Here is a 144179-nt window from a genome sequence, read left to right as displayed (position 1 = left end):
AGCTCTGGCCCTCTGAGATGGAGGTCTCACCCGTCCCCATCCCCACATCCCAGCTCTGCCATCCTGGGGCTGTGTCTGACACCAGTTCCCCACAGCAGGGTCTCATCCAGAACCCCCACCCTGGGCAGGTCTCGGGCAGGAGCTGTCATGAGAAGCCTGGTTTTCTGTCCAGCCCCCCCTGCCGAGCACAGCCCTGTGGGGACAGGCCATGGCACATACCCTGCTCCCCTGAGGGGCCAGCTCACAGCTGGATTCCAGAGGAGTTGCCTGGTGCTCCCCAAACGCTTGGCAGCCATGAGGGGGGAGCAGGGCCCGTGTGTGGAGCTGAGAGCAACCCCCTGCTTTGGGACTGCTGTGGGGGCCAGGCTGCATCCCTGTCCTACAGCAGGAGCAACAAAATGCCCTCTCACTGGAGTGGCCTGAAATCCCTGCTTACACAGCAGCCTTTTGACTTGGGCAAACAGTTTTGTGTTGAGTTGCAAGGAGCCAAATCCCATTTTCACCACAAACCCTCGGCCACAAATTCTGTGCCTGGTAGCGATGCCACTTATCCTGCCCTTGCACACTCCAAAAAGGTGTTTGGAAGAAACCCTGACACGTTTCCATAAGTCTGCAGGATTGTACTGTTAAGCAAATACCCAGTTTGGTCAGTGTTACCTGAAAAAAAGAATTAATTCACACACATATGATAACATCGCTGTCTTTTATTGAATAGAAAAATATCAATATCTTAATTTTTAAATAACTTACAAACCATTTCTGGGCAAGAAAATTAATGAATTGCATGCTATTAATACTCTCATAGTTTCTTCTTTGTAGGAGATAAATTCGGTGATGATACTGCTTTTATAGGGTCAGATTTTATACTTCCTCATCGCTTTCAGCATGCTGCACCAGTCTTTCTAATAGCTGGTTAATAACTTAATATCTCCCAATGAGAAAGTGTCATCAAATGAATAGGTAATTCAAGAAATAGTGGGAAAATCACTTTGAAAGACCTGAATTTCATAAAATGTGAGTTTTGAATTATATGCTATCACAGTTGCCTATCTTTGTGAAACATTAGCATAATCCTTGATGCTAAGCTTATGTACCAATTCCCAATCTGTACAAAAGGAAATAGATGTTAAAGTAGAATAACATGATGGAATACAACATATAAAATGCAATCTAAAAGATTCATACATCTGTATATATTAGTCATACTAGTATTCATGTCCTCACAGGTCTTTTTATTGTAAATATCAGGTTACACTGTAGCCCTACTACTATACTAACTGCTGCAAGAATCAGAAATGTGGGCACCCCAGAAGATTTTGGAAAGAACAGCCTACAGTGTCAAAGGCCAAATTCTTCTTTGGTGTAAATCTGTTAGTTCACCCCCATCTTCAAAATCTGTTCGTGTAACTGCTTCACTCTTAAACAGTTCGTACCATTTACCAATGTTGGAAACAAACTTGGTAGCTTGCATCTGTTTGTAACAAACTTGTTGCCTTTCTGAGCATTCGTCAGCAGAGTAGAAAACCTTTAAACCTATGATATGGTTGTAATATATAAACATATATTTTGCTTTTTCAATAAATATTCTGTTATGGGATCCATATTGCTTGTTGCACAGATATTTTGCTAAAGTAAATTTACTTTGCTTGTGCATTTGAGCTTTAGTAACCCAGGAAAAATGCTTGGGATAGCTGCGGAGGTTTATTGGTTTGGGTACAAATCCTTAAGGTCAATTTTTAAAGTGAAAAACTTCATATGTACTTTTTATTAAAAATTATGTTTTTGCAGGAGCAGGTGATTTTTTTTTTTAAACATCATCTGCCTGGAAGAATGAAATTCAGCAGTGTTATTTTAATCAGATAGCACAATTACTGTTTATGCTATTATAAAAATTCTGCTGCATTTTTTTATGTGATTATTGTACTCCTTTAACTAAACATAATCTTAAAAGTGCACTTCCCCCCATTTTATTTGCTTTTTTTTGGTCTCTTTTTCCCCTCAATTTAATCCTTTTAAATGCTTTCAATGGAGATAAACAAATATTCGATATTTATCTGCTCTGTTCCTTTTATTCTACAAGAGGTAATTTGGTTATTCTACTGGACACCCTGGGACTCGAGTGAGACATGTGAGCCTTACTTCTGTTGCGCCTGCACAGGAGGGAATAGGTGCCCTCCAGAGCATCTGGCACAGCTCCTGCTGAAGGACTGGCTTTCCTCAGTCATGCCCTCTGCTCCTTGTTTTTCCTCTTCCTTCCAGTCACGGTGTAAGCAAGACTCACACTTATTTAATGACTCAAATTTGCAAATAGTTCTATAGTTTTTCTATGTATGTACCTTGGAAGTAAGCATTTAGAGACCTCAGAATTGGATTTTTTTTAATTGCTTTTCTTTGGCCTTTATTTTTTTACTTTCATGACCATCTTTTTGTCAAGCTATTAAAATAATAACTAGGATAATGAAATATATAATATCTATATAGTACAATAACACATCTTCTTAATGCACTATAACTTGTTTTTCTTTTTTGTTTACTTTGCATCTTGAGCAGATGTCATCATTCTGCTGCCTTTGGAAATACAGACAATAGCTTTTTTACTTGCCTCTATAAATATATTTCAGAACCTATCTCATGCAATTTAATGTTTTCCCTTTAAAACAGAATATATTCAAGTGGCTTGTAGTAATACATTTGCTAATACCAGTGTTTCTGGAGTGCCTCAGAATTTTCTCTAGTTCCATAAATGTGAAACACTATTCTTTGTTCAGATTTTCCACTGTCCCTGAAATATTCTGATATTCTACCTTGAAATACTCTAATTCTAATTAGTTTTTAGACTATTTGTCCTGGCAGTTGGACTGAGTCAGATGCAGATTCCTTTCCCCCATCACAATACCTACTTAGTATTAGAGGCATGTCATGGTTGTTGCCTCCTGCTTGCAATTGTTGGTGGTAATGAGCTGGGAATGCAACTGTTTGGGCTCTTTTCAAGCATTTGAACCTCTTGGTTATTTTCAAAGACATTATATGCAGAGGTAGAAATGTGAAAGGTACTAAATTTCCACAAATTTTGTGAAGATAAGTGCGTAGAAGAGAAGTGTGCCTCAGGAAAGGGAAGGGCCAGCTGTTCCCTGGCCTTTTAGCAGCCTGTCCACCCACTGCCAGCTTAGGGTGCTCTGGCCGGGGGGAAGGGGCAGTGCAGGAGAAGGGCATTAAAAGGGTATTAAAAATGTGGAAAAGAGGATTTCACAGTGGCCTTGCTATGGTTACAGAAAGGAGTTGAGACTATCTGAATGTTGGATATTGGTTTAGGCTGTCATTGTGAAGAAGGGGGATGGAGTACCTGTTCCTGGAACTAGCAGGGGGTCTGGGCAACCGAACTGCTGGCTGGACAGCAAAATCTCTGCAGAGACTGGGCAGACAGACCAAGGTACAGCCTTTTCTGCTACCGTGGTGCATGAACTGTGGATGGCTGGGTAGGGACCTTGAGGTGTGGTACCTGGAAAGCACACAGGATGAGTGGCTGCCTAGTTGGAGAGCCCACTCCCAGGGAAAATCATAGCTGGATAACCATAAAAACAAGTTACAAGAGTGGGGAAATTCCTTACTACTGCAAACACAGCAGCCCTCATGGGATAGGGCCATGGATGCCTTTGAACCCTCCAGGCATGAAGGGGCCCCAGCTGCATGTGCGGAGAGGGAAGCGTGTGGTGGCTGTATTCGTGTCAAAGAAAGCATTTGGGGTGACATGGGCACATTGCCCACTTTCTGTGGAGCTGTGGTATAAGGGGACTATTGAAGTGGGATGGTGTTGGAAACATAGCTGCTGGTTTAAAGTAACCAGTGGAACTTGGCTGAAAATAATTCTAATTTCAAATTCAGGCAGCTAAATAATCTGGATATTTTGGAAATTTTATCTAGGAGGAACCTAGACTGTTTAAGATATTTCAGTACTTTTCTTCCCTTCAGAAGAATACTCTATTCCTACAATAACAACTCATACAATTTGACTATCACATATTCTCCTGCTGCAGTTTAGCATGACAATAGGATTACCATGATGCTGCATGCATTTGCTTTCACATTTCTTGAAAAATCAGCCTTAAAAATTTCCACTTTACCATGCATCTGAAAGGAGACCAGTGCTTCCCTTTTAAAAGTCCCAATCTACATCCAGTCTTTGCCATGCAGTGTCCCTTCCTAATGAGAGTAAGAAGATGAAGAGTATGTTTAGTGAATTCTCATCACTTTCCTCTCCGTAGTTCTGTTCTACATTGTCTCTGTTGTTTGCTATTATTATTAACTTATATTTGCTTCCAGAGGCCCCATTTAGCTCTGTGCTGGAAACAGCTTACTACAGTTATTACTGTTGCCAAACAGTTGTGATACAACTCCTCTCATCAGCCCATTTGAAGTTTATCAAGATCAAGATAGTGAGGGCTTTACTGTATTGATGTACTTCCTACAGAGCCGATGTTGTATATTTGATGTGTAACTCTACAGGGTTCAGAGAGAGAGCAGCATGACTTCCCTCCAGCAAACCTTAGCTCAAGCCAGCTTCCCTGCAAGAAAGATTTGCTTATGATGGGTACCTGGTGGGAATGCAAAGTACGTTTAACACCCTTTTTTTTTCTGTCAGACAAACATTTGCTTGGACCATGAGCCAAGATGACTTAGACAATGAATAATGCACTCCTTCACATTCAGCATTAAATCCACAAGATTTGTTTGAGTGTTGAAGCAAGGAAGTTTCTAACATCTGCTGGTCGCATGGTTCTATTCCTGCTGTCCTCAAGGAGAAGAATGTTTCAAAAAAGATAATGAACAGGCAGACACATCAAGGGAAGAATGTTCTTGAAAAACTTTTTTATCACACACAATAAAATAGTTATTCCGTGTTTCAGTACTTTTAGCCAATTAGGTTAAATATAAATTTAAATAATATGTATAGAAAAATATTCCATTCTGATGTTTCACTTTTTTAAATGTATTTTAATCTGTAGAACAGAAATATATGTTGTGGCAGAAAAAAACCAGCTCAAGTTCTTCCATATATTGCCAAAGCACTTTTGTATTTTTCAGACTGAATTCTTCCATGTGATTTTTCTATTAGTTTCATCTACTTCTGTAGCTCTGGGTACACAATTATTTTATAATATGTAACTGTAAAAGGAGAGAGTGAAGTTTTATGTTGGAGACCTGGCAAATCAAGATTTACTTTTGTCTGATTTTAAATTTTAACCTCTTTTCCACCGACTAATCAATTGTGCAAATTCTATCAGGATCTGAAAGTTAAATCTATTCTAGCTCATATCTGAACATCAGGAATAACAATATTGCAATTGCAGCTTACTGTCATTTACACTTGATGAAATTAACACAACATGAGAGTAAAATTGATTGGGAAACAATGTTTAGACAATAATATGTATAGAGCAGTAGTTTAGTTTCAAACTGGAAGAAGGTTTTGCAAAACTTGCTCTGGGTCCATATTTTTATTACTAACTTGGATGATAGGATAGGGAACACAGTTTCAAGTCCGCAGATGACCCCAGACAGTCAGTTATGGCAAAGATGCTGAAGGACTAGGATTCAAACAAAAATGGACATGGAAAAGGGGTCTGAAAAAATAAAAACAATTCAACAACAATACATGAAATGGTACATAGGCACTAACTGGAGGCACTACAGTTTGGGTAACAATTTTGCAAGAATAGAATTTGGCATTGATGGCACATGAAAAACTGAAGATGAATCTACAGTGTTTTAAAATGGCAAGCAAGCACCAACCCAGAAACTAAAGGAACAGGATGTGTAGGTAAGATGTGGAAAATAATCATGCTGCTCCATGCTCTATTAACAACATATTTTCTGTGTCACTGTATCTGATTTTGAGCACCATACTTGAAAGGAAAATAAAAAATGGACCAAGGATCAAGCACAGCCTGGAGCATGGCAGAGCAACTATAGAAAGTGTCACATATGGAAGGGTATTTTTCTAGTCTGACATAGCAAAGACTGAGATGAGCTATTGTAAAAAATACCTCCCTTTCAAAAAGAAAGGGAATATTCTGTTCTCCATATTCAGCATGGCTCAAATGCAAACAATGTGCCTCAGCTGTAGCAAGGGAGAATTAAATTAAGCATCTGGGAATATGTTTAAAATTAAAATGTTCTTCAATAGGCTGACAGGGACAACCGTAAAATCTCTAACACTTGAAATTCATTAAAGCTTGACAAAGTTCTCCATTTTCTTATCATCATGGGCTGTGGTTTGGGGATTCATCATCATCATCATGGCTAGGCTTCGCGAACGAAGATTTGGGAAAGGTCTCTACCCACATTTGTTACAAGCGTGTTGGTGGCTAAAAAGGCCAATACGAGACAGGCATGTCCGGTTGCAAAAGGCACAGCAGAAAGACTCCTTAGGTGGTAAATTCTGCAGGGCACGATTCTTTCTGCATTGTCTTTTCTCCTCAAGAGTGATCCTGTGTGCTTTCTCAAAGGCATCAGCATAGTCTGGGGATTTTAATTCTTGTTATTGCACAGACCTATTACATGGTGTCAAAAAAGGGCCAGGTCTTCCACAAATCAGGTGAAATATTTCTGTAGTTTTGGTTAATTATGCACATTTATTAAGCCTTAGGCATCCAAGAAGGTAGAAGAGCTAAGGGCAGGGATAGAGCTGTGAATAAAGAAGTTAAAATCCTGACAGAATAAAGGAATCTTTTTTTTTCAGAGGTGCTAAAATATCACAACACTCACTGTTTACCCTTTGGATCTATGCTGCACGTCTGAGGAGGTGTAAGCTCTGTTTGACACCTTCTCAGCTGATGGAACATTCAGAACATCAGTCTCTCTGTGTGCCTCACTTTCTTTACCTCCTGACTTGCTTTGTGTGGCTTTTCTTGTATCTAACAGGTTGCGAGCCTGCCTCTCAGACCTTTTCTCAGGTGGGGTGCCAACATTTATCAAAAGGGGTTAGGATGTTGATTCTGTGTGAGATGTCCTCCCTTTTGGCAATTTTTTTGGAAACTGGCCAACGTGTAAAAGAGAGCAGAGACACATGGACACATACGTGCAGTCTGAACCCTTGCACTTTTCTCCCATAAGACATCAAAAATGCTTTAAGAACATCTTATCACTGCCTCTGATACTGGTGTAAAAAATTTCACTCAAATGCCTATGAATGAAAAAATAATAAAACCACATCTTTATCATTCCATTTAGTAAATGAGGTATGGCTCTGATTTTTTTTTGACAGAGACTACTTCCCAGTGCAATGTTCAGCAGAGACAAACCCCATGGTATATTTGGCTAGCAGAAGGATTTGATGAACTGAGATAAAGATAAATGGAAAGAAAAAAAAGGAGGGAGAAGGATCTTGCAGGTGTGGACCGAGAGAAGAAAGCTGAGGGAAAGAATGAGCTGACACAAACAGTAAGCACAGAGCAAAATCTACCCTTGTAGAACAGAATGAAGCTTCATGGAAAATGTGTTATTTGTCACAGTTTTTTCAGCTGAGGAAATGAATGACTACCAAATAATTCTTAGAGACAATAATCTGGATATTTTCAATTTTAAGCAGGTCTTCATCAGAAGTAGGTTATTATTTTGTAGACCAAATAATGGTCCCTGGGCAATAACTTAGCACAGAACACAGTACTGCATGAGTAGAATTAGCATTTGCACAGCTGGTGGTAAAAGCAAAGTAAAGGCTAGTCACATTTCTTTGGATTATTCTGTGAAGTGGAATTAATTCTTGTGAAAAATGCCAGATAAAGAATCCAGAAGTAAAGTCTTCATGGATTTCAGTGGATCAGAATCCACTCCTGAGTGAGAACCCAGCCAAATCCAATGTGCAGAGCCAAGCCACAGTGCCATAAGTTGCTTGCTAAAAGGGTAATGCCCCCGCCTAGGAGCCTAGGGCAGACAGACTGACCTTTTCAGTCCTTGCCATCTCAATTAAGAGTGCCAACAATAATGATACCTAGGGATCAAAATACCCATCTGCTATGTATTAGATTGAGAAAAGCAGCTACCCGAATGCTATTTACAAAGAAATGTGTTTAACTTAGAGCTAAGTACTTGCCCAAATGCAATGGCTCAGAGGAGGGGCCGTGACTTTCTCTTGGTACGGGGTGGTGGTCAGTATTTCATATGAGAAGGGCACTTTCAGTACACTGCAAACAGATTGCTACATGCAGAAGCAGCATTGCCCAGCAAATGACAGATATTTGCACAGAAAAGGGCAGGAACTAGCTAGGCCTGCTTTGAAAAAGGGTTTGGAGACTAGACGGCACCCACAGGCTCATTGCAGCATTTAGAACAGATGAACAAATACAACTTCAGAGTTCTTGGTTTTGAACTGTGACTATTCACTAGTAAGACCAAACCTCTTGGGTGAGCTGGAGAAATTAAACTCTGATGTAAACTTCAAGTTAGGATAAAGAGGAGGATTTCAGCAGCTTCAAGAGGTACATGTAAAGGTTATGTAAGGTTATTTTCATTTTTCTTCGTGAGCATCTGTTTCTTCTAAATATATCAAAAAGCAAGGTTAAGTGTTCTCAGATAAGACTACAAAAAGTAAACACTGACAGTGTTCTATGGCTTTAAAAGGGGAATAGCTTGAAAGACATTTCAAAAGATAATGTTTGAAAACTAGGCCATCTTGCCTCTCTGTGAGCTTCTGCATGTACACTTAACAGGAAACCCATTTGAATCCAGAAACTGTACCCTTGCTTGGAAAGAGTTGATTCTGCCTTTCATCAAAGTTCCCCTTTATAAAAAGCTAGGCAGCCTGAGGAAAAGAGTATTTACTTTAAAACATATCTGACTATCATGCCTCTCAAAATCTTTGCAGATTTATATTATTTATTCTAATATTGCAAATAATTTCAAATAATAAAAACTGCAGCCAAATATTAGAGTGAAACTGTAGAAAACCAGAATATAAGTTAGGGCATCTATTCCACAAGGTTGTTCTTACATTTACTAATGCCCTCAAAAGTCTGCAGTGACAGGGTTTTTCTCTGGTTTGACATGAAACAGCTCTTTAAACACAGGTCATATCAAAAAGCTTCTGACTACTTGGACTTGAAGTGCCATTCTTTGTGTTCACGCTGTGTTTCTCTTAAATCTAATAAAAAATAAGACTGTGTTGGTCCACATTGATGAACAATGGCTTTAATTTTCCTAGTGAATTGTGACCTTGAAAGCAATAAGCAGAGTATCGTGTAGGCATTGTTGCTCATAGATGTTTGGAAAATACAGAACAGGGAAGGGATTGCATTCTTATCTCCTGGATTAAGCAAAAAACTACTCTGAACATTCTCAAATAGGCATATTGTACTTGGCAGTATTTTCTACCCATGGGAAAGAAAACACTTGGTGATTCTCCACAGCTTGTACATGAAATTGGACAAAATAACTTCACTACTTCTTGAAGAATCTAAGAAATTACTATATTAGCCGAGTGTTAGTAATCTAAATCAAAACAACAAGAGATGCCAACTGTATTACTTGAAATGCTGACCCTTCTCTCAGCTAAGGCTCACTGAGCTTCTGTTCCCAGAGTGGGGACACCAGCGGGTCACACAAACAGCTCCACTTCCACAGTCATTGGAAAGGAGTCACCTGAACAACTTAATACCCTCCATCTCCAGAGAAACTTTATTCAAATATAATGTTAATCAAGAAGCTTTTTTCCAAACCTGACCTCTTTCTCTTGATTAATTCAGTCTGAGAAATGGAGCTGGTTTGGTTTTCATGTCCAGCCCTACCTTCTCTTTGTTCTCTAATTTATAAATTTGTAAAATATAATTAAACCTGTCAAAGGCCAAGATTAAATCAAACAAACTGTAAACATTGCTTGTGTTATTTGGTTGATGCAAAGCTTTCACCATAAAAGCCTTTTAGATAAATGAATTCAGCTATTAGAGTGCTGCAGCACTGAAACTTTGCTCCAAGTGTTTGAACTTTTCAGGGACACTGTCAGGTCAGCTTAGATTCAAAACCTAATATATGGCTGGGATTCTGAAATTGCCTAAGGGAATTAGGTACCTGACTTCTACTGAAAGTCAATGTGTGGTGGGAAGTGAATTGACTTTCAGCAGGAATTAAATGCCTTTAAAAAGTCTATTCATGTCCTTGCAAAAAGAGACCCATGTCCTTCATGGAGATAAATGAATGTAGCTGCTTTGACATCTACATACCCAGCAAAGCATCTGATGCACAAATGTTACAAAACCTAAACTAGGCAGAAAATCCTAAAAGCTATCTTTACTTATTTGATTGTATTTTGGTTAGCAGTAGATATTTCCTTCCAATGTGTAATAATTATCTTGTTCAATAATCATATTATTAAGTTCTGGCATAACTAAGGCTAACTTCCAGTAGATTACTCCTTTAAGGACTTTGAGTTTCAATCTGCCGGGCTCCAACCTGCAGATTAACCCACTGATTTTAGTGGTACTCTTTAAGTGCAGACCTCTTAAGTGCAGATTCAGAGGCTCAATACATCCAAGGTTTCCACCAAAGCATTTTTGCCTTAAAAACCCACACCCATATCTCATTAGCCATCATGCAAATTCATAGCAGGCAACAGGGAAACTCACTACTTGTGAAAGCAAGTTTCTGTTGCCGACTGAGATTTTAGTGTTAAACAATATGGCACTAAAATTTACACAGCTTTGAAATAAGATCTCCCTTTCCTTTAATTCCTCATTGCTACTTTAAAAAGTAATGCAAGAAATGCGATGTCTGTATTTTTACTGTAATTTATTTTTCACACAGGATGGGCATTTGTCACTCCTACGCTAAATTCTGCTCTTTCTTGGCACATTTAAGTTTATATCTCCACATGTTTTATGAATTTAATAACGATGCTACATTATGCACAGAGCTTTTCAGGATTTCTCTGTCCAATGCCTTTAGAAAAAACCATTGTAGTAGTACCATGGGACTGGAGTTGGAAATTTCCGTCTCTGATCTTAAAAGTCTTATTATTTATCCCCAAATATTCTCTAAGAATATTGGTCTCCTTGGTAAAGCTACCTCATTCAATGTATAGTGTGTCTGCTATAAGACGAACTCAATGGCAAAATCAGAGGTCTTTTAGGGACAGGGTGACATCATTATACAAGATGGCACAGGGACAGAATATGCCAGTCCTTCATCTCTGGAACAGCAATTCATATCTGAATAGCGATGATCAGTGCAGTTATTCCCACATTATCTTCAGTGGACATGAAATGCAACCACAAAACCAGTGCAAAGATCCTTTCAGCTGGCAGGCTTGTGTCATGAGGAAGGCAGTGCTTGAGAGAGCAGAAGGTCAGGACTCAATGAAAGCAGAGTTAGTGTACAACAGTGATCTCAGACAGCCTTGCCAAATCTCTTTGATCAAGACTATTTATTAGTCCCTTGCTTTTGCAACCATAGATGCTTTCAGATCTGTTGAAAATAGCTGATAAGATTCCTCTGTGGTGATGAATAAGCAAGGCTTGGTACCACAAAGAATGAAACAGAGCAATGTAACTGTCTCATGTCTTGAGAGCAATTGAAACCATCTGAAGACCATCTGAAGCAATGGGTCAAGTCCTAAACTATTTCTGCTAGTTGGCAGCATGAGGAATACATCAGTAACAATGAGATCTTAGGGTTACAGGCAGTGAACAGAGGCATTGCTGGATGAATTTGAGAAGAAAGCTTCAGAGTAGTACTTTTCTCTTTTTATATTAAAGTATTTTTATTCAGTGAGGTTGAAACAAAGAACGTCTTGGGATAAAAAAAAAAAGTGTAACAATGTAATGGATCTTGGGTATTATAATACCATCTAAATTAACTCTGTGGCAATTTTTGCTAGTACATAACTCCACAAAAAACCAAATAAGACTGCTTTTCTCACCAAAGTTAGGGTTTGGAAGCTGGTTCAGATTTTACATGGATGCAAATATGAAGGGATACTGCTAGGGCTATTCCACTGCTGCACAGCTGAGTTGATAGATATCAGAATTTGGACTAATGACTTCAGCTTTAAGCTTTCCTTGTAACTAAGGACAGTAGGATTTGACTTTAAATCAGGATTTTACCTCTAATAAAGTCAAAAGAGACTGCAATTATTTTCACTGGTTAAGTACATTTGTTGAATATCTGAGGTTAGTTTATTACATGAAAGAATTCCAAGCTTTTGTTTTCAAATTCAAATATTGCTTTAAATGTGTATCGAAATGTTATTCTACAGTATTAGAAACCTAAATAAAAGAACTTTTGGCCCGAATGAAGAAATAGGATATGTTATTAATTCCCAATACAAATTAAACTGAAGAGGCTATTTGCATTGTTCTGTATGAGAGAAAATGAGAACTGCATATTGGTGTTTTAAATTCCCTAAAATTGTAGTATTCTGAAAGTCTTTCTGGCTGTGAGGCAACATTTAGTCCTGATGCAGGTACTATTCCTTTCCAGTCCTTTGTGGCCAACTCTGCTTATTTACGCTCATATACTATTTAGCCTTAAGGCATTGCATGGATAAAGGAGAATCAAGAATTCAGCCTAGTCTGCCTTAAATTCTTTCCAGACTTTATGTTAATTTGATCCCTTATTTCTCCAGTTACCTATTAAAAAGGATGATCTCACTGTCATTAAAGATCACCTCTTTTCCTGTTTTCATGTTCTTCTCACTGTAATTATTCTTCTCACTGAAATTTCTTTTCTAGTCATAATGAACACTTAGAACATTTCATTGAGAAAAATGAGGAGTTAAACACTTTCTACCTCCCTAATCAAGACCCTGTCATTATCATCACCAAAAGCCAGAGAAACAGGGGAAGAATTACAGAATTACATGAAAGAGAAAAAGGACACTGCCAAAGTGATTTTGTGATCACAGTCATTTATAACAATACCTGGATGCTGGCATGACAATCTAATTGCATACTAAAGCTTGTTGTGTAAACTCAGTTACTAGTTGCACTACACAATGCTGATACTCAATTGCTGCAGTCACAATTGAGCCAAATATGAACAAAAATTTGAAAAGTCTCTGATTGCTACTGTCAAATAATTCATACCACTCATAAATACATCAGTTTTTAATTTAATTTGATATTTTTGAAACAGAAAGCCACAGTGATTCAATTCTAGAAGAAAAAGTAGCTTTGGAAAAAAATCATGTTTTGCACATGAAAAGAAAAAAACAAAAGTAGGATAAATTTTTATTCTATCACTTTTGACAGTATCCTCTTAAAGAAAAGACTAAATTAAATTCTAAGGGCAAAATTCTCTCCTCATTCACATCACAATAACTCCAAAATATACCTACCAACTTTCATACTATTTTTCATTAAATTAGATCTGCAATACCATAGGGAAAGGCTTATTCCTCTTTTGGTCTCAGATGAACTACTTTCAGGAAACAGGTATGATGAGAGTAAGACAGAAAGCTCAAAAAAAAAATCTTTGAATTAAGGATGTGTTCAGTAGACACACTTGGTTTCTTCCCATCCCACATATTTCTTATCCTGAAATCTGTGTTTCACATAAATGGAAAAGAACAGGACATGGAAATTTGATCTGGAGGCTAAATTAAATTCCTTCTGCAGTGACCTGCTTGAGAATCAGAGGGATGGGAAATAAGGAAGGCTGGGACTGGTGCAATTCAAAAACATTAAGTGACAGCCCCAAAAAAGTGTCAGAGGTCTTCCATCAGGAGGTATGCCCTTCATATCCATCCCAGCCTCTGGTGGCACTCTCTCCCTAGCTATTTCCACTTGATTCACAGTTTCAATACTTGTTGAAATGGTTCACACTGTTTCACTGTTATTACTGTTATAATTTTACCTATCCACACTTGTCTCTGCCAGTCTGTTATTCATAATTGCCAGGGCTCCAACCCCACCAGAGAATCCATTTTGCTTTGAATTACAGCTCATTTGCCTTGGATACCCATTAGCAGTTTCTGACAGCTGTTTCTGCATGATGGCCAATGAGACTTTATTTGAGGCCAGGAAGTCTTTCATGGAGATCATCTCTCCTGATAGACGGCGTCCGTCTGTGTCACTCTCATTGACAACATCAGTCTCGATGGAGATGTTTCTCTGGCTGCGCACATTTCCAGGCATTACCACGTTCCTCCTTGAACGAAATAATCTTCTTTGGCATCTGTGGCAGCACTTGCAGGACAACTTCTTTAATATCCAGTTTATGGATTGTTTGATCACAATAGAGATCACATTGAATAAGGAATAGATGCAGCACACCCCCATGAGTATGAAGACAAAATTGCCAAAGCGGTAAAGGCCTTGGCTTTCATACTTGATGTTCTGGCTACTGACCAGGTCACCAAAACCTATGGTGCTGAAGGCCACGAAGCAGAAGTAAAGTGAGTCAAAGTAACTCCACCCTTCAATTGGTGTATACATTGCAGAGGCACAGCAGGAAATGATGAGTGATGCTACACATAAAATCAACATGACATAGTACACAGAGGGCTTCCAGCCCGCCAGGCTGTCCACCTCAGACGTCCCCGAGCCCCGCCGGCCACTGTGAGGGAGAACACCTTTCCTTCTCAGCTGTCTTTCGTGGCAGGACTTCATGACATAAGCTATGACTGTGATCAAGCGTTCCAGGAACAGGTTAAAGAACAAAATGGTCCCTGCACATCCTATAAGGCCGTAAAATATCAGAAAAATTTTGCCTCCAACGGTGGCTGGGGTGGTCATACCAAACCCTGGAAGACAAAGCAGAACAGTTGAAAAAAAATAAACCTATAGTTACCACGTCAGGAGTTTCATCCCATGCAAGATCGACAAACTGGCAGCAAATCCCTGTAGTACAGCTCAGCCCTGCTAAAAAGCAAGGACACTCTCCCCAGATGTAACCCACTTGTGCTTGACCTTGTCCCAGCCGTAAGGGGAAGGAATGCATGCCACTATTTCCTCCAGAATCAGAATGAAACAAAAAGCAGAAGAAAACATGGGAAAGAAAAGAGAGTTTAGTGGAGAGTTTTGATCAGGTTGCTGGGTTCACTCTTTCTCTCCTTGTGCCTCGGATCGCTTCCAGGCTTTGGAGTTATCACATCTGCTTTCTTCTCTCAGGTGCTGTTCTGCACCAGGGGTCTGTCCTGGGGGTGGCTCTTGACTTCCAGGGGTCTATCTCTACCAAGTCTTTGTAACACAAGGTGAAATTTTTCTGAGGCTCACCTGGCTCCTGCGGTAAGTGCAGGTGGTGCACCACCCAGCGCTCAGTACCCACTGTAGCCTGGCTGTGTATGCCTAAGCTGGGGGCACACACCAGCCCCCAACAGGATCAGCAAACCCTCATGAAGGTCCCCAGTAGGCGTTAAAGATGCCCTGCACATGACCCTGGTGTCTGTCACCCATTATCAATCCCTTTTTAAATCAGCATTGCTGAATTTTGCCTATTTCTCTGTGTCCCACTCCACAGCTCAAGCCTGTATGTGAGTCTTATCAGAAATCTCCTCTGGTCTGATTCCCTGTAATGGGATTTCTCAGGCCAGAGGTGCTTCAGTCTTCTCTCAAATCCTTCCCATCCTAGAGCCTGAGAATAGTAATTTTGTTTCAGTTAAAGCTGTTGATAAGACAACCTTGTTTTGATAAGATACTACTAAAGAATGAAAAGCATGTTCAGAACACCATTGAGCAAATTGATGTAACACTCATGATAAATCTTTGTTGCTGTTTTATTAGGATTAATAAGAGATTACATAACTGAACAACTAAGCCAAAACAATCTTGCTGAGAAGACAGAAAAATCATACAGGACATTAGACATTATTTGTTTCTTTCTCTTTGTAACTATGAGATGCTAATTATGAAATAAAGATATAGGGCTCTTGGAAATAAAGGAAATTGTATTTAATGTGATACACTTGTGCTTGGAAGACAAGACAAATGCAGTGTGAAAAGACCATGTTTCCATCACTGCTGAACTATTTTCCTCTTCCCTTCACTGGAGACCTGCTACCAACACAGATTCCTTTCTAACAAGGGTCCTCACACTGTTAAGTGACAGCCCTCAGCTTCACCCCTCCAGCACAATCCCTGCTAATAAGAGCTCCAAACATGGGCTCCCAAGGGTCACTGCACTTTTGCCTGATCCACAATCAAACTGCAGCATCAAGTAGTCCTAAAGGAGGTTCCAGCCTCCTCATTAAATTTCTGTGCTAGAGAGAGCTGGACTGCAGCTCTGTGTGGGTGGCACATAACAAGAGACAAACCACAAAGGCAAAATGTTCTTCGTGACAAGATGATCTTTTTACTGTTGTTCCCCTTGGCACAAAAATATTTCCTCTTGCTTTCCACCTTCCCATTCTGCTCCATGATCTGATGCCTCTATAATCCTAGCTTTGATGCTTATTTTCTGTGCAGGCTGGCTTATATGCAAGTCATGACCTCCACCCTGTGGACAGAGGCGTAAACACCAATGGACAAGAGGAATCACTCTGCAGCCTGGTGGGATCTGCCCAAAGCAGTGGGGGGAAGGGCAGTGAGGGGCTGCCACATCCCTGGCCCACCCTTTTCCTTGAAGAAGAGAAGCAGATCAAGGCTGGGCAGAGATGGAAGGGTGGGGACCCTCTGGCACAGGCTTTTGGGCTGCCTCCCACAGATTCCTCTCGGGATCCTGCCACTGGCATCATGGCCAGAGCCTGAGCTCCTCAGGTTTGTTTGTTTAGTTAACTGGATTTTGTTGCTGAGTTCAGTTCTGTGTGGCTAAAAAAATCACTAGCAAAGGCTTTACAAAGGAACTCAACAGGCACTGGGAAATCACGGTGAACCATGAATACCAAAAGATGCAGGACATTGATTCAGAGAGGCAGTGAGTCTCAGTGTGACTGTCCCTTGTCATCTCCTCCTCTTCAGAGGAGCAGTCTTTTTTACCTTCTGGATTAAATGTAAAGCTTTTGTTCATTTTTCTGTTTACAGACCTCAATATGATAGCAATGAATACTAACATTTCCAAAGAAATGCTATAATAGAAAACCTGAAAGCAGTATAAAGATATTAGTTTAACAAATTTTCCTTTAAAGATAATGAGTTGTAAACTTTTAGTCCCAGAAATTGTTTCATTTCCTGAAATGCCTTGTATTTCGATGTATTGGACCACATTATGCCTGGTTAACTTTGACCATCACCATATTACAATTGGGATTAATTTGTGATGCCATATTGTAGATCAGTATTTGTTTGACAGTAAATGCATTTTTCCCCAAATGGACTTCTGAGGTGTCTGAAACACGTATAAATCCAAGTAAATCTAGTGAATTGCTTCAGCCAAGAAATGCAAGAGGGAAAAATTGTAAAAAGTTGACAGAGTTGAAATTAAATTAAATCTATTATTTTGGAATTTTTATGATAAAACTTTTCATTTCAAAATATCAAAACCACAAACTCCTTACTTTTCTTATGAAATGCCTTTTTTTTCTTTCATTGTAGAAAAGAAGAATGGAGTGTGGGGTGCCACTGCAGCATTTAAAAACTGAAATATTGTGGAATTTAATTTTTTTTCCAAAACGTAATGTAAATAAATGTCTGACAGGTTTCTGCATAGCAGCTGAGGCTCTCTCTGACATGCCACTTGGGATGTTGAGTACTTGACAAGCTCAACCAGGGACGAACAGGCCTTCCATGTTTCATTACAGTCAGGTTTATAGTTGACCATCCTAAGGAAATGTTGTTATGTATTTATCTCTTTTCTTATATTTTTTATGACTGTTAAAATGTGCAGTTGTCAGCAAAGAACCCGAGACTTTGCTGTTAATCTGCTTTCATTTTGAAAACTGACTATTGATACCTAGACTTTTCTGCTATTCTTTTTAAAGAATTCTTTATCAATAGTAGAACTCCGCCTTTCATCCCATTAGTTTTATTTCTTTATTTCTTTAGAGGCTTTGATGAAGACATTTGTGTAAAAGCTTTTTGAAAGTCCAGATACACTGTAATTTTTGAGAGATGTGACTTCCCTCTGCAAAAGCTACATCACATTTTTAAATGTCCTGACTTATCATATTCTTGTTTACGCTTTCCTAATGTGCCTCTACCGAAGACAGACTTACTGACCCAGGGTTTCCAGGAACATCTTTGCAACCTGTTCTACAAATGGTTGCTACCTTTTCTTTTCTGTGCATCAGACCTGATTTTAGACTATAAAACACACTCTGTTATGCAGCATTTTCATGTTGGAGTTCTTTTGAAAGTCCTTCACAAAAAACTTTGGTCCTGGCAGTTTGAAAGAGACTACTCAAGTACAAGGAATAGAAGAGAAACCAACAGTCAAACGTATCAAAGGTAAATGACTTAGTGAACAATGACAGTACCATAGAGCAAAACAGTGAAAGAGAAAGAAGTTACATTGCAGACTGGGAGGCAAATACAGAATGACATTATGAAATTGTATAAAAGAGGAAATAAAAGCAGTGGCTGACACTTGGAGACTATTTGAAAATACAAAATTGCTTCTTGTGATGAAGAAATAAAAACAGGAAGCAACTTCAGGAAAAAAATGTTGATGATTTTTTGGTATGAGAGAAGGCTGATCAAATTTAATGAATTTTATTTTACAAGTTGGGTGACATTTCTTGAAAGAGTTATTTCAATAACAATTGAGATTATAGTTAATCAAGTGGGAATCAGATCATTCTGAGTTGGAAAAATTGAGTGTTTTTAAGGTACTAAAAAGCATTTCAATCAATTTGTTAGACATGTCTGCAGACATGGCATTGTAATACCACCATTGATAGAAATGCATGACAAATCCTAACTTTACCAGCCCAGCAATGAAGGCAGCCTTCTTAGTAAAAATTTCAGGTTCCTATTTTGAAATCAGTATGATACTGATTTGCCTGTGTCCCATGATTCATTGACCACTATAAACGGTTTTATCTTTCCTAATATTCAGCTGAACTGAGCAAGTACATTCCTTGTAGCTTCAATTTTCTTTCAAGTTGGAAGGAATTTATACTCCAAGTAGAGTCAGTAAAAGTTTTCTAAACACACCTCCTATGCAAAATAAATTTTCAGATTTTATTTTGGCAGCAAAATTTCTATTATGAAGTCTGTTAGTGCAAACCATTATAAAATCCACCTGTGTGTTCAGTTTATATTGTGTGGACATTCCAAAAGGATACACTCATACAAAAGAAAAATTAAAAAGTGAAATCACATCCATAGTATAATATAATCATTCTTTGTGATTTCCTGAAGTAAGTATTGGGTATAAATGGAGAAAAGCAAGCAGCTGTAATTCTTATCAATAGTGAGTTCGATAAGAAGGACTGAGGTCCAACAGGAAATTCTCTTAAAGCAGAATCCTCCAACAGAGAACAAACAGTGAAAAATGTTAAGCAGATCAATCTAACAGTAAAATGATTATATTGAAACCTAACAAGAGGAAACAGGCAACAACTTTTTATAATTAATCAATTCTACAAAAAAAAAAATCTGGTTTCTCTATTTTCTTTCCTCAATACCTTGATCTACCAGCCCCTGAAAATCTAGAAAAGGTGAATTAAAACACCTCCCTCCTCCAACAGCCATCCCTCTGCTATGAGGCTGTGCGGTGTTCCCATCCAGCCCTTCTCACTCTGCCCAGGTCCCCCAGACCCATCACATCCCATTCCCCAGACACAGCCAGGGTGCACAGCTCAGGGGACTCATACCACCCTCATCCTGGCATGTCACACACACAACACTCAGCCTCAGAGAATCCAGCTGCCGATTTCAGGCCAATCTTAGGTCATTTCATCTTTTCTGTTCTGTAAACTGTTTCAGTGCTACCAACCACTGGCATTTTTCCTGGATCATTACCCACACTTATTTCTCTCTGCCTAGTGATACATGGTTGGACATTTTGTGTTTTAATTTTGTATGTCCTGACATTCACAGGTTGCATTAACTAAAACTTGAGTTTTCATTTCCCGGTGCACTTGGTGCCAGGAAAGGGTATGAGAAACAGTTCATCAAACCTAATCCCTCATGAAGGGAGCTTGGAGCACCTCATATTGTGTGTGTAGGAAGACTAGGACAGACATATAGATTTCACAGTTAATTTTAGATCACGAGATTGGGTCTTTCTATTGTTCTGCAAAATATCTCTCTTTTCTGAGAGTTTTCATTTCCTTTTTGAATGTGTGCAGTTTGCTACTCTTGCCCTTCCCACAAAGAGGAAGTGGGTAGAAAGAGGGGGCAATGCTATAGCAACAATAATGAATCATTGTGAAGTCAGAAATATAAATATAATCAGAAAACAGCATTCCAGTTTAGCCTACAATCAGAACCCTTTGTGATATTGTATCTGTATTCCTAATGTATTTTATGTTTATTTGTTTATCAGCTCTACTTTGGAAGTGATTCACTGGGGAAATTATGAATTTCACCAGTGGAACAGAAACACAAGAAAATGATTGAGGATCATGACAGTTGGGAACAAAATTAAACAGGATCAAGACTTTCAACTGCAGTGAAAAAATCATCAAGAAAATAGTAATCAGGAAAGAGAAATATAGGAAGTCTTAGATACCTGCAAAGATACTGACCATCCTTCCCTCAGACACATTCTGTGGTGAACTATTTACATAAGGATGTTTTGTGCTTCTAAATGAGGGACAGAAGAAACAACTCTAACAGAAGCTATATTTCAAAGACTTGAGAAAATGTCCTGTACTGTGCACAGTTCTGACAGTGTGCAGACACTAACAATTTGGCAAAATTCACTTCTGCCATGATAACCTACTCTGATGCGCTCTGATCAGAATAAGTAGTCCTAGCAAAACTAGTTCTACTGGAGTAATTCTCACCTGTAGGGACTCTTGAAAGAACAGCTAAAGTACTCCCAAATATTGTCACATCACTGCCCTTATGATATTGCTGTATCAGCAAGCTTGTAACAGTGTCCGGTTCCAGAAAGGAATGAGGACATTAAGTTCTTCTTTCCAGGAAGAGAAGAAAAATATTCATTTCTGTGAGACTTCCACTGTAAAAGGACACAACCATGGAAGCAGGTACAGTGCTGTGACAAACAACAGCAGCTAAAAGCTAACAGTTTGTTGCTGACAGCAACAAAGCTGCACTTGGGTCCAATTTCTGATATGAAAAAAAATCTCTAGTGTCATTTATTTTGCTAAATCCATGCAGAAACACACACACACTTATTTTGCTAAATTGATGCAGAAACACACACACACACACACATGCACACAGACACCTCTGTGATTTCCCATCAGTGGAAGATCAGCATCTGAACTGCATGGCTGGCTGGTGAGACACATCCATACATGTTGTCATAATCATTAATTTCAACATCTTGATCCTCTCTCTGATAAGGAGGGGAGGATGAGCTAGCCATGAACCTTTCCTTTAATGCAACAATTATTTGACAAAACAATATTTTACTGGGGACAGTCTGGTGTGTGGTAGCATTTATTTAATCGCTAATGCTATTTTCTTGTGCAGATGGCTACGTGGGGAAGAAAGGCTCAGCCTGCCCAGGGAGGCAGGGATACATGGCTATAACAGCACTCCTATGTGCTGTATGCTCTTCTGTTCCCAGATCTACCTGCCCGAGTGAGCTCTGCACCTCCTGCCTGGGCACTCCAGAGCTGTAAAAGCTGGAAATGTCTCCAGGGCTATTACAGCTGAGTCATATCTGCAAACAGACTGCTATGATGAGTGCTCAGCTGCTTGGTGACCTGGGACCTCCGCTGAGTGCTGTGGCTTCCATCTCTGCCAGTCTGCACCTGCAATGTCATGCACAGGCAGGATGAAAGATGTAACCTTCTGCAGAGCTCCTAGCAGGGCTCAGTCCATTCCTAAAGAACAATACTGATGCTGAAACTAAAGGTATAAGGTATAGATGAAACAATAAATACAGTTACCCAAATACAAGCTACACTTTCTCATATGTATTGAGATCTTTTTCACTCTCTAACTTGTTTGAAGACTTGTCACAGCTGACAGACAGCACTCTTGCCAGTTTCAATGAGGCTGCAGGACTGGAGAGAGATAATCCTTCCAAGGACTGTATGAATCGTGTGCTCAGTCTGTGCCAGTACGAAGGTAGAGGACTTGTGTAAGAGACTGTGCATAACAGAAGAGGTTTTGCACACCCTCTGAGTAAAGGCTTTTTTAAATGCAACCCTGTGACAAAAATGTAGGCTAGTGTTACACCAAGTGTGAATGGGACTTCAAGGTTAGAAATAGCAAAACCTTGGGCTTTCACTGATTTGTTCTGGAAAGCATCAGAAAAGCTGGTTTTGTGTTAGTGTGTCTGATAATGCCTGTATTTAACACAGCAAAGTTCAGCTCACAGTGAGTCACTGTTAAACCTGTCTGGAGAGCTGGGTACCTGTTACTGCCCTTCTTCTCTCGCTTCACATATAGAAACTGTACGTTCTGCCTTGAACAGAAACCTAGCTTAGAAGAAGCTTCCAATGTTAAGAAATCTAAAAGACATAAGTAGAAAAAATGCTAAAGGGACAACATTAAATGAAAAATATAATAAAAAATCAACTTCAATAGACATCTTCATGGGTCTGTTGACACCACCATTATAATGTCTGTGTGGCCCTTAAATAATACATGACTCTTTGGGAGTCTGTAATTTTCATCATTGTAAGTTTTTCACATAAGATAATTTATGGAACCTTGTCATTTTGCTTTATATGATTAAGGTTATATTTTATTTAAGGTTCACTCCAGGTCTTCTGTAAGAGATGTACACAGCCTTGTTACAGCTCCTGTGTGATAATAAATTCAACGTATAAATGTTTTACGCCTACCTTTGGGTTTCCATTTATAATTTTTATGTAGTTTTTGTTGCCAGAGGTGCTATGCCTAGTGCCTTTTCATCAGCCCTAGATAGATTTGTAAGTCTGTACATCTTTTGTGTTACTATAGGGATAGAACAGGGCTCAGTTTTGAAGTACCTTATTGCTATTTTCAAATTTCCTCGTAACAGTCATTTAAAGGTTTGTGTAGTTTTTATTTAGCCTCAAAACATAGAAACATTTATCCAATTAAATCATATACATTTTATTAACATTTCTATTTAATATTTAATCACAATTTAATTTTAATATGTTGTATGAAAAGGTACTTGTGCCTGCATGTGTCTGAAATCAAGACAACCTGAAATTCTGTGCTGAAACATCCTTAACAGCTGCTACCTCGGTAAGGGTACAGTAATACTGATGTGTGTTAGTTCTGTGGACAAGATTCATATATATGCAAAACTGGAAAATACATATAATTACATCTGAATCAAATTGATATACATGTATAGAAACCTTTTTTTCCTGTGGAATAGTGTACCTTACTAACAAATAAGAGTAACTTCAAGCCATTATTCATTGTGGCAGGATAATAATTCATCTGAATTGTGAATGTAATGAATGCTGTTCCAAGGGTTTGTTTGCAGTCAATCAGTCTGTATAAACACAATAATTCCAACTATCAAGGCAAAGGAACATAATGGTGTGTAATAATTGAGCTATAGGTTCATCTACTCTAAAATTTTCCTTTTAAATAGAACAAAGCTGGTTGTATTTTAAAAATTTTCAAAGGTCTGTTTAAATTTGCTTATCGTGAGTTTTATTGTTGGCATATACAGCTTTTCTCTGGAGTAAAGCTTTTGCATGTCTTCTCATTTAGGGGTAAAACTATGGAAAATGAGGCAGGTTTTTTGGTTGCCCTCTGATGAAAAAAACCAAGTGGTGTCTTTTTGAATCCTCTTCCCTGGCTTTAAATATGAACAACTTTATACAACAATGTCCCTTGTGGTTCAACTAAAGCAAAAAGACCTCAGCTGTGAGTGTTAAGCTCAAAAATGTAAAGAAAAAAAATCTGCAGCATTACAGGCTGCAAGGAAGCTGGACACAGATAAGAAAATTACATTTTCAGTAGGAGAAGGAATAGTATATGTGCAGGTCTGTTTGTGTGTGATTACATTTTCCTAATCAATTTCAAGTCTTATCTTGATGGCAGAGAGGAAGGTTGGTAGCCATCGCTACCAGAACCACCACGTGCCAAGGGCCTCAGCCTTGCTACCTCCAAGGAAATGAAAACCTCCCCCAGAAAATTAAGTTGGCCTAATGCTTGGATACATCAAACTGAAGGATTGATCAAAGAAGCATAGCATAAAAGACAGCACAAACACTGCTTTAGTTCCTTGGAGACTGACAGAAAGCCCCAAAAAGCTAAGAATAAAGGCAAAAAAATTCACAGTTTTCAAGCAGGTGCTGCAGGAACTACAAATATAAAGCAAGGCCCATGAGCTTACACCATATAGAAAAGGCTATTGGCATGGTGTATAGTAAGGATTTACATTATTCCATATAAAAGCAGAAGCAGATATTAATATTGTGATTAAAATTACAAAAACTGGCAGGCAGTGATCAGAGATTTCAGTGAATATTCACCACTGAATATATATCACTGAGAACTGACCATTCTGTGAGTGCTTGTGATGAGCATATGATGATGAACTTCTGTTTGATCAGCTCTGAGTTTCTTACCCATTGATCTGTGTCTCAAAAGGTAGGACTTACAAAAGGGCCAAAGGCAATTTCTCACCTTTTTGACATTTTGAAAGAAAAAACTTATGCTGAGGGGACTGATGGATGGACACGGGAATAAAATCTGAGTTTGTCAAGTAATCATAGAACCCAGATGGGTTGGGAAGGACCTTCAAAGATCATCTCGTCCAATCTCCCTGTCATGGGCAGGGACACCTTCCACTAGAGCAGGCTGCTCAACCTGAGTAATGTCAGGCTGCTCCAAAGACTATATCCCCTACCATCTATTATTTTTCACATTCTGCTTATGAAAATAGTGAAGCTGAGAAAGATTTGACTAAAAATGTTCATCCCAAAACTGCAGTATCACCTATGTAATTCATTATATATTCTTTCAGAGGAAGAAGAAATGCACAGATAGCTCCAAATACAGTAGACTTGATTCATCTTAAAACCCTTGAAAAATTGACAAAGTCCTGGCTTTTTCTAGAAGTTTTGAAGATGCCACCTGTACTGCTAATAGGTTTAAATGCTTCTTACCTCATCATTCACAGTACTTATTCCCCATCTGAGCAGCACGTTTTGCTTTGGAAAAGAAGCACATAATTAAATAACGGGATTTCTTAGGACTGTAAGTGTCTGGTGGCTACCTGTGTGAAAAGAAATCTGAACGTTTTGAAGGTATTTATCAAGTTCTTTCTGCACTAAACCGACTCTGTGACATCTTTTGTCTCTCTATAACGGCTTCCTGGAAGCCATGGTCAAAACAGTTTGCCATACATGAAAAGGCAATAGTGCTTTGATACAGCATATAATGCACAAGCTGAAAAACAGGTGCAAAATCCTGTGTCACGGAGGACTCTATTTTAAAATAAAAAGCCTGTTAGTGAAGTAGCTGAAGAGACAGAGTCTATTAGACTTCCATTAGAACCTTGTTTCCTTCTGAAAACAAGGTTTGTGAACTACATAGAAAAAAAAAATAAATTCACCCATCCAGGAGCTGAAGAAATCAATGGTTTCAAAGTCACAGAAACTTTCTTAACTAGTAGAAAAATAAGTCACATTCTGCAAAAGACAGTTTTAAATGTTGTGTTTTCAAAAAATTCTCAACACATATGATGCAGAATGATGTGGACTGAGAAAAATTAACCCTGTTTCAACAGCATACACAGATCATAACTGCCAAACTCCCACAAGTGCAAAATATAGAAAAAAACCCAAAAACTGAACCACCACCAGGCTATTGTTAGGAGTACAGTATGACTTAAACATGTACTAATATTAAAATGTTCAATGACCAAATTTGCTGGTCCAGTGCAAAAATATTTTGTGAAATAACCAGGGGAATTGTAGAACAAAATTTGTCTAGTAATTATTCCAAAGCACTTGGCTTCATCAAGGTTATAAGAGCTCCTACGGTGCTGATACTTTAATGAAAACTATGGCTGACCTGGTGATGCCATATTTCACTGTGTCCTAACTGTTGCTGCCTTCCAGGATTTCTGGGAACACCAGAAAAATCTGTATCACACACACTGAATTTGACAAAACCCACCACTGTCCCTTCCTCTCTGGCCTCCTATAAAGAGAAAATTGGCTAAAGTACTTATTGAGAGAGAGATATATATATTTATCTTTTATATATATTTTAAAGATGGGATTTTAAAGTTTGACTATGAATAAAATTCTGTTTTTAAAATATCACAATTAATGCTTTCTTAGAAGTGGTTAAAGAAAAACTAGCAAAAAAAAATTAAAACAAACCAGCAGTTGTCTTGCAGTCCCAAGAGTGATGTTTTGCTTACAAACACGACAATAATATTCTTTACCAGATGTGTGTCTGGGCTTGTTAAAACATGTTTTTATATAATCATGACATGTTTATGGCTTTATGATTCATGTTTTTCAAAATGCACCACTAATAATTCTCTTAACAGAAGAATTGGAATAATAAGCTTTAAGTAATTCAAATGACCACTCGAGGGGTGGGCCTGTGTGAATCTCATGAAGTTCAACGAGGCCAAGTATAAGGTCCTGCACCTGGGTCAGGGCCATTCCAACACAAATACAGGCTGGACAGAAAATGGATCAAGATTAATCCCGAGGAGAAAGACTTGGCAGTGTTTGTGGATGAAAAGCTCAACATGACCCAGCAATGAGTGCTTGCAGTCCTGAAGGCCACCCATATCCTGGGCTACATCAAAAGAGGCATGACCAGCAGGTGAAGGGAGTTGACTTTCCCTCTCTACTCTGCTCTTGTGAGATCCCACCTGGACTACTGTGTCCAACTCTGGGGTTCCCACACAAGAAAGATGTGGACCTTGTGGAATGAGTCCAGAGGAGAGCCATTAAGTTGATACCAGTGCTGAAGCACCGCTCCTATGAAGACAAGATGAGAAAGTTGAGGCTGTTCAGCCTGGAGAAACGAAGCCTCCGGGAAGACCTTAGAGCACCTTCCAGTACCTAAAGGGGGCTTACAAGAAAGATGGAGAGGGACTTTTCACAAAGGCATGTAGGGATAGGACAAGGGAGGATGGCCCAAAGCTGAAGGAGGGTAGGTTTAGATTAGATATTAGGAAGAAATTCTTTACTATAAGGGTGATGAGACACTGGAACAGTTTGGTGGGCTTCCCATCCCTGGAGGTGTTCAAGACCAGGCTGGATGGGTCTCTGAGTAGCCAGAGTAACCAAGCTTAGAGAACTCCCTCAAGAATTGTACTGTCAGTAACCAGTCCAGCTGCTTGACCACCTGTAAGTCATTACTGCGTACCCTATGCAGTATTTGTCAGTGCAGAAGGCCTAGCAATATCTTTACCTCCTTGCCGAATCCTGGTATGGGTGCAGCCTGTAGGTTATCATGTTTTGTTAGATCTTCACTAACTGAGCTTATTGAAAATCATATTAATTTCCGCTTCCATGTCATTAGTAAATTTGTCTTGTAAAAGACCTGGTTGTTGCTCAGGTTACTCAGAAACTCTATGTGTTCACTCTGGCAATAAGTTTTACTTATTTCTTAAATCCTGTTTCCTACTGATGTTAAGCATCAGTCTTTGCATGAAAACAGTAAAGGCCACAGAAAAGCTTCAGAAAAGGAATTAGAAGAAAGCTCATTGTGAGATCTCCAGGTTTGTGGATGATACTATGTTTGTTTGGGTAATCAAATGCCACTGATAGCAGGAAGGATTTCACAGAATGGAGTGAGTTTGCAGAAAGCTAGCAGGTAAACTTCAGTGTAGAAATGTAGGGAAACATAATCTAAATAATCTAAACCATGCCTATATAATGCTGAAGTCAGACTTGGCCATTTCACCATAGGAAGATCAAGAAAGAAGGAAGAAAGGAAGAGAAAGAAAGAAAGGAAGGAGAAAAGGAAGGAAGGAAGGGAGGGAGGGAGGAAGGAAGGAAGGAAGGAAGAGAGGGAAGGAGGAACGAAGGAAGGAAGAAAGAAAGAGAAAGAAAAAGAAAGAAAGAAAAGAAAAGAAAAGAAAAGAAAAGAAAAGAAAAGAAAAGAAAAGAAAAGAAAAGAGAAAATAGAAACAAAGGCATCATTTGGCTGCTTTGTAAGCATCCTTATGAAAACATCTTGAACTGCATTCAGCTCTAGTCTCTACAGCTCACGGAGATACTGGAGTTCAAGAAGGAACAAAGAAGGATGACTGAAGTGATTAAGGGAATGGAGTAGCTTTTTAGTGAGGACAGAGCTTCTCTATTTAGAGAGTAGTGAGCTAAGGCTGGATTTGATAAAGGGTTGCAAAATCCATGCAGCAGAAAAGTTGAGTTGGGGTATGGTATTGCCCAGATTCTGAAATACAAGAACTAGAACATCATTCAATGAAACAAATAAGAAACTGGTTTAAAACTTATGGAAAGTTATTTTTTTTTGCATAAAGAGTTTTGAATGTCTAGCATTTATTTCCAAAGAAGATCATACAGTCAGACAGTAAGAGCAAACTCTAAAAAGAATTGGACACATTCTTAGACAAAAGGTCCACAGAGAGTAATGGGAATAGAGTCACAGGTTACATTCTAACATCCACATCCAATGATTTTAGATGATGAGGGAGTACAGGGGGAATGGACCCGTGATTTTAACCAGGCTCTCATCCCCAAATGGCATCACCTCCTGCTGCTGCCAGAACATAACAGGGGACCAAAGGATTTGCATGTTACTCCAACTCTGCTGAAAATTCTGTCCTTCCTTCCTCCCATCTTCTCCTTTTGTCTCAGCTTAGATGTTATATTTCTGTTGTGTTCCTTTGCAAAAGTATTAATTCAAGCTCAGAAAATCCTTTTTACCTTCAATACTTAATAAAGCATATATCTAAGAAAATACCTACTATGGAAACATCTCAGAAACATATATTTCCTGTACTTCCAGCACTTCATAGAGATCAAACATGACACACTTACTGACACAGTAAAAAACAAAGAGATGAAGGAGGCTGGGCTGACTGACATCATCCACAGCATTGAATTTTGGGTATCTCCTCCCAAACAAGTTTTCAAGTGAGAACCAAAATGTTCTCATAAAATTTTGAAGAGATATTATCAAAGCAGGATTACTTTACTTCATGTCAATTTAAACTGGAGAACAAGATTCTATGGCTAAAAATATATAGTTTGAATTGCAAATCATTGTATTATCTCAATACATTATTAGGGTACATATTTCCTTTCAACACAGAATAATCATGACTACATGTATTTCAGTTTTTTTCACAACTCATTTATGAAAACACACAGTGTGTAGATGACCTGCTACATCTCTTGCCAGAGCTGAGGCCTTGGAGCTTGCAGGGAAGAGGATGTGCACTTCTCCCACTCTTGTCTTTCTACAGAACATGCAGAATTTCAGTTGAAGACTTTGCCATTTTCCCTTGGAACAACTGAGTCTGAGGAGATCTCAGAGTCTTTATTATGGCATCCTCCAATTAATTCTATTTTAAATAGGCTGAAGTGACTGTTTTTAATCTTGGCAATGTGAGGGCAGTGATTCAGCATAGTCACAACTTAAGGATGGTGAGCAGGTGTGAGGAAATGACAGATTTATTCCAGTGCCGTGTGAGTAGGAACATGCCAATGTAGCCTGCTAAAGGATCAGGTCTTCCACAACATAATGATACCCAACTGGTATAGATGTCTTCAAAAATGAAACATCATTTAGTGCTTTGGCTTCTAAAATGTTAGAACATAATTTTAAAACTTCTGTATGACCAGTTTTACACAACCCTTTGGTGCATCAGTGCTCTCTTTGGAGTGAGGCTTACACTCCAAATCACACAGCAAACAGCCCTGCCTGTATCGATCCCCCAAGAGCTGGATCAGGCATACAATTTGACAAGTTAAACAAATTTAAAACCTTAAACCATGGGTGGACTGCTTTGAGTAGGAAGGTATCTGTGAGTATTTAAACTTTCCTACCCACTGCACTGGCTAAGAAAAATCTAGGTTCTCACTACCGTTTCCATAAGCTTCTCTTCCAAGATTTACACACCTACTATGTATTTTCCCAGTGTCTCTAAACCCCATGCTCTACATGACAAATAGATATTCAGTTTGAAAAGCTATAATATGCTTCTATTCACACTTCTTTTCTAATTTGTATTTGGACATGAGAACAGCCATAGCTGTAAGAACAGAGATAATATAACTCCCTCCTATTAAGACAAATTAAGTGTAATGCACATCAAATGAGAAAATGGAGGCATTATTAACAATGATGAGGGGCAGGCTTGAGGACTTTGAAGCTCCAGCGCCCAGTTTTGAGCTGCACCACACTTCTGAGTTACAACATACCAACTACAGCAGTTCTTGCCCAGTGACCTCACCACATTGAGCCTGTTGCAGTTCTGCTTGGTTAAACGGAATTTGTATGATGTGATGGGTCAAAAGCTACAGATCCATGGTTTCACAGAAATGGCAAGTGATGGCACATGTTGAGGATAAAGGAAAGAAAGAGAATGCAGAAAGAGCCTGGCATGAGGATAAATGACCTAATGTAAAAAAGTATGTAGACCTGACTCCAAACATCCTAACATTAATGTTGGAAAAGACTGGGACTTGGATCTCCAGGAACACAGACTTGACAGATGTTGGCTCCATATCAGCAATGTGCATCTTTTACCAAATCCTTTATACTTTCAGGTGATTGCAAATTTGAGTGCAGGACTCCAAGGTAAGTGGATCCTACCTACTAAGTTCTGCTTGAGCCCTGTTGCTGCAGTTACACCAGCAATGTCACACAAATACAGAAGTTGTCAGCTGTATTGACAAAAAAATGTAGCTTTCTCGATTTCCACTGAAATATGATAAGCGGGGGAGATATGATTTATCTCAGTGGCAATGGCAGCAGAAGCAGCTCTTGTGCACTTAACCCTGGCACTGGCTTTCTTGTTGTGCCAGTGCAACTGTCTGTGGCCTCACATTGATCCAGAGGAGAGATTAAGAATCACAGAATCATAGAATGATCTAGGTTGGAAGGGACCTTAAAGACCAAGCCCCGTGCCATGGGCAGGGACATCTTTCAGTAGACCAGGTTAGGGTTACTCACAGCCCCTTTCAACCTGGCCTTAAACACTTCCAGAGATGGGACATCCACAACGTCTCTGGGCAACCTGTGCCAGTGCTTCACCACCCTCAGAGTAAAGAATTTCTTCCTAATATCTAATCTAAACCTACTCTCTTTCATTTTAAAATAACCCTTTTGTCAGACTATTTTTAAACACGTGAGTCTCTCGATCCAGCTAATTGCACAATCCCACAAGAAGCAGGTAGGTGGGAGAGGGGGGTACTTCTAGATGTGGAACGTGTTCAGGGCTATGGGGTGCAGCACTGCCTCTGAAGAACATCAGGGATGTGATGCTTCCACCAGACCAGCTTCTAGTGGGATTGATTCACCAAATGCTTCTGATGTTGGATATGCTGTCCCCTCATTCCTGGAAACTGTTGTTTTCTGGAGGTACATGTCCTTCAGTTCCAGCTCACCAGGGGAGGCTCAGAGAACTGAGGTCTGCAAGTGTTGCTGCTGGCTCTGGCAGAGCTCCCCTCTGGAGGATGGGGGAGATGATAGCACCTGGGGCCTTTTCAAATGGGTGTTGCTATGGGCAACTGTATGTAGGAGAACGTAGGCAGAGGCTGAGAAAGCCAGGGGGATGAAGTAGAGTAGAAACAACAGCCCAGCAGGAAAGCTCTCAGAGGGGGTACAAATGCGGATAAAGCGGCATCTCAAGCAGTCTGCTAGCAATTGCAAAAAATCGCAGCCAATGTGCCAGTGTAATTATCGCTTCTGGAAGCAGATGTAAGTTTTCTGCCTTCTTAAAATGAGGGTGCTGAGGTGCCTGTTCCTCTGAGGATAGGGAGCAGACAGAGAGGTGCAGAGACACAGCAAAGCAGTCAGCTCTGCACCTTCCTCTCCTGTCTTCTTTCCTCCTGTGAAAGATGAGGAAAAGCTGACATCTGCAGAGGGAGAGTTGTCCATCATGATTAATTTAATACCTTCCTTGTTTCTAGCTGGGCACAATTTTTTGGGTTTTGTTGGTTTTGTTTTTTTTTTTTTGTAACCATCATAACTCAGGTTTTTTTAAGAGAAATTCAATTTCTCTAAAGGTACTTGCAGAGTGTCTGACAGGCATTTGTACAAGTCAGTTTAACCTGAGCAGGTCAGCTGTCCAGGAAAAGAGCAGGTTACCTTCTGTGCAACCCTCCATTGAAGAAAAATGTTCTTTCTTTCTAGTAACACAAAAAGTAGCAGAAACAGCTATTATACACCTGCATTTAAAAGCTGACTTTCACTTCCAGTTGTTTTGCAGCTGTATTTAGGAGTGTAAGATGGACAACTCCATGCGTGCCACCATGCCTCAGCTTTGGTAACTTTCCTATCACTATATAGCACTGAGCCAGAAAGCACTGTGAAAGCAAGATATCAGCTATGCCAATGCTGCTGCTGGAAACCTGTGACAGTGTTTTTCCTCTGTGTCCTCCAGTCTGCCTTTTCCTGCTGTCCTGATCTCTCCCTTGGATACAGGCACTGGGGAACCAGAAGTGCAATACTGCTGCTTCTATCTCAAAGGCCACAGGGACAATCAAGTAATTGATTTTTCTTATTTTAATATTCCATCCCATTGCTGTTTTCTTTCTCTTCCCAGATCCAAGATAAAGCATTAGCTTGTTTGCCTGCCAGCCAGTTCAGGAGGAGAGGGACAAACTGGGATGTTACACAACCAGGCTCCTTTGGGACACACTTGTCCAGATTAGACTCCAGCCACCTCTGTTTTATATGATGGCAGCTCAGCTAAATCAACTTTTTTTTCAAGTATGGTAAATTACTCACTTTTTAACACAAACCCAAGTGAGACTAAAGACTCCTGGGATCTTTTTCAGCCAAACATTATGCATGTGCAGTTTTAACTTTCCTGCTTTATGGTATTTCTTTTTAAGGCAAGAAATTGACTGCAAAAATAAACAAGAACTTATCCTGAAATTTGCAAGGAGATCTTTAATATAATATAATTTATTTTAGTTTTCTATTTCCCAGAGAACAGAAGCAAGCTCTCTGAAGAAGTCATAGTGAAACAGTCAATGACAGTTTATATTTCATTGCCATTTTTTCAATGAAGGATGACTTTATCCAAGCCAAACTTTAATAAAATTAACTAAGTCATGTCAGGAACTGTCACTTCTTCAGGTCTCCAAATATTTTCTAGCATCATTAAACAGGTTCAGTAAGAGTCTGCTAGCACCTCATAGAAAAATCTGAGACATCTTCTAACTAGGTGTGGTTCTACCTAAAGACAGCATTGAGCTTTCTTGCCCATTTTACTCCTTCTCGCATTTGATACAGGCATAATCTGCTAGAAATGAACAATCTCACTTTCTTAAGATTTTAAGCTTCTCTTCCCTGCTATTATGTGCACATAAACTCACTGGAACATTGCAAGAGAGAATTATAGCTTTATATACAAAATATAGAACAGGACAAGGTTTCACTTCAAAGCAGCACATGCACATCCACAGATGAAGCGCTGTTTTTAGCATGCTGGATAAAATGAAATTGTTCACACCAATAATTAAGAAATAATTTCTAACATTTTCCACTGTAGAACAAGTGAACAGTTCCATCAATACAAGTTGGGTCTATTTAAAGTAACAAGATGCAGGAAATTGCCGTATTTGTTCTTCCTGGAAAGTTAAGTATATCTTCATGGGTGGTGGACACTTTTGAGTCCTGTTCACACAGCTTAAAACTTCTCTTTTTCTGATAAAATTTTCTCCTGCCTTTCAGGATGAATCCGACCGAATGTCAGTGAGCAATACTGAACTGCTGTGAAGAGATTCTTCCTTCTAGCTTGACAGAAATTAGAGCCTTTCAAGGGAATGTGCGCAGATGGTGTGGGGCATATGAAAAAAGTGAAGACATGAAACGTGAACTTCAGCTCTTTCAGAAAGAAAAGCAGTTGCTGATGGCATATGCAGATAAGAAGCAAGTGTGCAATGTGTACAGCAAGGCTGAGTCACAAACACACAACCTTCTCCTTGAGCTTCTCACCAAAAAGAGAATGACTGAAAATACTGCACAGCTTTCAAAAACTTACACATTTGCTTAGGTTATTCTATGGTGAGAAATTACCAGCTTGAAGCCATGACAAATTGCAGTGCATGGGTATATCTTTGAGAAATGAATAAATCAACGGATGGCCATTCACTCCCACAGTGCTCTTTCAATTACAATAGATGGATCTGAAATTTTCTTTCAGCGATACAAAAATCTTCTTATTTTTTAATGGTTTAAACTGATGCTGATAAAGTTACAACTGGTTCTCTCAGAGAATTTTTTTTCTCTACAATTCAAATCAAAACCAACTCAAAAGTCAAGTTAGTTTTCTTCTTCAATGTGAATTACACAGTCGCAGACTAATGAAAGTGAGAAAAACAACAACCAAAAGCATTTCATTAATTGTCACCTGTGGCCCTTCTGAGGGGTTTTTCAGTGAGTCTGCAGTTAGTGAAAACAGGTAGGAATTCTGCTATATCCGGGCAGATTCTGAGGCAGCAGTATACAATGATTTAAAAATATTTCCATTAAATAATCACCATGCTTGCCACAATAATATGTTCATCAGCATATGGAGTGGTAATTAAAGGCTAGAGTAAAACATTAAACTAGTTTTCTGTCTATTATTTACATTGCCCCTGGAAACGAATACCTTCCACAGAGCATCTTCTCATGTATTTTGATGCCTAGAATGCAGAGAAACTTTTCCCCCTATGTATCACATGAGTTCAGAAAACATGACAAATAAAAAAGTAAAAACTGTTCATGTGTGAAAGAGAATACATTAGGCAAGATTATGTTTAAAGCAGATTAATAAAAATAACACATAATTGTTTACTTGCAATTATATCAATATGCTTGGTGTCACTATTTCTTGACATGGGAAAGTAATGAAATCTTCGGCAGGAAAAAAATCCTTATTCATAAATTCTGAATGAAAGAATCTCTGTCAATGCTGATGGAAAAAATCTGCTGTAACTCCAGTAGCTAAAATGAAAGAAAAATTGAAAGCCTAAGCTGGTCACCAATCTGCTATATTTGCTGTCTCATGTTGTCATAAAAGCATCATAGCTCCTTCTTTTTCATAAATTAGAATGACCTCTAGACTTTCCTTAGAAAATAAATCCTATGATACTTTATTATTCCCATGACTCTTTCCTAAAACTTTATCTTCTTTCCCTACTCTTTGTATGTGGTTTGAAGCAAGAAAGACAAAGCATAGACTTGACCAAGTTAGAGAAATCTGGAGAAGAGTTAACTAATACACCCCAGGTGTCCTATTAAATAAAAAAAAAGACAAAGTGGAAAAAACCAAGCAGTGAAGCAGGATATTAGAGTTTGTGATTAAAAATGACTATCAGTGCCCTCACATTACCTATTCTCAAACCAGGTAAGGCACAGAATTTACAAAATGTTTCTCAGTAATTTTAAACTTGTACGGGGTAACTAAAAAGCCCATTTCATTGGGTTAAATGTACAAAACCCCCTGCATTTGGAGTAAAATCTTGACTTAGCTGAAATCAGTGGCAAAGCATTACTTGAAAAACTGCAGAAGTTAATGAAAATGATGACTCACAAGGCTTTAACACTGGTATTTGCTTGTACTTTTCATCATTCATAAACTCAAATATTATATTCCATTATGTATGTGATTAAACTGAGTCTCGCTACAGTTGTATTAGATAATTAAGCATTTTGCCTGATTTGGCAGATGTTTAAAACTAAGACATAGGAGAAACAAAGTCTATCAGTTAGTGGCAAAATTGCAAGTAAATGCTAAAAGTTTTTTGACTCCCATTTCTTTAAACAACCTACAGCACTAATTCCTTGACTACACAGGTGTATTGTGAGTATAAAATGAGTGCTAATCAGGAAGGCATATTAAAGTGCTAAACACAACAAAAAGACACTGCAACTCATAGCATGTAACCACGTGATTAACCATATTGCCATAAGGCAAGTGCATGGCTGACCCCTAACTGACTTCCCATGGACAAGTTACTCTACATTTGAATCCATGTACACTTCCGTAGCTAAAGCTTCAGTACACTGTTGCTGTGGGGGCAGAAAGGTTGTATTGCAAAAGACCAGGAACAGCAATGGCCTCACATCCTTCTGGGCTTTCCCACACTTCCAGCCTCCCTAACAAGGCGATATGTTAACCCTGCAGCACAGCCAAGATTTTCACCTGTCCAGGTTTGGAGGCCAGTTTCAGTGGCTGCCCTCACCCCTGTGTGCTGTTCTCCATGTCAGCATCACCTAATTACTTCTGCACTGGCAAAAGAGATCCAGGCATTGACGTTGAGATACTCTGTTTGCTACACAGTATGAGGTAATGGGAGCCCTGCACTGGGTTGCAGGCTGGAAAACATTGTAAATGGTATGAAATAAAGGCAAAAGCATGTTTTTAAAATTGCATTCATTTCACCACTGTTGTGTTAGTGTTTCATTTCCCAAGGAATATAGATATAGCATTATGGTGTCTGCATGCCCAACAGGGTGTATCCTGCCTCTGAAAATAACCAGATAACTAGTCTATGTAAAGAGAAAGGCTGTTGCCAGTTGCCTATATGACAATCTGTCTATGTCAGTTAGAGAGCAGTTTGACCCCGAAGCATAACTACACAGCTTATAAAAAAATTGTATTTATTTATGCATATTCTCATTAGCCATGCACAGATTTTCACAAAGGAAAATGTTACACTAGCCAAAGAGTTTGGTCTACTGCTATGTTACTTCTTTCTTATGCCTTTTTAATTCCATTACAAAAAATCTTTTTACACTGAGGAAACACAGTGATGAGTCAGACACCAAGACAGCAAATTCAATGACATATAAATGTGCTGTAAACAACAGATGTAAAACTTTGCACAAATGACTCAGTATCTAGCAAACAAAACAAATATTATCTGATAAGGATGACAAAAATTGGGGGGAAAAACACCAAAATCCCCGAATCATTTCAATAGCCTGGTTGAGTAATAAGCTACATACTATTTCAGCTACATTACTTTTAGATTACATAGAAAAAATATGAAAATATTTAATATTCTGAAAGCTACACGTTGGGCATAGCTTTTCAATTGAAATAAAGTTACATGGTACTCCTGAATTTAAAGTAGGATCCTTATTTTTTCAAGATTTCTAACTCACTGAAGTTATTAAATTGGCTAAAATACATTGTGCACTAGGATCTGCATAACTTCTAACCAAATATCCCTCACTGACTCATAACATAATAAAAAATCTTTTCCTGTGCAAAAATCACATCTTACTAGAAGAGATGTTTCATAGGTGCCTCTTCTGCTTATGATTGAGCATGTCCATTCCCTCAGCATTTGCAATTGTAGTCCATCTCATGCTCAGCTTGACACAATTAAAAACTTGTAAGGAAATAATAAGAAAATATCCACAAAAATTTTAATTGACTTGAACATAACAGATAATCCACATAGCTAGAACACTTAACAGCAAGCATCCTCTAGACCACTGCTGATTCAAAACCACAATCTGAGAGCTAGTGATTAATAAAATTTCCAGTTTTTTCCTGATATTTCTCTCAAAGTTGTTCTTGCTTAATATTAGTCCATTACTATTAATCATGCTCTTTTGTATGTTAAGCAAATCCACTCCTCCCACAAGGTTACATTTTCAAATACTTGCAGATTGTTACCAGTTTATCCTGTACTGTCAAATATTTACAGGTCGCTACATAACTGACTCTTACCATGTGATTACTATTTGCCTTCTTTAATCCTCTGTCATCTGTTCACACCTCAACCTGCTGGAAATTAGTGGAACTCTCCCTTAGGCTCCCTCTACTCATTAACAATTTTGCTTATAATAGAAAAAAAAAATAGTCGAAAAAGCTATGTGTATTTACCCAAAGATATGAGTAAGCACTTTGGGGCCCCAAAAGCCTCTACCACTTTGGCCAGGTGTGTGGAGGGACTGGTTCAAGTGGGGAGCTGTCACAGCTCATTGCACATCCACTGGCACCATTTGCCTCTCCTCTGCCTGGGTGTGGACAAGGACAGTGGCAGATGACCCGTTTGCTCCACTGCCAAACCCTGTGCAGCCACTGATATCCAAATGAGTTTCTAGGAGGCTTCAAGATGCATCAGCTTAAAGATTTTCCTAGAGAGGCTCCGTGCTAGAGAGGCAGTACAAGAGCTGACGCTACCCTGCTACTTAAATGAGGGAGGTAGAGCTCCCGACTACAGACTTCTGCAGAGAAGAAGGACATTTTCCTCTAGTTCTTTATTACCTCCACAAAACTCAGTGAACTGACTAAGCAATAACTGAGTTTTCTGGTTTCTAGAAGTTCAATGGAAATACATAATCTGACTTGCAAAAAACAATCGTATTTTCCTTGCCACTAAAGCATTTATCATGAGGACATGCTATCAGTGCTTTTAGTGCTTGTGACTCAGAGAGGGAAGAAAACTGTTGAGTTGTTTTTTAAAGAAAATACTTTCTTAGAAAAGTGAGGGTTTATTATAAAAAGTCTGTAAAAGTCACTTTGATTCTTCAGAATCCTTTCAAAATTACTAGGATGTGTGATCTATTCATACTTACAAAAATCACATGAAGATATGTTAGGAAACTCATGCTGTCTGCAGCCTAATACTGTTACTTACTCTAAAACTCAATTTCCACTGATGTTCATGATCTGAACAATGACATATTAGAGCTAACTCAGGGCAGCTCTAATGAGCACTTTAAGAGAAAAGCCTGTATGTAGGTCCCTGTTAAAGCTTGTGGTGACTCTGTAAAATCCAAACACAGCTTCAGTGGTAAAATGTACAGTTAGCAGTAAATGTATCAATTCAAGTATCCTATGTTTTAGATTAAATGGCATTTTTTCAGAGTTTTTTTCTGATGGAGATAGACTGAATTAAAACTTGTTTTCCAAGAATCAATTTTAAACCATCATTCACATGTATGGGCTACCACCACTATCAAGGGTTACTTTAATAGACTGTAGCCTTTCTGATTGCATTATATATTCTGGCCTTGGGCAAAGTTAAAAAGCATACCAAGTGCTAAAATGGCAATCATACAAAGTATACAGAGGATGAGTTAATTTTATCACCAGCAATTTTGCTGTTACTATGGCAAGTGTGAAAGCATTCCTGTTATTTAAGGCAGGATTTTGCAGTGCTGCAAGTCCTCATCTCAGAGGTGCTTGAACCCTTTTTTCATATATGAATTACTTCTACATTCACTCCTGACTTTTCCCTTGTGGAAAAACATTGCAAGCCCATGGCCTCACATGCTGGTCACACTCTGAGGTTTTCAGGACAGCTTCAACATAGCATTTGTATTTTAACCTGTCTGAAACTGCATGCATGAACTGGCTCTCGTCCTGATTTTATCCTTGGCCAGGAAGACCACAATTGGACCTTGAATTTTGCCAAGGAAGTAGTTCAGTAAAGAATCCCCCCAAGAAGCAGAAAACATCATCAGATTGGGAAAAAAAAAAAAAAAAGAAATTATACGTGGAAGAAGAAGTATAAACTAAAATAACTATTTTAATGAAATAAATTAATGTAATATGAACCTGTATAATACTAGAGAAATATGTGCCTCTGGAGAGAATGACAAGAAAGGACAGAGCCTTCCACAACAAAAAGAGATGCTGATTTGCCACACCAAACTATTTTATCATTAAAAAAACATAGAGCTGAGTAACAACCAAAATAGTTAACAAATGCTAGAACAAAAATAACAGGAGAAAAGAGTCATCTAAAATATGGTACAGAGTCAGGCACTATATATAATTTAAAGTAAGCACTTATGTAAACTGCTGGAGTTGGGGATCAGAGTATGCAGCTCAGTAAAGCCCTAGTCCACATCACTGGTGTGATCCCATCACAGTTACCTTCAGCTGTGGGTTTCTCAGTGTAGGAGAAAGAGGATTAGGAATAATAAAAAAATTATGAAAAGCACTGGAAAACTGTTGAATGTAGAGAGATTGGAAAGACTCTGGCTGTTAAATATGAAGGGAAGATATACTATGATAAAAATAAAAAAAACCCACTTAATAGTGTAAAGAAAGTGAACCATTCTTGCCTGTATTTTCTAATCCAAGAACAAGAGGGTATTTCTTTAAACACCATACAAATACTGAAGAAGAAGAAAATATTTTCACATTATATAAATCACAGGAGATGGGGATTGCACTTTACCACACACTTGCACAAAGCCACCCAGAAGTGGGCATGAGAACTATACACTCCTGCAATTTAAATATGAATAAACTCCAAAGGTCATCTCATCTATTACTCCACCCAGAGCAAGGCTACGTAAGGTTGTCTAATTGCTTAGTAAGATCCAAAAGGCACTGAAATACGTTGCTGCTAACATCTAGTCCAAAACTTTCTCTGTTTCCCTGGCACATCCTGCCCTGTTCTTCAGACAGAGAGCAAACTGCTCCCTCTGCCTTTCCAGGTTTCTTTCATATAGTGAAAGACTCTTATCCCATTTTCCTTTCCTCTTTCTTTCTTCAGCACAACATTAAGTCTTCAGTTTTTACTAAAAGATGATCTTTTAAGGCTCTGATCATTCTCAGCCATCTGCTTGGGACTCTCTTCAATGTAGTTCCACTCTTTTCTTGTGGTGCAGCGCCCAGAATTGGGGAGTGCTCCAGTAATGGTAAACAGGGTCTGAACAGACAGCAGTGCTTGCTTTACATGATTTACATGAATATTCTTGCTCCTACACCACAGAGGGAGACTTTCCTTTCTTTTCCAGCAAGGTATCTCCTCATGTTTAGTCTGTGATCCTCCATAATGCCAGGTGTTGTTGACGAAGAATTTCTATGCAACGCGTTGTTCAGCTCCTATACTTGCCTGCTTGGTCATTCTCCAATGCAGGATTTTGCATTCCCATGTATTAGATCTCACCCCCTTCTTGCAGATCTTGCCTCCAATTTGAGTTCTCATTCTACCATTACAAAGGTTGGCACCCCTCCCACCATTATGGCAGCTATGACTTCAGTAAGGAAATCATCTCCTTTTTCATTGAAAGACTTCCAACAAAAATACTTAATAATTGTACTGGGACCAGATTACCCAGCTGAGGATCACCATCTGATCTATGTACACACACTCACGGGGATGACTTCTGTGTGCACAGAGTTCTGCAACCAGATTATACTCACTTTACAGTAATTTACTTTGTGTTTGCATGAAAAGCCATGTGAGACAGTGTCAAAATTTATGCTGAAATGATGACTGGTATATTTTCCTGCTGAAAAAGACCACTGCCTTGTCTAGAAATACATTAATTCATGCAGGCCATCCCTCATACACTTTCATGGTTTTGCCCATTATTTTCTTTCTACTCATATTTTCTCATCTTATGTAGTCCCTGTAAATGCAGAGATCCAAACTTCAGACTTCCCTTTTCCCTGACTTTGCAATTGTATTGGGGTAGAAACTGGCAACACACATCAGTAAACTTGTTTTTTTCTTGAAATGGCCTAAAAATGGAATTATCTAAAATTAAAAATACTGAAGTGGGACCAGGCAGGAATTTCCAGCGGGGAAAAAGTTCAGAGAAGCAAGAGACAACCATTCACAGAAAGCAAACAAAACCCCCCCAAAATGGTTAACTTGATGAATTGTTACCTAGCATGCCCAACCTCACCTGTCTGATTCTCAGACCTGTTCTTTCTTCTTCCTACCTGATATTCATTGCTTACAAAAAACACAAAAACTAGCAACTTTTTTCAATAGAAGAAACTTATTTTTCAAAATAATATTTTCTAATTATTTCCATGGAACATTCCCCCTCCCCCAAATCTAATACCAGTAATAAACTGTTGTAACTTTTAAATAGCTCTAACCAAGCTATTCGAATGCTCCAATTTATTCCAGATATCTTTTCAACCAATAAAAAAGTTTCAGAAAATTTTGGATTTTTAAAAAATGGCTCATTAAAAAAAAATTTTTGTTGGTTTTTGGAAAATGTGCTTTTTACTTAATTTGTTTCTTTTTATTACAAAGAGATAATACAAATTTGAGGGGTTTTTTCAAAAAATAATCCATATCTAGCAAAATTATCAAATATATATGAATATACATTGTTACATACAAGTTATATACTATGAAATAGTATATACTACACCATAGCGTAACATAGTATATAATACCTCCTGAACTAGATACTTAATTATTTATTTTATAAAATTAACATAATTCAATTAAGAACATTTTCTTTTCATAAATAGAAGTTGGTCAATTGACAAAATTGCATTTGTCACAGCTAAACTTCAATATATTGCACAATTGTTTCCAACATCTTTTTTTTTTAGGGAAGTTACTCTCTGATCTGTAACTGCTTGCTGCATTTTAGTGCTCAGATAACAGTGACTCTCTGGCTGTCTGTCACCACAGCAGTCACTGGCCCACTTCAAATCTGTCTTTGAAGCTGTTACTAATATTTTGGCATTTTCTTTCTTTATAACTCCCACTGTGTATTTACCTATTGTATGTCTACTGCTTATTGCATGTCTCTTAACTAGCTAATGATTTCTTCAGCAAACTATGCCCAGCTGTTCCCTGACAATTTAAGTCAAACTCCGTCCTTCCTCTTCAGGAAAGCGATCACAAAATATTTTTCCCCTAGTTTTCTGGTGCACTTCTAAACTTCTACCTGCTCATTTTCAGTGGATAACTTCATACTCTTTTATTGTCTTTCCATCTTCTTTAGGTTCCAAGTGAGTAAGTGGTTATTTCATACACAGCAAGAAGCAAAGCCATCACAAGAGGCAATAAATATTGGTAAGTCGAAAACCTCCAAATGGTCCAATTTGTCTGCCTGCCTGTCATTTAAGCTTATACTGTGAAACAAAATGCTTCATCACTGCATGGGGAGATGTGTGATGGCAACTTCACAAAGATCAACATTTTTTCCTGACTGCCTTTTACCCTGGCAGAATATCACAAATTATTTCTTTTTGGTTAGATAGCTTTTTAGGGAAGCAGGGAAAGCTAGACCATTAACCCTACTGTTATAAAGGCCAGGGGCTCAAATCAACAGCGTTCATGCATGTTGCAAAACAACATGAAGAACTGATGTATAACACCAATGTTTTCACCCCTCACAAATATTTCAAAAACACCATATACACACATATACGTGTACATACCTTATGTATCTCTTATATTATTTCTTAAAAGCATACAAGCATTTTTTAGTTTGTAATTGCACTGTGTACTTTGTTGATTCATAAAATATATTCTCTGACAGCCTCTGATTGCTTGGAGCAACACCTCAGGTGTGCTCAGGTCTTGCCCCCACATGGAGCTGGACCTGGACCCATGGGTAGGAATCAATGCCCAGTGCAGTTCAGCTCCATCCAGATGAACTAACACAACTCCCCCAGTCCAGATGGACGGTCCATTACTGTCGGGATGGCAGGCCATTATCAACACCAGAAAGACAACTACTGCCTTCATTTTTAGCGGAGATACAGGGGGAAAAAAAAAACAGAAAAATACCCACCAAATCCAACCAAGCAAACAAACAAACCCCAAACCAAACCAAACAATCTGTGAATGGTTCTGCTTTTTCACTTCTAGCAAATCATCCCGTTACATCTACCTAAATTTCTGTGTCATCTCCTTTTGCCAACTCATCTTTGCCTCCCACTGACAGTGGACTTAGTACTTCCTTCTCCTTAGTTTACTTAACCCTTTAAGATCCTACGTTTGCCAAATTTTGCATTGAAAATTTTGTTTTGGTGGTATTAATAGAATATAATTACTGAATGCTTTGCATCTGTCATAATTTTTATTGTTGTATTATAATTGAAGTATTATTTTATTAGCAAACTCAGATTCCTTCAGCTGCATGTCAGCCCACAAAATATGAGCTAAACTTAGCCCTTTTCTTTTCAACAATATTATTGCATAGAAGAAATTCAATCTTCTTTTCTTTTCCTGCTCACATTGGTGGGTACAGATTGTATGGTGCAACATGCAAGATCTCTATGGCATGGCCAGTTGACATTATATAGTAGTAAAGACAGCAATTTCTGAGCTCGAACAATATAACGGGCTTTTTATGTGATAGAATTAACAACAATTTCCTACTGAAATAACAACAAATACATATATTATTATTAATGAGGGCATGATCTGGCAAGCTTTAACTGAAGTAGTGATGCAAAGTACAGCACAGCGAGGTATCTGTGACAGGGAGTACATGTTTCTCTTGCAGAATTTAATTGTTCTCTTCAGCTGACATACAGGAAGAGAAAGACATTAGAAAAATATTGGGTTTGAGTGGCATTGGCACAACTTTCCTACATGATGCAGGTATACATGGGTCTTGGTTCTTTGCCAAGAAATCTTTAGACAAACAAGAGATGGTCTTCCAGTGAAGTCAGTCTACCTCTATTTCTGTTTCTACTTTTAACTACTCCTGCAAGGAGAGACAAACAGTGCTTATCAATTGCCAGAAGGCGATAAATGCTTCTCGTCATGCTGAGACATTAACCCAGTGTTTCTTCTATTCAAGCCTGGATGCTGTGGAGGTGGGATGTAAATACCCCACATCATTTAAAAGGCATGGGGAAGTCCTGCAGTCCTAGCCATACTCCCACATTCCTGCCTGCCAAGGCATTCATCACTTTCACTCTGAGAAGGGGAAGCCCCAAATATCACTGCAGTATGAGATCAAATTTGGAAAGACAGAAAGATCTGCAGGAAAACATCACTTCAGAGCTAACGAAACACTAATTTTCAGCACCTTGCAAATCATCCCTGACTTTATATAAATGGGAACTCCGAGGTATCTGAATCTCAGATCATAGCATAGTCCACTCCAATTTTAATGTTAAAGACCATCTGTAACAAATTGACAGCAATGTCTTGGCTGCCACATCTGCTCAAGTGTGAAAACTAATTTCAGGGTGTAGCCCATTGCATGAAGTTCATATAGTTCAAGAGGAAAATTTTATTCTAATTTTCTACTTAAAATATGTTGTCAAGGCACCTTTGCAAGATGACACTCTTTGCAGTATTGTAAATACCTCGGTCAAGTCATACCTTTGAGCACTACCTGGCAAGTGTACTTGCTGATTTCTTGACACATTTCCCATGCCAAAGCACTGAGTCAATCTTAAGATATTTCAGGATTAAACACAAACCACTACAATTAACACAACTGGATGTATCATCATGAAAACATTAAATGATCCATTCCTTACAGACATTTCTTTCCTTCCAGATCACATGGTAACTTTTAAGAACAAAGCATCACTTCTCAAGGAATATATACAGTAATATAGAGTTCAGAATAAAGAAAAAATATGGAATCCAAAGTAGTGTAGGTGAGAAACTGTGATATCATTTCCTTTTCTCCTTCCCTATTATGAACTGATTACCAAAAAGTGTTGCTGAGTTTCCAAATTCAGGACTTTCTAGACTTAGGAAATTACCATCTGGCTCTAATCTAAGGCAGATGACCTGTGGCTCAAAACACATTAAGCTCCCAGCAATAATCAATGTCACTGCCTCTATCGGTGAAAAACTAAAATCACAATTAACAGCAAGTTTCATCTCTCAGTGCGCTAAGCAAGAACATTAGCATTGTAAAATGCGCAATTGCCATTTTTTTCCTAATGGCAGAGCTATTAATTCATTGTTATATGGCTCCTGAAGTGAGGATAAAAGTCTTAGGATGACTTGCATTTCAATATGGAAATCAGGAGAACCTGAGCGCTGCAAATTCATCTTCACACACTTATATTTTCATGGCTACAGGACTACATTAGCAGTGATGTTTTCCTAGCAAATAACAAAGTTATAAGAACAGCAGGCTTTCTTGCCTATGCCTGCAATACTATTCTTTCTAGCTGGTACTTTATATTTGTTCTAAACAGTGGTTCCATATTTTTAAAATTATAAATACCTGGATAAATCAGTGAATTTTTTCCATTCTTTACATTTCAAGGCTGATTATTTATCCTGGATTTTCCCTACTGGGTACTGAAAGCTCTGATAATTTATGATCCCCAGGATTAAACTGGGGGATGGAAGACTGATAATCTCCTCCGCAGAATTTCCCTCAACTGACTCAGTCTGCTTTCTCCGGTAACTCTTTTCTTACAATTGCTGAGAAAGATCCATTGTGTTCTTGATTTTCATTAAATGTGGTCATGAGCAATGTCTAATAGCCAAAGATGATTCACTGGATTTTATGGGGAAGGAAAAAATGGCTGTTCCATTTTTACCCAGCAAGTTTTTTCACACTCCCATAACAATGAGAAGAAATGGAATTTTTCAGCAGAAAAAATGGTGCAGGTAAAAATAATGATGTCAGATTATAGTATCTGAAAGATGAAAGTAAAGTTTCATCTCACTCATTTTCATAAAAGATTTCAGTTTTGTCTTACCCACTCTCATTTGCTGCTCAGAAGTTGATCAAGTTTTAATTCAAGTATGTATGAATATCCACAGTCTATATTCTTCCTGCTTATCCTTTACATTTTAGTTAATTTTGATTATTCTTTACAAAGCAAAATCGTTTTTAGACAAAGATCATGGTTTCCCTGCCTAATTCTATCATGAGAAGCCCTCTATACCTCTATTGAACCTATCAATGTATATTTACATAAAACATTTAAATGCAAAAAACATTCTTGCCATTCCTAGCCAGGAACTAACAACAAAGCGATTACACCCACAAATACACTTTGAAGCTCAAGGCTTTCAGAAATCTAAAGAAAAGGTTGGCAGAGGAAAGCCCTGTAGTGATAGCAACTGTGAGGGGAAAAAGTATATATATATATATAGTATTAGTTGGGCTTTGCAATAAAATAGAGTTTATGTGACAACCTGCCTATCTCTCTGATTATCGGTCAGTCATATTCTGCTTGACTAATTTTTGGAGCTGTTGATCAATCTCTGTCACATCTGAAATAGGGCTAGAAGTCTCCAAGATAATTATGATCCTACAGATTTTCTGACGATAAGAGTTTGGGTAACAGAGAGAGATGCTATTTCATGTTATTCTAAAACAAGAGCAGCCTGATAAAACTTCTGTATATTACGTTTGACAGAGATCAGCATATTCACATTGCCAAGCATTTGGCAATGTAGCTCTTGATAAGGTCATGTAGCTCTTGATAAGTTAGCATGCGCTGACTTTTGTGAAATGAAGGGGATCAGAAGATACTCAATGTTTCCTGGAGCAAGAGTTGGATGAGAGAATAAAAGGAATAAATTAAAGGCAATTGAGTTCAGGTAAAAAATTAAAATTAAAAAGAAATCTGATAGAACTGATACAATCTTAATTTTCAATAAATCCTCAGAAACATCTAGGCCATTTGGGATGTCACATACCCACAGTTCAGTTGAAAACTAAGTTACGACCTCTGCTTTGTTTCCGGAGCTTATTACCAGATGTGTCAGTGCACCTGGTACAACTAGAACCATCTTCAAAAACACCCCTAAAATCAGTTCCTCTACATGGACTACACAGTCATCACTGGTCATCATGTCCCCATGACTTTGATCAGATACACATATCTTGGTGTTCAATACAGGAGTATTACTCCTGCCTTTTGATTACCTACCAAACACAGAAGTCAGCTAAAGGATGCATATTGCTTCTATATGAAAACATGCTATCTGCAAACAGGAAAATCCCATATCAAAAACAATGATAAATTTGAGGAAAATTTTGCAGATTTGGTTCATTTCTATTTACTACTTCACTTGTGTGTAGGTGTGTAAATGAATGCAGGTTGCCTATGCTGTGGTGTGTGTCAAATACATGTTCACACAGGTGTCACAACAGCCTGGGCAGCCCTCCTCTGTAACTTCTGAAAAGGAAGGAATCTGTAAGATTAGAAATCTTCATTTCTAAGTGCTGATGCGCTGAAAAAAGCAATTTCTACCCAAGTCTAAGCTAATATCACAGCCCAGCATCTGCAGATTAGCACAGCCTGTAGGCACGATGGCCCTGGCAGCACGTCAAGGAAGTCTCTGGCAGTGCAGCCCATGTGACAAGACCTTGTGGGCAGGAAGCCACACAGTTTACACTTCACACTTCAGGCACACAGTTGAGTAATGACCATGAAACTGTTATTGCCATGGTTCATTATGTTATGTCAAAGCGGACAATGATTGTTTTTTCAACAAAATACTCTTAATTTAATGAAACTGAACTGATATCCATTACAATCCAGAAAGGTTCAAAGGAGATAATAATGTCTGAAATGCTGCACGGTTCCTGTTTTTATTGCTGATCTATGCATGTTTTGACAGTAATCACTGAACCCTTAGATGGTTCCAGAGGTTCCCATGGTGCTGCTATGAGAAGTTTTGGCAGATTTTGCAGTCCTCAGATCAACAGCAGGAGGATTTACTCAACAGCAAGTATTGGGTTTATTCTTTTCACACATCAGAGCTTCAAGCCTATATATTTTGTCATAATACTTTAAAAAGAAAATTTTAAAAGTAAAATTAAATGGATACTAAAAACTTGAAATCTAATCAATCTAAAAAATAGCAACTTTTTTCTCCTGAGGTTGTTTGTGGTTTTACAAAATACTTCACTTGTTTCACCTCACTTTAAGAAATTACACTATCAAGAAAACTAGCTATACTTCACTCTCCTGTGAAGAAATAAATGTAGAAAAAAAAGCAAAAAAGAAGTTTCGAGTACATTTATTATATGTTTTGTGTGTCATTGCAGAAGAAAAAATTAAAACTAATTTCTGCAGAGACCTCTTTATATTTTTTACTTGACCCTAGTAAGAAAGTAAGTAGTTCTGTTACTTCAGGGTCGTTACAGAGGATGTGTAAAATTAAGCACTTGCGTCAATTTGGACTGTATTTCAGATTGTATTGCATTGTTTGTCCACAAAATAGCCAAAGCACCTAAATATGAGTTGCCATGAATACCCTACAGCAATTCAGCCTGACTATCTAAACCTCGTGTTCTAGAAGTCATGCAAAGAAATCCAGAGTCAGAGAATATTCTGAGTTGAAAGGGATGATGCCTAAACTCTCTTTGCATCCTTGACTTATATTTGTTGACTTTATTAGGCACTGGCAATTCTGAATTCTGTTCAGAATCACTAGTAGTGGTGCCTAATTTTATTGCATATAGTGGGCAAGGATTGAAGTAACCAATCATCTGGGAAGTCAGAAGCTTCAACTCTAAGTCCTACTTAGACCACAGGGAGGTTTCAAGCATTGCTTTCGTTCCCCAGAGCGGTATTTTAACCACCAACTTGAACACAAGGTTGGGACCAAGCCTTTTCTGTCCCTTCTTAGGGACCTGGGCCAAAATGCTGACTATAACAGGAGGAGGAACGGAATGTGGACATAGAGCTGCCAGGGAAGATGATTGTGTCGCCTCTACTCTTATAATTTTACCAGTATAGCAAAGTCCTGACACCAATTGTCACCACTTATGACTGCTGTTAAAGGAATCATTTTTCATCCCTGCCCTAGAAAAATGAGGTTCTTCACATGAATCTGCTCCTGGAAAAACCACTTCTGTTAGTTCCTTAGCTTATCCCACAGGATAGCTGGTTAAGGTAAAAGCCCCAGAGAGCTTCTGCAGAGCTCTGTTCTACAGAAGCACTCTTCAGAGAAGCCAAGATGCAGTCCAACACAGCCCAAAAGCCTCAGTCATGCCTCTGTTGCGATCAGGGGCAAGGTAATGGTCAGGAACAAATGAACAAGTAGACAATAAGGAAAGAAAAAGGGCCAGGAAAGGAAGATTGGGTGCAAAGTCTGTGGCTGTTGAAAGCAATTACATATAAAGTGCAAAAACCATTCACAGCAGTGTCTGTTGGACTCCTGCTGACTTTAGACCCCACAGCTTTACTGAGTCCTGAAACAAAAAACAAGACCCAGGGAGGCTCTGAGAGGGATATTCTCTGCGTGGACTAGTTGCAAATACTACACTCTCCATTTTAGAAATAAACCTCTGAAATGAAAAACCCTACAGCTACTGCTTCTATTTGACCAAAACCAAATTCATTATTTTAGAAAACAAAACCTAACCAGTTCATGATATTTCATGGTCTGACCCAGTGTTTAATTATGCATCTACTCTGCTGAGTATCTTATTCTTCTATACTGCTTAGTTTTGTGGGATCTTGCATAGGTTTACTTTTTGGAAGTCTTCTGAAAGGGCAAGTGCTAAAGACAGTACATTGCTAGAAAATTAGTAGTCGTATGGTTCAGAAGTATTTGCCATTCTTTCAAAATGGCTGTTACTCCAAGTCCTTAAAAGTTTTTTTTTATGCAATTGAGGTTTTTGCTTCTCTCTATAGGTCTTTGATCACCTCCTAATTAAAGAAGTAATAACAATCAATTCTGTTTACATCTAACACAAAGCATGTTATTAAAGTTTGTCATTACTCATTTTCCTTTCTTGCATGAACATTTTCTGCATCACTGCTGCTGCGAGCATCAACCATTATAGTTATTCCTCTTAAATATTTTTATTAAGTGGCAATTGGATATGAAGAGTTGAAATGTCTGCAGAACTCATGACTCTCAGGATGCTTCATTAAAGCAAAGTTAACAAAATACTTGAAATGCACCAGGATCCTGTTGTTTTGCTCTGGATAAAGTCTCATTAAAACAATGAAAGGGAACTACACACCTCTCATGGTCTACATCCATGTTTGATCACTGGTTTGAGTTATCTGTTCTCTGAGTCAGAGCCCTGCAAGAGCACAAGCCCCAGAAATGGTGGGGAGGGCCAACTTCACTTTCTTATGTTCCTATTGATCAGCACTGTTGGGTTTTTTGCCAAGGAGAATTTGAATTTAGTTCTGTGGTTAAGGCAGAGTCTTCTGACATCCTCTATGGAACAGAAAACTTGTTTTCTCTGTATTCAAGTAAGATTCTGTCAGCCACCATAGATGAACTTCACCAGGCAGAACACACTGCCTTCTTACCAAGTCCCATAATAGTTACTTGACTTGAAGAAAAGCCCTTGTTGCCAGAGGCTTGATTAGTTTCTAATTTTAAAAAGAGAGTATCTTTTAAAAATAAAAAACAATAATGGAACAAATAAAGAAAATTACTTCTATTCTAATTGTTTCTGTGTAGTAGAATTGACTAGGAATTTTCTAACAAAACATTTTTTCATGGAGTATAACAAAGCTTCAAACCCAAGTGATTCACAGAAACATTTTGGTTTTGACATATTTTTCCCAAAACAGAAACAGGATTCTGACAGTCGAGAAGCCATCTTCCTTAGTGGTCTGCTAAAAAACCCCTGTTTCCTTATGTGTGGCTCAGAGACAGCCCTGTTCTGTGTGCTGCCTGGTGACAAGTAAGAGCCTAAGCAAGAGTTTGTCGCAGAGCCAGAGGTTCATGACAGCCCAGCTGTGCTGGCAGCTCTCAGACACACAGCACTCCTTAGGCTCCCCTTGGCATGGGGAGAAACTACCCTTATTCCAGGAAAAGTCTCCGACTGTCCCAATACCAGAAACTTTCCAAAACCCACTCTTTTTCAGATTCAGCACTTGGGGCACTTGGCAGCACACAAGACCCCTGACATTATATATCTGCCTGCTCCATGTCACTCTGAAAAATGAGGACAAAATGAAGTACTCCTGCAGATAACTTTTGTATATGATCTGTAGAAACTTTTGGACGCCCAGTGCAAATATTATCTTGAGCCTGAACTAGCTCCACTAGGTCACCTGCTCCCTGTACCTCCTTTGAACATGGTGCTAATTGCAAACTGTCCTCTTGCACTCTGAGCACCAACACTGTGCCCCAGAACAGTTGCAGAGTTAAGGGGTTTAGTGGGCCAACTACTGACTACCAGCCAGCTCCTTTCTCAAAGAGTATCTGCTTTGTAAACAGTTCTGCTAAGAAACACATTTTCATTTTATACGTTAGTCTGTATTAAGCAGTAGCATTGCAGAAATGAAGTCACAGATATTCTGCAACCTAATTTACCATTAAAGAGCAGACAAAATGATGACCAAATGTTTGGATTTACAAGAGCTCAGATAAAGAGGAATACTCATTATTCCAGGTCAGAAGATGAAATTCAGCTGCTCTCAGGAGGAGACTTAATACCCACCTCTGTGTAGCTGGTTATCTGGACCCCATAATTTTAGCATTACAGCAGAATAAAGGGCCAGGGCCCACTAGGCATTGCATGGAAAATAAGACTTACAGAACAAAACTGAAGAATGAGGAAAAAAATATTTTTGTCAAAAACAAGTCCTTCCTCAGCTACAAGAGGCATAATTCCAAGGTAGTGGGGGACTAGTGGACTGGATATTGAGAGGCAGTAAGACAGGTCCCCCATCCCTGGTTGCAGGAGACTCTTACAGTAGCCAGTATTAGCAAAGAACTTATACATACTGCTTTGATGAGAGCATCTTCCTTCTCACAAATCACAGGCATCAACCATGGCATGAGGGTTCAGTTTTCCCAGTTATATAGTTTGGGCACAGCTCCTTGGGTACTGCTCCAGTTAGTAGACAGGATAACAATCAGAACAGCAGGGGGTGGGGAGAAAAAGGGACTGTATTTTTAACCAAGATGCAATTAAGATGAAAGGTTAATAAATGATGTGATTTTAATGCTTCAGCCCAACCAGACAAGTCTCCCCTGCTGTGCATACTCCTTGTTTTCCTGTAAATTCATAGCCCTTCACATTTATTTCTTTCTTCCACAGCTATTTTAACTTACATCTTAGTCACTTGACCTTTCTAATATCATAGCAAGGCAAAATGTGTCTTCTGACACCCAGAGTCTCCTTGCTGCAGACAGCTGTACCTCGGACCTGCGCTTGGAGCATGTGTTGGGAAGTGCTTATGGAAGTCAGAGCAGCGTTTCTGCTTATCCATATTTCTTGCTTTCATTTCTCTCTCTGCTGACCGGGTGCTAATTCTCTGTCACCTCTAAGATATCTCAAACTAATACTTTAATGTGTTTCATGCTTTTTTTTTTTTTTTATTACTCATTTTGTTAGAAGTTGACATGATTTTGTCAGGATTGCAAACACTAGCCAATGCTCCCCCTTTAATCTGCTGGGGAGGTAATTCTAGGTATGAGATTTGTATCTCACCGCTGTAGAAGCAAATAAACACATAGAAAAATGACCCAATATTTTTGTATGCTTCTAGATACTCATTTTCCTGCTTGATTTGGGCTACTTCCTATTACTTTAATTTCTTTTCCCAGTACTCTCCTGAATTAGCTCTTGAAGGAGGAGATAATTCATTCGGGGGAGGAACAGAGAAAAGCCATCACTAATAGGAGCATTTCTCCTTATAAAAGGACAATTCAAAAAGGTGGGTTTTTTTCTTTAATGCAGCTTCAGCTGCATAAATTACAAAATATTTAGTACTTTGTTATGACAAGCCTGTTACATGCTACCTCCTATTGTTCTGCTCTTTTGGATTCTAGACAAAGAAATTGGAAGAAACAAATGTGGGGAACTTTGAAATTGTCATTAATGGCCCTCAAGAGTAACTAAAGGCACCCATGAGTAAATGTTTTATTTCTTTTTGCAATATTTCAATATTACAACTTCTGAAAGTTACATCCCCATGGGATATCAGAGAACAGCCAGAATACAGTGTCCAGCTGAAAACATGGGGAGAATTCCTTTTATGTACCTGTACCAGGAGTATCCAAATTAAAATAAAGGCAAGAATAAAGTTTTACCCTTAAAGAGGTGCTAGGACTGTTCTAATGTTACAAGGTTTTGGTTTACATCTTGTCTGAAAGGTAGATCTCCTTCAGCACAAGGATATTTAAATTTGTGGTGAAAGAGGAGGGAATGGCCAGTACGGCTTCCTGGAGCACATAGGACAGTCTTAAGAACTTTCTCATTAATCCACAATCCAAACTTGTATCTGCTGACTCGAGGAAATAGGAATATTGCAGCCTGAGATGGACGATGCAGACTCTAGTTCTTTGGGCAGATGAGAATTCCTATTTAAAGCATTATACATGAAAGATGAAAGGAAGAAGGGCAGCCTGTGTAACAAAATTAACTCCTACTTAGAAAATAAGAGAAACTGGCCATTACAAAATACTTTTCTTAGAATAAACAGCAAAACGGATTCCAGTGTACAGCATACAGGGAATGAAAAGAGATACAATGTAGGAAGACTACAAAAGGAAGTTATATTAAAAAAAGGAATTAATTTGCAATATGAAAGAAAAGTTGCATTTAAAGAGAAGATTCTACCTTAACAGCATTATTCTATTTATATTTTATAGAAATAACTTCAGGAAAAAAAAAGTTTCTGCTTCTAACTGGATTACAACATTTCCTTATTTTCAAAACAATTCATGGAACATGGTTTCACTCTAACCAAGCTGTTTAAGATTTTTAAGCTTGACTATACAAATTACTTTATCTGTGTGCATAAGAACACAAAATGAAATATCATGCCTGTTTGGCAGGCATTGTCCTCTACCAGAGAAAATGAACAAAGCTCAGCTGTCCATACAGGCAGGCATGAATGACAGAATCACAAGCACAGATGTACACAAGGAACAGTTTATTTTAGCAAGAAGGCTGGACAGCTGTTGCTGTGAAGTTCCGACTAATTACTGCAAAAGAGTGTTGCAGAAAAGTACAAAATGGATGCAAATTTATGCTCAAAATAGAAAACTTTTTTTTAGTCTGTACCTTTAGTACTTTTAAATTCAATTTTTTGCTACTTCTTGGGGTTTTTTCTACAATGTTACAGTTTTACTCTGAAGGACTATATACTTGCCACTTCTTTTGTTTTCTAATAACTGATGATTAACATATCATCAGCAGAACCGTTTTCTAATAAAAACTATCACACTTAAAATAGGCATGATTATTTTTCTGTGAATAAAATCACACTTAAGGTCTTACTAACATTCTCATTGTGAGAACAAAACCACCTCAAACTTAAAATTGGTTTGAGGTTGCAAAAAGCCTGGGCTATATTTGCAATCAACAGCACCTACTGATATACTGAATTTTCACAAGTCAAGAAGACTGAAACACTTTCACAAGCCATATTCTGTCTTCAGGGATGGCAGTGTGAAATCAATGGAACACTTATGTCTCATGAATGCTATAAAAATCGCGATGTTATAATCCTAAATATATTTTCTGGCAATCTAAATTACAGAATAATATTTGAAAGATATTTCACCATTCATATACAAAATTTTTTTTTCATTTTTAATATTGAAACAATTCTGTTTTAAAGTATTTTACCACGCTGAAAAAGCTTTAATACATTAACTGTTAGTGTATCAGTTACCTGAACAAATGTTTCACTTTAACAGTTGAAATAATTCCACTGAGCAAACAGTGCTATCCATAAGCAAACATAAATAGCAACAAAGCCTTTATTTCCAGTATTTTAGATCTTGACCAAATTATTCTAAATCAGTTAAGACAGTCAGCTAATGCTGAGATTCAAGTTTGCAAACCTTCCCCCAGCATTTATGATTTAATTTAGGACAAATTTCTCCTTCTTTGTATATGTGGCTTAATCCAAGTCAAAATAATTATTTTATATTAATTACTATAATATAAATCATTATTTGAACTGACTAGTTATTAATCACTTAAGTCAATATAGTTTCTCTCTTTTTTTTTTTTTAACAGCATCACTATTCAGCATACCCAGACCATCTTTATTCCTAGAATTCATCCACTGGACAAACTAAGACTGCTCCTATAACCAGCCAGTAATTTGTTTAAATTAGTGTTTTTCTTTTCTCCATCCAACTTATCCCACTTCATGGTACGTCTACTGTTCTCAGCCCTGATTAGGCTTCTGCTTTCAATTAAAAGAGCAATTTTTCCTCCAGGAAATAGGAAAACTTAGCATTGCACATGTCACCGCTCCAGTCACAAAACCTCACTTGCTGAGTGCTGCAGTACATAAAACTGATCTCCAGTTCAGCCTGCACCATATGCTCCTCAGGGAACTTCTGGCTGGGAAAATTATAGATGCCTTAGAAGTAAGTATTAGGCAGACAAAGCAGAATTTTAGCAGCTATATCAGTTCACAATGTGCATAGGCTGAGAGCAGCCTGGCTGGAGAATGGACCCATTCTCCAGTTGGCCCATCTGGAGAAATCCAACACCTACTGGAGCTTTCCTTGGCCCAGTGTTTGTATGCTCAGTCTGCCAAGGAGCTGCAAAGGCAGCCATGAGCACGATGTGCTCTTCATCTCCTCCCCTCTCTGCAAAGGGCTGCGGTGGAATAGCCTGGGGATGGAGACTCCTTCCAATTGTCCACCCAGCGAACTGGCAACATTTCCTTCAGGCACACAGAGCTCCTACAAAGGTCCCTGCTGCGTGCCAAGCGAAGGACTATGTTCCATTTGCAGCAGTGTTTTGTGCAAAAAAAGGACAATAGGAGTACTTTCCTCATGCTCTTTGTCTCCAAAACATACCACTGTATGAAACACAAGCAGAGGGAGGTACAACTAATTACATCTGCCAAAACAGACTTCCAGCAAAATACGTAGCTCCTTGCAGGACTAAGTTCTTTAAAGTAACATTTTGTTTATTTTTAGCTGCTTTTTTGATGACTATTTTTCCATCCAGTTTTTTTTTTTCCTTCCAGCAGCAAGCAGTTAAGTTATTGTTATATCTGATCTCATTGCTTTAATTAAGTAAGTGCTTCTCAGTCCATGATCAGTTCTATTTTGGGCTGGTTTAAAGTTTATTTAATTTGAGATGTATACTAAACAGGGTAGCATAATTGCACATCTCAAAGCCTGCTTCATCCTAATATTAAAATGTTGGTTTGATTTCCTGAAAGTTTAAAAAAATATCTAAGAAGTTCCATGTGAATTTGTCAAAAAAACTATTTTATCTGCACTCTAAAAATACAAGTGAAAAATTGCCAAAGAACAAGACTTTATATGTGGTGTGTTCGATGCCTTATGTTTTTTTTTTTCTTTTTGTATAACAGGGATAATGAATACATACTGTGATAAAACCTGGGGAAAAAAGCCCTGGCAGAGGCAGAAGAAGGTCATCTTTTCCATTCACTGCCCAGTGATGGAATTAAAGATTCTGGTGTAATTCTTTTGGGGTGCCTGGTTAACCTGAGTGTAAGGGACTCTGATGATAAAGTCTCTATGGCATTCCTAGGGAGACTGCACAATTGCCTCACTTCACTTAGGAACCTTTTTTTCTTGTACAACCTGAATCTTCTTTGTTGCAACTTAAGCCCATTCTTTGAAAATTCCTTCCTTCCATCATCCCTTTTTTAAAGACTGGCAAAATGCATGTCATTTTAAGTCACCTGGAATTTCAGCCCCTTCCATAAGTTGTCAAGGTGCTCCTTATTGTTTTAGTAATTTCTTTGAATATTCTAGAATGCAGTTGATTTGGCCTAAATGATGTGAAAAGGTCTGACAGATTTAGGGATTCTAACCTGTTCTTTTACTTTCCTCTTTCTCACAAGTGTTAATTGTACCACACATTGCTTCAGAGTTGACCTTTTCAGAAGACTGATGCAGAAAAAGCCATTAAACATTTCAGCCTTCTTGGAATCATTTGTTGAGAGCTCTTCCTCTTTTCTATACAGCAGACCAATGTTTTTCTTAGTCTTTTTCACCAGTATTGTGCTGATGAATCAGTTCACATCACCCTTGACACCCCTTGCTAATAGCATCATTTTGTATGTGTTCCCTGTATTTCCATATTATTCCTTTTATTTGTCTTCACTGATCTAATTTTCTACCCATCCTCTATATGCTTCCTTCTTGTGACAGAAAACAACAGCTATCTTAAAATTTAGACACGTGTGTCTTTTATTTCCTATCCTTTTACATTTCACATTTGGATCCCGTAAGCCAGCATCATTTACATCTCTTGTCCAGAAAACTGATACCCTGCCGTCTTTAGTTTTGGTTCCTCTGAGATTCCAAATTGCAAATCTCTCTTTATTGAAAGTTTTGTTCTCAAAATCCCCTGTTTTCCTGTACTTTCTCCTTTTTCTCCAAAGACTAATGAACTCTGCCACTCTGTGGTCACAGAAGTTGCCTTCTACACTTCTTAGGTTAAATTCAAATCCAGAAAGCTTTTTCTAAAGTTGCTTATATGTTTCAAAAACTTGGTAGAGAACTTGTGCTCAGCTCCCACCACATATACCTGTAAGTAGAGAAATGCCCTATTATGATAAAATCATGCCCTGGCGAATGCCAGCTCCTCACAAAAAGCACTAATTCCAATCTTCTTGAGAATGTGTAACCACTAACATTATTTCCTTTACAGAGCACAGATCTCATTTAAGAGAGAGAGAGAACCTATGGCAGAGACATTAGAGTCGTGTTGTCAGCAGTGGTGTGTTGATCTGGTTCTGCTACTGCCTGGGTGCCCATCTGTAGGTTGGTAAGGTGGGATTTATTTCACCTAAATTTCAACACTAAATTCCAACACTAGTATAAATATCAACCTTTGCACTTGGCATATCAGTTGTTTTATTCCAGTCAGGGAAGAGGAACAGGCACATTAGGACATATTAATTCATCTGACTTACTTTAGATATCTTCTGTAAAACTGGGTGACTTAAAGACCCTGACACGAGTAGAAGTAAGAAAATTTCCATGTGAGAACTGACCTGGCCTTTCCCCTAACCTTGTGGGTTACAACCATGTGGTTTAACTTGTATTTTAACCAGTGTCTGAGAGAGAACATGCTAGGATATCACACCTGTACCTTTTTTAGATCTTGCTTCTAAAAGCAAGATTTCCAGGTTGATTTAATTTTATACTTCCTTTTTATTACATGGTTTGCTTTATTTAAGATTTCTACTCTGTTCTGCATATAGCAGAAACTGGTGACAACCCTGTCATTATAACCAACGTTCTCTTTTTCACATTTTCCCTACATCTTTGCTTTATACAGATCTGTCATATATTACAGAAAGCTTTCAGTAAATTTAAGAGTGAACCATTCAGTTAAGCTTGTCTTTCAGGGGTGGGGAATGTTCTAGTTTATTAACAGATGCAGTCCTAGGCTGATGGCAATTACAATTTAAGTGAGTTGACAACTACTTGGTAGTCTCTGTAAGGAAAGTAAATGGCCTCAGTTTATCTGTAACTTCCCTAAAAAGCCTTTTGCTCTAGAGATACCTCTCCTGAGGCACCTTCCCAAGTTGAAGAGAAAGGAATCAGCCCCATCCTCATTCTCAGAGAACAAAGGTCTTTTAGGCTCTCAGGGCTGTCAGTGCAGGTGTATTACAACACTTTTAAAGATGGCTTATAATTAATTGAAGACTTTCTTTGTCTCATATACATGAGACAACACTGTCTTCTCAAAGTATCAAAATGAGAGAGGAAACATGGAAACATTCTCTTTTTTTTTTTTTTTTACTCCGCCAGCTCCCTTCCCTCCTTCTAATTTCATCTTTCTAGCTGCTATCTGTTTCCTCTTGGAAAAGCCTTTTTTAACACACCTATTGAGTGACATATTTTTTATCTTTAATGAAAGTCCTCTTAATGCAAATGCTACATTGTTTGAAAAAAACCCCAAAAAACTGAAAAAAAATCCAAACTGAAACCTGTTCTGTTCTATTTACATAGTGAAGACCAGCAGGATTGTTTCAATACCTTCTGGAAAAACAATATTTAAAGAAGAAAGATGTTGGTTAGGAGAACAAGGCACCTTGTGCTGCACAAATTTAAATAAGCACAGCATTGCCAGCCAGTCAAGGGAGGTGATTGTCCTGCTCTACTCTGTGTTGGTGCGGCCTCACCTCGAGACCTGTGTGCAGTTTTGGTCACCACAATACAAGAAAGATATTAAACTATTAGAGAACATCCAAAGGAGGACCACGAATATAGTGAAGGGCTTAGAGGGGAAGCCTTATGAGGAGCGACTGAGGTAACTTGGTTTATTCAGCCTGGAGAAGAGGAGACTGGGGGGAGACCTCTTCGTAGTCCACAGCTTCCTCATGGGGGAAGCAGAGAGGCAGGCATTGGTCTATTCTCTGTGGTGACCAGTGACAGGACCTGAGGGAATGGCCTGAAATTATGTCAGAGAAGGTTTAGATTGGACATTAGAAAAAGGTTCTTCACCCAGAGGGTGGTTGAGCACTAGAACAGGTTCCCCAGAGAAGTGGTCACAGCACCAAGCCTGACAGAGTTCAAGAAGCGTTTGGACAATGCTCTCGGGCACATGGTTTGACTCTTGGGTGTCCTGTGCAGAGCCAAGAGTTGGACTCAAATGATCCTTGTGGCTCCCTTGATTTTAGATGTGTAAAATAAAATCTATTGTTAGGATGCCAGTACGGTTGACACACATGAGTGTGTGGTTGCAGAGCCTGCAGGAAAATGCTCCTGAGTAGTACATCTGAGGGGACCTGGTCGAAGCAGGATCCTGTGAATGCCTGGAGAGCCCAGCCATTTAGCACAAGTTAAGTTAAAGCATTGAAATGCAAAATCAGTCTCACAAAGCAGAAGTGCTACTGAGAAGATTACGAAAGATATACCACAGAATCACAGAACATGCTGAATTGGAAGGGACCCACAAGGATCATCGAGTCCAACCCTTAGCCCTGCACAGGACCATCCCCAAGAGTCACACCATGTGCCCGAGAGTATTGTCCCAATGCTTCTTGAACTCTGTCAGGCTTGGTGCTGTGACCACTTCCCTGGGGAGCCTGTTCCAGTGCCCAACCACCCTCTGGGTGAGGAACATTTTTCTAATATCCAACCTAAACCTTCCCTGACACAACTTCAGGCCATTCCCTTGGGTCCTGTTGCCATTGATATGATGAAAGTGTGCAATGACACTGAGTGGATTAAGAAAGAATGATGCAATTCATAAAACACATTGAGAAAGTGCCACCACTGATAAGACTTAGAAAAGCAATGTCAGGTAAAAAGAAGGGAAAGGGTGTAAATTGCCAAAGGCTACAGACCACACACAATCTGAAGGAAAAAGGACTCTTCTGCAGAAACACTGAGGGAGCTGTAAAATGGGGGCAATGGAAATCGGCAAGCCGGAGAAATTACCAAAAAGTGTGAGTGGATAAGTGGATACTTGTGTTTGTGAGCAACTACAGTTAGTAGTACCACAGATACACTTCTCTCCTTACCAATCTCATTTATAGAAGACATATATTAATGTAGAACTACTAACATCAGCTAGTACATGTGAGAATTAACTGTATCACTGGAAAAGGGGGTTACAACATTGTGGTTTTCTGAATTGAGAGAAGACTGAAGGGACACACTGACAATGGTCTTTGAGTACCTAAGAGGCAAAGGGGTATGAAGGATGAAGGATACCTCTGGGTATGAAGGATGGCAAGATAAAAATAACACAAGTCACTGAACTGCAGAAGGTAGACATCAGGAAAACCTCAGAGTAATAATGAACAAAGGCTGGATTCCTTGTGGAAGCTGTGGAATCTCCAGCAGTGCAGGTATAAAATGGCAGCTTGGACAACTGCTATCACAAAAAAAAGAAGTTACATATAACTGACCTCCTCTAGGAACAGAGGCAAACAAGGTGGACTTTTGAGATCTGATCCTGGCTCTTTATACGATTTTATGGCTGTAGCAAAGGTTAGTATAAACATTTTATTTTGATCATACAAGAAGCATGCTTTAAGGGAGATGTTACAGTGGCAAATAAATTACAGACATTCACAAAAATGGGCTTAACAGTGTTATAAGTTACTCTAAATCACCAGTTCAGCAGAACAGTGAAGCATAGTTCTTGTGTCTTACAGACTTTAGGTCTAAGGACACAAAACACCCAGTCTTGAGGCCCTGAGGAAATATTAAACCAAATCGATAACATCTTTAACAACAGAATAACCCTAGTCCTAAAAAAGTCAGTATTAGGGAGGGGTGTGCTGCAGGACAGCACAAACTCTCACATATACCACAAAAAGCAAGGCATCTCTAAACTGCTCTTCAGGAAAAAACTGTTAATGGAGATTTCCTAAAGAATTGCTGTTGGTGATTAAACATTCACACCTCAGTGTGCGTTTCACTTGTGGAGGGAGTCTAATGTGAATTGGATATACCATTACTAAGATTTAGTGACCCCATTTGTCACAGTGGTAACTACACACAGACTGCCCGTCTTTAACTAAAGCAAGCTCCATTTTAACAAGTCTTTTAGCTGTCTGCAGCTGCTTGAATGAAGCCTTTCTGTTGACACCCATGGGCTCCCTGGGGTGCTTATGTCAGTTCCTGGTGCTATCCCTTTTAATCTTAATGTGCACCTGTCAGAGCCCTCGGAATTTCTATTCAATATCACCTTCCCCTGAAGGTTCCTTCAGCCTGAATAAACTTGGGTTTATTTATTTATTATTACAGCGAAATAAGTTGTGCCCACTGACTTGATGCTTCTGCCTCGGAGAGCCTGAAGAGCAAAAAGCCAAGTGGTTTGAAACCCAGGCTTTCCAAGTTGCACACTTTGCAGTTGGACACCATAAAATCTGTTTCATGGTTCTTGTTAGAACCAGACGATCCTCAGAAAGGGCCCTTCTGATCTTACAGCCTATGAAACAATCTACCTCCAGATCTAAGATTTGTTATAAGATTTCCCAGACTTTGAAGACATACAGCGATCGTTTAGAGCTTTCGGCTTTGGATGTGCTGGTCTCTCACAAAGTCTGCCACGGCACCCCGGACAAGTTGTTCCGCGCAGGCAAGTGACGGGCGAGGGGAGTAGTGTGGTGTCCGCTGCCCTGCCCGCCCGGAGCACCACCCTCAGCGCCAGCCGGTGCTGCCCGGGGCTCCGGGGGCGCTCCCAGAGGCGAGCGCTTCCCGCAAGCGTGGTGGGACCGCGGCAGCGCCTCTTTGACAGGAGAAGGCAAAAAAGGAGCAGCGAGGAGACAGGAACATGCCCGGCACCGGCAGGAGCCCGCTGTGAGCCCGGGAACTGGGGAGGAAGAAAGGGGCTGCGCATCCCCGGCCCCCCCGCCCTGGCCTCGCCACCGCCGCCCCGGTCCCCGCCCGTCCGGCCGCTGCCGCCAGCGCGTCCCGCCGCTCACCGATAGTGGAAACGACGGTGCCCACGAAGTAAAAAGCGCCGGTGAAATCCCATCGGGGCCGGATGTCATCGACACGGATGCCGGCCACGTTGGCCTCCTCGTACTCCCGGAGAAAGCGCCGGAGCTCAGCGCGGCTGAGGTTGTGGCGCCGGGTGAAGTTCTCCAGCCGTTCCTCCCAGCGCTCCTTGGCTTCCCGCTCCGTGGGCAGCTCGATGGCCGAGAAGACGGCGGCGCCGCACAGCATGTAGAGCAGGATCAGCACCGCCAGCAGGAGGAACCGCGCGTTGTCCGCGTTCAGGCGACCCGCGCTGGAGCAGCAGCAGCCGCCGCCACACGCCATCCTCCGCCCCGCGGGACGGGGCTCCGCGCCGCCACGCTACGTCGGGGCCCCGCTGCCGCCGCCGGGCATCACGGCACCGCCCGCCCGCCGTGCGCGGGGCTGTGGGGCTCAGGGCGCCGCGGAGCCCGGCGACGGCGAGCAGCGCTCCGGAGAGCCGGCCGGCACCTTGGCCCCGGGGGCAGGGCGAGGCGGACGCGCTTCGGGCTGCAGCGCATCCTGCGGGCGAGGGAACCGCCCGTCCCCTCCCCGTCCCGTCCCGCAGAGCCCCTCAGCCTCACCGCCCGCCGCGCCGGGCTCCCGTGCCCGCCAGTTTCATATCCCCTTCCTGCCCCCGCCCCGAGCACGTCGGAGCGGGGCGCAAGGACAGGCATCGCCAGGCGCCTCCTGCCTGGTGGCGGGGGCGAGGCAGGATCCGCGCCAGCTCGCCCCGCCGCCCTCCCCCGCCGCGGGGCTCCTCCGCCCGGGTCGCGCCCCCGACGGTGTCCTCCGCCCCCCCCGAGGGTCGCTCCCCCCGGCAGAGGCCCGGCCGCCGCCCCCGGAGGTGTCTCCGGAGCTCCAGGAGAGCAGCTGGCAGGGCGGGCCGCCCCGCTGCCTCCACCTCTCACAGGGACAAGGGGCTCCCCCTTCCCTCCCGGCCTGTGCCCAGCCCCTGCCGTGGGGCCGAGGAGTGCCCCAGGCAACGGGGCCTCTTAGAGAGATCGGGAGTGAAACCCTTCAGTCAGTGATATGCCTCTGGTATCAAAGCCATAAAAATTACCGCCCTTTGCCAAAAGAGGGCACCTCCTTCTCCACAGATCTGGTTATCCATCGCCTTCCCGACAAGTGTTACGTCTTCATCCTCCAGCGCTGGGCAGTCAAAGGGAAGTCGTGAAGGGAAGACAGAGGCAGCTCTCCAGCTGCAATGTGGTTTTAAAAGGCATTATTTGCAGGTTCAAAGAGCTCTTGATCCAAATCTTCTGGAAATATTCTTACTACAAGAAGAAAAAGCTAAACTCAGCAATATCTGGCAGTTAGTACAGTGCTGAATTCTACTTTAAAATAACTGGAGGCTGGAATTCAGCTCTGTTAAACATATTAGTATATAAACGCTTTCCAGTGAAAGACAACCTACATATATTTTTTTATATCAGGTTACTGAGCTATTACTGTAACATCTACTCCCCTTCACCTCTTTTCTATTTCTATTTTCTAATTATGTTGCAGTCAAAATGCAATGGGAATGAACTCTAAGGTCTTAGCAATTAGAAATCTCGCACAATGGTAGATAGTGGTTGTAAGAGCCATTGATGGTCTCATAGCCTGAGATATATTTGGATATTGGTCTGAGCCCTGGGGGTGCACTGTGGGCAGTTCTCTGCCAGTGTTTGGGATAGGATCACCAGCTGCGTAGCAACAGCTGCTTGGGCAGCACAGATGGGGAAAAGCCATGTCCTTTCCTCATGTTGCACAGTAAACCAACAGCCAAGGATGAATAGGATTCATGCATCCTCATCATTTTTTTCCTAGTTGTTATTCATAGGTGATACATCATGTTGCAAGTTTTTATTCCCTCATCATTAGTCTTCAGTATAGACTAACATATGGCAATCAAAATTAGCAGCAATGCTGGAAGACACTAAATAGTGAAAAATAGAAAAACGAGATGCCAGTCAAACTAACCAGACTCTGTGACAAGTGCTAAAGGTAACCACATGCTTCCATAAAAAGTGCTGGTATATCTTTAAAATTATTAATAGTTCCTATTAGAGTAAAAGACCCCCAACCTATACTTCCCTGCTTTGCCAGCCAGAAAGAAGACAGAACTCAATCAGTGTGCTCCCAGCCAGCATTGGCAGCAGAACTGAGTGAGCACCCTCAGTCCTCACTAAAATCTCCACCCATCAAAGCTGTTCTAAGGGTGGCTTGGATTAGCACAGTGGGAAAAGGAGCCTTTAACTGTTTGCAACCATGACATCAATGTGATTGCCCAAAGGAATGTGAATAACAATCCTAAGGATTATCCAAGGAAAATTATTCAAAGTTATTAAGTTCCTCCTTATTTACATATTATTTTGTTAGTGTGGAATAGTTATTTTGGTGTTGGTCTTGGGCATAAAGGGAGTTATCACTTTAATGCAGGTAAAAACATCTGGCACAGTTTTGAAAGACAATGAAGTTTACTACTGTCACTGGTCATCAAAAGTTGCAAGTTCCCTTGATTTGTCAAATTTGATCTTCACCAAACTAAAACACTATGAAGGATATGCAGTGATTTAATCACCTTTCAAAAAAGCAGCTTTTTAAGCGATAGACCAAGAGAGAGTTAATATTGACTGGAATCCTGAAGAAGAAAATGAGAAGAGGCTGGCAAATATCAAAGGCGTGGCACCTTTTGTTGTTTTAAGCTCCTTTTCTTCCTTTATTCCCCTGTTTTAATTAAGGTACTTACTCTAAAGAATACTTTTTTGTAACAAAGGTCACCATTTCCATTGCTCTTGGTAGGTACCTGGAAAAACTGGAGTGTGTGGAGAGCACAAACAGTGTAATGATGCGGTCACCCGTTCAGAACATTTAAGCAAGGCTGAATGAAGAAACACAATGTGTTCACTGGCATAAGCTAAAAAATAAAATCAATCTTTTAGTTTCAGGTAAAAAAACTTGTTAAATATGTTGCTGACATTTAAATTAACCCCAGACCTAAGTTTGCATCTTGAGAGCCTGAGCCCTGAAAGCATTGCCATTAACCTCAGTACAGCCACTTATGGCATCATTACCAGGAAACTTGCTATGTCTGTCCTACCCCTCACAGCTCCCCGGTGTCTGTGTGTGCAGGCATTTAGTGACAACAGGTTGTTGGTGGTGAATCTTAGCACCATTGTAAAGTAATAGGAAAAAAAAAAATCAATGTATTTACTCATTCTGTTGATAATATTGAATGACAACCCTGTAATTAAGAAAGCTACAGTCACTAGTAATGATTACCAACAAATGTCTGGTCAGAATAGAATTATTATTAATGCATCATCAAATTATTTGGAAGACTCATGCAGGGATTTAGTTACTCTCACTCTTTCATAGGGTCAGTATTTTTAATTAGAGATCTCCTTTGGAAGTGATTAGCTGGTACACTTAACCAAAAATCACTAATTATCTTGGGAGGAGCTATGGGAGGGCTGAAATATACTCCTCAACAAACGTTATACATAATGAAACATACTGCTAGAGGAGCAGGAATATGAAATAGGGAATTATGGAATTATTTAGGTTGGAGAAGACCTTGAGATCATTTAGTCCAAGTCACAATCATTAACCTAACACTACCAAGTCCACCAGTAAACCATATCCCAAGTGCCACATCTACACATCTTTTAATACCTCCAGGGATGTTAACTCCATCACTTTCCTGGGCAGTCTGTTCCAGTGCCTGACAACCCTCTGTGAAGATTTTTTCCTAATATCCAATCTAAACCTCACCTGGTGCAACTTGAGGCCATTTCCTCTTGTCCTGTCACCTGTTATGCGGGAAAAGAGACCAACCCATACCTTGCTACAGCTTCCTTCCAGGTAGTTGCAGAGAGTGACAAGTTTCCCCCTGAGCCTCCTTTTCTCCAGGCTAAATACCCCCAGCTCCCTCACCTGCTCCTCATAAGATTTGTGCTCCAGACCCTTCACCAGCTCTGTTGTCCTTCTCTGGACATACTCCAGCTCCTCAAGGTCTGTCTTGCAGTGAGGGGCCCAGAACTGGACATTGGGTTCGAGGTGTGGCCTCACCAGTGCTGAGTCACTGCCCTGGTCCTGCTGGCCACACTCTTTCTGGTACAAGCCAGGATGCCATTGGCTTTCCTGGCGACCCAGGCACACTGCTGCTCATGTTCAGCTGGAATGCTGCCCCTTGCCTTCACAAACCAGAAGGCACTTAGCAGATAAGATTGCTGAACCTGGCTATATAAAACACATTTTCAAAAAATGAGAAATGTGAACACTTTTTCCATCTTTTTTACTTCAGTTGCTGAAGTATGGGATTCTAGTCCTCTTGGGGAAGGCAATATTTCACTTATAGTTGGGGAACATCCTATAGGGGCACTTTTATTTGAAGGTATTTGCAAATTAATTTCTACAATTGGAAAAGTGAGGCAGAGATAGACAGGGCTTAGAAGCCCCTATAAAGGGCTCTTAAAGAACTGTCCTCAAGAACAACTTCCACTTTTGGAAGTCACTTTGCACTTGCATGCTGCTTATCTTCCATCATTTCAACAGGAAAAAAGCCACCGTGGGGCTGACAGCTTAGTTTCTCAAACTGCTGACCAACCAACCACAATTCAGAGGCAATAATTTGCAGTTAAGGGAGAACTAAGACACAAAAATCAACTTGTTTAAAGACATAACAGAGTCAGAAAAAAAGTTGGTAGAAGACTCCAGGAGCCTCCAAGCATTCCTCCATCCTAAACAGTGGAAAATACTTTCAACTAAAGGATGAACTTTTACGTTGATTAATACAATGGGATCATAATACCTTGAAAGCACTACAAACATATTTAGAGAGCAGTAATTGGGAATTAGTTTGAGTAGTGACAAATTTTTGATAAACAGAGAAGCAGAGAAGTATATTACAAAATGAAGATAAGCCAAGGATAGAAAAACTGGAGATTAACACAGGAACTTAATTCTCTGAATTTACTCAGCTCCTCTCAGCCTCCAGTACTTTCCAGTTTCTTTCTTTGCCCTTCAGGATGCCAGTTACAGTTGCTCAGATTAAAAGAAACTCAGAGGTAAGAGAGAGGGAATGGTGTGACCGCTGTCAGTGTTTGGCTAAAATTCTGACATCCTGGGGCACTGATTAATTCCACAGCTGTAGAATGTCAGCAGAAATATCTGTGGGATTAGGCAGCATCTAGCACCATAAAGAACATTACATCTCCATCCTAGCTTTTGTCAAACACACATATTGGGTACCCAGAGTACGAAACAAAACATTATTAGGGTGGCATGAAAAATATAATTTAAAAATACTCTGACGAGAAAAAAATTAAAATTTGGACAATCAAGAAGTGTTTTCAAGTCTGCCCTGGCACCTGAGAGCATGCAGGTCTAGAAAATTGTTATTAAATAACATTTTCTGGCCAAAGGTTTTCCCAAGAGCCTTCTGTCCAGCTCCAGTGTGTACTGAAGTGCAGCTCAGTTTGGGTTGCATAGGACTGGCTGCAAAAGACTGTTGCCACCTTGGAGTTTTAGTTATCTTTGGACAGGTTTTTTTCAAAATGGGTTTTCCTTGTCTTTTTGGAAGAGAATTGTTTAAACAGTTAAAACAGAACTACATGCATGTCATTTTCAACCAAACTCAACCTTTATTTGAACCATTAGACTCACACCACATACTGTCCAACAAAACAAAGCCCTCACCTTCACTCTTCTTTCCCCTCTGCCACTCAGCACTGCCTCACTTCCATGCTTATTCCACAGCCCAAGTTGCTTTGGGTCACAGCTCTTTGTTGGAAAGATTTCCTGAGTGTTTTCCTACTGGAACTGATCACTTGGTTTATTTGTCCCCAAAGGCAGACTTTGGAATGATCTTCTGACACTTTCATTAATCTGAGCCTTGAAGAGCTAAAGTTAAATCACACCAAATTCCTGGACACTGAAAGATTCCAGCTGGAATTTACCAGGAATGCCTCAGAGCTGGTCAAACCATTCTATGACAAAACCAGAAATACTCATGTATGTAACATTAATAAATCACATTCTTCACAAATTCAGGAAAAATGCCCACCAACTGCTAGCCAGCCTTCTAGAGCTCTTAAAGCTTTCCTCATGTAAAGACATCTTCCTACTTAGAGAACTTCTCTAATTCTCACAGGATGAAAATTATTAAAATAGTTACACTGTTAAAAAGAAAGTCTAACAATGAAGTTGCTATCTCAGTTTTTAGAGCACAGTGCTCCATTTCCAAGTTGCCTTCCCTGATCCCTGTCTTTTCAGGCTCATCAGGGACAGAATCAAACAGTTTCTGCATGTAGCATGAACAGTAAAGAGTCTGCATACAGAAATGCACTCTGATCCTTACTCAACTCACATTATTTGAAAAGTTCACAAAACCAGATAAAGCAATAAGAATGATTACTGAGCCTCTATATTGCCAACATGAGCTAAGAAATGAGCAACCTAAATACCCACATTTCTAGTATTTGCTGTGAACAATGTGTAAAATTCCTCTCTGATACAGGCAAGGCTATTTCCCTATTTAGATCCATTTACCCCTTGAATATGAGACTGTACAATAATTTCCCCAACAATGACTCAAAGCCATAACCCTTCTGAGAGAACTCGAGTGTAACTAGAGAAGGTAGAAAAACAGGGAAAGGATCTGAAAGATGGAAAAGAAGCAGTACTTCAAAGAGTTTCTCTATGGATTGGTCTGGGATGATATAGGAAAACAAAAGACAACTTCACCTTGCTAGGCAGACACGAGGACAGTTTCCTAAACATGCACCTTTTCTGTGGTAATTTTTGAATAAATCAGAAACTGATATTAGACAAATACTAGAAAGTAGTGCTCTCCCAGTGTACTCCAAACCATCTTGAGGATGACACTGCAAAATGAATGCAGTAGCAATGGAACAGCTACCCAGTTAGATTATTTAGGATCCAGAGTAAAACACTCTGAATTAAGTACCACACTATACCATAGGATTGCCAGGCTGCAGGACCAGTTGTTCATACATCCCACAACACTATTTAAGGCTGCTCTGCAGCTCTCAAGCCCATCCAGTGTAATTTAGTGTTTGGACAGTGTCTGAGTGTCTGCAAGGGGGGAAAAAAGAAGATTAGGAAATAACTGAGAAGCCACCAAATAATGCAAGAAACCAAACCAGTGAATATTAGTGTTTGCATTAGAAGTGATCACTGCAAAGCAAAATTCCAATCCAATCTAAAATGCATACACTTAGAAGATGGAACAAGGATATGCAAACAAGATTGATTTTATTTTTATTTAAATCTTACATACAATAACATTTATTCCAGGTAGTGGGGTCAACTAAACAGTCTCACAGAACAGTAATTTTTAAATTCCTTACAGCTAAAAATGCAGAGGGAATCTCTGAGAACAGTTCTAATCTTGAAAAGCATATTAGGAACCACAGTAAGGAAAAAACATATAAAAAGGTATTAAAAAATGCAGGTCCCTTTACAATAATATGGTTACAGATCCTCCGAGAATCTCTCCATTATCTACATTTTAATTTTTATTTCAACTACAAATTAGCCATTATGACAAACATTACAGCTTACAGAACAGAAATAAACAATCTTGCAAGTAGCATGGCAGGCTCAGTGTCAGCAAGTGAAAGTACTAGAAACATTCATGATGGAACCCACATATTTCCATGCGTATCAGGGGCATCAGCGTAAGGAATATTCCAAATCCAGGGTTGATCTGTAAACCAAAACAAAAACATACTTATGAGAAATTCATTTATTAAGTGCAAAATTTTGATCTTCTTTGTCCCTTCCCTTTGGAGGAAGAGAAAGGTCAAAATTCCCACTGATTTTCAGATAACTTCATGTGCAATTTCAGTTTACTGGAAATTTTTGTTCAGCTATTTTTTAAAACGGTAAGATTTAAAGTTTTCAAAAGGCTTTGCTTTTCTCCCAAATATTATTTTGAAGTATAGTTACCATAACCCAACATGTTCTTTACCAGCTGTATAAAAATTTTATTTCAGACAATATACTTGGTTTGGCCCAGTGGCAGCAACTGTTGTACCGCATCTCTCTTAACCCATGGGATTATAAGTAAGTGCTATAATATATTAATATTTTTCACATGGACAGTAAGAATTCAGTACCTAAAGAATGACATTGTCTGACCTTTGAAAAGTTCATATTCACCCCTAACTTCTTCAAACATTGCATCTTTAGATGAGCAACAGGTTCTCAACATACAGTTCCCTCCCTCCCACTTCTCAGAATACTGAAGCTATTCCCACTCTTGGGAAAAGGCAACACAGCAGGAGCCAACTGCTAGCTCTGCAACCTGCTCTAGGCTCTTCTTCCTACATGTTGCAGAAATGCAGCTGCTCTATGAAACCAAGTTATTATTCTATTTCTCTCAGGCTACTCCTACTGAAATACAGAGAAAAATCCTTCAACCCTTTCAGTGAGTTTTCTCAATTAAGAAATTTATATAAATCTAGCCTGCTTATTTTCTCCATCTACAAAATGAGCCCTGAAGGAAGACAGTGACATTAATCTGTACAATGCATAAATTAAACTGAATTGTACCAAAGATGATGGCAGTAGCTATTGATTATGATTATTGTTGTCCAGTTTTAAGTTTACAGGATCCAATGCCAGCTCTCAGAACATCCAAAGTGAGAATTACTGTAGCAAGGAATGGAGAGTAAGGAAGTGACAGAAACAGTAATGAAGGGTTGTATAAATTACACAACAGCGCACTGTGACAAATATCACACCAATTAAACATGGGGCAGGGGGAGCATTGCTACTAAGTACTCATTATTATTTGCTACTACAGTGTCCTTAATTCTAGTACTGTAGTTCCATATGTTGCAGCAAAACATATCCAAGCAATGCAAATGGTTTACCAAAGTGTCTGTTTACAGCAGGAAGAGGGTGATAGGGTAATTGGTTCCTTTTGGTTACAGTGGACAGGTAGGTGATTTCCAAGCATAAAAAAAAAAAAAGGCATGAGAAAGTGGAAGAAACAATAGCACTTAATTCACAGTGCATTGCCAAAAGAGCTCCCTAGGATTCTGGCTCAACTACAGGATACCTAGACTTTAAGTGATCTCTTAAAAAGATTTAAAAAAAAGTAGCACCATTATTTTCCTAAGCTTCTTTTATCAGTCTCCTGCTGGAGAGCCATGTGTACCTTCTGTATTTCAGGTGAATACCCTACCACACAGTAAACATTAACAGTTATAAAAACAGGTATGCAAATGTTGGGAAAAGTGCTGAGCATTTCAAATGTACATTCACATTTGAACACCGACCTCTAGCTATGACATCAGAATAAATCCAGTCCCACTCAAGCACTGGAATCTATCACTCAGAGAATATTATGTAACTTGGACCTATCAATTTTCACTACCATCTGCAGTTGCTCTGTTAATTCAGCAAAACATGCAGGTAAAGGAAGGCTTAGATGCACAGAAATAACTTCAGCCATCCCCTTAAAGCACTCTGAGAGGGCTCAGTACCTAATTTAGTTCTTTCTAATTGTGGTTATCTAAAAGTTTTCTCAAGGTAGCTATTAATGTACTTGGAACTTTGTTCCAATAGTGGAATGTTGTTGCTTTTATAAGCCACCTGACAGTATTTTAATAAGTCATGTGTACAACTATTGCTCAAATAAATTATAATTCAGTTATTTTTAAAATATCAAGTCAAATTTAAAATTATTTATCACTTCTAATAGGAACTATATCAGCAAGAGAAAGAGACAATGACTGTGTAAAAATACTGTATGACTCTAGCTGCTTACTGTTGCACACTAAAATGATTGCCAAACTTCTGAAAGTTAATTCCTTTGATCTTCTGGGGGAAAAAAATAAAAAGCATCATTAAATAAATTTTTAAAAAGTGTCCTCGACATATCTACCTTCCACACATTTCAAACTCAGCGTTTTTTTTGTCTCAACCACACCTCACCGGCAGTGGGCCGGTACCGCTGCTTCCCTCTGGTCTCACGTATACGCAGCAGAACTCCAGCACTAAAGCATCCAGTAAAATGAACCGGGCCATTCCAACCCCATTGCTACTTTCAGGTTATCTGAAAGCTCAGGCAAAGCACTATTTCAGTTGTACTCAGGCAGACTTTTGAACATCCTCTCACAACTGAATAGACTATCATATTTTATGTAAAGATAGAGAGGCACTGGAGTACAAGGCAAGTTTTTTTTTTGAGCAACACCTGATTAATCACTCAAAGAAACCATGCTGGCAGGCCATCTCAAAACTTCATATTCTCATAAATATGACAGATGGCAGTACAGTCAAAACCAGGAACACGCAGTTGCATAGTAAAGTACAGAATACAATTAAAGCACCTTCGTGATTCTCTTCCTACAGTGTAAAATACAGGTGTCTTTTGCACTGTGAGTGGAGACCTGAATGAGAGAACTCTTGGATGATTTCTAAACCCAGAGAATGGATTCTTATATCAACTTAATTGAAAAATGTAGCTTCAAAGTAGTAAGTATTCACATATATAGAAAGGTTACTCCCAAAAAAACAGAGTTCTTCAAGTCATTCTGCATATACATTCTAACACAGCAAACTCACTCCCTCCTGCATGAAGCTGCAAAGTTCCCCCTTTAGCATTTGCAGAAGGTACACACTACACTTCACTCTCTCTTCTCCCCTCCCTTTGGATGAGCATGACATTTAAAACAGAACTAATCTTGTTCCTCTCAACGCAAAACTCATACCTGTAAGATCTTATGAAGAAGGAAAGGCAGATGGGGAATAGATGTGGAATCTATAATAATATTCACAAACAAGGCAATGATTCCTGAGGGCCAGGACAATGACCACTTGTGAGGGGGAGGATAAAGCACAACCCAGTAGTGAAGTTTAAACACGTGATTTGTTTTGTATCTCGAAGTGTTGATGTGATGAGAAAAATGTGATGCACTTTTCTGAGGCCTCTCCCACGTTGTTATAAAAACCCCTTGATATACTTATGTATTAAGGTTTCAAGTTGCCCCCATACCACAGATGATTTCCTCAGTCAGTACACTGTGTAATATCTAAATCACAAATTAAATGATATTCCTTGACTACAACAAGCAGCTTGTACCTTTTGCCATGCAAAGTTACAAAGAAACCCTGGGGCTGTATTCCTTTGTGTAATGTAATCTGCTGTAAGAAACTTCTCAACAGGGTGAAACAAAAGTAAGAGGGGAATCAGCCCCCAAGCACTCTAAATGAAACGCTGTGCTTTCTTTCATGAGAGGAACAGGTCAACTTGTATTGGTAAGAAAGAACAGCAATATTACAACTGAGATGTGATGCTGGAGCTCAATGAGAAGATAATGTTATACAACAAAATTGCAGTACTCATGTGAAAGATTCTTCAGGGATATAAAAATCTGAGCACTATCAAAAGACACAAAGAAATTTTACTTATAAGGCATCTTGCCAAGTAAGATAGGTTGTTGTGTTTCCCAAATACCAGACTGGATAATTTTCAGCTTTCCTTCCAAGGCACTCTACAGTTATACTGCCAGTCTATAGGTTTCATTTATGTCAGTATCATTGATGCTGCCTGAATCTGTTGGTTAACAACAGAGGCATTGAAGAGACTGTTGTATCTATACAGTTTATCTGTCAAGATAAAATTTAGTACTGTCAGCTACCAGATATTGTTAATTTTAAAAATATTCTTTCAATGTTTTGCCCTAAAGATGCATCTGTTGCCCACAAATGACCTTCTGCTGTTCAGCTGACTTTTGGAGGTGATCAAGTGGGATTGCCCAAAACAGCAATGTGCAAAGAGTTAATAACATACATGTTACACACAACAAATGTTATCCGCTAAAAATTAATGAGGTCCTTTGTCATGTCAGAGTAAGAATGATCTTAATCTTTATTTTAAAACTGCCAGATGTAAAATACCCATGTTATTCTCTGCAGCAATGAAAGACGCAAACTATGTATATCATGCATAATATAACTGGTTTTTGTTGGTAATTTAAAGTAGCTGGGAAGAAATAATCTAAAGGAAAAATGCCCAAATACTCTGAGCAACCTTGACTCTGACCTGTCAGGATGTCATACTCTTAGAACTCCTCCGACTTCACCTACAAATTTTGCACTCTACACAAGATGGCTCAAATCACATTTAAGTTCTATAACTAGACTGGGCATCATACACATATCCTGAAAAAGAGTAAGCAAACTAAGCTGCTTTTTAAAATTCTTGAATTGGCCAACTATTGAAGCAAAATATCAGTCACCTGGTGAATCTGCCATCTTGTGATCTGAAGAATGTTTTGGAACATCTCCATTAGTCAAACCCAAGCTTTGAGCTCAAAGAAATTGGCTAGTAACACATGCAAAACAGATCAGATGATCTAGTGGCTCCTTCTGGTCTTCAAGTCTGCAACCCTATCAAAACATTATATAGAAGTTGTCAAACTAAATGGTGACTCTGTAACTCAAGTTTCCTCTCATGCAAAGTGTTAATTTCTTCACAATCATTATAAACAGCTTCCAGGCAAATAGGTTTTCCCATCTACCCAAATGTTACACTTGGACTCTGGGAGGCTATCTGAGGAATTATCTGATGCCAAGCTGCCTTACGACAGCTTCAGTCTCAAACTGCAGATTTACCAGTCAATAATAATGCTTTTGGTTCAGCTGAGGAAGGAAATGGATGCCAACACAGATGAGATTGGTTCCAAACCCAACTCCCTGCCCCTTGCAATGAATTACAATAACAAAATATACTTGCTTCTTGAAAAATTGAAAACTAAACTTGTAAACATACTCAGATTTATGTTCACCATTGCTCTGAGTGTTAATAAGTGAAATATTTTCTATTCAATGTATTACTATCACTAGAAACAGGACTAGCTGCTAGTTGTCATCTTCTCAGAACAAAGGGTATTCTCTTAGACTTTGTACAGTATTAAGCATACAGGATGCTACTAGTCTAGTTCTGTCAAACTCTATGAAGTACACAGGTTTCACGTAGCTATGCAATATTAATTAGAAAAAGGAGGTTATTGAAAAATATGAATGATTTTCCCAGAAGTCTTCTTTCTTAATGTCTTAAAAAATATTTTAATTACTAAACAGAGAAAGTGAAGAATTCTAGAACTTTGGACAAGAAACAAAAGGTGGGAAAAAGGTAGAGACATACACATACAGTGACGTTTTCTCAGAACTTATTTGACCTCCAGAGGATACACCAGGTCCTTGTGAGGGAGCTCAGAGTAATGAATTCCTCTAACTTAGCTGGACAAAACACCAATCTCTTCTTTTAAGCACTGTGTTACTAGGACAAGGCAGGATAAATGAAAATTATACCAACTCTTAAATAACAGGATAAACATAAATACCTAAACCTACCAGAGCTGGAGGCAAATATGCCACTAATTTCTTTTCTTTTTACACAACAGTTTATACGTAACAAATGAGATGCAGTGTTATTAGTTCACTGAAATCACTATAAATATTTACCAATTGTAATTTGCCATACTCCCAATTCCCACCCATTGAAAACTAGACAAAATATCAAGCACTGAATATCTGAAGTTACAAGGAAAAGGTCAATTTGCTCTTCTGCGTAAGTGTGGCTATGAAACATTGAACAGTGAGCAGGGCCCTTCACGAGGGAGAACTGTTCCTGTGCAACATGTTACAGATCCTTTTGTGCATCCTTAAGAACATGAAATCACGGCTGTTGAAAACTTCAGCTAGAGAACTAATTAATTTTTAAGTGGGCTGTTAATTTCTCCTCAATGCTTCAACTTGCATTAACGCTAATTTCCATCTAATTTCCCCCCGATTCTTCCAGCCTCTCATACCATGAGATTTTACTCACGCTTTAGTCCCTAGTTACCAAGGGTAAAATAGATTTTCCACTGGAAAATAATGAAATACATTTTAGTACATTTTTACAAGTTGTTAGAATAATTCAGAGCAAAATAACCAAAGACTAATGTAATTCATATAATGGGTATATACAGAGACTAATATGTAGCTTCACTCTAACTTCAGATTAATCTTGACTGAGTTGGAACCTGTCTTATTTTATTGTATACACATATGTTTTCTCTATACTATTAATCAACTAAACAGTCTGTTTCTTTCCTCAATTTAAATATATACACTTAAGAGAAAATTAAATGAGAAATAACTTATCAGAATGCACTTACCCCCTATTTTATAGGATTCTCCTCCAGAGGGTTTAAGAAGTTCCAGAGCATTTTGAACTAAGAGCTCAGAAAAAGCTTATATAAATTCCTGCCTTGTAACCCAGTCAACTCAATAGTTTTTGCTGATAGATCTATTTTCAGTTCATCCCCTTTTCAGCAGAGAGTGTAAAGAGAGTTGTGCAACAAGTACATGAGATAAATAAACCTAAAATCTGGCAGAATGACATCACAGAGAAATGTTTCAGAAATGTATCACCTGCTGAGGTTTCCCTAAAAGAGCAGAAAACAGCCAATTAAGCAGAAATCTAATCACACTTGAATGTAACTAGAAAGCTAAGTGCAACTCAATACGAAAGAAACCCAGATGAAGTAGCCCAAAATACTGAAGGTTAATAAAACAACAATATGTTTTACATAGATTCAGTGACTCATCGAGCTAATTAATCATATAATTATTATTTTCTGACAATTTTTTGATTCACAAATATTTTTTTCAAGCACTTTAGTGTTTGCTAGTAGCTTTGATGGGTCGGTTTGTTTGGTTTTTTGGGTTTTATTTTATCATCATATATAGTTACAATGAGCTACCTGACATGAAAGTATTTCTGGTATGATTTCTCTCACAGAAAAAATGTTACTAACTCCTCATCTCAACTTGAAGTGACAGTGCTGCTACCAGCTATGGTTTGAGACTCAGTTAAATGTTATTCTTTGTTCCCTTCAGGAAGGTCAAATGACTTGGGTTGGTAGCAGCAGGTAGAGTTTACCTCTCCACATATTGTCCAACATGTCTCTGTGCAAGTCTGAAATACAGCTGAAAACTTTAATGAAAGAAATGAGAAAATTTTAACTATGTTATGTGTCACAGAGATAATATATCATAATTTCTCTACCAGTGACATCTTAAAGCACATCAATACATCCTTCCGTGGTTACAGCTTAGCCTATGATTACATTTCAGTGATGGATAATCCATCTCTCTGGGAGAGAAAAACAGGCAAAACCAAGAAATTATCTGTCTCACAATGATCTCAATTTATATTCTAGAAATCTTTGGGAGAAGCAGAGGAAGAAAATCTTCCTGATTGTTTCTCCAAGAGATCCTATTTTCCTGTTTTGCCTAAAATTGATTTTTAGAATGAAACCTATTGACTAATGAGGCAAACCAGGCAAAGGTGGGCAAGACTTCTGTATCTTTTTCCTCCTATTATATGGGTGAGAGAAAAGTAGGACAAGGACCAAATTATTTCATTATTATTGAGCTTAATGGACGTTAAAAGGCCATAGATCAACCTCATGAATTATTATGGCTGAATCTAGGCAGATTATTTACATAATTTACTGATAAGTTTATTAGTGTATGTACTGAGATCTATTTTATTGCTTCTCAAGATGCATTAACTTCACTGTAACAGTTTTCATGCTCAAGTCCTGTCCAATATGATAAATACCAATTAGTATGACAGAAATCCTTTGTGAGAGAATGACAAAATCTCTGCAATTAAAGTAGTTCCACAAAATATGAAACTGCTTTTCTTTCCCTTTGTTTTTTCCTGTACAAATTCTAGTAAGGGATCAAATATACTTGGAGAATTCTATTATTATATAATGTAACAATGTACTTTGGAATACCTATATTCTACTTAGAACTTCACATAGCAAATACATAGCCTTCTTCCTGACCATCTCTTCATTATTTCACTCGCTTCTCCTCCCTCCTGCTCCTAATAGGAATCTTCTGATTATATGAAAGTGATGTGTACTTTGTTTTCCCATGGTTAGAGAATCTGAGTTAATGGAAAATCCCCCAGAGCCTTTTCTCCTTCAGTTACAGGGATCAGTCAATATGGTTTCTTTAGGGAAAGGATAATTACTCGCATTTCTACTTCTCAAGACTTTATTAAAATAAATCTATTTATATCACTCTCCAGAGAGTTTGCGAGTTGACAACTGTATTGTTAAGGGCAGATTATTTTATGAGTCCATCCCACAACATAGGAATTCTTTAAACATCTTTTCCACAATGAGGCCGAGGAACTGAAATAGAATATTCAGGAAAGAGATGTGAAAGGGCACAGGCAGCTGACTTTGCTTCCACTGCCAAAGCCTAGACAACCTGAATTCTGACATCTGTTCATGTCACAGGAGAAAGCTGGAACACAAAACCTGAACTACAGTCAAATGAGTCCTCTACAGAAGTAAGTTTTTCATGCAGAACGTGAAAAAAGTTCATTGGAAAAAAGAATTTCACGTTAAGTTGAAATACGCATAAAGCTCACTGACACAGTAGGTTAGATGCTAGAACTAAAACAAGAATAATATTAACTATAGAAGTACATTTTTGCACAAGGAAGACAGTACATGAAACACATTTAAGAATACACACAAATTCTAATTGTTAATCTTTGTTTTAAAATTTCAAAAAATGTAAGTATGACCTTTTAGAAAAACCTTCCAAAACCATCAGTTTGAGCATCGGTTAACAAGCAGACAGTGCATACATATCCTACAGCACAACTGCTAGTTGCAGTATGTTCTTCCCCTGTAGTTGGCTTGTAACCTAGGCACAACCCCTGCCACTGCTCCCCAACACAACATTAACAGTACTAAAATGGACAGAGTTGTTTTATACTAAATAAAACAGCATAAAAAGCTTTTATTATAATTTCTACATTGAGCCAGTATTTTTTTCTCTGGGAAAACTGAAATACCACTTAGGACTTCTTTTAGGTAAGTAGTAAGCTCTTGAGAGCAGAACAATCATTTTTCCAAGTTACAGAACATGCATCATATTGAAGAGGTGAATGCTAGGCTATGTAGCTGCTGCCATACTTAAGGTTTTGACTTCTATGATCATGGACCTACTGATGAGAAGTCAGGTTTGCTGGAAGCTGAAGGGATTCACCTGACCAAGTCGGGCAAGAGCCTCTTTGTCAACAAGCTGGCCAGAACTGTAAGCAGGGCTTTATTCTAGACTCAGTGGTAAAAGAGGATGGAGATCTGAACAACACAGAAGAGCCAGAGGCTGCTGCTGCATTAGGAACCAACAGGGAAACACCCGAGAAATGTTGCAAAGGAATTAGGGCTTGTTCCTCTAAAAAGGTGACATGATCAGCAGCCCAGCTGAAGTGCCTCTACACCAATGCACACAGCATGGATGACAAACAGGAGTTGTAAGCCACCGTGCAGCTAGAAAGCTGTGATCTAATTGATATCACTGAAACTTGGGGGCATAAATCACATACCTGAAACACTGCAATCAATGGCTATCAGCTGTTCAGGAGGGACAGGCAAGGAAGAGAGAGAGGGATTTCCTCTATATATAAAAAAGTGGATTGACTGCACAGAGCTGTGCCTGAAAAGCTGTGATGTGTGTGAGAGCTTGTGGCCAAAAAACTGGAGGTCAAGCCAACAAAGGAAACCTCATGATTGGTGTTTACTACAGGTCACCTGATGAAGAGTATGCTGGTGAAACCTTCTTACTTCAACCACAGGAAGAAGCATCACGCTCATAGGCTCTGATCCTCCTGCGGGACTTCCATCACCCTGAAACAATGTGTCTTCACTTTTATTTACTATATAAGACTCCATTGAAGTCTACTGACTTCTTAGTTTTTAAACATCGTTTCTCCCCACATCGTTTGTTAGTTCAAAAATGTACAGAAAGATGTGAGTTTCTATAAACACTGTTACTGTTATTTCAAGCTCTGCTATAGAGTCTTTTTTAGATTAAGGTTTCTCAAAAAAGAAGTTACAATCTTTTGACATTATCTTTAAGAACAAAAATACAGAAATTGACTTTTACCAAGTATTTCAGGTTGTGCATCAACACTATTATCCTCAATATATTTTTAGATTTTTGAGCCATCATCACCACATAGCTGCACTTCCTTATCACTTTCCTGATTTGTATATTCTAGAGATAGTCTCGGAAACTGAGAAAGTTGAGATTTTGTAAACCTCTTTAAGTGTTATGAAATATAGCCTATGAAGTATAGAATGGATCAAAAGCAACTCTTCTTTCTTCTGATTTGCAGCAATTCTTTCACATTTGCTCTATGGTATTTTCTTAGTACTCCACTTCCAGAGGATTGTTTTTAACTCGTGCCTGCTCTTCCAAACCTTCCCCTTTCAACACTCCTTCCTCCATTATTTCTGCAGAAAAACATTTTGATTATATAAAGAGTATCTACTTTCCTAATGCACATAAGAACCCCAGAAGAGGAATAAAAAAATAGTGTTGAAGTTGTTAATCCAAAACTTAAACAACAATAAAGAAAAAAACTAAAACAAGAACTCTATAGTTGCTTTCTTTGAAGTCACTAGCAGAACGTGGACTGATACCATATCAAATACAGTCATGCCACAAAAATGCTAAAATAAAGCTTTAGAACACAGCAGTATTCAATTGACTCAGCATTACTCAAATTAGTTTGCTTCATGTATAATACACCCACTTTTCTTCTGAAGACACACCTCACCTTTGCTTCCATACTGTTCTAGTGGCAGGTCATAAGGTACAGGAAAATATGTTGCTGAATCTTTCCTTTCTGGAAGCTTTCTTCCTCCTACATGAAAGTAACCTTTGTCCAGTCCCTATAAAGGTAGGGAAACATACAGAAGACAGACATATTAGTTTATGGGGAAAAGACAAACCTAAACCAGAATAGACGCTTTCTCAATAAATTATTTTAATAAACAAAATGTTTTGCCTCCATTACTGAGATTAGATACTTCCTGAAGCACCTTCCTGTCTTCATCTTCCCTTACTTCTACTATTTCAGGCTCTTCTCTAGTACATTCATTGGCTTGGCCTCACACATGGATATACTCTGTCTTCTCAGACCATTACACATATACCAATTTCGATATTCACTAGGTGAGCACCTTTGGTGTTTAATAGTTAACTAAAGCAAAAAGCTTTAAGAATTCTCTTTGCTGCTTAGTTTCACCCTGATCACATTAGTTAGTTAATCAGTGTGTTTCATGAACTGCACTAGAATTCACCCTTTATTATAGAAACAAGTCTTCAAATCTGTGCTTTTCAGATATCTTGGGTAACATCATCCCTAGACTCTCAAAAATTTAATGAAGATTTGAAACTGCTTGCATAAAAGCTCCAAAGAATACACTCAGAATGACAGCATTACTGTCAAACAAGTTTAAGGACGATAAAAAGAAAAAAAGGCTATAATGCAATACAAGGGAAGAGAGATTTAAAGTGATTCAAGTAACTTGGGCAGACATTATTGCTTAGCCACTTCTGCAGAAAAGTTGGATCCCATTCATCAACTGTAGCGAGTTATACAAATGCAAGTCTGAGATTTCAAATAGCCTATTGTTAATCAAGTACAAACTGATTAGAACAGAAGTTTAAAGGCTATCAAGTTTTTATTATTTATTTTTAAGATATAACTAACAGCTATATTTTTCTTTCTAAAATCATAGAATAGTTTGGGTTGGAAGGGACCTTCAAAGGTCATCTGAGTCCATCCCTCTGCACTGAGCAGGGACATCTTTCACTAGACCAGCTTGCTCAGAGCACCATCTAACCTGACCTTGAACATTCCCTGGGATGGGGCATCTACCACCTCTCGGGGAAACCTATGCCAGTGTTTCACCATACTCAATTTCTTCTTTGTATCTTGTCTAAATCTACCCTCTTTTAGTTTAAAATCATTACCCCTTGTCCTGTCCCTACAGGTCCTATTAAAAGTCTGTCCCCACTTTTCCTACAAGCCCTCTTCAGGTACTAAAGGCTGCAATAAGATTTCCTTGGAGCCTTCTCTTCTTCAGGTTGAACAATCCCAGCTCTCTCAGCCTTTTCTCATAGGAGAGGTGCTCCACCTCTCTGACTATTTCTGTGGCCCTCCTCTGGATCCACTCCAACAGGTCTTTCCTGTGCTGAGGGTCCCAGATCTGGTTGCAGTACTTCAGGTGGGATCCTCAAGACCAGAGTAGAGGGGCAGAATCCCCTCCCTCGACCTGCTGTCCATGCTGTTTTTGATGCAGCCCAGGATAGAGCTGGCTTTCTGGGCTGCGAGCATACCTTGCCAGGTCATGTCCAAATATTAACTCACACTTTACCCAAGCTCCATGGTCCATCACTCCGAGTTTTACTGCATTACTGTTTTGTGATAGCACAAGGAAGTATCTTAATTACCACTAAAAAATCCCATTGTATTCAAACATACATGCTGGCTGAATTGAGATTCCTGTCTATATACAATACCGCAAGTTTTTCTTCACTGAAGAATTACATCATCAAACGTTATCATTTTAAGTTGGAGAAACCAACATTCACAAGACCACACAAAGCATGGGAATGAATGCAGCTTTATACTTTTTTCTTTAATTTTCAAGAAGCATAGTAACAGAGAAAAAGGAGAGCTGTCAAAGACAATGTCAAGCTGTATTACAGCAGTTCTAGCAAGTCAGTTCAAGAATCTGCTTTAGAATATAGATGTTTCTTCACAAACTATGTAGCATGTGTTCACTCTAAAGTTCATAGAAGTGTTTTCACACAACATGAAAGGAAAAAAGCACTAATTGTAGGACATTTTGCATTTTTTTACCTGTTATACATCCTTTTTTTCAATCTAGAAATAATTTTTGTTTCTGCTTAGTTTCTTCTACACTCCATGCCTTGTTATTACTTCAGCATCTTTCTTTTCAAGCATTTTGTTTTCTTCTCTTGTTCCACACTTTGCTGTCCTCTGCCTGTTCTTCCTCAGTAGTCAGCAGTTATATTTTCCTCTCCTCTGAAAGCCTTATTTCTTCTCTGATGCTATCCTCCAATGCTGCTTGACTTCATCAGTTGATCCCTAAATTGTTTTATTTGTCTGCCAAAATTTAACCTATAGAGACCTTCCATTAAGGAAATACTAATCTAAGAAAAGATATTTAGTTTTCCTCAAAACACCCTGGAGTAAGAGTCTAGTTTATGGAATACATTCTTTACCAAGGCTCTCTGAGGAGATTCACATGCTTTTAAAAATAACTCATGTGTCTGTCTTCACACAGAAATTGAACTAATTCACACACTTTGTCTGTTTTGAGCATTTCCTGAATGTTGACAGCTCTCACTGCTGTTTCCAAAAAACAAGCAGCAGGATCTTGCCTAAAATAATTCTGCCTGCCTTGTAGGTTTTCCTCAGCCATATTCTATTCTTTCAGAATTTTTCCCTCCGTGGCTTTATTTTGCTTTGCAACTGATGCTCAAAGAATATATTTTGAAATGTTAATATTTCCCAACATTTCCTGGTTGGGAAACTAGAGACATCAAAGAAGAAAGGGGTACTACATTACCTTGGAAGCTAATGTCATAGTCAAAGAGCTTAACCTACTTAATTTTGGTTGAGCTATGATTGAAGGTGCCTGGTTCAGTTATGTGAACTCAACAAAAATTCAAGCAGTTCAGTTCTGATGATCTCACTGACCATGCCTGGCTGCTCTCTAATCCAGACTCAGTTCATACGCCCAGCTCCACAGTCAACTATAATTATCACAGTCAACTCATTACCAGTGAGTACTTACCATCAAATACAGCATTTCAGAATCTGAAATACTGTTGTTAGTTGTCTGGGATTGATTATCTAAATGTAATTGTAGCATTTGATAGCCCTTGGTAAGCAATAATGGGTAGGTTTTCAGTTTTTTTCTGAGCTTATATTTCAAAAACTGAGTGGCTAGTACCATATTCAACAAATCTTTAAAAAGATTTAAGTATTCCACCAACTTTTATATTCAAGCTCAGTTTACCTTACAATCCTATCAGACACAGAAGCTATGAGGAGGAACTATTTACTTAAAAAGTTTTCCATTAGTCACTTTCAAGATTTTTCAAACAAAGTAGTTACTAGAACATGCTTCCCAGAACTCTACACTTTTAGATGATGGCATTCTCTCAACATGTTTTACCTGTCAAAGATGTACTTTATTTCAGCCTCTGGAAAGGAATCCCCCAGCAGCTGAAACAGCAAGTTGAAAAAGAGAGGGAGTGTAGACGTAGGAAGTACAAAATAGAAATGGAGATAGAAAGGAAAATGTAGTTCAAACACAGGACATGAATTCTATAAACAGTTTTTGATCAATAGAAGCTTGTGATCCAATGTCAGCATCAGCTGATTTTTCCCTAAACACTAGAATTGTAAATGATAACAGCTGTTGCTATGTTAAGAACAACCATTCAGCATATTTCTGAGAGTCTGTATTAGCACACCAGGCCAAAACACAACCTCAAAGCATAATTTTGGAAGCATCTTAAAAAAAAAGACAAAAACTGGCAGTCAACTGATAGCAGGTGAGGAATGATCCACTTCCAAATTTGTATTCAGCAGAAAATAGAAGGCACAAGCCAGAATGCTAGAGGAGTTCTTAAGATGAGTAATATTAAGTGTGTGCTACACAAGTACACCAGGGTAGCGTGGCCAAACAGGCCAAGGTGCAGGATTAAGGCTCCACTCTATTCTGGGACACAGGTTCAATTCCCATCACTGCCAGGGATATTTTAATGGTTGGACTCTATGATCTTAAAGGACTTTTTCCAACCTAAGTGATTCTGTGATTCTACAATGCTAAGTCTGAACTTCTACCAGAATAAGTGTCATTAACTTTAAGATAAAACAACTTGAAGAAACAGAACTATCAGAAATTGGCAGTGTTAAATCAGCATTCCAATAGCTAGAGCATGGTGAGTCTCTCAAGGCCTAGGAATGCTCAGTTATTATTCAAAGCATTTCATCTAGTTTGTATTTTGTATAACTTTAGTTGCAAACAAACTTTTCTGTTTCTAAAAATTTTAGTCTATTCCTAGTTCTGTTATCTTCACCTAAGACTACTCTGCCACACAGTATGCTAAAACCACAGTGAACCAGTGTGACAACCAGACCAAGTCATCGAAGAAGCACTTTTTATTCAGAGTTAACTGCGGGGCATATACATCGGACAGATTTGCAAGCTAAGCAGTGCAACTTGAATATCAGATAGCTGCATGTACATCAGACAAGTATTTGTATTTGTCTCTCTGATTACCTCCTTGTGTGTCTCTGCAGGCACTTCTCAATGAAGAAAGGAAATCAGCTGCAGTCTCCCTCCCTGTTTTGCTCCCAAACGCACCATACAATGTGACTACTGACAGGTGACAACTTCTCTTCTGGCTGCCAGTCTTTACAATTAAGTATCAATATGTAGGAAACTGAGATGAAAAGAATTAACTATTCTTTTCCAAAGTATGTACTGTTATTCTGAGGTCTGAGATTCAAACATAAGACTACCTCATGCACACTTGCAGACTTTACTAGTTACCTGCATAGGAGCTTTCTATAATTCACAAAAACAAAAATTGTGAGGGCTGTAGAGAGAAACCATTATACTTCCACAATGCATCTTTATATTGCATACATTTTAATTAATTTATTGGACAACAAGTTAAACCTTCTCATGATGTGCAATATATCAGAGTGATGTCACACTTCTGTCAATTCTGCATGAACAACTCTCTCGTTCACTTGCTGAAAAACCATCAGAAGCTAACTAATTACACATCACTTTGCCAGAAAAACAGCAGGCCAACAGACCTAGTGAAGAGAACCTTGAGAACAGATTTATACCTGCATCTGTTTCTCCATAATTATATTTCCATCTTAAGTGCAACCTTTGTCCCTCCACTCAGTACCCTTCTAACCAAAGTGATACAGAGGAAAAAAATAGAGAAAAGCAGTAAAAATGATCAAATCATCTCCACCCTAAGAACAGCTAAGCAGGCTAACAACCTTTTAGTCTAGAAACAGATAAAGGTCTATGGAAAGAGAGGCATGGAAAAGGTGATTAGGGATCACACAGTTATTGTCTCTTTCAATGCAGGAAAAGAAAACCATCAAATGAGCAATTTTCAGAACACTGCTTCATGTGACATTGTTAAGTTGTGGAACTCGGCCAGAATAGACTGTGAATGCTAAAAGCTTACAGAGTTCTAAGAGAAGACAGAAGATGCTCACAGACAGAAGTCAAGAAATCTTCAGGGATAAACTACTACATACATGCCTGTACTACATACATACTTTTCCACAAGCAGTATCTGCTTTTGATCGCAAAGTTTTGAGATGTTCCTTTGATATGATAAAGTGTGACAAAAAGGGAGAGATCTGGGGGCTTGGCTTCACCATTTACAGAGCACAATACATCCTCATCCAGATCCTAGCCATTTATGCATATTTTCCACCCAAAACTTCACTGACCAGCCTTCTCCCTAGGCATGGTTCCAAAACCAGGCCAAAAGAAGGCTATCTCAATATGATCCCATGTTCACCTTCCTGCACTCTGCCCCCTTGAACTTGCCTTTCCTACTTCTCCCTTACATTAGCACTCATCTGATCATGTTGAGCTGGTTCACGGAAACTTGTGCAATTTGGTTTTGGCCAGTCTGAGCTGGTTTAAAGCACAAGGTGTCCACTAAGCACTGATGCCAGTACAATTAAGAGAGTGAAGACAGCCATGGACAGGCTACTCTCGTGGTAGGGTCAAATGTAGTTTCACATGTTAAGGTAATCTATTGCTTTGACATGTTTGAGATGCCAGATTCCAACCTACCTTATCAGGCGGTTAATTATCTAATACACTTATCTGCTGAGTCAGAGAAGTAGAGCAACTTACTTGTCACCAAAACATGATCTTGAGTTGCAGCAAAGCTTCACCATATATTATTCTCTCCAGGCTGAGAGCCTAAGCCTGTAGCAGTTGTAGGTTTTAGGAAGAAAGGCCTTGAACAAACAAAAATGATTATCACAACCGCAAGAGTGTCAGCATCCTTTCTGCAAATCTGAACTCACCCTACAACTAACTCGGTGAGATCAAGATCTTGGCCAGGTTTGTGAAAATAACTTTTATTGTTGTTTTGATCCACTGTATGTACAGAAATTGGATTAATTATATTAACTTAATAATAAGTAACTAACTGCTTCAATGTTTTATTTTTCTGTTATTACTAGTTGTTTATGCAAGCGATGTTTGCTTTTTTTAGAGCTCAGAGATATAAAACCCAATGCTTCCTACTATAAGAAGCTATAGGATTTTGCTTGTTTCACTCTGATAAACACATTTTCTCTAAAAGTTCTCTTCCACATAAACCATTCTGGAAAATAATGTCTCTAAGGTTCACAATATCAGAAACCTCAGTACTATGCGAACTCATCATAAATGTCAAGAGTGAGATAAAGGAGTTCTTTAGCTGTAGTCAGAAACTATCAATCTTAATATTGCAATCTTAGGAGATTACAATTATCCAGTTACAGTAGGCAAACATTTTTACAATATCATAACATTAGTAAATATTCATTTGGGAGTACACTACTAATCAGCAGAAATGACAGAACATTACGTGATCATCTGTGAACATTATCTAGGAAAGATACATTCTTCATCAGAAAAATATTTCTAAGAACTTTTAGCAAACAAACGCTCTTTCAGAGAAACTTGCAATCTTTTCTCTGGGAAAGAAGAAATTTCACACAGGAAGGAGTTTGAGTGGTTTCTGATCACAGATTAACTGTTGATGATAACATGTTGGTACTAACAGGTTCACCAGACAGAAGGAGGAATCAGCCACAGGAAGCAAAATCTCACATCTCACTATCAGGTAGTAGATCTAAGTAAGACAAAACTCAACCTAAGCATAAAAGGGAAGCTTTTTATCTTAAATATAATGTACAACTAACTTACAGGACCCATTACCACAGGACTCTGTGGAGGACTAAAAAACAGCAAGTATAGTTCAATAAGGAACCTGATGTTTTAAGAGACAGTCACATGACTTTGCAAATGCATTTCAGGAACGAGCAAGAACAGCAATCAGTGCAACATTAGGAATAGTTTTTCAAGTCACGACCTCACTTCAGTGTGAATATGCACGCACAGCCTATTTTAAAAAAGTATGAAAAAGGTCTGATCATCCTTTCCAGCAACATTTAGGGTATATGTTACAATCTAAAAACATTATTGCCTTTCAGTAGCATGACAAAAGTCACAGCAACACCAAATCCATATCTGCTGTGTAGAAAAACAGTCTATAAATACCTCATATAAACTCCATTTCCTATTAGCTTTCTAACCTAGAAACACAGAACCCACCGATAAGATTACTCAGTCATGCTTGTATTCATAAATATTTGCAGATTTTTGTCATATTCCAGGATTTGTACTTGAACTATGAACTTACAAATGCTGAAGGCAAGAAAAGAACTCCAAGTTCATAAGAACGGATCATCAATTGGCTGCCATTTTTCTCCAGAGCTCCCCAAGCTGCTTTAGATAGATTGGCACTATGAAGAGAAACAAAGCATATCAGTGAAGTAGAAAATGTTTAAACAATATCTGTAGCAACGCTCTTCTAGCAGAACTTAAATTCCATCAGAACAGTCTTTTCACGAAAAGTGACTTGGGTGTTATTCCTTATTGCTATTTTTACAGCACAGTGGGAGCAGCAGAGACAATATGTAAAAGAGCATTCATACAACACATGTGAATAATTATACAAGCCTATTTGTGCCATACAGATCTACAATACAAATTCAGCTTTTTGAATCTTCTCTGCACATGTCAGAAAGGAATTTCATATTGGTAAATAGCTTCAATTTGACTTAGGAAGATTAAAGGCTAGCTCAGTTATTACTAGTTACACTTAGTACAGAGTGGCTTTGCATTTTACATTCTAGTACAGAGTGTTAAACAGTATCTTTTGTTCCAGGCATTTTGTTCTTTGATATACTTACGAAAACAAGTATTTATCAAAGAAGTATTTTTGTTTCAGAGACCCCTGGTGGCCTAGTGGTTAGCGTGCAGGACTTTCACTGCTGCGTCCACGGGTTCAAGTCCCGGTCTCCTGGCCTGATGGAGGTCGTTAGCCCTGTGTGGCCATCCATCTATGAGAAGGACACTCTAAACAAACCTACGTCCTGAGGACCTCACTGCCATTGTCCAAGCTTGCTTGGCCCCGGCAGATGAACCTTAGGATTAAAGGGTGGGCTCAGTTCAGCGCAGGCTGTGTCTCACCTAAAAAATCCATTGCGCAGGCTGGAAAGGTAAAAGACCTTTCCCCAAATCTTCGTTCGCGAAGATGGGCCATTATTATTATTATTATTTTTGTTTCAATTTGTTATTCAGCACAATGCTGTAGTTAATCCTTCATCAGTATCTGCTATGAAGTAGATCAAGTTGAGAGTCAAAAAATATACGCAATTCTGCTGTCATTAAAAAACTCTATTACATATGGACAAAAATTCATATCACTATTTGAAGTATTATGAGATTACAGCAGTTAACTCACCTGGGCTTGCAGTTGACAAAAAAGTCATATATAAAAGTTCTTAAGTGAGAGGTGTATTGATTAGTTGTTTACCTTGTTACTAAGAACCATGCAATCTTCTGGAAGTCAGGAGAGAGTCTCATGTATGTCTTAATGTGAGGTATAGCACGAGTTCGACCTGAGACTTCTGCTGACCATTTGCTAGAAAAACAATAGGAATTCTTTTCATGTATGGTTTTATTTTAAGGTTTAAAAAATACCATACTACAGCGCCATGTTTCCAGTAACACTACCTATATTTGTCACATTCAACACTTATTCCCCCAGACAAAAGTTGAAAATACCTTATTTAACAGAATTGTTAATCCTGAATTCCAATTTTACTAGTAGTCAGAAGGGTAGGATTTTTTTTTCCCTTAAAACCAATCCAGACAAATATTCTCCTCAGTGTGCCAGATTCTCCTAACAAGTTTTTCCATTCCCCCATTCCAGCTCGCACTTAAGAAAGTAAGTCCAAACTTCAGGCCAATATTTCTTCTTTGAAGGCTATCAATGGTTATAACTTTGAGCATACAAGTTCGGCACCAAACTAAACCTCACAAAATTCTCCAAGTTTATTACAATTTATTATCCATGACATAGAGGCAGGCAGCAACTGATAGATAGTTGACACTACTCTTCCTCTTCCCTTTTCTGTACCCCTAAGTTGCTGAGAAATTTGAAGGCTTAAGAAAGTAGAGATCATATCTATGTGTATATATAAAAACTAGTTTAAAACAAGCCATTGCTGGATTAATTCAGCATCAGTGTTACAGAACTAAACTGTAAACAAACAGTAAATAAATGTATATAACTGCAGATATGTAATCACAGCATTTACAAGCACTTTCCACTAACAGCTGTTAGTCCTCACTCAAATTCAGGAAGAAGGCTTCTAATACACCATCTTCCACCCAGAGACTTTTCTTTCCTCACTTTAGAATATAATAGGTTCTAGTTTTGGTTATCACAATCCTCTTTGCCTAACTTCGCATTCTCTTCTAAAATGGAAATCGAAAAGAATCAATCAGCTCTGAAAAACCTTTAAAGTGTGCTGTGTTCATCTAAAAGCCTGAGAAGACTGACTTGGAAGGGCTGGAATTATTTACCTAAGTTGACTTTCAGGACTAACATTTACAGTTAGTGAAGTTAAAGTCAAGAGGTTTTATAGTTCATGGGTCAAGACCTACTTACTTTAACAATCCTATCTCCCCTGATGAAAGAAAGAAAAGCCTTTCTGAGAACTGGTCCTGTATTCCTAAAGGGCAAGAACTGACACACTCCACACATTTGACACTAACTAGAAATCTTTATATTTTGATGCAAGCCACACTGAAGTCTGTTTCTGAAGAATAAACTAAGATATGATATATGATACAGAACCAGCTAACTAAACTTCTCTTCCCCTATGGAACTCCACACTTTCCATACATACAGATTGTAAGGCTGTATCATAACTCAACCATCCTTGATAATAGCTTTTCTCTCCCAACTGACAGTTTAGGCAAACATTAAGGGACAAAAATAATTAGGTACCTCTGGTAACATTGTAGAAATGAAAAACAGGAAAAACAGTAGAACTGGGAATTTAAGACAGATTTTCTCTAGATTTACCTCACTACCTTACTCCAGGACAAACTTTTCCCCTCAATATTAACTGCAGTAATTCTGAAATACTCTCTCAATCTATCGCCTTTTTGCCTCCTTATCATCTTTGACAGATACAGGTAAGTAGTGTGTCTTAGCAAGAGTACTACCACTTCTATTTACTAACTACAATGATCTAACTGCAGTTTGTTTTAATCACAACCGACTGAAACCAGTATTTCGGAAACTCAAAATCAAAAAGTGGAACATACATTTTGGTCATGTTTTCCTTAGCAGGACAGCACAAACATGTAAGGAGAAAAAGAGGAAAGTGCTGGTTTTGGCTGTAGTAGTTAATTTTCTTCATACTAGCTAGTAAGGGGGTTTGTTTGGATTTGAGCTGGAAACAATTGTTAACACAGATGTTTTAGCTATCGCTGAGCAGTGCTTAGACAGCCTTTTCTGCCTCTCACAAGACCCCACCAGCAAATAGGCTGGAGGTGCACAAGACGCTGGGAGGAGACACAGCCAGGACAGCTGACTCCAACTGACCGAGGGGATATTCCATACCACACACTGTCATGCTCAGCATATAAAGCTGAAGGATGAAGGAAGGAGTGGACATTCAGAATGCTAACGTTTATCTTCCCAAGTAACCATTAGGCATGATGGAGATGACTGAACACCTGCCTGCCCGTGAAGTATGGTGAACGAACATTTTGCTTTGCTTGAATGCACAGCTTTTGCTTTATTATTAAACTGTCTTTATTTCAACCCACAAGTTCTCCCACTTTACTCTTCCAATTCTCTCCCCCTTTCCAATGTGGGGGTTGGGAGGAGGGTGGAAGAGCACAAGTGATTGTGTGGTGCTGAGCTGCTGGCCATGGTTAAACCATGACAAAGTCCTGAAAATTAATGTGTGCAGACATACACAACTCATAAGCAGAGCCAGGAATAACTGATTTTATATACCACCACCTCTTCCATCATTTACTTCAAGTACTGAAAGGGTTTTCCATCTCAAGAGTCTGGCAACAAGGCTTGGGCAGAGTTAAAACAATTCACGCCATTAGTCTCAACCATAAGAGAACAGTAGGTCCTCTGTGTAAATGCTCTCTCAACTTTTATGATGTTAGGGGAACAACACTGGAGTTCTTTGAACTGAGATGATGTTTCTCAAAACTATGGGCCTAAAGAACACAGAAAGCTCCAATACAACAATTATTATGGACTTGTTAAACAAACCCTTGTCAAACCAACTTCCATTCTTCGAAAATAAAAATTTGACAAGGTAACTGCACAAACAGAAAGCATGTAATATTAAAAGTCAATTAAAATTAGCATTAGAATAGAAAACTTCATCTGTTAAAGCTGATCAACTGTTTTTAAAGCAGCAATTAACAAAAATCATTAAGCATTGCAAATCTCTCCTTATCAATTAGTAATATTGAAAGGAAAAAACAGCAACCATACAAGAGAGAAAACTCTAAATTACACCATTTACACAGTAGTTAATTTATAAAGCAGTCTAGCAATTATTTGCTATGATCAGAAAAGTGAAATCAATATTAAGTTAAGTTTAGTCACATTATTCTTCTGAGAAATTACATTTCAAGCTGCACTACAAGTTAGTTAAATACACTCAACTGGCAGGAGAGAGAAAAGCAGCCCACAGACATTATAAAAATTGCATGCTTGGGACAGAGGTTCTGCCTCTTCAGGTGGGACTATAGAACACTATTTTCCAATTCCATTAATCTCTCCCTTCTTGTAAAGCAGAGCTATTTCTTCCCCTAACCTGTAAGTATAAAAGTATTTTTTTCTTTCTGCTCTGGTAGAATCCCTAAAGAGGTAAAGAGGTAAAGAGAAATTTCTCTAATCCCTTTACTGCTCAAAGTTTTATATTACGGCAAGTCTTTAAAACATCTTGTCTTATATTTAATGCTATTGAAAGCCTATTATTTTCCATATGTCCCAGATTCCATGGGTAAGAAGCTGCTGTATGTCACCTGCTCTATGGTAAGAACTCACATGCAGGCTCTCCTCCAGGGCTGGTGTTGTATATTACTGGTAAGGGTCTGCATCAGAGCAATTATGCAGGGCCACTTGTCATCTGCAACCAATGCAACAAATGAACTTTACTTCATCTGTTGCCCATCACTTTTGCCCTTTTGCTGCCAGAGCAGGACCCTGGCACATCCAATGGGACAGGTATGTGGGCATTTTCTCACTGAACAGGAATTAATCAATTAATAATCTCATTACTAAAGTAGCATTCTGTGCACTAAATAAGAGATTAACCAAAAAAAGGTTACATCTTTCTTCCAGTAAGATTCTCATGAGGTATATGACTACAGAAACTAAATTAAGACTGCACAAACACCTCCAGACTTATGATTTCCTCACCTTTTGAATCATGACTGAACAAGTTTGAAAATTTGAAGGTGATTGTAGCTTTCTTCCTTTGCTGCATGTGCTCAGAGGAAACACTTTAAAAGCAGGAGACAAAGCCTCACATGCTTTTTGTCCGAGTTCCATTCCTTGGACATTAACCAGCAAAGTCACAGCAGCAATCACATTCACTCCAGAATTAGGGATGCCTTCTGCAACCAGCAATTCTATTTCAGTCCCCTGAATATATTGCATCTTAGCATACTATTACTTAGTAAATTATCTTACCAGAGCAACTTCCACCTGGAAGAGTTAAAAGTTTCTGATGAAAGGAATGGGATGTTGTGGTCTTGTAAGAGGTTACAAGATGTACTAATATTTTTTTGATCTTTGCAAAACAACTTTTCCCCATTGTTCTCAAAACATGTTTAAGTTATTAAAGATTCAGGCTGAGGGAGACATCTGGCATGGAATATGTCAGACTGTTAGAATTTGGCAAAACTAGCAGCACATGGAAAGAAGTTCTTAATAGAAAATGTCAGGCACCTTTAACAAAAGATATTACCAGAAGGTAATGAGAATTTTTGCAGCAGGACTGCTGCACTCGGAAGATAAAAAAACCCTCTACGACAAAAAAGAAGCCTTCCTAACCCTGCTGTGGCTCAGCTGAAATCCTATTAATACAGAGGCAGAAGTGGGGAAAGTGAAATACAACTGTAAATTAAAAAAATAAAAGAGAGAAGTATTTTATTCCAGTCCAAAGAAGAAAAACTTAAATAACAGTTTACAAAATCCTAAATGCATTAGCAACAGTGTTCTGCATAATTTTTTTATAGGTAAATAGCATGTTTTCTACTATGTTTTGGAGATAAGACCCAGCAGATAAGGAACTAAAGGCTTTTATTTTAAGGAATTTAAAAATATCATGTTTGTAACCACTTCCACTTAATTTGCTTTTAACACTCAAACATTACAGCATTGTCAGTTTAAACATACAGTCTAAAAAACCCCCCAAAAAACCCCAAAGAATTGAGTTATACTTACTGAAAATAGGAATGCAACCACAGCTGTTTCTGTGCTGTCTGTATACTGTATGGAAGCGAGCCACCAGCTTAAGGAACAAAATAGAACATGTACATTTATTTTTTGAAAGACATTCTAAAAGCAGCAAGCATGTTGGGGAATAAGCTATCTGTACTACCCTCATGAGTTACTTTCAGGAAGTCCTTAAATGCTCCAGTAGTATAAAATGGTATATAGTTTGGTTTTTTTTTTAATTCTCATAATTTAGCAAGTTCCTAAACACTACACAGCATATTTACACTAAGAAAAAGAGAAAATGCACAGAGGCTATGGAATTGCAGGTAGTTTTCTGTTAGGATAGGACTTGATATCAACAGATTAGAAGCATACAAACTAGAAGGAATAAAACAAGCAGCTTTCAGAAGAAAAAAGAACCTACCAACACCCAAACAACATTATTTTAAAAAGCAAGAACTTCTCTGATGAAATGGTATTTGTATTGATTTGGCCTTTGGCTAATGCCTGTTGTGATTTCTTGAAACAGGTTTAATAAAGAAGAATCAGCCAGGCATACTGAGTTGTATTAGTGCTGTGTATAAAAAGCATGATACAAAGCCTACTGTATTCAACATGTCCTAGAACACACCATAAGGACCCATCACAAAATCTTTAGTACTCTCAGGAATGCACTAACTGCAGAAGCCCACAGAGCCGTTCAACTGCACAAACACAGAGTTGTGTAATTCACCAAGTTATTTCACAATATGAAAGAAATTACAGTAAGAAGTCACTGAGCTATAGACAACCAGATGTATTCAAAACACCCTAAACCTACCAGTGGGAATCAGATACCTACAAATTCTCTGGCTGCAGTTTCTATATATGTCCAAACACTCTTTAATTCAGAGGAAAGAAAAAGATCTGAAACAACTCCTGCTTGCCCCAGGTTCAAAATACACCGGCTGTTAGAAGAATTCAACAGCTACTCTATTTCATACTTCACAGGAACTTGGGCATCCAGCTTGGAACTGGAACATGCATTTAATGATTCAACCATGTCAAAAATCACTGAATCATTGAAGGTGGAAGCACCCTCTAGAGATCATCTAGAATAACTCCCTGCTCAAAGTAGTGTTGAACAGAGCACATTGTTCAGTACAGTGTCAAGTTTTGAGTATCTTCAAAAACAGAGACTCTACAGCCTCTACAAGCAACCTGTTTCATTTAAACATTAGAAACATTTCTGCTGTAAGGATGAATTGAGATACAGGAGATTTCTGTGTATGTCCATTGCTTTTTGTTCTTTCCCTAGTCACGCAAAGTGTCTGCCTCTACTTTGCATCCATCAGGTATTTATACATGTTGATAAGACCTCCCAGGAAAGTTCTCTTCTCCAGGATGAAGAATCATCCAGCTCTCTCAGCCTCTCCTTGTATGATTGATGCTCCAATCCCTTATTCATCTTTGTGGCTTTTTGCTGTACTTGGTTCAGTATGTCTGTGTCTGTATTGTACTGAGAAGTCAACAATTGGACACGGCACTCCAGATTTGGTCTCACCAGTGTTTAAATAGAGAGGAAAAGTCCTGGCAATGCACTTCCTAACACAGCCCAGGGTGCCATGGGCCTTCTTGCTACAAGGGTACACCTTGAGCTTAGTGACCATCCCTGGTCCTTTTCAGCAAAATTGCTTTCCCCAGGTCAACCCCAGTGTGCACTGGTGCCTGGGGTTACTCTTGCCCCAGCATAGTATTTTGCATTGCCCTCTGTTGAAATGCATGAGGTTTCTGTCTGCCCATTTCTCTAGCCTGCATGGCCCCTCTGAGTGGCTGAACAATCATCTGACACATCAACCACTCCTCCTGAGTTTGCATCATTTGCAAGCTCACCAAGGGTGTACTCTGCCCCACCATCCAGGTCATTAATAAAGATATTAATGCATGACCCCAATATCAGTGCTTGGCACATTCCACCACTAGTGGCTGACCCCCTGCTGGCCTTTGTGCCATTGATCACAGTCAGTGAGGCCTGGCAGTTCAGCCAGTTCCAATCTGCCCCATGTTCCACTCATTCAGCCTGTACTTAATCATGTTGTTGTAATGATGTTAGAGCAGACAGGGATGAAAAACTTAAAGTTAAGATAAACAACATCTAGTGCACTCCTCATTCATCAGGCCATTCATCCCTTTATAGAAGGACATCAGGTTAATTAAGCATAATTTATCCTTTCAAAAATGCATGCTGACTATTCTGGATCACCTTCTTGGTCCATCATGTTTGGAAATATTTTCCAGTATTCTTTGCTCCATAACCTTTCCCCAGGATCAAAGTGAGGCTGGCAAGCCTATAGGTCCCCAGATCCTCCTTCTTACCCTTCCTAAAGACAGGAAAGAATTTCTTTCTTTTAGTCCTTGTGAATGTCTTCCAATTGCTTTGACCTTTTGAAGACTTGTTTTTGAGTAAAAGAAGCTTCACTGCATCAGAATACTACAGTACCAGTTCCTGTTTCTGGTTTGCTGGGGCTATGCTTTCACAAATATATTGACTTTGTGAATATAAACATGGGAAGACTGAACAGAACAGCTGTATATTACAATATTTAAAAAATGACCAATGACTAGCAAAACATCTTAGCCTCTGTTGTATTTGATGTGCAAAACGACACTGCAAACAAAACTTGGCACACTCAAACCTGAATTTTCTGCCAAAATGAAAGTATGACTGGAGTAAGAAGAGTGGGCAAGAGTTGTTATTTTCATACACAGTGATGTATGAACATGGCTAGACAGACTTAAACATTACCTACCAACGCCCACAAAGCCTCTTGTATTCAATCACAATAGGAGAGCTGGAGCTAGAGCTCCAGTAAAAGAAAATTAAAGGATTGTACTGCCACCTATTCTACCACGTTCTCAGCAAGATGACAACTTTGTGTTCGTTCAACATCAACCACTAAAGTGATTTTGCAGGACGTTATGACCACAAAAAGCTAATAAATGGGGATTCATCTGCTTACCAGGATACCCTTCCAGACTCAGCCTCACATTGTTCACAGTAGGATAAACCTTCATGGAAAAAAAAGTAACTTTAATAACAGCTCTAAATATGCAAGCTGCCAATTTTCAAACAAATGACACTTCAAAGAAAACCTGAGGAAAAAAACACATTAAAAGCTTCACTTTTCAAAATGAATAAAATTACACTGGAGCTTAAAACTACACGTGTGCCAGTAACGAAGTCTAATATTTTTACTGCTCTTACAGAGCTAACCAAAATTAGCTAGCAAGATTCAACACTGCTTCAACCACTTTCAAGTGGTCAAAGCTAGCCTTAACATTACTTTATGAGATTTTAGTCTCATATCTCAAATATGAGTACGCAGGAGCAACTAGCACATGGTAAAGGCCACAAACTTCTTTCTGCTCCTCCATTTCACTGTGCTAATAACCAAAGGTATTAATGACTAAGGGTTCAGTTACATCTCAGTAGCAGAAATAGCTGCATCTACAAAACCTAACAGAAGATAAGTTATAGAGTGAGAAGACAGTTTTGATTAGATTATATATACTCTAGTGTCATGCAGATGGAAGTCATAGTACATTTTTATAGTATACCATACACAATTAAGTATCAGCAAGTGGCATGCTTAGGATTTCAGGATGAAAACCCCATTACTGTCTTTCAAAGAAAACCAATGACTAAGATTTCAAAATCAAATAATAAGTGTTAAATAAAGGTCACCAGCATCTAAAAGACATACCAAATGAATTGGGACATCGCATTTAAGGAAAGGTGTCACACCACTGCCTGCAGCCACCAGACTCTCTTGGAACTCAGAGCACAGCCATTTGGACCCATCAGCTCCCATTGAACCAATGCTTGAGAACTGTCCAACAAGAGGCCAGGATTCCTGTGCTGGTATTGACAAAGCATGCTCCTTCAAAAGCTAGTGAGGGGAATTAAAACACTGTTAGACTTCAACAGGCAAAGAATACCTTTATTGGTTTGATATCACTTCTGATATAATAAATATAATTCACTTCTGATAATGAAAGAGATTAACATTTATACTACATATTTAACTTTGCAATAAAAAAAAAAAAAAATTATCAGGCTTTCCAAATAACCCACTTCAAGAAAAGATTAAACATCACAAGTTTTATCCAAAAGCACTAAAGCTAACCATTAAATAACAAGTGAAAAGAATATTAGAAACTCTTTCTAAAAACATGAAACATTAGCTTCAGAAGTCACAACAACTTCACTAAATATTTTTTATATTTGGTGGTTGTTGGCCATAAAATTCCTCTCATATTATAGCCTCAGCTACAACAGAAGCCTACAATAAGAAGAGAAAAAAGAACAATTGAAGACAAAAGTGAAATAATCCTTTTAGTAGAGTTCTTTAGCTGAGAATGGAATTTAAAGTCACATTAAAACCAGATGGATATAGGCACATATTAAATTCTATGTAGTGGCTACCTTGACCCCTCTAGAGAGATCACATAACTAAATAGCTTCAGCCATGAGTGTAGTATCATCAGGACTGTCTGCATGGGTACTTAAAATATTAACCTTTTTAAAATCACAGAAACATTTGCCACAAGACCACCTTTACAGGCTTTTTCTGTTTTATTTTGTTCTCATTTTGTGTTTAACTAGGCAAAAAACATGGAAGACAACATGTACTAGAAAGGACAAGCTCTTAACAAGCAATGGGAAGTCTAAAAGAGTAAGTTAGTGTCACAAGTCATGTGATACATAAACATTTTGTATGCCACAGAAGCTTGCCATGGACAGGATTAGAGCTCCATGTAAAAGTCATGACAGTATTCAAAATAATGCCACTTTAGCAGGAGGTGCAGGTTGAAAACTCTCCAATTATCAGAGGCCTTTAACAGATAATGTGAAATACATCATCTAATTCTAAAACACAACAAAAAAAACAACCAAAAAACACAACAATAAAGAAAACCAAACCACAACAAACAAGAAGGGTCCCTACAAGAGATATGCAATCTTGTATGAAGATTCACCATTATGGCTTATCTAAATAATCACAGAATCATTTAGGTTGGTAAAGACCTCTAAGACAGTAGGGTCCAATCATTAACATAACACTGTCAAGTCCATTACTAAACCATATCCCTGAGTGCCACATCAATATGCCTGTTAAATACCTCCAAGGTATTTAACACCACCACCTCCCTGAGCAGCCTGTTCCAATGCCAACCCTTTTGGTGAAGAAATTTTTCCAAATATCCAATCTAAACCTCACCTGGTGCAACTTGAGGCTATTTCCTCTTGTCCTATCGCTTGTTATTTGGGATAAGATATGGCCCCCACCTTGCTACAACCTCCTTCCAAGTAGTTGTGGAGAGCAGTAAGGTCTTCCCTGAGCTTCCTTTTCTCAAGGCTAAACACCCCTAGCTGCTCCTCATTAGAACTGTGCTCCAGACCTTTCACCAGCTCCATTGCCTTTCTCTGGACACACTCCAGCATCTCAATGACCCCTCTTGTAGTGAGGGGCCCAGAACCGAACACAGGATTTGACACGTGACATCAGTGCCAAGCACAGAGGGACAATCACTACCCTGGTCACAATAACCACACTGTTTCTGATAGAGGCCAGGGTGCCACTGGCCTTCTTGGCCACCTGGGCACACTGCTGGCTCATGTTCAGCTGGCTGTTGACCAGCAACCCCAGGTCCTTTTCCACCACACAGCTTTCCAGCCTCTGCTCCAAGCCTGTAGCGCTGCATGGGGTTGTTGTGACTCGAGTGCAGGACCCAGAACTTGGCCTTATTGACCCTCTAGACAATCAAAACTCTAACATGCAGGGCTACCTGTGATGACCCGACAGCCTCTCCTTCCTTGCCTACCCTTTCTAAAGGGTTTATAGCCATCCACTGCAGCACTCCAACTGTGTGAGTCATCTCACCATGCTTCTGTGATGGCAACTATGTCAGAGTTTTCCTGCTGCACAATGACTTCCATTTCCTCCTGTTTGTTGTCCATGCTGTGTACATTGGTGCAGATGCACTTCAGTGGGACTATTGATCCTGCCACCTTTTTGGAGAGAGAAGCCCTAATTCCTACATGACCATTCTCAGGCACTTTCATGATTTCTGACACACTAATAAGTCTTGTGTCTTTGCTGCTAAATGGATGTCCATCCCCTACCTCCACTGAGACAGCAGACTGAAGGACCTTGTTAGCACAGTGTCCCTCAAACACTGGTGTGTTTGAGCTGCTCCAGGCTTATTTTTAGTGAGCCTGGTTTTATCCTTTCACCCATTCAAATCTAGTTTAAAGCTCTTTCAGTGAGCCCTGCTAAGTCCTGAGCATAGGTCCTTTTTACCCTTTGAGACAAGTATATACATCCTGTCTGTCGCCAACAGGCTTGATGTCACATATACTGACATGACCAAAAAACCCCAAAATCCAGCAAAAAACCCAAATAGGGGACAGAGTGGGTGTAAAAAAAAAAAAGTCCATGTTTCTAATTATTTAGTTGATATAAAAATGCAATAGAAAAAAAAATAATCAAGATCTTAGCAATGTAGTGGAATATAACTAAAATCTTGACCGAACTGATGACATTTGCTATGTATAAACTGGTTTTTTATTTGATTGGTTTATTGCCAGCTCATTAGAGAAAAAGAAACTGCAATAAACCTTAACATTCAAGTAATAAAACATGCCTACTCCCTATGTGCAGACAAGTCTCTATGTCAACAAATCTTTCCTCAGTTAGTGCTTTTGAAAAAGGCTACATTTGGATCCCAGTCACAGAAGACTGGATTTTGACAGTGTCACTCTTGCTAGAAACACCAACAGCTGACAGGAAGTCATTTGAGTTACACTGACTCCTCAGGTATCTGTAAGCACATGACAAGACCACAAGCTGACCATGGAAATAACTCCCAGGAACACAATGCACAAAGTCTACACTGTCATAAGTTGCAAGCTTATGTATGTTATTGCTAACTTAAACTGTAACAATGTATTAAAAGACTGAAGATCACAGCTGGAAAGGAACTCAAGCATGCCCTCCCAAATTCTATTTACATTTGAAAGGACATTAACAAAAAAGGTTACAGTTTTGGTACCTTTCTGAGCCTAAGATGACCCCACTTCTCTTTATCACTGCCTTGATACCGTCCAGGGGTAGAACCAAGAAGAAACACTCTACAGAAAGAAACAAAAAATCCCGAAGTTATTTGTAGATCTGGAGTGGTTTGGTTTGGTGAAGTAGCAAGGTATTAAAGTAAAACCTATCAGCAAGATTGAACATAGAAGTGCAACCAGAAATATTTAATCTTTCTCACAGAATTTACAATACAAAGAAAAGTATATTTTCAGCTGTATAATTATTATTAGCATCCTGTGTGGCTGTCATGCACCACCAGGATGTTAACAGCATAGACAACAACTACACCTATTTCTTTGTATAAAAATGCAGAAGACAGACAATGTTAGCAATAAACACAAAGAGCTTATTTGACACATTACTGGGCACATAATTTTGAGAAAAGCCACTCTACTGCTGCATCCAAATCAGCAGATTCAGGTATGAGTTGTCATTTGGGCACCCAATAGTTCAGATGCAAAGTACAGCTCTTTTAACCATCTTCCTAATAATGGTTTAGTAACCTGTTTGACTTTACCCTGAAAACAGGGAAGAGACCTGCCCAAAGTCACAACAAACATAGGCTTTAAGAAGCTGTTCCCTACTGCATCTCATGCCTAGCTTTATCCATGAATGAATGTCCCCTACATATTTCATAGGGCAAGGAGTTGATCCTTACTCTAACAAGTGACTCTTTCCTAGACCGTGCATAAACTCACATCAGCTAGGGCTCAGCTCATGTGGCCAAGCTCATGAAGATGATAAATTCAATCAGAGCAGCAGCTCAGGCTGTTAGCTCTCCTGATTATAAAGTACATACTTTTTTCTTCACCCCCCTTCAATCTTGTATGACTCCATGTAAACAAAAAAGCATTTTTTCATGTATGAACTAGACAAGGTTTCAGACTCTATTTTCACTGCAGTTTATGACCATTTTCAGCTTTTTCAGCTTTACTTTTCAACAATTTTTATCAGCTTATAAAACTGCAATTAAGTCATCAAGACACACTTTCTGAACTAAGGACCCATATTTCAGTGGAACTGCAAGATGTATCTATTAGAAGTAAATTTGAGCAACCTGAATTATTTTAAGCAGTATCAGCAATGTGATATTAGAGAAGACTATTTCAAGACCAAGTAGACACAACATTGCATACCAGACTCAACTCATGCCTGTTACAGGCAAAATACTATATATATGCATGTGGATTGAACTTCGCCTTACAATTCAGAAGCCTCTTCTTACTCTCCCCATTAAAGTAACCTTTACATATATGATTGTTTTTACATGACAAACCAAATACCACACAGTGTTTTCCACTGGTAATTTCACTGGAGTAAATATTTAAGTCAGACTGTCTTAAATGAAACCAAATCCTTACCACTTTACAGTTACCTTCTGTAAAGTTACTGCTGGTGCACCTTTCTTTCTTCCTTCCTTTAAAATTCATGCTTATAAAACTAGAAGTGGGTCAATTTGACATAATCTATACAAGACATATCTAAAAAACTGTGTGAAGTTAGAGTCATATTTGAACACTGAAGCCTGAAACAAGGTAAGCTTACAAAACAAACTCGGGGTCTAATAGATTCTAACAGAGATATTCAATTTTTGAGAAAAAAACCTTCACACATGCAAGTTACTAAGAACACAATATGTACCTTGTCTCTGATAAGTCATGTTCTTGAATCAGATCTATCCATTCCTTGAGTATAGGAGAATTGTAAGCCATCAAGTAACTTATTAGGTCAGATTTAAAATTAGTTTCAGATTCACCGGCAGAACCTGTTGCTCCCTTAGGCAGCCTTGGATATAAAGGGCTTAGCCATATTCTAAAAAAAAAAAAAAAAAAAAAAAAAAAAGCCACATAAACAAGGACACCACACATCAACATATGGTTTTAGTAAGTGATTAAAGTACATATGAAGGTCCTAAACAAATACTAGAGAGATTTACTGTGATATTTACTATAGTTGACTTGCCTTTACAGCTACAGAATCACCATCTTATACTCAAAACCAGAAAACTAATACTTTCAAATGAAAACAACCATCTCAATATTTATCCACAGTTTTCACCTCTGTTAAACAGGCCAGGATCAGACTTAGCAACCATTAGTCCTTTTATCAACATTTTCTGTAGGAATAGGACACTGCAATGCATTGTGCTAAACTCCTGGTTCGTGCAATTATAAAGGAAATCACCAATTAAAGCATGTGAAAGTTTTGCATAGTTTGAAGAGTAGCCCACAACGATAAGCTGCCTCTCCAGAACTTCCATCAGAATAAAATAAGACGGGCACTACACAGGAAAAACATTTAGCATTTCTTTCCAGTCACACACCATTGGAGCCATGGAAACCAAAGGTTCTGCATTATCAACTTTACAATGTGTTGACACTATCCTTTGAAATTCAGAAATCGATAAAACAGAGAAGACAGTGAATCACCACATATCAGTGATACTGCACAATAGTGCAGTATGCAAAAGCTAAAAAGAAAAATATTTTTCATGTTTGACAAGTAGGGAAACTTGTTAAGTATCCCAAGTAGGTATTTTCATGCTTTCTTAGCTTTCTAAGAAGCTAACTGCCACAAGATACTAAAGCTGCCTCTAAGATTTAAAGGCAAAAAAAAAAATCAGTGGCTATTTTTGCCACTCAAAAACCTCCAGAGCTTGCCTCAGACAAGCAAAAAGCCTCAAAAACCCTGCCATATTTAATGGCAGCAAAATGGATGCCAAAGCGATGGTATCTTCTGAAAAGCCATTTTCAATTAGTTTGAAGAAATTTTATACCCTGATTTACTAAGGTGATCTAACTAAAAAAATGCTCCCACAAAACCAGTCAAAAAACAAGAGGCAGAGGAGCTTTATATTACTATATATTTATAGTAATATATTTATTTATATTTATTTATTAGTCCTATTTGTAGTGCTCTAAACAAAACTATGTCCCAGGCTGGTCAGCAAGTTTAAAAACTTCTACAAAGAAAATAAAACAGGAAAAAAATTCCTTCCAAGGAAAGAATACTGGGTAGATACTAGGTTAACTACTGTATTATGGAACCAGTAGTGCCCAACATTTATCAGGTTACATTCTGCAGAACATTTGCACATTCATAAAATTCTTGAAGTATTAAGATAATTTTTAAATAGCTGCTTCAGATCTATATAAAGAGTACTTTATAGCTAAGAAGTTTTTTCATGAAAAAACAGAATGGCATAATAAAATTTTATATCAGTCAGATCAGGTTTAAGCTAACAGCCAACTGGGTACGTAATTTTGTTTACAACAGGAAGCAAGCAGAGTTCAGGCTCAGACAGCTACCAGCATTCTAGGTTCAATTTTTTATTTTTTTCTTTAGAACAGCTCTATCTTAGGAGTCCAAGACTTTAGCACTAGATCATCTGACCTAGTATCCCATCTCCAGCAGCAGCAAATACCTACAGAAAGTAGTAAAGTAAACATACACCTGCTAGAGATTGTTGCTTACCCCTGAGTTTTCTGGTGCCAATCTTCAGCGATAAGATTGGACGTATGAATCACAACTCGAAGACCTTCTTCATATAACAACAACATCATTTTCCTTTAAAAAAAAATACAGAACTCTTCATCTATTTTAAGTACACAGAATAGGAGATAAATTAACAAGTCACTAAAATGCTTCAGGATAATGTTTTTTGAAAAATTTGTTCTGCACCATGCAAGCACTTAGACTTCAATCCATGCGCAGGCCAAGCTCACATGGCAGTCATTAGAACGTCCTGATATATTTTATTCTAGAGTACAGCTTAACATTTCATGCAACACCCACAGCAAAAATCAATACTTGCAGAACACTTCCTATATTTGCAAAGTTCTTCAGATAAACTTATCCCTTTGCAGATAGTTAGAAAATTTAGGAACACTAAAAGACCTTTACTTATAGCTGAATTAATTGAAACCTAGTTCCTTACTCTTAAACTGAGAATTTTTATTTAAAAAGAAGGTGTGTAGGTAGCTAATCACTGGGACATCAAAAAAAGCTATTTATCTACCATAACTCTAAACTCAAGCTACCGCATAAAGAAGTTTTAAAACTAGTAACTGAGTTTAAAATAAACATCTGTATTTCTTGGTAACGTAAGTGCTCAAATTTTCATATACAAGCTTTCAATAGTTGTGTAGACAGCATATTCATATGGTCCCAAGGTATGAAACGGTTTCCACAGAAACCCATGCTCAAGAATAAAAGCCATAAGGAAAAACACTCTTATTCTCATTGCTGCCCCATGACAAGATGCAAATTGTATCAGGCTTGAACTTAGGCAAGTATTTATTCAGTAAATTCTGCTTTTAATGTTACCTGCACACACTTTCCTATGCTTACAGCAGTCTGCACAATATGCAAGACCCTGTAACCATAAAATAGTTGCCCGCATCTGTGTTATGCCTTGATCTAAGCACAACTGGAGTTGACAGTAAAATAAGTATTTTACAGCAAAATAAAGTGCAAGATTAAGGTATATAAAAGTGATAGCTGACTGAAAAACCACTAATCTCAAAAAAAGTCACTGAAATGTAATATAAGTTTAACATCATACAACCAGAATTACATGTAACTCTTTATATTTGATGGGGTGAAATCTGTTAAGTGTCCCCCTAAAAAAAGCTGTTTTATTACCCACCAGGATCCAATTTACTACTCTGCTAATCACTTGTTTTCCACCTGAAGTGGAAAACATTCAGAAACACACTACCCAGAATAACCCTTTAAAATACAGGGTTTAAAGAACTGCAGCATTTAGTATCCTTATCACTTATTTATGCCAAAGTGTAATTGAAGAAAAAAATCTAAAGTTGAACACACAAAGAATGAGAGTTGCTGCTTATACTGCTTAAGTGAAAATAAGCTAAAGCTTTAAAAATTATCTATTTGAAAGACAACCTCAATTCATTCTATGTCCCTCACCAAACCTGAGAGAAACAAGACTCCTTTTTTAAAAGCTGATTTCTTCTCTTTATCTGCATGTTTTTCTCCAAACAGGCAATGAGTTTGTCAGTATGCTTTCTGTCAGAAACACTAGCCTTTCAGATCAATGTTTTAATGTAATGTCATGTTTCATAAAACAAGTTATGCAAAAGGTTAACTGATTGAAAAATACTGCAGTATTTTTTACTGAAAACTAAACTGAAACCAAAATATCTTTGCTGAGATGTAAGATTGAAAGCTACAGATAAGAACAGATTTAATCTATAAAATTCCCTTTGTGACGCTTCTACAATATTAAATTCAAGTTTCTTCTTTGAGAAAACCCCCCAAATTCACTAATTTCCAGATCCTTCACATATCAACACAAATCAGTGTTGTGCCTGCCCTGCCAAGAGGCAAAACTGACTGATCAAGTCTGCATTACAATTTTGGCATTAAGGTGCAAGGCAAGAGCCAGGACCTGCAGTTCACGTGTCTTAGACCTGTTAGACTTCAACTGTCTAGCCTGCACATCTCGTATCTACCCAACAGCTGAACTGTTTCCTTAAACTGGAAGAATCCTGCCATCTCTAAATATAAAATGGTTATGGAAATTTTTCTTTAAGACTCAACAATTTCTATGAAACTCAGCTTTGTGGCAGACCTTTCTGCTTCATAGTGTTACTTACGTGTGGTGAGTTCCAAATGCAATATCCAGTTTAGCCTACAAAATTAAAAAGTTGATCATTAAGAATTTCTATTGTGCACTGCTTTCTAATTTTATTTCATTTCACTGCTCTCTAGTGGACAGATCACAAAACACATTATTTCCCCCCTCAGCACTTCTAAATGCAGTCTCCACTTTATACAAGCTAGACTTCAAATGGCACTCAATTTTTGCTGGAACTGCTCCAGCAAAATTTCTGCGTCTCTTACCAGCAGCATTTTCAGAAACAGCCAGCAGAAAAGGACCCGAGGTTCCTGCTAGACATCCAGATGAACAGGAGAGAGCGAGCAGCTCTTCTATGAACCCTGTGACATTTTTGTGGGCAGCTGTTCTATGCACACTTTTGTGGACTTAGGTATGTCCTTATGGTAGGCTAAGTCCAGGATCATTGTTACCATGTTCCTATAGTCCTGGTAAGTACATTCCTTAAAGATTAACAAAAAACTCTTGACTTCCCACATAAGGTGTGTCTCTTTTCATTCATAACAAGATTTTGAGTGCAGCAGATGGCTTAACTTCAACCAAAGGATGATACAGACATTAATTACCTGACAAAAGCTAATGTTCTCATAAGGCCGTGCTTGTGCAATCAGTTCAGCTTTGGATTCTCTCTTTTCACCATGAACTATCAGCAATGGCTTCTTCCTTAAACACAAGGAGATAACCATTGAAACATCAAGTGAATTAGCAATCAGCCTAAACCATTTCTTCACGTAGCTATGACTTCTGGCCCCTACATTGGATAACCCAGCAGAAAGATGGCACTGAAATTTATATGCCTTGTTAACTAACTCACAATAGCAGTAACTACAATTGAACCTCTAAGAAAAAGACACTAGAAAATTTTAATGGAAAAAAAAAAGGAAAACAGGAAGCATGGAATAAAGCAGATGCCAAAACAGGAGCTATTAATACAAGATCTTGAAAGGAATTCTTATCCCTATAGCTGGAAATGGACAAATGAAAGTTCTCAAAAGCACTGATATACACAGTGGGGATCTAAGACAATTTAGAAACTGTCATCTTAGAGAGAAGATGGGAAGAATGATAGGGAAAAGGAGAGGGCTAGGTCTATTCTGGCAGTAGTTTGGTGTTCACTCCCTAGAACTCAACTTCTGATCCTGACAATTGGATCCAATCCACAGGCAGGGAGTGTTGCCTCCCTGGGGCCCAATTAAGACACATCACCAGGAAATTTCCCAGCCTAGTATGGCCCACTGATTATCACCCACTACTGGTTTTCCAGCTGCATACTGATGACAATTTTCTGACATAGGTAGTTGAGGATCCCAGAAGGAATAGGGTGCTGCTCGACCCACTGTGGTCCCTTCCAACCTTACCCATTCTGTGAACTCTGGTTCTACTGCATTTCCAGTAAAATGAAGAAAAAAGTATAGAAAAATGCACATTATACACTCACTTCATCTGCAGCAGGTTGCAACTACCAGAAAGGAATTTCAAGCAAACAAGAACTGCTTTCATGACAATATCTATCAACTCACTATGTCATAACCACACCATCATCCTGATACTTTTCATGTAATTTTCTTGTGCCCTTCCTACACTCTCCTTTCTCTTGCAATATCTGGCTCTTGACTCAGTAAACTGTAAGGGCAAAAAGCTTCTAACTCCATCTTTATAGGTCATCTACTGCACTGTCACTGTGGCCCACAATGGAACCTCCCAAATGTTAACTAATAAAAATAAAAAACCAGCTATACTGAACTCTGACCATTTAACAGTCTTGGAAAAAAAGCCAAGAAATCGATAGAGAACTACAACTGTGGAATAAGAGTAGAAAGAAAACCAAGAGTCTATGCATATACAATTGGTAACAATAATTTGCAACTGCAAACAAGTGCTCATCATTCACTTACAACACGAACCTGTATGAACCAAATGATCTGGGAACTGCATAATTTCATCTTCATAAAATAAACATACCTGAATTCCTGTGGATACTGTCTTACAAGCCATCCCACATCTATACAGTAGTTAAACTTGCACATAAGAAAAAGAAAACAGACTCATTAAAAAGGAAAAGCAGTTTGTTAAAACACTGAACTACAGTAAAAAACCTTCTTACGTAAAGTCATCACGCAACACTGCTTGCATCATATACAGCATGTTCTAAAACCAAGTGTATTTTTTACTTTCACATGTTTCTTTTATTTCTCTTGACAATTTAAGAATGAATTCAAGTTTCTCAAAAGCATGTGTTAGTGGTCATAAAATTTAACATGCAGGAAAAAAGGAATCTATGCACATAATGTGAAAGCTTTGGTTCAAGGATCATCTCTTTGCCATGTTCTTATGCCACGAATGACAGCAAAAGCTTCTAGACAATAACAAAAATATCATTCCTAGACTGCAAGGCAGTTTTTTTTCTTCCTCAAAAACAGGAAAGAGAAAGTAGTCCTATAATTGCCTAAATTCTAAAGCAGAAGGTGGGATGATTTTTATGTTTCAAGAAACTGCTGAACAGTCGAAAACATTTAGAATCCCCTCTGTACTTTAACAAAGTTCCCTGCTAATGTCAGCTACATGGTACAAGCATGGATTATCAAGTTTAAGATTAATTAAGTGAAACAAGCAAGTCAAATCAGTTTGGCAACCAGGAAACTCACCTGGGCAGAAGATATGAGAGTCCCAAAAAGAGGAGACAAAATATCTATTAAAAAATATTAAAGTATAATTAAATTAAAAAAAAAAAAAGGTTAAAGTAAACATTTTGCATCTTGAACAGCTTGATAACTACCATAGCACAAGGCCCAGATTGTTCAAAGATTTGGTGTAACAGAGGCTCTCACAAGCGAGATTACTTATCTGAGTATTCAAGTCACTGTTCTCCACTGAATCACTTAGGGTCATATGCTTATAAAAAGCATTAATACTTTTAAAGCAGAAAACAAGTTTAAAAAATTGATTAGGAAAAAGTCCAGGATCATATTGAGAAAGGGACAAACTACTCTCTCCCCTATAGAATGGGCTTAAAGAACTGTGGCAAGGTAGCAGCAATAATGGCATAGTTAATGCTTATTTGTCTGTTGCAAACTGATTATAGGATATGTGTATCCATAGTTCATTCATGGTAACACAGGAAACTAATCCAACTGAGGATTTATAACCTCAACAACTGAAGCACAGCACCAAGTTGAAAACATACCCTATAAATACTTGCTAGGATGGGTAAAATATTTCATGCCCTAGCTCTACAGAAATCTGGTTTTGCAGGTTAAACAAAAAATACTGCCTACCACCTCAACTAATCACCTAGTAGAAATTATAAGAGAGGACAAGCCAAAAGCCCCAATACATTCATAAAGCACATAAAAACATACAGCAATAAAGCAACTTTGGTCTCTCATACCAGCTTGCATCAATAATCAGTGCTCATAGGGAGCACATGAGATTGAAGGAAAGTTACAACCTAATTTTACAGGTCTTTGGTGATTTCTTCTCCTTCAAAGAACGACAATTTTTTTCTGCCCCATTTTATTGTATTTCTGTGCATAACTCTCTTATTAATGCCTGCTTCTGATTCTGTCTCGTGATGCAGGAGATTTCATTTCTGAATAAGGGGATCCTTACAGGTGTACAAGGCTCTTCCCCCCTATATCAAACTACAACTACAGAGCAATCCTGAAGCATCAGTAATGTAACACCAAACACCTTGCTCCATCTTGACTTATGTTCACTCCCAATTGAATTCAAATGGACCCATAAATCCCAGACACTGATGTTCAGAAGTACTGCATCAAGTAATAGCAAATTACTAGATCCAAATCCCTCAGCAGCATGAAGGCAAGTGCAAACAACTACTCAGGGAGTTAGGCATCCAAGAGAACCATCCCTATAACTGCCATGAAGACAAGCAGTTTTCCCCACATTAACTCATAGGGAAAGCAGCAATAAGAAACACATTTGAATTACCTTGGCTAAATACACATTAGATTTGTGCAGCATAACTCAGAAGTTACAACCACGTATAAGCAAATAATGCTTTATTATACTTCTAGAAGACAAAAGTCCAGATAAGAGAACCAATTCCTATAAACCTGCATATTTAGAATATGAAACTTCAGCTACACCAAGAAGTACACGAATTTAAAAATACCCACAAACTAAAGCATGCTCTTGCTTTCTCCCAAAAGCCCACTTCTGTACAAGCCACTTGTTCACCTTTTATGTGCAGGGCTCCAGAATTATAACTCTGTTCAATTCCACTGACTTTAGTGAGAAAAAACCTGAAGGGATTCCCTCCATTCAACAAATCCCAGGTATCTTGAGCTTCACTGGGTGTTTCATTATATTCCTCTGCTTTCAAATTCTCTGAGAGTTTGTCATCTTTGCAAAGATTCAGAGGCTCCTCTTGGGGCACATCATATTTTTCTTCTTTCACTGTTTCTCTGGAGGCATGCTTTTCCTGATCTTCGGGCTCTTCATCACTGCTAGAAAGACACCAGCCTAAGCCTTCTTGGCTAGTTCTCTGTTTTGCTGCTGGAGGTATTTCTGTAGAATGACTTTCATCAGTGAGCTTCAAGGGAGAAGCTTTTCTCTTGTGAGCAGCTTTCCTAGCTTCAGAGCATGGATATTGTGGTTCACTTGTTCTACCACGTGCAGCATCCGGTAATGAAGATGTAGATGGTTTTTCACTATCAGAATCTTCCTCTGCACTTTCATCACTGCTGGATACTGTCCATTTACCATGTGCGCTTTCCTGAAGCATGTTTCTATGGATTAGAAAACAAAACACTGAACAAAAATAGTGCATTTTTGCTATGCTCAAGTCCGTTTCCCTTCCTGGCTCCCATTTGTTCATTATTAAGGAAGCGTGCTTCTATATTTAGCAGAACCTCCGTGCTCTGGAAAATTTCGTAGTGTACAAGGCTTACTTGTTTCTGTTCCCAGGAAACAAAGAAGCACGTGCAATGGGAGCAACCATGAAACGGGACGCACCTAACGTGAAAAGTCTGCACACGGAAGGCGGGCTGGCATAGGGGAACCTACGGGAAAGCACTCCATAAGTCAGAGCAGTGATTTGCACGATGCGGGCATTTCTCATACCAAACCTAAGGCTGAGCCATCCCGCCCGCTCTGCTGGGAAGACACGGGGCCGGGCCGGGGCCGCCCTTTCCGGCTGCCTCCGCGGGAAAACATCTCGGGAGCGGAGCCCGGGACAGCGGCCTCCCTCCGCCACCCCCATGCCCCGGGCGGCACCACCCGGCCCCAGCCGCCCCCACCGCCCAGGGCCGTGCGGCCGCGGCTCCCGCCGCCGCTCCCCGGGCACGGCAGCGCCCGCGGCCGCCGCCGCCGGCTGAGGGGACGCGCGGGGCACGGCGCCAAAGGGCCCCGTCGGCCCCTCCCGGCTCATCGCCTGCCCTGCCCGCCGCGCTCCGCCGGCACCGCCACTCACCGCCCGCCCGGCGCCCCGGCAGCGCCCGCAGCCCGCGATGGGGAGCGAGAGCAGGCCCCGGCCCGCCTTCCCCGCGCAGCCCCGCCCCGCCTCCGGGCCGGTGGCGCACGGGAGCTGGGGGCGGTCGGGCTGCGCCAAGAGGCTACAGCGGCAGAGCAGGCGCGTCTCAGTGACCTGGATTAATCTAATGAGACTTTATTTGGCTTAAATATTAGCTCAGGGCAGGTGCAGTATTTGCATAATGGTTCATTCAGCGCGGTGTTAATCAGTGTGTCTGAAGTGCCCCGCTAATGAGACAACTGCGCGAGGAGTTCGGGAGGGAGCAGGTGTGACATTAATCAGAGGAGCGCGGTCTGCATCAAAGCGCGCTCGGGCTGCCGGAGCGAGCTGTGTGAGCGTTTGGTTCGCGTTACCCTAATTTATTGTAAGCTTGTGACTGCAGTTAACAAATTATGTAAGTGCCAGCAGTAAAATCGCCAAGATACACTGAGAAAAGCGTTCAGTGAAATTTCAACTGCTCTGTGTAATTTTCTTGGTGCTTTTCTGCAGAGTTGTTAGTAATAGTTTTTCCTGAAACCCTCCGAGGATGTACTCTTCACTACTGTAAGATTAAATTCTGTATTATGAACCCTTGCTGAAGGTCTTCTGGGGGAAAATCTCTTAGGAGAGTTGCATGTTTTTGTATGTAATGTGCATAGTCTCTAAATATAGACTCTGGAAACAGTATTTGTTTTCTAGAAGTACTTAAGAAGGCTGGATGGCTTCTGACTCTGCTGGCACTCCACTCTCTCTTCATAGTTCCTGTCTACATAGTGCTGAGAATTAAAGCTACCTGGCATTTTTTAAGAAACAGTTTAAGAGCTTGCAGAGACAAATTTAATGTAATTTGTTTTCTAGGAGTCTGTACTATGCATTCTAAGTTTGCAAAAAGCCTTTTTATTGTAAGCGTGTAAAACATAGAAGTAGGATAAACTTTATTTTAACTTTAAAATTGAATGGACTCGGTCCATTTTCAGCTACTGGAACAGAGTAGATAAATAGAGTTCTGACAGAGATGTGACTAACCTTTAATAATTTATTTATAGCATAATTAATTCAGCAGGTGCGTATTTTATTTTTCCTATAACAATTACCCAAAGTAAAAAAATATTAGTTTAACTTTATTGTTTTTAAAGCAAATCACTTTCTTTTTTTAGCTTTTTAAAGCATGTGAGGAAGATAGCAAAGGCTATTTAAGCAGAGAAGACGTTAAAGTCGCTCTAGTAATGTTTTTTTGTTAGAAACCCTCAAAGGTATTTACTTTTTCATCTATGTTCTGAAGATCCAGATGTCTCACAGAATACTTACAGATTCTAAAGTAATTTTCTTATCTGCAGATATTTATTTCAGAAGAAAATAATCAAACCCCTACTTCTCCTGCTGCAGAGGGTGGTGAGGAGAAGGATGTACTGTATTTCATATGTGTACAAAATATATTAAATAAATGACTCACTGAGCTTGTTGTTGATCGATTTTTGGTTTTTAATAGTGGTACACTCCATTTCTTTACTCAGTAGTTTCAGTCGATGTGAAACTGACACATGTTCTAATAATAATTATGTATTCTCAATAATATATCTGGCTTAAGTTTCAAGTAACAGTTGGGCATTTTTTGTCTTGACTTCTCAAATGTAAACCTACAGCTCTACAAAAATGTTAACAAGAAAAAGGTTAATTGAGAGAAATAATGTGTTTACGTACAGGAAAATATTGGATAAATTGTATGGCTTGATGTAGTTTTGGAAGTTATGTTTCTACTCAAGTGAATGGAAAAAGAGTATGAAGAACACACATGCAAGATTTCAGAATAAATACATTATGATTGTGAGTTTATCTTTCTGATGGCATGTCAATACAAACTTGACTGTAAAGTATATTATATGGATAAAGTATGTATAAAGTAGAAATGATCATTCATGTTTCTTTTCCAGCTTGAGAATCTTCTTCACCAAGGACCACTTGGGACTTATTATTATTTTTTTTTTACCTAAATACATATTTTACCAAAATTGTCTTAACAAAGTCATAAACAAAATTACATCTATGATAATTTAAAGTAAAACTCACAGAAATATTTTAATGAACTTTAATGAACTTGATACATTTCAGCTGTGGGTAAACATTTTCTCAATAAACTATGGCCAGATCTAAAAATGATAAAGACTTCTGACATGAGTCTTAACTGCTGAATTACGAATCTGAAAACACTCAGCTTCCCATTATCTGTCTTCTCCTACTTATTTTTACCTTCATCTAAAAATTAACTGTTCTGTCAAATTCCCTAGATGTTTCTCCTAGCAGGAGTGCTCAAAACATGCTTAAGGCATTTAAACAGGAGCAGATTCTGTGCATAACTCACTTATGGCACCTCTTTGGAAAGAGAGTAGAAGTAGAGGACTCCTGGGGAAAAAGGAGTTGCAGGTTTAGTTATTTCTTCCTGAAAAAGTGCCAAGTCACACCTGCTGTGGCTCTAGGCACTGCCGTGACCACCTGGCTGTTAGACCATTTTGTCGTGCAGCTGCACAAAAATTAATTAAATGTTTGTCCTAGGACTGATTCTGTCATCTCATGGTTTTGCTGGCTCCTTATGTGGGCCCAATTCCAGCAACTGTTGCTCTTTACCCAATGACTGCTCATTGTGAAGATCCCTAAAAGATCTCTGGGGAGGCAGATACTTTTTTTTGTGGCTTTTGCTAACATGCATTAGCTATGGTTTATGGCACGGCCACAGGTTTTGCTTTTACTGGAGGTTAGGCCCTGTATATATTCCTTTCAACATTTGTGTGCTTTTTAATCTAGTTCTGAGAAACACAACCCTCTCTGCAACAGAGAGGAACCAAATACAGATTTTGCAATCCTAAAAGTTGATTGTTAGGATCCAGTTCTTGAGCATGTTGTTGTGCATATTACTACATTGTCAAAATTATTAAAATCTTGGATTGTATTAACGTCCCTTTTAATTTTTTTGGAAGCTACTAAGAACAGCCCTGGAAAGAAGGGTCCTTTCAATTGCTTTTGCAAGAAATAGAGAATAGTGTGCACACATTGCTTCTTAAGGTGGAACTATTTCCTCAGTTATGCTCCGTACTAACATAATTTTTTCAGTAGAAACGGCAGTAACTTAGCATCATCAACTGCAATAAAGCAACTGAACTGTTAGTAAATTGTTGCTACATGGTTTTTTTGGTCATATTTGTATTTATTCCGTAAACTAAAAGTAATACTAACTTTACCCACTAGATGTCATGAATGAACTCTTTACTGGAAAACATTGGCCCTAAGAATTTGAATCCCATTCCTACTCCACTTAATTTTTCAAAATAATTTCGTTAAAACAATGCTGTATGATTTATAAAATATTACTTTAGTGTGGTTATTCATAGAGATTTTGAACTTTACTGAATGTTACTGTTTAAAATTAAGGCTTCTGAAGCAAATAACTGGGAAAGAATGAAAACAGAGGTTAACCTGATTGTTGGACTGATACTGTATGTATATTTGATGTAGTTGTTAGCATATAATTACAATTTCTGGGAACTTTCAACATTGTGGGAATCAAGTCTGTGGAACTTTTTTTTTCCCTCTGACAGTTTGATTCAGTGATCCTCTTTTCCCCCAAATTATTTGAAATGATCTAAAATACTCTCATGTTTCAGCAGCCATTCAGCTAACTAACTGCACATTCAGGTGTTGTGTTTCAAATGAAACAGGGACTGCAGGAACAGTTGTCATGAAAATATGTCATTTCCCCAGCTGAAGTTTCATTTCCCATACTGTTACATTTAGATCTAACTAAAAGCATTCTCTACCCTGTGCCTAGGAGGTCAGGCCCCTGGTGTCCAGTGTTTTTCTTGACCCAACTCTGTACCTTCACATGAGGTGCAGAGGTACAATATGAGGCACCTGCTGATGAAGAAAGTGCCAAAAGAAGTGCTCCTTGACATACAGAGTACAGAGGGCAGTCTGAACTCAAGGCTGCCTACAACTTCCAGCTGCTCTCCTGGCACATCTTACCAAAGCTTTCTAAACAGGGCTCCCTAGTCTATTTATACACCTGACATGGTCATGGGAAAAGTGTTGCAGGCCAAGTGGAACATGTAGCCTTAGGTTAACTGGTCATGGCGTTTTTGGCTTGTGCATTCTCCAGGGTGGAGTACACTTACGTTGCACTAGAAGCTGCTCAAATGTGGCCTCCTCTCATGTGAGTTGTCCCAGTTCTGAAACTATGTGCAGTCCTGAATTCTGATAATGCAAGTGCAAGAGTTTAGACTCATGAGCACTCAGTCATGTCAAAAAAAACTATGTAAATATAGCTCAAAGTTGACCTCTGTGCTTTCTTGGCTATGCACTCCCTTTCTGTCCCTTACATTGTTCAAAGATGTTTTACAGGGATCTCTTGGTCACCATTTAATTCAGTTCTGAAAAGTCAATTTTTAAAAAATTTGCTCTTATCATGTAATTTAGCTTATTACATTTCTACTATTAATGAATCTTGGTAACACAGTAATATTAGTATTAATGAATCTTGGAAATGCACTAATCAACACGTAAGTGTCACTCTAGGTATGCCTATGAGGTAAAGTTGTGAGGTAAGAACCTATTGAAAGATAATAAAGGAAATACAGAGGACGTAGAATGAAATTGGTTTGAGAATAGCTGTAGAAGCATAAATGATGCAAATATGTTTTTTTAGTTTCTTTGTCATTTTTTATTCTCTATCTTTTTGTTGAAGTTTTTATTTTAGACAGATTTACCAAATTAATTTTGATCCAACATGGCTTCAGTAAAAAGCTGGCCTCCAATCTGAATACTGAAGCAGAAATTTTGTTTAAAGGAAATAACAAATTTGGGGGCTGATGCTTTATGTATAGGGAACTCCAGTCTGTCTAAAGTTAAGTGCGTTTGTTTAAGCATACTGAGTTTAAGATTTGGGTATTGATTTGGACTCTATTAGGACTACATATATACTTAATTTACTGAACTAAATAGAGATGGTTTTATTTTAATTAGAATAAAGTATTTTATTACTTAAATGCCATAGATACTACTGTTGTGTAATATATGTGAATCAAGAAGCTGGTGTGTAGGATCTGGAGAATAAGTCCTATGAGGAGTGGCTGAGGGGACTGGGGTGTTTAGCCTGGAGGAAAGGAGGCTCAGGGGAGACGTTATTGCTCTCAACAACTACCTGGAAGGAGTTTGTAATGAGGTGGGGGTCGGTCTCTTCTCCCAAATAACAAGTGATAGACCAAGAGGAAATGGCCTCAAGTTGTGCCAGGGGATTTTCAGATTTAACAACTTCAAAACCCCGGCAGATATTCAGAAAAATTTCTTCACTGAAAGGGCTGTCAAGCATTGGAACAGGCTGCCCATGGAAGTGGTGGAGTCAGCATCCCTGGAGGCACTTAACAGACCTGTAGATGTGGTACTTAGGAACATGGTTTAGTGGTGCACATGACAGTGCTGAGTTAATGGTTGGACTAAACGATCTTGAGGATCTTTTCCAACTAAAGCGATACTGTGATTCTATAAGTGAGCTGACCATGGCTATGAAATAGATTTAATTTAGGTTTGTAGTATCTTTGGTGCTTGTGTGTTACATTTAGCTTGAACTTATTCTTGCCACTCAAAGTGACATTTCTTAAAAGCAAGATTATATTGATTAATGAGAGAGAAATGTAGTTAGTAATTTTTAGTGTTCAACTTGATAAGTAATGAAAGTTTCTATCAGTTTTTTTTTATACTGATCCACTATTACCTTGAAAAAATACTGCAGTCTTACACCACAGTTCAATAAATATCTCTTTCTGAAACAAGCTTCCCATTTATATAGTTCTGCTTGTTTTTTGTTGTCCTTGACCTTACCAATTGCACCTAAACTTCTGTATGTGGGGTCATGTGGCAAGTCTTACTGGAGAAATGATTCATATAAAAAGTGAAGTGGCAAAAAACTGTTGTTGTTTTTATCAGTAAGTTCCCTCTTCCCTTTTGCCACATGGCTCTACAAGTATTTGTATCAATATATTGGAAAGGCATTGTGGAGGCTGGTTCTGTTTATTCTGACGTTGATGCCAAAACCCGTGCTCATTAAACCACACCCGTACTTGTAAGTCTTTAATTTAGGCAACAAATACAAAATAAAGATTTTACTCAGGGTTTTTTTTTTCAACAGAAATACCATGTGAATGCGGTATTTGGTGTGAACCAAAAATAGTGAACTAAGATATAAAGACAGATTAATACCTAATTGGCTTTAACAGTTTTTAAGATGACATTTTGTTTGTTGACATAACTTTACATCCTGTTCTAGCTGCACATGAGTTTCCAACCCTCAAGATCAATGAATAGGCGGTACTCTATTATAGGAGTCATTCTATAGAAGGAAAATTGTATACTATAATTTTCTGGGCTCTTATGTTACTCTGAAAGAGGAGAAATAAAAGGATAGAAAGCTTATACTGCTTTTTATCATTTCACTTCCATCGTTATCCAATTGAATGGAAAGCTGTTCATGCAGATAAGTTCAGTGTGTTTGGGCAACCTCTGTTATTATAGAAATGGTGCATGTACAGAACCCAGCAGTTGAAAGCAGCAAGACTGTGTAATCCTGGAAACTGAGACTGTTATGGTTCTTAACATATGATTTTCCAAGAAGAAATAAGCAAAGAAGCACTGGAAATCTGTACACTTGGAGTTTAAGATTTGAATTGAGACAGCAGGTGGAGCTGAAGGAGTTGTGCTTTTGAACCACTGCAGAAAGAATAGGATATGAATGAATCAAAAGAAAGAAAAGTGCAGAGCTTTTGTTATGTTATTAGATAAAGGAAAAATTCCTGCACGATGCAGTCATGTTGCCTTCTCAGGAAAACAAATTTGTTTAACATGATCATAAGGCATATATTAGAAAGTTATGAGAAAAGAGTATTCATCTGTGTTTAAATATTGAGCTGAAGTGGGATTTTTTTCCCAAAAAGCCATGTGTCTGCAGAATTTTTATTTCAAGATTTTTGTGTATTTTATGGAGAGACCTGAACTTTTGAGGGTCAGATTTTTGTTTCTTAATTTTTATGTTTTACTTTGATTTTAGAAGAAAAGGTCAATTAGGAGATTACAAACCAGATTTGCATTTCAATTTCTTTCATTTAGTTCATTAGAAAGTTAATTAGAAAGATAAGTTCATTAGAAAGATAAGATAAATGTACATGTAAAGACTTTCATATAGTATACAGAAGAAATGACCAATCCAGTTTTACATTCAATTTTATTATGAATTTTGCAGGAATCTATAGCTGAGGTTATACATTGTTTCAGAGTTCACTTCTGGGAATGATGCCAGATAGATTGTTTATGCAGCATGTATATTTATCCATAGCATGCAAATGCTATTGACTTTAAAAAGTCCATGTTTCTCTCCAGTGCAAAGAAACATGAGATGGCAGGTAACAAGAAGGAAAAAGTAGAAGTAAACAGAAGCGTTATACTCAAGTGTAGAAAATATGTGAGAAAAATTAAACTATATTGAAATGTTTACATGATCATGATCTAATTTCAAAGGCTATTATTTCAGTTTTAATTTTTATTTATATAATTAAAATAATTCATAATTAGTAGACCATATTTTTAAGGTGGAAAAATGAAACTAGCTGGTTTTGGAGGCAAATTTATTTCTGTTTTACATTTTTCTAGGTCCATGATTTGAGAAGTTTTTTAAATCTCATGAGTGCAATGAAGGCTGCACAGTTATACAGTAATGAAACAAGTCAAATGTTTACAGCTCTTGCTGTCACTATATGCAACATAAGGTTTTTTCTCCTAAATATTTGGAATATTATTTTAATTCAGAAACAATTAAGCAAAATAGAACACCTGAAGGAAATAAAAAGATGATATCCTGGATGCTGCAAACTTAAGGGAAGCAGTACTAGACTAACACATGTGGTGATGGTATTATTATAAATAAAGTCAGGGTCAGTGGCTGCAGCATTCTAGACTGTAGCTCTGCCTGTTGTAGTAGGAGCTCTTCCAGCTGTTAAAGGAAATCTCTAGCCATTCACCCTTCCTATGAGCTGTTACTGCCTCTCATTGTGTCTCTGTGACTCATATTTGTCCACTCATTTATGTCACAGGTTTTACCAATTTCTGTCCTTGGTTTTGGCCATAGATCATTTTTACTTCTCTTGATAGACCAAGGAAGGGAAACCAAAGCAACAAGGATTTTTTCTTGTTCATGTTGGGAGATAGTTGTGGTGATACTTTCCTATTAAACAGCAGAGGACTTCCCACCAGAAACCTCTGAGATGATGGACTTTCACATGATCCTTAGCCTTTTTCTTCCTGGTCTCAGAAAGGACTGTGGTCCTTGAAAAGAAGGAAAGTGAAACATATGGCAGATCAGATGTTGGGAATCTGATGAGCGTGCATTCAGCTTTTTGCTATGAACTAAAAGTAACTTTTGAAGTGTTATTTTTAGTGAGTTACTTCAAAGGACTTAACTGTTTCAAGCGCTATGCTTTTGTTTGTTTTGCTGTCTGCTGCACACAGTTTGCGATAGCCCTGTTTGAGATGCTTTATTTTCCGGTTGGATCTGGAAGTTAATTCATAACCTAAGTGACTGATCAGTGGATATGTTCTGATATGATGCATTCAGCAGGATTAAACTGAAGGAGAAATTTTTTTATGAAAAAAGTTTTGAAACATAATGCTAAAAGTAATTAAGTTGTCAATGGAAAGGGTAGATTCGAAATGTAATTTTGCATATTTTAGAGTATTTTCAAAGGTTTACAAAACTGAAATTTTCAAATCAAAGTGTCTGCTTTTAAAATTGAAACTTAAATAAGAGAGTTTTAGAAGTTGTAGGCATATTACTTTTGAACAGGGTTCACATTGGCTAAAAAGATCTGTTTTATACTGTTCATCCATCTGTTGTAGCCTTTCTAAAATATTTTGCTAATGCAGTAACTGAAAGAGTGTCTCATTATTTGAGAACTAGGAATTGATCAGCTTACATGCAAACATAATTGTATTAAGTAGTTTAAAAAAAAATCCTTAATTTATATTATTTTTTTCATTCTTAATCTTGATTTAAAAGATAGGGGATTTTTGACTTTCAAAGACTTCATGAGAGCCTTCAATTCTGTTTCTCCTAAGTTATCTGAAAAAAATCATAGTTGAAGCCTTCAGGTAAGATTAACAAATTGATCGTTATTTCTGGATTGCTGTATATTTTTCAGTTAATTGAAAATTCTGTCATGCAGCTGAAGATATGAGCTTCAGCACCATTGCTGTTTCAATGCCTTTATTAATAAAGATTATGAACACAAGTAATAGGTGTTAATAATATAATAATTAATATAAGCTGTATAGATGGTATTTATAAAAATAATAACTGTAAATAGTAAATAACACCAGATACAGAAAGTAATTTGTTGCCTGTACTGTTTCTTAAGAAGCTTAAAGCTTTTTACTTTTCCATTTTCCTCCTGTAATCAGGAAATCTGCATTCAAGAGCTGTCTCTTGAAAAAATTCAGTTAGTATTGCAAAGCAGTAGTGGTGAGATCTCTTGCAAGGTGAGACTGGCTTAGAAGTGTGGATGTTGAACTTTTTGTAGGGAGACACAGCTAAGAATTTTGTCCTAAATTGAGCTGTGCAACTGGATTAAAACTGTATAAAAACAAAGCCAGAGGAAATGTTTTGGACATAGATATTTATCAGAAGCTTCATGTATTTGTGACACAAAACCTGTATTACAATAGATTGCTGAAATAAACAGAGCATATATAATTTCGTATTTGTAGATGTATTACTTGTTCTTCCCTCTTTTTAGCACAGAGATCAAAACTAAATTTTGGGACTGAACATAATTTTAAAATATTTCTTTTATGTTAAGTAAAATAATTTACAGTACATATACACATAAGATGTTTAGTGCTTTTAGATGCAATGACTGATAAAATGTGAGTTTTAAAACTATGTTTGCATTAACAATTCATGAGCACATTAATTGTGCTCTTGTAGAGCAAGAAGTTTATGCTGTGGACCCAGTATCTGTATTCATTGAGAGGGTTACTTGGACTAATTCTAGTCTGGTCAATAGACTGAATGATCACTAGAAGTTGGAGTCCTTTGGGTGCATGCCTAGCACACATCCTTCAGTTTAATTTTACTGGAAGAAATGCAGTTTGCCTGCTGTGATCACTGTTCCCCATAGTACAGTCAGTGGCAAAGACTGGGAGATTCAGCTCAAGAGAGCATTCCAAATCTAAAAGTAAAACATTATGATGTTTTGAGACAAGGGGGGAAAAAGCCTTATTTGTATATTTCAAAGCTCTGTGATACTGTTGTATGAAAAGGGCTTTTTGTGTTTATTTATAAAATTTTCACTTTGGTGGAAATGCTGTCTCCAAACCATGTCAGGTACTCATTGCTTTAATTTGGAATGCTTTATTGCATGCATTATTGTCTTATACTTTAAATTTTAAAGTAAAATGTAACGGAATAAACTAAGTCTGTGGTTAGTGTCACAAAGGCTTAAAGGAAAGGAAGGAAAGGGAAGTAGGGAAAAAAGTTGAAGACACATACATAATACTTAGCTTCTCTGCTTGCCATACAGAGCAGGAAATTGTTTTTTGCTCAACATATTCTTAGACATAACATTGAAAACAAGTGTATTCAAGCTAGCAGAACACAGGGAAGGAATAATACCAGTAATTGCTTTATATGAAGAATGAAGGGCCCCACAGCGTCATTTAGCTTTCGGATAAAGTAGACTTTATTAGTAGGCATGCAAAATGCTCATAATGAGACATTACATGTTGAACTGATTTTAACAAATTGGAGGGTTGAAAATGGAATTCTTGTATTTCTCATTATTAATATCAAAATAATGTTAAAATGTTTAATATAATGTAACAGGAACCTAAAGAATAATGGATTATATAGCTACAAAGGAGACCCACCTGGTACCTAAAGCCAATATTTGGTTGAACTATATACTAAAATCTCAGCAGTCTAATCAAAGAATTATTATTAGTAGTATTATTTAATAATTGCAAAAAAACCAAAGAAAGATAAAATAAAGAATACTATGCTGCAAAATGTCTCAATGCAGTTAAATGTGTTATGCACCTCCTAACATCTACCCTTATTCTGTTCTTCTACCCCTATTCAGCCTTCCACTGTCCCTCTCAGTCCTGAGGCTGACAGGTTCAAGGCAGGCATGGTAGAGTGAATTACCTTTATCCTGACTTCTTCACGGAGCATAATATTCATATTCGTGTTTTCTTCTCTTTCACTCTAGCATCTACTTTAGGTCATTTAAATATGTTTTCCCACACACTTTACGCCACATTTTTTCTTCATTGGTCTACAAGCCCACATTGCATCCCAGTTTAGTATATATTGCACATATATTGCACTATATATTACATACTTCAGATATCTGTCATCTGTAAAACCACTTTTGTCCAGCTCCTGTGTCTGCATTTCTTTAACCGACCATTAGTGAGTTGTTTATAGTCTTGGTCCTCCAGTGTTAGCCTGTGCCCTGTATCTTAATATCCTGTGCCTATACTCCTCTACTCTATGCCATGTCTTTACATCTGAAGGCCTCTGTTGTCAGGCCAGGTCTATATTTCTCTACAGCATTGCCTTAAACTTGTAAATATTTCCTTTTACATAGAAGAAATTCTTGTTACTACTGTCTTTATAAAGCTGTGTCTGAAGTTAAATCCTGTATGAAGTTAAGAAGTTAAGAAGAACAAATTAGATATAGCCACCTGGTCCTTGAAAGAACTGTTGTTACCGATAAAGCAAGTAAAATCTCCAAGGAAGGTCAAAAAAGTTCAGACAAAGTCTCAGTGCTCAGACCTTGCAAACTCAGTACAGAGTTTGTTGCCTGTTATTAGCAGTGGCTGTACTGATTTTACTAGAATACAGGGACATGAAACATACAGCTAATATCTCTGCTTTACATTAATGTTTGATACACTTTTATAAATGTGTAAAGATATAGTTAATTAATTTGGTAATAGAGCTTTAGGATGGAGTGGTGATGTTAAATGGTCTACTTTGTGAAAGAAATAGGATGCCTCATTAAGTAGTCTTAGTAAAGAGTCAGTTTGGGTTTGTGGGGTTTTTAATTCTTTGGGAATTATTTTCATCTCATACTGATAAAATACTGCTTAATGTAGATGTTCTTTTTCCTGGTAGGTTGTTTTCTTACAAATGTCAGTAATATACTGCATACAGCTGTTGCTAAAGTTTGGAGAATGTGGGCGAGCTGTCAGTTTATATTTGATTGTATTAACTGACCGTAATCTTGCCTGAACAGTAGAGTAACGTTTATTGTTTCTGAGCTAATATTGCAATCGCATTGAACAAAATGATCAAGGGCTTATCATGCACCTCGTGTGCACCTGATTAAAATGCCATTGTACTCTAAAAACTCAACACTCTTGACACAGGAGTAGCAGAAGTGTCTACTAAGGTCAATGGTGTGGTGGTATGTTCTTTCACGATGGGGTTCTCTGTAAGGGGTAGCACACACAGGAATTTCTTTATACTAATGCTGCTGATCTGCATGTGGCTACATGGATATGAAGCGTGTCAAGTCCTTTGCAACAATAATTTGTGATAAATGGCTGTCTATAAGTGAAAAGATATAGAGCAGATATGTCTTTTCAAGTTGGATTCAAATTCCTAAAAAAAATATTTCAAGTACTGTTTTCCTTTTTTGTTGTGAGTATGAATGTCATATTGGAATTATACAATATTATTAATTACGGATGCTGAGAAAATATATGTCTCAGCTATAACATTTTCTTAGAAAAATAATTTATTTGTATGCTAAAACCTCAGAGCATGATAATGCAAACAGTGACAGAAGTAAGCTGAAAATCAATCACATGTGAATGTGAGTGAACATATAAATGATGAAAAATGTCTTACAAACCAAAAGTGGACAGAAAAGTCTCATTCAGTTTTTAAAGCTAGCAAGTGTAAATCAGATCATAAGGCTTTCAAGATCTGCTTTTTATGCTACCGGGCCTTTAGATTGATAGTATCACACACTAGAGGTATATTAGTACTTTTGTATGTATTGGTACTTTCCATACAAAAAATTACCTAATTGTCTCATATTTCTTTCATGTAATTATCTAGTAATGAGAAAATAACCTGTTTTTCAGAGCCACCCTATGGAAGAAATCTTATGCTCTTTTATGCAAGTTTGATTTATAGACATGTACTGCAGAGCACTGTGAATATGAGACATTCATCTTCCTATGTCTAGTTGCTATGGAAACATAGTACACAGTACAATGTCATTCCAGCTCTGGTGATGCCTGCAGTAGTTTATTCCTTTGTTGTGCTTGTTTCTTAAGCAACTGTCTTGCAGCTTTCATATTATCACACTTCATCACCTATACAAGTCTTTTTCCTTATCTCTTGAGAACCATGTCCAATAGAAAAGATGCATTTTTTTGTCTACCCATGCATATCAGTGTATGTACTTTTGTTTTGTTTTGTTTTCAGTCATGGGTTAAAAGCTTGTCCCATGCACACAAATAATATACCATTGCTCTAGAACTGGTAAAAGATGATTGCAAACCAGACTGAACATTAGTGTAAAGGACCTGACTCAGCATCTTTATTTAGGAAGAAAAAGGTGATCTTTATAATTAATCAAAAAAAATACTAGGGATGTTGAGGGGAGCAAGAGTCAAATTGACTGGTTTTTATGTTGAGAAGCTGTACCTATCACAAGTTCTTTCTCAAGGCAGTACCTTTTTCATGATTCATTACACAGGGAAATGACACACAATGAAGGGTGTATGTGTCCCAGGTTCTGCCTAAGTGGGGTGATACTTTGCAAGAAAACATGAGTTAATTCCTCAAGATAGATATATCTTTTGGGTAGTATTAATAATGAGTTTTGTTTTGCTTTTCCTATCTCTAACTCTTACCAATTTTTTAATCAAATTACTTAACAACATACTTTGCTATTTGTGGGGGTTGACCATGGCCAGTGACTCACTGACTGTCCCCACAATGGGGTGGGGGAGAGAATCAGAAGAGCAAGAGCAAGAAGGCTCATGGGTCGATATAAGGACATATTAATGAGTGAGGGCAAAGCTACACTTGCAAGCAAAGCAGAATATGGACTTCATTCACTACTTCTCATCAGCAGGCAGATATGTAGCCGCTTCCTGAAAAGCAGCACACCTGATGGTTACTTGAGACGATAAACACCATAACCACAAACATCCCCTCCTTTCTTGTCCTTTCCCCAAGGTTTTATTGCTAAGCATGATGTCAAAGAACAGTTGGGATTGGAAGGGACCTTTAAAGACCTAGTCCTACCCCCCTGCCACAGTCAGGGACACCTTCCGCAGACCAGGTTGATCAGAGCCTTGAACACTTCCAGAGAAGGGACATCCACAAGTTCTCTGGGCAACCTGTTCCAATGTCTCACAACCCTCACTGTAAAAATTCTTCCTTACAACCTAACTAAATATTTTATTTTGAAAGTATTGCCCCCGTCACTACAGGCCTTGGTGAAAATGTCTGTCTTTCTTATAAACCCCCTTTATATATTGCAAGGCTGCAAAACGCTCTCCCTGGAGCCTTCTCTTCTCCGGGCTAAATGGCCCCAACTCTTTCACCCTGTCTTTTATTGCAGTAATAGGTGATAGTATAAGTCACTTTACAGCATGAGCAACAAATTTTATATGGTAGGGAACATCCCTCTGGTCAGTTTGAGTAAGCTCTCCCAGCTCTGTCCCTTCCGAACTTGTTACCCACCTCCAACCTACTCACTTGGGGAACAGAGTGGAAAAAATTAAAACTTGGAGGATGTGCAAGCACTGCTCGGCAGTAAAAACACTGGTGTGTTATAAATACTGTTCTAGTCACAGATCCAAAGCACAGAACCATTCATGCTACTGTGAAGAAAATAAATCCATCCCAGCCAGGCCAGTACACTACTGTAAATTCAAATTATTCATTCATTCTAATACTTGTCTAGTAAAAAACATCACTAGCTTAATCCTGCAGGACCTGGGCATACTATTCCTATGAAGCAAGCCATTATACATCTATGTCGTATCCAGTGAAAGCATAGATCTTTCATTATAAATAAATCTGACAGCAAATCATCCTAACAAAAATTTTAAATGGAGTTTCTAGCAGATATGACCCAAGTCTATCTGTTTTCCCAATCCTACAGAAAATTCATTAAAAAATCTGAACTTTTTGCATATCACTTTTTCTGAAGAGAAAGGGACTCTAAAAAATTTGACATAAGCAGAGATATGAATTTTGAAAGCCAAACCTAGGATGCAAGTGTTATACAATATGCTGCACACACATTTATTCCTTCTAAATAGTTCAAAATATATTTTTCTAGTTTGTGAAAAATTACTACATGAAATAAAAAATTAAATATTTTAAGTTATTAATTTAAATTTATGTTTAAATTTAAAATTTGTGCTTTTTCTATTTTTGAGAATATGTTCAAACAAGTATTTACAATTATGTTAGAAAATTTAAGTAAGTCGCTGGTTCCAACCTCCTAGTTACCACTCCTGCCTTCTGTCACTGGTCCTCGAGGTGAAGAGCAAATTGTTTTAACATAGACCATTCTTATTTCACACGAATCCTTTTTATTTTCCATTGCTGTAGAATAGGGATATGCATGTGGTCAGTTGCCATAATGCATTCCTGGTAATACAATTAGAATGTGGCAGCTATAAAATAGACACCAAAGATTTTTTTTTTTTATGAATAACATCTGTGGTAATAGCAGTGCACCTGCCAACATGCCTCAAATATGAATCAGTTCTTTTAGCAGTATCTTATATTTATTCAGTTTGGTGATCTCTTTATAGGGACTACCTACACAGATGCTGATTGTTTTTTAATTGCATTGGATGATAGAAACTGGAGAAAAGACTGACCCAACCAAACTCATTTCAAATAAGCTATTAAACAGCCATTAGATATCAACAATTCTTGTTCTTTTTTATCCAAAGCTGAACCTCTACCCTGAAGGGAAAATTGTTCCTTAAGGTCTTTCAGAGCATACATATTATTAAAAGTAGATTTTTGTCCAGAGTTAAGAACAAAAGATTTTTTTGGTAAAATAAACTGTATCTTCTATTTGAAGTGTAGTCTGTGATGTATGCTGATAGAATGAAAACCTGTTGCTTTACTTTTATCAGTAGAATAGAATATTTCGGTTGGAAGGGACCTACATTGTTCATCTACTCCAAATGCCTGACCAGTTCAGGGCTGACCAAAATGTAAAGCATATTGTATAAGAGCTTTGGCCAAATGCTTCTTAAACACTGATGGGCTTGAGGCATTGGTCAGCTCTCTAGGAAGCCTGTTGCAGGGTTTGATCACCCCCTTGGTAAAGAATTGCTTCCTCATGCCCAGTCTAAACCTCTCTGGTGGAGCTTCAAATAATTCCCATGTCCTGTCACTGGATCGCAGGGAGAAGAGGTCAGCACCTCCCTCTCCACTTCTCCTCCTCAGGAAGCTGTAGAGACCAACGAGGTCATCCCTCAGCCACCTTTTCTCCAAACTAGACAAGCCCAAAGTTCTTGGCTGCTCCTTATAGGACATTCCTTCCAGCTTTTTTGACTTCCTCTGGACACATTCAAGGACCTCCACATCATTCTAAACTGTGGGGCTTAGAACTGCACACAATACTCAAGGTGAGGCCACACCAAAACTGTATACAATGGGATAATCACCTGTTCTGACTGGCTGGTTATACTGTGTTTGATGCACCCCAGGACATGGTACACCCTCCTGGCTGCCCGGGCACACGGCTGACTCACACTGAGCTGCTGCCAACCAGCATTATCAGATCCCTTTCTGCAGGGCTGCTTTACAGCCACTCCTTTCCCAATCTGTACTTGTGCCTGGCATTACTCTGTCCTAGTGCAGAATTTGTCATTTTGACCTGTTAAATTTCATCCCATTAGTCATTGTCCAAAGCTCCAATATGGGTCCCCCTGCAACATCTCCTGTTCCTCAAGAGAACCAACAGCACCTTGCAGTTTGGTGTCATCAGCAAACCTGCTAATGGTGTGTTCCTGTATTCAGATCATTGATAAATATATTGAACAGAACTGGCCCCAGAATTGAACCCTGAGGCACAGCACTGGCGACTGGTCACCAGCCAGATGTAGCCTCATTCACTACAACCCTTTGACCTCTGCCCTTCAACCTCTTCTTCACCCAGTACACCATGAAACCGCTCATCCCACAGTTGGACAACTTGTTTAGAAGGAAGCTGTGAGGGGCAATACCAAAAAGCCTTACCAAAATCCAGTAAAACTACATCCACTGCCTCCCTGTCATCCACTAGGCAGGTGATCTTATCATAGAGGGATATCAAACTGGTTAAACAGGACTTTCCCTTTGTGAACTCACATTGACTGTGCCTGATGATTGCACAGTATGATACTGAAATATCTTTCAGTATCACCTAGTATGATGATCTCCGTAATTTTTCCAGGAACTGAGATTAGACCAACAGGTCTATAGTTTCCTGCATCTTTCCTCACACCCTTTTTATAGATGAGAATAACACTGGCTAGCATTCAGTGAGCAGAGACCTCCCCAGGCTCCCAAGACCTGTGGCAAATGATAGAGAGGGATCCTGCCATAACATCTGCCAGTTTCTTCAGAACTCTGGGATGAATCCCATCAGTCATGGACTTGTGAACATTCAGCTGATACAGCTGGTCCTTTACAATTTCAGTGTCCACAAATGGAAAGTCACCCTTCCCACACTCATTGTTGTCTGACTCAAGGGCTCGAGCAGTCCAAGGTCTATCAGTATTATTAAAGACTGAGGTAAACCCCCACATTGAATATAGCAGAATAATATAGTATGGATAGTATGAATAATAAAAATAGCAATAACTCTTTTGCAGTAGCAAAGAAATGTTTGCAAAGTCTAGGGTCCCTTTATAGTAGGAAAAAACATGACAAAAATAAAAATGAGCTAGTCTATGCAATAATAAAAGAACAGTCTTTTGTCAAATTGTCAACCAGTTTTCTTTGGATTTAGATTTTGTTCTCTTTTCTTACAATCTCTGCTGCATTTTGAGAAAATGAATCAGCATCAGAAATGCAACACAATTGAAAAGGGGATACTGTACTATTACATCCTAACAAAACCTAACAGCTAATATAAAAAATACATGATGACGGTGCTTGTTTTTAACATGAAAACCTGAGTTATTATTTGATTTAATAAATTTAAGTGAAGTGGCAGCATGTACTCTCTATAACATAGCTGCACAGTGTCCCTTCATCTTCAATATTCTGTTTAAATTAAGGATATTATTAATAGAATTGAAATGATGCATGTGCTCTTAGCAATCCTTATATTCCTAAGTTGGACAAAGTTTATAAAAATATTCATATTTCAGCTTTACAAGAATTTCTGTGGGATTTTTAATTGACTTCTTTTAAAGCTTGTACGATAATGGGTGTCCGCTCACGGATACCTTTGGAGCTTACAGGCTGGTTTCAGTGAACTGTACGAAGAGCTGAGATCAAAGAAATAATTGGATTTCTGAAAGTTTCATAAAAATAGGTGAACAAAGAAGAGAGAGATGCTATAAGTGCCCCCAACAGAGGAAAGGAATGTTATATGAGTTAATGAATCTTAACAGGCATCACAGAGTCTACATGGAAGCCACAACTTAGAAAGACCCAGCTGTGGAGAAGACAAAGATTCCATCACAGACTCTAAAGTCAATCAATCATAACATGCAAATCTCTAAAAAATCAGGCATTATTAGTTCAGCTGTTCACAGAATTACTTGTTTAATATGATTTATAACTTTGTATTCATTTCTTGTAATATCTCCCTCAGAAGTTTGAAAAGCAGAATGTCATAAATCCTGAAAGTTTAAGATGATTTCTGAGTTTTTAAAATGTATCCACTGACTTTTTTCCTCCAAATCGCTTGTAACTTGTGCAAATTATCTTAAAAAAATCTATTGTCTGAAGAAGATTCCCTTTTAACCATGGAATCCTAGAAAAAATAAGATTACAGATACACCTGAACATATGTTGCATCTTCGGTTTTGGTACAGTGATGATACTACAGAAACGGAGTCTTCAGTACACAAGGATGTACCATTACATGAGGCAATGTGTGCACATTGTATTGGGAAAATTTCTATGTGAATATGGGAAAAAGTCTTCATTGTTGAGGAGAATTGCCCCACTGTAGATTTCTATCTCAGATGTAACCAGAAATTGTGTCTTTAGATTTCTTCACTGTGTTTGTGTACTGTAGTAGTTGTAGGAGAGGTAGTTGATTCACACTAAACTCTCCTTTCCTTTGGAAAAAAGATCTTTTGCGGCAATTTCTCACCCTATTGATATTTGGTTTCTAGCCCCTAAAGTCCTATAATATTTTAATTCTACATCCTATCTCACCACCTTCCTATGAATTCACAGCTATTTTTTCCATATTTACTTCTTTGTTCATGTCCTATTAACTAGGAACAGGAAAAAAACTTTTTAGATAGTAAAGTGTCCATAACTTTCTTTATCTGGAACATCTGATGATGCCCATTGTGATAGGTAATGAGGAGGAAACTACTTATTTGTCTGATGTCCTCTCATTGCTGTGTTGCTGTTGAAAACCGTTCTTTTTCCATAGTTCCTCATAATTACATTTCAACCAGGAACACTCAAAAACGCATATGGAGACAAATGCAGATCTTTCTCTAAAGATAACCCATCACTTCATGTTGTCAAATGGCCTGCAGAAACAGGTTAAGAAATTATTTCAAGTTCTTCATGATTCGAAGTCTTATTCTCCAAGCTGATTATGAGTCTTTGCTGAAAGCAAGCCAGATTTCATACTTAGAATGCAGTTTTGCTGTTGAGAAAGTGACCAATGATCTCTGCAATTTAACTAGTAAATACATTAACAAAGCAAAAATAATTATTTTTTGTGACTACCTTGTATTAAGGATTTTTATTTTTAATTTTAGTGTATTTTTAGTATATTCTTAGTCAGACACACACAATTGTGTTTTATATGTGTGTCTTTGTCGCCTGATTATAAGCTCCTAGTACTGTTAATCTCTTTTGGAATCAAATAATTTTAGGAAACGAGCAAATAAACAGCCCTTGTTTTCTTGACAGATAGTTTTTATTTCTCTTGTCTACTGCAACTGACTGTGTGTCTTGCTTAATCTAATAAATACTAAGCTGTTTGTCTTACACACCTAAATCACAAGCTTGGCAGCAAATCTCATCTTCTTTCTATTGGTTTTTATCTGCTGGGTTTTTCTCCCATGGGTAACATTAATATGGTGTATGTACTGCAATACCAAATGCAATGTTAATTCTTTTTCTAAGTTAGTGAATATAAATACATAGTGGCATTGTCTTCTGCTTATGCATAAATATACATAGTATTCTGTGACTAGAATTTTTGAGTATGAGTGTTATTCCAATTAAAGGACCTAATATATTTTTCCTTATATTAATTCTATAGTGAAAAATAATAATGATTCTGAAAAAAATTAACATTTTAGAGTAATTTGAGGTAAGAACAGTTTGGTAATTGAAACCAAATAAAATAATAATAATAATAATAATAATAATAATAATAATAATAATAATGAGAAGGAGAGAGAGAGAGGAGTAACACCAGAGAGGGACAAGTGATGCACAGTACTATTGCTCACCACCCACCGAGCAATGCCAAACCCATTCCACAATAGCTATTGAACCCTCCCAGCCAATCCCGACCCACCCCATTTATATACTTGGCATGCCATTCTGCTGTGTGAAAAGTCCTTTTGGACGGTTTGGGTCACCTGTCCTGCCATGCTGCCTCACGGATTCCTGTGCATCTGTTCATTGTTAGAGCACAGGAAACTGAAAAGTACTTGACTTAGGGTAAGCCCTGCACAGCAACAACCAAAACATCAGTGTGTTATCAACATTATTCTTATACTAAATCCAAAACACAGATCTGTACCAACTACTAGAAAAAAATTTATCACTGCCAGAACCAGGACAATACAGAATCACAGAATATGCTGAGTTGGAAGGGAGCAACAAGGATCGTTAACTCCAACTCCTGGCCCTGCACAGGACCATTCCAAAGAGTCACACCATGTCCCTGAGAGTATAATCCAAATGCTCCTTGAACTCTGTAAGGCTTGGTGCTGTGATCACTTCCCTGGGGAGCCTGTTCCAGTGCTCAACCTCCCTCTGAATGAAGAATCTTTTTCTAATGTCCAATCTAAACCTTCTCTGACACAACTTCAGGCCATTCCCTCAGGTGCTGTCACTGGTCACCACAGAGAAGAGATCAGTGCCTGCCCATCCTTTTCCCTCACAAGGAAGTTGTAACTTCAATGAGGTCTCCCTTCAATCTCCTCTTTTCCAGGATAAATAGACTAAGTGGTCTCAGCCACTCCTCACACAGCTTCGCCTCAAGGCCCTTCATCATCTTCATTGCCCTCTTTTGGACACTCTCCAATAGCTTAATATCTTTCTTATATTGTGGTGCCCAAAACTGCACACAATATTCAAGGTGAGACCATAGAAGACCTTTTAGATGTTAAAGGAACCATTATCTACTACTGCAGCTTTAATGGGAAATCATGAAGCATTCTTAATAGTTTTTAGGTTCATTCAGATTAAATTAGTTTAACCTTCTGAAAATCCGGAAAATCCAACATGATGGCAGATGTCCAGCCACAACCAGCTGTGATTTACCTTAGGTGACCAGAGAGATATGGGATCTTTGATTTGGATGCCTTGTTTGCTGAGGCTGCTGCTGCCTAAACCATGCTCATATATGAATGATATCATATATTAGAGAAAATCTTAGATGAAATTGTTGTATTGATGGAACTTTTGATTTCTCCTCCCTTCCTCCTTATCCCTTTTAACGTTTCTTAGTCTCAGGAAGACATGTATAAAGTGGAACAAAATTTTTTGAATGAATGGAAAAACTAGTTCAAGATGAAGTTCCATGCCAAAGAATAAAGCTTCCTTTTTTTGTGTGAAAAGAGTGATTCAAGACTGACATATCATATAACTGTAAATTTAGAAAACACACATCTTGTGCATTGCCTGTGGATGGTGCCATTTGGCATACTTTCACAGAGTGGTACAGAATACTTTTGTCAGTGCTTGAATATAGTATTGATTTAAGAGGTCAGTCTTTATATTGTATAAAGTGAAAAGTTAAAAGCCTTTTGAAGGGACTCTGTATGTGCTGATGTGTAGAAGAAAGACTTAAGAGCAGGTAGCTGGAGCACATTACAGCATGCTGCTTACTCTAGAGTGGGAGACACCTCAGCTTTTCATTCTATATGGTGAGTTTTGATCAATACTACCTCTATTTTTTGTTTCATTATATACAATTCTGGTTTTCTAGGGAAGTAAGTCTTATGCATTCACGCTTTCTGTCTACCCTGCCTTAATTGTTGTTAACACATTGGCCTACTTAAAATTGTAGCAACATGTGTTGTTTTCCAGCTGAGGCAGAAAACATGGTATTAATTCATTCTGAGAAATATAAGCAAGTTATCTGTTAAGCCTGTATTTACTAATTTCTTACAAATATGTCGTTTTTAAACATGCGTAAAGCTTCAATTAATTATGGCATATACTCTATCTTACTATAGCCAAACAACAAGGAAAAAGAAAAGGATGAGAAGCATGAAAAGAAACAGAAGTATTGTAAAGTGAGAAGTCACCAAGGAATCAGGTTATTGTGGTAGGTAGATGAAGCAAATCTACGAAAGGCTAGATTCATTATTTCTTTACTCATTAAACATCTTGTTTCTACTCCTGTAAGTAATTTTTTTTCTAGACGAGAAAATTGGATTGATGCTGACAGCATCTGTTGTTTGGCAAGGCTAATTCCTTAGGACCTTATTAACCCCTTTCTACCCTGCTATAACTCTGATTGCCTTTTTGAAGACAATTTATTAAAATATTCCATGACTCTGAAAGAATGTCAGAGAATAAAAATTAATAGAGTTAAAGGAGACTGAAGGATGATGGGTGATTGAATTTCTTTCATATTCTATAATAGTTTATAGCCAAACTTTTTCAATTTTTTGTGTTAAATATGAATGCTTAAAAGTAGACACCTGTGATATTTGTATAGTAAATCTTAACAGTCTTTCAGAGAAAGCTTACTGAAGTTAATCTGTTTGCTATTCTATGTAGCTTTCAAGAAACATACAATACCAAAGTCTTCTGTTTCCTAATGGATGAAGTAATTGGTTTATCCAAGACATTCTGTGCTTGAAGTCCTACATTGAAGTCTTAACTACATCAAATTTACAGTTCTCTCTGCCTCCAAGACCTCGTCATATTTATGGAACAACATCTATCTTGGATGCTAATTCATGTTGTCTTCTGCCCTTCCTGTGTCTATTTTTGGTTAAGCCTGTATTTACCTGTATTAGCCTGTATTTCCTGTATTCTTGACTTCATACCTCTGTCTATGTTAATAGATACAGTTCTTCATGCAGAATATTTTCTGTACAGTCTTTTTTTTTTTAATGAAAAGAGATAAAAATCAGAAAAAGATTATCAACACTGAGTATTAAAACTATATTGGCTGTTTAGGAATTATTTAAAAAATTGTATGGATACTCTTAGGCAAGTTACTCTGAACGAGGTTTGAAAAAATGTGGAAATCAACAGCAGAATGGAATGGGGTGAAATATTGGAAAGGAATGACACAAATAGGAAGTAGAATGTGTTCACAGATAAGTGAATGTATGTACTAATGTTATGCATGTTGCTTAGCAACAGGCAGTAAAAGTGTGGATGAACAAGTAAGTACAAAAAGTAATTAAAGGAAAAAGGCATGTGCATGGCATGGTATGGATAATAACCAGGAATACAAAAAAGATGAGAAAAGCAAAGATGGAGAAAAAAACAGATTTAAAGAGTGTTGAGAGAAATATTGAAACTTTTTTGTACTTTGTAGACTGGTTTTTTTTCCTTGTGTCATTAGCTAGAAAAAAATTAGGCAGCAACTTCCTCTGTAATAGTGCCTCACTATAATATAGCTTACTCTAAGGAAAAATACATTTTAAAATGGGAATTGACTATAAAGAAAAATATAAAAAAATTCCAACTAAATAATAAATGTAAAATACAATAAAAGTTTATTTGGCAACATAGAATCAACACAGATTTTTTAATTACTTCAGTTACTTAGAAAATGAGCATTTGAAATAATATCATTCTTTTTTAGCAAGAATCCAATTTTCCAAAGTTTCTGCCTCTGAATTGCTTCTTCAAAGAGTGTGTTCATGTTTTCCTTCTAAAGTTTTATTTTTGTAAAACTTAGACAAATTTTCCTATAGTACAGTTTTTCACTTAACTGTCTTCAAATACGGTTTGGAATTTATGAAGAATTTTTTATGAAAGTCTATCAAAATAAATATCAGCCTTTTTTTTTCTCTGTGCCAATGAATTAGAAAGTTATGTTAAGGGTGTCTAACATACACAGATCAATGAATGTGTTTAAAATTATTGTCTTGTAAGAGTAGTGAGAGGATCTGTGGTTTACATACCTGCCAAAGGATACCATGTACTCTTCTGCAAATTGCTGTACTTGACCTTGTTGAAGTTCATGAGGTTTGCACTGTCCCACCTCTCAAGTCCATCAGGGTCCCTCTGGATGGTGTCCCTTCCCTCTGGTGTGTCAACTGCAGCACACAGCTTGGTGTCGTTGGCAACTTGCTGAGGTTGCACTTGATCCCTCTGTCCATGTCACCAAAAAAGATGTTAAGCAGAACCTCGTTACTTATGTACTTTGAAGAGTTCAAAGCCAGGTTGGATGGGGCTTTGAGCTATCCAGTCTGGTGAAAGGTATCCCTGACTGTGGCAGTGGGGCTGGAACGCGGTGATCTTTAGAGTCCCTTCCAACACAAACCATTCTATGATTCTACGACTGTAGGATAGATTTCAACTCTAATCACTATTTGAATACTATTATACCTGTACTTGTTTTTTGGTTTTTTTTTTTGAAAACCTGAGAAACTATGTTTGCAAAGTTTGTTTTAAAGTAATATTGAAGTTGCAGAATCAAGCAATCAAAGATGGATTTGCTGTACATTTCCTTTGAGACATTTGGAGATTATGCATTTTGTAAGGGTCTTAAGTTATGTGACTATATATTGCTTTCTTTTTGTTTTTAAAGAAAGAATTCCAGTTTCTTTGTTTCATTCTGACTCATCAAGTGAAATTATTCAATTAATGAGCATCTGCTCAGTGTTATTGCTGCATGCATGGCCTTGTGCCTAGCTTAATCCATACCATCCAAACTCTGCAAAGTTAATTCAGGTATAATTAATCAAACTGTAAAACTATTTTCAAGTTACTGTATCCTCTAGTACTGCACCACTAGTAAGTATTGAGACTTCCGGAGTCATAGCCTGTGGTTCTTAAAAGTGTAACCACCTTTAAAAAAAGTCCAGCTAGATGATTGGAGCTTCTTTGGGACAGTAGAAGATAGGAGGTTAATTTTAATCTTTGAAGGTGTGTAACAGAAGTAAATTCCAGTTTAAATTTTCAGGAAGATTCCAATGTTAAATGGGCCCTTTAAAACTTAGTCCCAGGTTGCATATGGAATTTATTTACTAGATAGGTTTTGCTGGCTGTTCCAGTGGTTTCTTCAGTCCAGTGTTTGCCTTTGCCTTGTCATCGGTTTTCCACTTAGCTAGGTCAGAGTAAATAGCCATGTACGCAGTTTTCCAGAGTACCAATGTACAAGTAAGTCTCGGGACTGTTAGCATATCACAGATTTAAGTGTGAAGATGTTGATGTCCCCAAACATCAACAAAAACCCCGGATTACTCCAGTTATTTAGAACACATTACCTAAAATCAAAAGAAAACCCTTTGTCAATAGTAATACTTCCTCTTTTCCTTCCTCAGTCTGGATGCTTTTTGCATAGACATCAGTGATTCTAATTCTGTGATTAAGGGCAGTTTCTACAATCCTGTTTGTAAATACTTGCAAATTGCTGTCTCTTTTCACATGGAACACCTATCCTTAAGCCTCTAAGGGACAGGAACAGTTTACCAACAGCAAGGCTACTGTTCCTCTTTTCAGCCATGAAAGCAAAAGAGTAAAGAATGGAAAACCAAGCTGAAGAAGATTTAAAACTCTCTGGTCAGTATTCACAGTTAGTTTACAGAGAGAAAAGAAACAGATTCAAATGAATGTTTAAAACTTGCTGAAATTCTCCAATGTGTATAAGTATTCTAACAAAAGTGTTAGGAATATTACATCATTATCAACTTCTGCAAGGAGCCAAAACTAAGTAGTATCTTTCCTCTGGTATGATTTCTACTGGTCTTATTAAAGGTGCAGTATCAGTAAAGAGATATAATTATCCTTTATAATTTATAATTGGTCCCTATGAGGAAAATGAATACTTTGTGTGGAGTATGCTCTAAAAGTGTAAAGTGCTTATATTCTTACAAGATGTAGGTCTGTCTTGATTCAGAAGCAGTGAAATAAACAAAATGAATAAGTAATCTGACTTGCAGAACTCTCCAACCAATGAACTCTGTATACAAGCATAGCAACAAACTCCCAGAGGAGACAACAAAGACTTGTAGAAAAACTGGATGAGAATGCTTAAATAGAAAAATTAGATCCAGTAGGTTCCAAAATGCTTTTAATCCAAAAATTGTGGAATTCTGTGCTAATACTGAGATTAATTTTAGCTTGCACATCTTTAATTTTATGTGAGGTTTAAATTAGAAAATTAGAAACTTATTTACAATATGCAACTTGCCTCTAATGAAGATACTATTTAAATGTTGGTGGAAAGACAAGAAAACACTTTTTAGTGTAAGGGTTGTCAAACACTGGAACAGATTGCCCAGAGATTATTGAGTCTCCATCTGTGGAGCTATTCAAGAAACAACTTGAGACAATCCTGGACAAGCTAGCTGGCAAGGGATTTGGATCAGATGATCTCCAGAGGTCACTTCCAACCTTAACAGTTCAGTGGTGACAATGAATTAAAAGATATGTGTGTCTTTTCTCAAGAAAGACTATGATTTCCAAGTACTCCATAAATATTAAATGAAGTCAAGCTTCCAAGATTTTCGAAGGCGTTTTAGAATAACATTTTGGACAAACTTCAATAATGTTAACTATGAGTTAAAATTTGTCATATGATAACAGGAATGAAGCAAAGGGGTGATAATAGAACTGAGCGAAAGAATTTCATTTTGCTGAAAGGATATACTTCTTGATATTTGTTTTGGCTCAAATGAGAGAATAGTTGTCTAAAATATGCATTCCATGAAATATAAATCAAAGTCTAAAGCTTAGCTGTATTCAAGAAGTTGAGAAAGTTATGTGAATAGTAAGGAGATTTGCTGCTACCTTGACAGAAGCAGCTTCACAGCCACCAAGTAAGAATTGGCAAAAGCAGGCTTGGGGAAGAGTGACAGGAAAGCTGCCCAGCAGAGAAGGACCTGGGGATATTTGTCAAAAGCCGGCTGAACAGGAGCCAGCAGTGTGCCCAGGTGGCCAAGAAGGCCAATGGCATCCTGGCTTGTATCCAAAATAGATAGTGTGGCCAGCAGGACCAGGGCACATCCCCCTGTACTTGGCACTGGTGAGGCCACACCTCAAATCCTGTGTCCAGTTTTGTACCCCTCACTACAACAGACATTGAGGTGCTGGAGCGTGTCCAGAGAAGGGCAAAGGAGCTGGTGAAGGGTATGGAGCACAAGTTTATGAGGAGCAGCTGAGGAGCTTGGGGTAGAGGTTGTAGCAAGGTGGGGGTCATCTTCTCTCTCAAGTAACAGGCAACAAGACCACAGGAAATGGCCTTAAGTTGCACCAGGGAGGTTTAGATTGGATATTAAGAAAAAGTCCTTCATCAAAAGGGTTGTCAAGCATTGGAACAGGCTACCCAGGGAAGTGGTGGAGTCATCATCCCTGGAGGTATTTAACAGACATGGAGGTGTGGCACTCAGGGGCATGGTTTACTGATGGACTTGTCAGTGCTGGGCTAATGGTTGGACTTGATGATGTTAAGGGTCTTTACCAACCTAAACAATTCTATGATTCTGTGGTTCTATGTGAGTATTATTTTTCCCAGATTTTGAAGAGTATGTTTTCTGGGAAAACAATCAGCAAAACTGGAACTAAAGAAAAAGGATAGAGATGTGCCTAGAAGAAAATAGCATGGATAGAAAGTAAGGTGGTATTTGTTTTACCTGCACTTGTGCTGGCCAGAAGGCCTTTAAACATTGGTTGAAGATGGAGCATTTTTTAATCAAAAGTAGGAAAAGGTATAGTTCTGGAGAGTGTGAGCAGTGGAAACTTCACAAGTACCTAATTAGTGTATAGTACTTTTCATCAGCACATCACAAAGCTCTTTGTATAACAGCGCTCTTCATTCTTCCATTTCACAGAAGCAAAATGTGATCTCACGGTAAAATACTTGTCATTTGTTAAGTGTTCTTTAGATGACAAACATTTTTTTGGCTTTGCTTTGTTTTTTCTCCTGGTTCTTGTTTGCAGGTTTTGGAATGTATACAAATGTTGCACTATGTGTGTTGAAACAAAGTTTCTCATTATTTAAGGAACATCAAAGGTCTTCGAGTTGAGAGCTGGCTTTCAACTTTCATGGATATAGTAAGAGAATGGATGAGTGTTCACTGAGATAGATGAGACAGGATTGTAAATAATATTTTCTATAGACCAGTTGGTGCAGTTGGAAAAACTGGAGAAGTTTTCAGATGTAACAGCTTTTATTGAGGTCAGAAAGCCAAGCCTTTCTTTATCAGTCTTGAGTATAAATTCAATCTTTATCTGAATTTGTGACAGAATTTATCAGTTGTAAATGGGTATCTAGTTGCTTAGGCTGAGGTATCAAACCTTAGCCACCTCACTCTCATGTTGCTGCCTAGAAAAAATAGCAAGCAGAAGACTGTTCTACCATAATGAATATGTAGGTTGGATTTGGCCTTTGATCTTGACTCTTCAATCTTTCTTTAAATCTTCTACAAATATACATTCCAATTATAGGCCTTTATGTAGATAAACCACTGATGCACTCAGACTTGACTGAGATCCATTGATTTTAACAGCTGCACAGGTACTTTGGCACATGCACAAAAATCAATTGGTTAACAAATACTGCTCTGAATTAGGCATTAGGAAACATAGGCAAGACTCCATTTTCACAGGTACACAATAAAATATCCAAACCTTTAGCTTAGAATTTAATGTAAAAATTCTGTAAAGTATTCTGTAGAGTAGATAAGAGGAATTTAGACTTCCCAAATCCTCACATTCTATTTCATTTTACTTCCTTGGTAATAATTTTTTCCTAGTAAAAATCTTTCCTAAAGTAACAAACTACCTGTTGTAGAAGTTCTACCCTAAAAAGAGATTCCTTAAAAATATGTTTGTTAAATCAGATGCAGCCATGTGCTTTGCTTGGAGGGAATAATCAATCTTGTGAGAGGAGGAAAGGCAGAATAAGTAGAATTGTGATGTTTCAGGGTCCATTCCTGAACCTGTGTGATGATTAATTCCTCTGCTGTTGTATAGGAAAGTAGCCAGTGAAGTGCTGAGTTTTGAATGGGAACTCAATTTTATATTACTCCCTGAGAGTGATTTCAGTTTAATATTATCATGAAAAACTCCACCATGTACATAGAATCATAGAATACCAGGTTGGAAGGGACCTCAAGGATTATCTGGTCCAACCTTTCTTGGCGAAAGCAGTCTATAGAAGATGACCTGGCATCTGTCTATCTGGATCTTAAAAGTGTCTAACACTGGGGAATCCACCACTTCCCTGGGAAGATTATTCCAATGACTGATTGTTCTCATTGTGAAAAAATTTTGGTTTGTAATCTCCTCAGGAATAACTTGTACCCATTACCCCTCAGCTTTTGCATGTGACACCTTGTAAAAAGGGAGTCTCTATCTTGTTTGTAGCAGCCCTTTAAATACTGGAACATGATGATAATGTCTTCTGTAAGCCTTCTTTTCTCAAGGCTGAACAAACACAGTTCTCTCAGCCTTTCCTCATATGACAGGCTTCCCTGTCCTTGGATCATCTTTGTGGCCCTTCTCTGGACACTCTCCACCCTGTGCACAGCTTTGTTTGCATAGTGGGGACCCAAACTGAACACAGGTATGTTACCTGACAAGTATTACCTGACAAGTGCTGAGAAGAGTGGGATAATGACTTCTTTATC

General features: G+C 38.4%; 2 protein-coding genes and 1 long non-coding RNA gene across 5 annotated transcripts; 1 reads left to right on the top strand and 2 right to left on the bottom strand.

Annotated features, from left to right (window-relative positions):
* Positions 1–13204: 13204 nt before the first annotated feature.
* On the bottom strand, positions 13205–63745 carry KCNK13 (potassium two pore domain channel subfamily K member 13). The gene is made up of 2 exons (XM_027673373.1): positions 63073–63745; positions 13205–14731 (listed from the first exon to the last, which is right to left on the bottom strand). The coding sequence occupies exons 1-2, from the start codon at positions 63410–63412 to the stop codon at positions 13839–13841; spliced, it is 1233 nt and encodes a 410-aa protein (XP_027529174.1). The 5' UTR covers positions 63413–63745; the 3' UTR covers positions 13205–13838.
* A 6605-nt stretch (positions 63746–70350) lies between these two features.
* On the bottom strand, positions 70351–113928 carry TDP1 (tyrosyl-DNA phosphodiesterase 1). Of its 3 annotated transcripts, XM_027673316.1 has the most exons (17): positions 113862–113928; positions 113341–113451; positions 112628–113178; positions 111073–111116; positions 110390–110445; positions 108994–109090; positions 108408–108442; positions 106261–106353; positions 104428–104598; positions 102746–102824; positions 99394–99579; positions 98650–98698; positions 95657–95723; positions 90689–90796; positions 89510–89612; positions 81777–81891; positions 70351–70823 (listed from the first exon to the last, which is right to left on the bottom strand). In XM_027673316.1, the coding sequence occupies exons 2-17, from the start codon at positions 113388–113390 to the stop codon at positions 70750–70752; spliced, it is 1878 nt and encodes a 625-aa protein (XP_027529117.1). In that variant the 5' UTR covers positions 113391–113451; positions 113862–113928; the 3' UTR covers positions 70351–70749. The 3 variants fall into 3 exon arrangements, with proteins under 3 accessions (XP_027529117.1, XP_027529123.1, XP_027529129.1); XM_027673322.1 differs by lacking the exon at positions 113341–113451; XM_027673328.1 differs by lacking the exons at positions 70351–70823; positions 81777–81891 and adding an exon at positions 87815–88055.
* A 252-nt stretch (positions 113929–114180) lies between these two features.
* On the top strand, positions 114181–115290 carry LOC113962575. Its single transcript, XR_003532576.1, has 3 exons — positions 114181–114464; positions 115058–115153; positions 115238–115290. It is a non-coding gene; the product is annotated as an uncharacterized LOC113962575 (long non-coding RNA).
* The last annotated feature ends 28889 nt before the right edge of the window (positions 115291–144179 follow it).

Source organism: Neopelma chrysocephalum, unplaced genomic scaffold, assembly GCF_003984885.1.
Source record: "Neopelma chrysocephalum unplaced genomic scaffold, ASM398488v2 Primary Assembly neopelma1_24, whole genome shotgun sequence".
NCBI classification, from domain to species: Eukaryota; Metazoa; Chordata; class Aves; order Passeriformes; family Pipridae; genus Neopelma; species Neopelma chrysocephalum.
Note: the sequence above shows the minus strand (reverse complement) of the source record. Positions and strands in the feature narration are given on the sequence as shown.

Excerpts from the sequence above, each read along its gene's own strand:
- KCNK13 (XM_027673373.1), bottom strand. The coding sequence starts at position 63,412 with ATGGCGTGTGGCGGCGGCTGCTGCTGCTCCAGCGCGGGTCGCCTGAAC. Across the intron at positions 14,732-63,072 it reads CACCGTCGTTTCCACTATCG|GGTTTGGTATGACCACCCCA; the intron begins GTGAGCGGCGGG and ends TTTGTCTTCCAG.
- TDP1 (XM_027673316.1), bottom strand. The coding sequence starts at position 113,390 with ATGGTTGCTCCCATTGCACGTGCTTCTTTGTTTCCTGGGAACAGAAAC. Across the intron at positions 111,117-112,627 it reads TGGAGCCCTGCACATAAAAG|ATATTTTGTCTCCTCTTTTT; the intron begins GTGAACAAGTGG and ends ATTTTTTAATAG. Across the intron at positions 70,824-81,776 it reads AGAACAGTATGGAAGCAAAG|ATCAACCCTGGATTTGGAAT; the intron begins GTGAGGTGTGTC and ends TTTGGTTTACAG.